Below are 136,346 nucleotides of genomic sequence, written 5' to 3'. Positions count from 1 at the left end.
ATCAAAACACTTCCTCTTTCATACCTGCCCCTCCCCAGCCTTCCACACTTGAGCGAGGACGACTCTGTTCTAGCAGCTAACGCCAGATCTTGATCGTCCTGGTGCCTCTTCTTTGTCTCACACCCCGCACTGAATCTACCAGCAAGTTCCCTGGTCCAAAGTCTATCCATACCCGACCGCTTCTCCCACCTTGGTCCACGCCATCATCTCACCTGGTCTTTCACCTGACCCTTTGCAGGGTCCTCCCCACTTTTCCCGGCCCCCGCAAAAATCTGTTCTCCCTTCAGCCGCCAGAGGGAGCACTTTAAAAAGTAAATCAACCAAGCCCTGCCTCTCCCCAAGCCTGCCTCTGACTTCTCTGTTCATTCAGGATAAACCCCACAGCCCTGGCCAGGCGGTTTCTGACCCTACTCTTTAGGGTTCTGCCTGTGTCCTTTCCCAGTTTTTCTACTCGTGTGTTTCTCTTCATAAAAAACAGAGATCTCTTTGTATATTAGGAATATTAGCTCTGTCCATCAGAAGTCACTGGTGTTTTTCCACTTCGACACCTGCCTTTTGATTGCATTCATGGACTGTTTTGATATAGAAATCCCTCAAATTTTCCGTTACGGTTTCCTCCTTGCCTGTACACTTAGAAAGACTCTCTCCTCTTTAAACTTATATTCACCAATATTTTCTTCTAGCATTGTTATATATGTAGAATATCGAAATCCTTTGTCATTTCTTTTTCTTTCAAAGTTCTTGACGATTGTAACGTATTGGCTTTTCAAGACACATTTTAGAATGAATTTTCTACTTGTCTGCAAAAACCTATTGGGATTTTTATTGGATTTGCTTTAATTTGGGGGAGAGTCTACATTCCTATCCAGGAATATGGTTTGTCTCGCCATTTAAGCTTTATGGTCCCCAGGAAAGTTCTTTGCCTTTCTTTACACAGGTCATAAAACTGATTCCTAGGAATTCTGTTTTGTAGTTGCTTTTGTGAGGGAAATATATTTGCAGCCAGCCTTCTTCCTGGGAACCCCATCGCAGGCCGGGCCCCTCTTCCTTCCGTCGGGATACCTGGAGGGAAGGAGAGGCACGTTTGGGAACGAAGAACTTGGAGGTGGCGGTGGCCACGCCCAGGGTCCGCCGGCCTGGGCTGAGATTGGCACCTCCCCAGCCTGCTCAGGGCGATTCGGTGGCGCCTCCTGGTGGCCACCTCCAGGGCGGCGCTTCTGCTAATTTTCAATTTCACCTTCGCATCACCCCCCTGGATTTTACTTCCCTGATAGAATTTCGAGAGACCTCTCATCAAAGAAGGCAACCATTTTCAACGGTTTTGATTCAGAGAAGTACAATTTGGTAGATGAACTTGAAAAAGTCACTGTAAAGTCAAATCGACTCAAATGTAGCAGCTATTTTTTCATGCACTCAACACCCGCTGATGGAGGGTGTCTTATGGGCCGGGCTGTAAGGATTTAGGTGTGAACCAAGACAGGCAAGGACCCTACCTTTCCCTTGCATCTTCTATTCTAATGAAAAGAGACCAGAAATAATCAAGTAAATAAATGTGATTATTCCCGAGTGTTACATGCTTTGAAGAAAATAAAACAGTGATGTGTAAGAATGGAGAAGGGGTCAGGGTGGGCTTCCATGAGGAGGTGTCACTGAAGTGGAGAGCTGGATGGTGAGGAGTCATTGCGGGAGGACAGCTGGACTAGAGATTAACCCTCTTATCAAATATGGAGCCTGTATTTTTTTTTAGAAGTGGAAATTCAATCAGGAGACAGTGGAATATATGTGTCTTCATTGCCTTGTCCATTCTTTCATATTCATATTTTATGATGCAGCTATGTTTCACCCACAAGGTAAGAGTGAAGTTCCTGTTTGTCTGCAGACCCCGCCATTTGTACTTGTTCAGGGAATGTGGATGTTGTCAGCTTTGACCTGGGCGTGGGACGCATCTTGCCTTAGACCTTGAGCTGTCTTTCAGGCTGTGCTTAAGGATTTTTTTTTTTCTGCAATTATTGCTGTCAATACTAAAAAGAAAGTCTAGGAATTAACAACTCATAGTGTTATGAGCTAAATTGTCACCTCCCCAATTCCTATGCTGATGTTCTAACCCCCAGTTCCTCAGAATATGACTGTAGGTGGAAAGAGGGCCTTTAACATGGTGATTAAGTTAAAATGAGGCCATTAGGGTGGGCCCTAATCCCATATAACTGATATCTTTAAAAAAGAGGCGATTAGGACACAGACGTGTACAGAAGGAAGACCATGTGAAGACACAGGGAGAAGACGGCTGTCTACAAGCCACGGAGAAAGGCCTCAGAAGAAACCAGCCCTGCTGACTTGAGCTTGGACTTCTACCTCCAGGATTATGAGAAAATAAATTTCAGTTGTTTAGACAAGCCGGTCTCTGTTACTTGTTATGACAGCCTTAGCAAACTCATATACTTAGATGAATGTTATCTTTAGAATGAAATTTAAAAGAATCAAAGTATAGTGGTTGAAATAAGTGACTTATTGTAAGAAATACTTGTAAATTTGGGCTTAGAAGGTTGAGCAGCATCCTACTAGGGTTGGGCCATGAGATTATAATGTGTTGAAACCCAAGAAAGCTGAGAGTTAACTAACCATGCTGCACCCGGGTGGGGTGAGGAAAGACTATTAACAGGAAAGAGGCAGAACAGGGAGCTCAACGGGCAGGGACCAGACAGCTTTCAGAAACTCATCCATTCAGCCAACTCAAGTAAGTGTCACCTACTTGCTAGAGGATAGAAGTGAATCAAGTTCAAGGGAGGGACGCATGAAGTCAGGAGCAAACTAGACAACAGGGTGAAGCCGTCAGGTTTTCCCACACTCTGCTGAAAAAGACCATCAAACCATCCTAAGCAACCTTCTGGTTTCTAATTTAGCTTTCCAAGTCCCCTGACCTGGGAAAGAGGGGTCCATCCCTCACCCCAAGTTCTGTTTATTGAACATCTACTTTGTCCCAGGCTCTGAGACATACAGTGAGGGATATGGAGAGAGGTGGGTAGATTCGAGATCTGTTGGGAGGCGGAATAAGAAGAACCTGGAGAGAGATAGGAAGTGTGGGGAGGTGGGAAGGAGAGAGATGACTCGTAGGTTTAGGGCCAAAGGACCGGATGGATGGTGGTGAAATGAGAAGCTGTAGGGAGGAGAATTAAGAGCTCTCCTAGCCATATTGGGTTTGAGATGCCCTTCAAGCATCTAGGAGACATCAAATAATTTGATATGTGAGTTCTGGGCGGAGGCTGGGCTGGAGATATAAATTTGGGGTACAGCAGCTTAGATATTGAATTTAAAGTCGTGGGACTGGATGCGGTCCCAATCACATCATAAATCATAGATGGAGAAGCCAAAGGCCAGGATAAATTTTGTTGTGTTAGGTTTAAATTTTCACTTATATCAAAATATTTTCTTACTTTCCTTGTGATTTTTCTTTGACACACGGAATACTGTGAAGATTGTTCTTTTATTTCCAAATATTTGGAGATGTGAGAGAGATTTTATGTAATTGACTGCTAATTTCTTTCTACTGTGTTCAAAGAATATCCTCTAACATACGCTATATAATTTCAATCCTTTTCCTTTCAAGTTTGTTGAGAATCACTTTATGGTCCAGCGTATAGTAGACATTGACAAACATTCCATGTGCACTTGAAAAAAATGTGTATTTTGCAGTTTGGGGTTTAAAGTTCTATTAATGTCAATTACAACAGGATAATATTGTTCAAATCTCCTGTATTCTCACAGACTTTTTAAAAAATTAACTTTTTTTAGAACAGTTTTAGGTTTACAGAAAAATTGTAAATATAGTACGGAGAGTTCCCATATGCCTCACACCCCATTTCCCTTCTGTATGGTACTTTTACATTTGTATGGTACTTTTATTACAATTAATGAATCAATATTGATACATTATTATTAACTAAAGTTCATATTTTATTCAAATTTCCTTAGTTTTTACTTAATGTGCTTTTTCTCTTCCAGGATCTCACTCAGGATCCAACAGGACATTTAGTTATCACATGTCCTTAGGCTCCTCTTGGCTGTGACAGTTCCTCAGATTTTCCTTGTTTTTGATGACTGTTGGACAGTTCTGAGATATTTTGTAGAATGTCCCTCTAAGAGGGGATTTGTCTGATGTTTTTCACATGATTAGATAGGGGTTATGGGTTTGGGGGAGGAAGATCACAGAGGTAAAGTGCCATTTTCATCACATTACATCAAAGATATATATTATCAGCATCATTTATGGCTGATGATATTGACCTGGCTGGGTTAATATTTGTCAGTTTAACCAGGCGTCCTGTACTTCATCTGGTACCCCCCTCTAGTGGTCCTCTGGGATTCTGCCATATGTCCATTTGAAACATCAGGGACATAAGGTGGTCTTCAAAAGATTAAAGTTCTTCCTCAATATTTTTTGTCTGATGTATGAAATGCTTTTCTTACATTATCAAGGTTTCTTTCAGCCAAGAGAGCTCTTAGCCACATTATCATGAGCTTTTCCTCTCATGGGAAATAAGCTGGCTTTAGTAATAGCCCGTGAGTCTTTTGAATTCTTCTGATGGAATTTTGGCTTGTACTCTGTAGGTATCCAGCCTAGCTGATCTTGCCATCTGCTTTGGAAAGATTCTCCTATAACGTTAAAGGGCAAATTCTCTCTAGATTGGATACTTGGCAAACATTCGTTTATTTTTCTTGCTGTAATTCAGGAAGGACTTGAAATTTCTGCTGGTATTATTGCCTCTCCCTTTTTGTGTTTTTCTAACTTCAGTGAAGCTTTCTTAGTTTGAAGACTTTAAATATGAGGGCACTGGCTATTTCATCTTCTTCAGCGAATTTAGCGTACATTCTACTTCTTCTAAAGTGTTTTAAAATAACCCTTTCGTTGAGGGGCATCAATCAGTTTCTTCAAAAGTCCTTTTGATTCATCATCTAAGAAGTCTCCTGTTTTCTGGTGCATTCGTTATAGCTAACTCCAAGCTCCCACCATCCATGTTGTCTTCTAAGGACGCCAGCCAAGTGCTTCTCTGTAGCAAGTGGCCACTTTGAGGCTTGATCAGATTTTCTGCAGAATTTTCTAACATTTCATTGTGTTTAATATGTTCACTCACTCTCCCTTTTCCTTCTTTGGCTTCTTGTGAAAGCAGCTTCGTGCATCCCTAAAAATCATCATTTTCATCCAAAGCATCTTTTAGCATTGTCTAAACCTGTTCTTTTTTTCTTCTGATGCATTTGAAGCCTGTTTCAGTTGCAGGTACTTGATATTGGATGTGTTTTGATGAATCTTCTAAAGACTGAATGTTTCTTGTAATGCTAGTCATCACCTCAACTTGTTCTGGATGTTTAGATTTCTCCTTGATACATCCTTTTCTAAAAGCTCCTATTTTAAGCCCAAGTAAAGAGTTGTCAGTTTCCAGCTCTTCATTAATGTCCTCCAGTTTCTTTTTTTAAGAATTAATTTTCTAGAGGAGACTAGATTCACAGCAAAATTGAATGAAATGTATCCAGATTTCCAGTATGACCCCCTGACCCCACACATGCACAGCCTTTTCCCTTATCAACATCCCCCATCAGATGGTACATTTGTTACAGTTGATAAACCTACATTGACACATTGTTATCACCCAAATTCCATAGTTTACATTAGGGTTCACTTTTGGTGTTGTACATTCTGTGGGTCTGGACAAATGTATAATAATCTGTATCCATCATTATAGTATCATATAGAGTATTTTCACTGCCCTAAAAATCCTGGCCGTTCTAATAGGTGTGTAGTGGTATCACGTTGTTTTAATTTGCATTTCTCTGATGACATATGATGTGGAGCATCTTGTCATATGTTTATTTTGCATTTGAATATTTTCTTTGATGAGGTGTCTCTTAAGGTCTTTGACCCATTTTTTTAATCGTGGTGTTTGCTTTCTTATTGTTGAGTTTTAAGAGTTCTTTGTATATTTTAGATGATAGTACTTTGTCAGATATATCTTTTGCAATTATTTTCTCCCGGTCTGTGGCTTATCTTCTTGTTCTCTCTGTTTTTATTTTATTTATTTATTTTTGGCTGCGTTGGGTCTTTGTAGCAGCACGCGGGATCTTTCACTGTGGTGCAAGGGCTTCTCTCCATGTGGCGTGGGGGCTCCAGAGTGCGTGGGCTCTGTAGTTTGAGGCACACGGGCTTTCTAGTTGAGGTGCGTGGGCTCAGTAGTTGCGACGTGCGGGCGTAGTTGCCCCGCGGCATGTGGGATCTTAGTTCCCCGACCAGGGATCAAACCTGCATCCCCTGCATTGGAAGGTGGATTCTTAACCACTGCACCACCAGGGAAGTCCCTCTCTCGTTCTCTTGATACTGTCTTTTACAGAGCAGAAGTCTTTAATTTTAATAAAATCTAGCTTATCAATAATTTCTTTCATGGGTTTTGCTTTTGATGTTGTATCTAAAAGGTCATCACTATACCCAAAGTCATCTAGGTTTTTCTCTATATTATCTTGCAGGAGCTTTATAATTTTACATTTCACTTTTAAGTCTATGATCCATTTTGAGTTAATTTTTGTGAAGGGTGAAAGGTCTGTGTTTAGATCTTTCTTTCTTTCCCTCTCAGTCCCTCCCTCCGTCTCTCCAACCCTCCCTCCCTTCCTTCCTTTCTTTTGCATGTAAATGTCTAGTTGTTTCAGCACCATTTGTTGAAAAAAACATCTCTCCTCCAGTGTATTGCCAGGGGCACCCAGGCCTTGTCCAGCTTGATGAGTAGCTTGATGTTGTTGATAATGAATCTGCAGGTTGACCGGGATTGACTAATTTGGGCTGAATTTGGTTGACAGTTCTGCTGACCTCAGTTGGGCTCACTCCTGCATCTCAGGGTCAGCTGGAGGTTGACTGATGCTGAGATGGGCTGGGTGGCCCTGCTGATCTTGGCTGGGTTTGCTCGTGTGTCTCAGGGTTGGCTGGGTGTCTGCTGAGGTGGGCAGGGCTTAGCTGGGTGCTTCACTCTTCAAGGCTGCCATGGCCCAGGGACCAGCCTCCAGTTGCTGAAGGGAGCTCAGGTGGCCCAGAGCTCCTGACACCGAGCTCTACCCAGCACCTAGTAATAGCCCCTCAGGGCTTCTTCCTCATCAAACATCTCACTCCTGCAGGAAAAACTGAAAATCATGGCTTCCTTGCTCAGGTTGGCCTGTACGTTCTTGAAGAGCCATGTGTCTCTCATCCGCCTCCAAGATGTCAACTACTCTTTTAACGGCGTTTTCTTTTCTCTTCCTGAAGTCATCATCCCCAGGAAGATGGTAGATTTCCGAAACCAGGATATAGAGTAGGAGCAGAGCAGATGTAGTCACCCATTTCTTCTTCTCCTTTTTTTCTTTCTCCTCCTCCTCTTCCTCCCTCACAGCTTTATTGAAGTATATTTGCTATACAAAAAGCTATAGATATTTAATGTATACAATATGATGAGTTTGGACCCATTTCTTCTTTTGTTTCTGTGGCTCGCATCACCTCACCACCCACTAAACAATAGAAAACACATGAAAAAATCCCTAGCTTAGCGAGTGTGGACACTTCCTCCTTGGCAGGATTGGGACCATTTTTTTCTGATAGAGCTAGTTTTTGACCATCATAGAGTTTTCATGAAGGAGTAAGTCAGCATCTGCGTCAAAGCTGCGTCTGTTGCTGTGCCATCATCCCCCCTACACCTTGTCCAAAGGTTACATACCTTTCATTCTTGCCCTGGAAGAACAGCTGCAGTAAGAGCTCCAGAATCTCAGCCAAATGGACATCTTGCTCCTCATCTTCTCTTGTTTCCACCTCTCAGAGTCACTGGCCCTCCTTGGGGACTTCCCACGACCCCTCCTTTGGGCTGGGCAGCTGCAGCAGTGTGTGGGTGGGGGTGTGGGCATACAGAGGATGCTGTCCCCATGCGGTAAAGCTGCTGTCTTCACTGGCTTTTGTCTGCTGGTTCCACCAACTACTACGAAAGGTGTGTTTCGATGATGGATTGCTGCATAACAAACCACCCCAAAACTTCATGGCTTAAAACAACTCATCGTTCCCCATGATTCTGTGGGTCCACTGGACGTTTCTTCTTGTTGAGGTGTTAGCTGGTGTCACCTGTACAGTTGCAACCATCTGGAAGACTCACTCACATGTCTGAGGCCTTGGTACTTGTTGTTGCCTAGGATGCAACAGCTGTCCTCCACGTGGCTTCCCTGTCTCTCATATTCAATAGTCTAGTCCAAGAGAGTGAAAGAGAATCTTCCATGCCTCTTAAGGACTTGGGCTGGAATTGATATAGTGTCACTTCTGCTAAATTCAGTTGGTCAAAGCAAGTCACAAGGACAGTCCGGGTTGAAGAAGCGGGAAAACCGCTCCATCTCATGTTGGAAGGCATGGCACATGGTTGGTGGATGGAGGAACTGGTATTGGCCGTCTTTGGAGGCAATCTTACCACAGGGGAGTTGCCTATCCAACGATGATTGTGAATTTAACTATTTCCCACTTAGTTCTGTCAGTTTTCATTTCACGTATTTTGAAACTCTGTTAATAGGCACAGACATATTTAGGATTGTCATGTCATCTTGATGAATGGACCTATTAATTATTAAGAAATATCCCTCTTTATCTCTGGTAATACTTCTTGCCTCAAAGTCTATTTTATTGATATTAATACGGTTACATCAGCTTTCTTGTAATTAGTGTTTGCATTGTAATTTTTTCATCCTTTTAAATTATCTGTATCTTTATACTGCACCTATTATAAACAGCATGCAGTTAGGTCTTGCTTTTCTACGCAGTCTGACAATTAATTTTTAATTTTATCTGTCTATTAATACATTTAATGTAAGTATTTATATGGTTGAGTTTCAGTTCCTTATCTTGCTGTTTGTTTTCTATTTATCCTATCTGATCTTTGTTCCTGGTTTCTCTTTTTCCATCTTCTTTTGAATGAATCAGGTATGTTGTAGTATTCTATTATTGATTTTGCAGCTGTACTTTCTTAATTTTCATTTATTTGAATTTTTTTTAGTGGTTGCTTCAGAGATTAAATAAAGCATGTATTCTTACAGTGTATGTTTAATTAGTATTAAGGAACTTCTGCATAACACAAGAAACTTACAACGATATAATTACTCCTCTCTTGTCTTTCACCTGGGTCATACCATGCTTCTATATATGTTATAAACTCCACAATATGGCATTATTTTTGCTTTAAAAAGTCAACTGCCTTTTAAAGAAATTAGGAAAGAGAGAAAATAGTCTTCTATGCTTACCCGTGTATTTGCATTTCTGGCACTCTTTATTCCTTTCTATTAGATCTGCATTTCCATCTGGTATCATTTCACTTCAGCCTAATAAGCTCCCTTTAGCATCTCTTGTACTGCGAGTCTGCAGGCTATGAATTCTCTCAGCTGTAATTTTTCTGGAAATGTCTTTATTTCACCTTAATTAAATTTTTTTTTGTAAAATAGAAATTATTCTTCTTTATGCCCATATTACAATGATATTTTACCATGACTTTGTACTAGAAAAAGTGCATTATCAATTACTACTTTATTTCCCAATGGATTATATTTAGGCAATAGAAAAAAATACAAACAATTTTTATTTGTATTTTAAAGTGTTTCCAAACATTAAGGCAGATGGATAGAAGCAAAATATTCTGTCATATATCTTTTTTTTTTGGTTGTTAAATGTATACTTCTTTCAATTCAATAATTTTTATTAAATCTGTAGCTGAGCAACCATCTTCACAATCCGGTGTTAGAACATTTCAACCACCTTAAAATGTTCCTTCATGCCCATTTGCAATTCATCCTTGCTCCCATCCTCACCCCTAAACAACTGCTGATCTGCTTTCTCTCTCATAAATTTGGGACATTTCATATAAATGAAATCAGATAATATGTAATCTTTTGTCTGGATTCTTTCCATTCGCATAATTTTTTTCAGGTTCATCCATGTTGTAGCTTATGTCTGTACTTCTTAACTGCCGAATAGTATTTCATTGTATGAGTCTATCATGTTTTGTTTATACGTTCATTAGTCTTTGGACATTTGGATTGTTTCAAGATTTTCATTATTATGAATAATACTTCTGTGAACATTCAGGTCCATGGTTTTGTGTGGGCATATGCTTTCACTTTTCTTGGGAAGATTCTTTGGAGTGGAATTGCTGGGTGACATGGTAAGCTTATGTTAACTGCATGGTTTATCTTTCTCCATCCTTTTACTTCCAACCTATTCGTGTGCTTGAATCTAAGGTGTATCTTCTGTAGGTAGAATCTAGCTGGATATTGCTTTTTCACCCAGTCAGACAATATCTGCCTTTTGATTGGGATGTTCAGACCATTCACATTTAATGTAATTATTAATATGTTTGGATATATATTTGGCATTTGGCTATTTGTTTTCTGTATGCCTTTTCCCCCTCTGTTCCTCATTACTGCCTTCTTTTGTGTTAAATACATATTTTTAGTATACCCTTTTAATTCTTTTGTTGATTTTTAAATGACATTTTAAGTTTCTTCCCCCCACAGTGATTGCTTTAGGCATTACACTATGCATTTAACCACAATTTACTTCAGATTGATACTAACTCAATTCTGGTAAAACACAGAACATTTGCTCCAGTCTAGTTCAATTCCATCCCCCTCTCCTCTGTGCTATTATTGTCATAGACAACAAATCATTCTATCTATCTACCTATATATCTATCCATATGTATGTATGTTATAAACACAACACTACAGTGTCATACTTATTGCTTTATGCAAATTTATGTCTTTTGGAAGTTAAGGGAAGAAATAAGAGAAAAATATGTTTATCTGTTACATAAACGTACATATTTACCATTTCTATTTCTCTTTACTTCTTCCCATGGATTTAAGTTAAGATCTGGATTCATTTCCTTTCCCCCAGAGGACTTTATATTTCTTGTAAGGCAGGTCTGCTAGCAATAAAGTCTCTCAGTCTTCATTTATCTGAAAATGTCTCTATTTTACTTCATTTTTGAGGAATCGTTTTACTGGATACACAATTCCTGACTGACAATTTTTTCTTTAGCATTCTGAATATGTCATTCCACTGCCCCTGGCTTCCATCCTTTTAGACGAGAGCAATCAGCTATTATTGTATTGTTGTTTGCCTTTGCCGACGAGTTGTTTTTCTCTTGCTGTTATTAAGATTTTCTCTTTGTGGTTTCAATATAATTGAGGTCCTACTATATGGATCTCTTTGTATTTATCTTACTTGGTATTCATTGAGTTTCTTGAATGTGTAGAATAATATTATTGTATACACACTCATGTTGACTATAAGCACTTTCTTCCATCTGGTGCAGGGGTGATCCTTCAGATTCCTCCTAGAACAGGATGAGCTTTGACTGGGCTGCAGTTTTAACTCAACCATGTTCTCTGTGGTTAGCCCAGCCCCCAGTCTCCTGGGCCACTGACTTTTTTATTTTATCATTTGAACTGGTAGGCATTTGGCTTCAATTACAGATATTTTTGGTGCATCTTTGGATTCAGCTCTAGCAGAGCCCCAGAATCCAATCACCATAAGAATGTTTGGGATTATGCTGTTTCCTTCTACTTACCATCCTCTACCCTATTGCTGTTTTCTTGGCAAAATTCAGAGGAGGAAATTTCTGGGCCAAGTGTCCTTGTGTTTGGTGCTCTTCCAGACTCCAATCTGTACCACAAACCCACTCTGTTTTCCAAGATCTGGCTGATTTTCCCTTATCTTTGCAAAGTCTCTCCATCTATGGCAGCATTGCTCTTACCCAGACCAGGTTATGGAAGCTGCCTCAGTTTCCCGTTCACCTATGAAAGTCTCAGTCCTCTTGGGAATTTAGTTCATCAAGGCTTCCTTGTGTTCACTTTTTGCTAGCTTCATAGAAACATATAATTTCAATTTTGTTTGTTTGTTTTCCTTCTTATCACAGGAATAAAGTCTTTTGAGACCTGTAAACCTTGGCTGGAAGCAGAGGTCAAATCTGGAGATTCCACTGGGTGTACTGAACTGTAGAATGAATGCTCTCAACCACTCTGTTCTACTGTTATCTGAGTCCTGACCTCATAGGGCTCTTGTGAGGATTAAATGAGCTGATGCACGTACACCCTCAGCCCCATGACTGGCAGGCAGGCAGTGCTCAACAACCAGTAGCTATAGTGATGATTACTAAGCACGGTGGCCTTGGGCAGGGCAGGTGCTGGGATGTTCCTGAGACTTGCTTTTAACCATCAGCCAGTGTGATGAATCAGGGTAAGGCAGTATTATTCTGAAGGACACTGCTAAAAATGTGACACCTGATGGTTTTTCCAATCAAGTATTTATTGAGGGCCTACTATGTGCTGGGCACGCTCCTAAGTCCTCATAAACACGGGCTTGTTTCATCCTCATAGAAAGTCTGAGAGGGGGGTTTTACCCTCCCCCCTATAAAGGGATGAGGAGACAAAGGAGAGAGGAAATGCACATACGGAAATTTCACTTAAAGTCCTGTATGAACTTGACTTTTTGTCTTATACATTTTCAAAATACAGTAATATTTAAACTGACACATCCTTTCACTGAGACAGTTATTAAACCTCTGACCTTCACAAGTACAGGTCTGGTGTTATGGATTGTATGTTTGTGTCCCCCAAAATTCATATGTCAAAGTCTAACCCCCAATGTGATGGTATTAGGAGGTGGGGGGGTCTTTGGGGGGTGATTAGGTCACGAGGGTGGAGTGTTCACCAATGGGATTAATGCCCTTATACAAGAGACCCCAGAGAGCTCTCTCACCCTCTTTCTGCCGTGTGAGGACACAGGGAGAGGGTGGCCATCTGTAACCCATAAGAGGGCCCTCACCAGAACTGACCATGCTGGCACCCTGATCTCGGCTTCCAGCCTCCAGAACTGTGAGAAATAAATGTCTGTTGTTTGTAAGCCGCCCAGTCTACAGCATTGTATTATAGCAGACTGAAAGGATTAAGACATCTGGGGCAAAGTCCAACATCCTGCATGAGGAATAAAGGATTTCCCGTCACACTGGCCTCTGTGACATTCCCTCGATGTCAGGGAGCAGCCACTTGGTGGGTGTCCCTGGGAACAGCTATCCATCCCTCCCACTGCCCACACCTGCAGTGGAGTGTTGAACCTCTCCTACAGGGGCCTCAGGGACCATTTCCCTAGGGTGGTGTTTGGATGGATGTGACAGGAAGCCCACAGCGGCGTGGCTGGATCAAACAAGGGTGTGTTCTTGTCACTTACAAACAATCGGAGAGGGGTGTCCAGGCCTGGGCCGAGTCAGAAGCGCTCCACGGCTCCGGGACATCTACCTCCTGCTCACCATCCTTAGCCGGCCGATGCGCTCCTGGGCGGAGTGGGTTACATGCGTGGGGTGGATGCAACAGGGCGAGCGTCAGCGAAGGAAACCCCGCCCCTGCAAGTTGCTTCCAGCTGAGTCGCTGCGAGCTGCACACTGAGCTGGGGAGGAACAGCTGGAGCTGCCAGAGGTCTCCCAGCCCTCCCGGGACTCCCTCGGCGGAAGCGAGCGCCTCCCGTGCTTCCCTGGGCCCAGCCCTGGGCGTCCGCTCTGCGCTGCACCCACACGGGCTGGTGGGCTGGTGCGGAATGAGGAAGGACAGCCGAGCCCGGAGGAGCCTTGCTCCCTCTCAAGCCTCGTCTGCCTGCACCTCGAGCAGGACAGAGATTGCTGCCCCCGTGTCAGCCGGTGAAGCTGCTACCAGCCAGACTCAAAACCCCGGCCAGTGGCAGCTCGGGAATGTCCTCCACGTGCTGGAGGCACGTGGCCCTGCCGGAAGGCCTGATGGCAGGGTGGACGCCCACCTGTCCCCACCGCCAGAGGCTGGACCTTCGTTAAGGCTTGGTTCACAGTTGCTCCAGCACAGTTTGCCGCTCTGCCTCAGGACCCAGGAGATCTCAAGTTCCCAGGGTGGGTGGGCAGCCGCCTCCCTCTTCAGCAAGTCTGAGCACCTGGCCCCCGGGGCGGGGACCGCAGCTACCGGACGACTGGGGTTTTGTTCATTCATTGGGTCAGCGAGAGGCGGCCCCGACGGTGTTTCGCGGGCGCTGAAATAAAGGCGCTTCACTGCCGCCTGCTGGAGAAGCGTCGAATTAAGTAGACGACCTGGAGACCGTCCGAATGTGAATGGCGCCCCCTGAAAGTGTGCAGCTGCGGCCGCCTTAGTGGGCTGTACCTCTCAGCTGAGCCTTGAGTGAGGGCGGAGGACATAAAGGTGAGTGATATCCCTTCCCCCCCGGCCGTTCCCCATTCCTGATCCTGAGAAGCCTCCTGGTCTGAGGACAGACGCATAAAAATAAACCGCGATACCATGGTGAGGGATGCACAACACGCTGCGGGCGCCCTGCATCACTCTCCCGCCCAGCCCAGCCCCGCGCCTTCTCTGGGTGGCCGTGCACAGCTCCCTGTGGGAGCTGGGTTCAGGCCTGACTCAGTCCTCTGGCCCCCGAGGCTGGTCCGCACCACAGCCCAGCCCCCCAGGCCTCTCTGGTGGCCACGGCTCAGTGAGCTCTCCGAGACCCGGCATCTCCGCCACGCCCGGCCCCCTGCCTGTCCTCATCCTGGAGAGGCCCGTCCATCTCAAACCCGGACATTTGCTGGAGCTGCTCCTCCTTACTCACTTGCCCTGCCAGGCCTCGCCAGCAGCTGTTTCTGCGGCCAACCCCAGGAGCTGGGTAATCGACACTTGTTTCTGGGCACCTGCAACTGTCACCTGCCCTCTCTTGCTCCTCCAGGTGTGGTCCTGGGGCCGTAGCGCCCTGGGAGCTTGTTAGAAAAGCAGGATCTCAGGCACCATCCCAGACAGACTGGATGCGAATCAGCTTCTAATCAAGGCCGCCCCCCCGCCCCCCGCCCCACCACCCCCCAGTGGCGTGTTCATATCAGGTTGAGAAGCTGCTCTTAGCCTTGCCTCATGGTTCCAGGAACCTGTGAGGAGGGTGCCAGACAAACGGCCTCTCCTCCTGGGCATTTAATGTAAACAGGTGGTCAGATTGGGTGAGATTCTGAGACCCACTTTGCCACTGCTCGTTGGGCCTCAATTATCTGCTCTTGCCAATTTTGGAGGAAGGCAGGCACTTGGAAGAGAATGTAGAGTGTAAGACCGAGAAAGAAGAAAAGAGATGCTGCCTGCTGAGTCCACTTCTGGCTCTGCTACCCACTGCTGTGTGGCCTTGGCTGAGTGGCTTAACCTCTCTGTTCCTCTGTTTCCTCTTCTGTAAAATCAGGATAATAGAGGGCCTAAGCATCTGAGTGTTACGAGGATTAAGTGAGTTAGCCCTTGTAAGATGCTTGGTAATCACTCAGTCAGTATTAATGAGGATCGTTGGCAGTTAATGAAGAACCTTGAAAGAATGTTGACATGGGTGCTTTAGGAAGATTTAGATGGAGACGGTTAGCAAATATTGGGCCGGCCAAAATGTTCGTTTGGGTTTTCCGTAACATCTTACTTTTTGGCCAGCCCAATATTTACCTACCAGTTACCACAAAAATAAAGTTGATACTTAGTCTGTATTGCATCATCATACAATTAAATTTCTAAGTCTGTTTCCTAAGAAGGGAAAAAAAGCTTTCTTATATAATTTTAGAAGTCTTGTTATAATTGTTGCAAGGACATCTGACTCGAAACCTTGAGACCAAAGCATTTGGAGGCAGAACAAACAGGATTTGCTGTCGACTGGATGGGAGGAGATGGTGGGAGACAAGGCAAGGAATCAAGGATGACTGTTGATTTAAGCAACCAGAGCCCTGAGCCTGGAGGGTGGGAGGGCTGCATGAGTTCTGGTTTGGACCTGGTACATCTGCTGGACATACACGTGCAGCGGTGAAGATGCTGCATGTGCTGCTCTGTCCCCTCACATCCTGAAAACCGGGGTGGCCTTTCACCTTGCGTTCAGCCACACATGCTGGGTGTGTACCACACCCCACCCTCAGCCAGTTTTTTGGATCAGTGATTTTGTTTCGTTTTATTATGAAACGTTTCAAGCAGAAAACGTTTCAGGCAGAAAACTGAAAGGATTTTACAGGGGAAAACGATATAATGGGGGAGGAGAGTCAAAGCTCCCATGCAGAAAAATTCCAAGAAATATACGTAGATACTTGCTTCCAAGGAGATGGAGCCTAACCCCCACCCCTTGAGTGTGGGCTGCTTATAGCGACTGCTTCCTAAGAGGACAGAATTGAAAGACGGAAGATGAAAAGAGCAGCTTTGCACTGGAGAAACCTGACAACACTAGCTCAGCCAGGAGATCAAGGTCAGCATCGACAGGAATAGGTCCTGGTGATACTGTGCATCCTTGATATGCTGTGATGAGGATGGCACTTCACTTGTCTTCCTCCCCGAAACCCACAATCTCATTCGAATCACGGGGAAAACATCAGACAAATCCCACCTATGGGAGATTCTACAAAATGCCTGACCACTGCTCCTCAAAACTGTCATCAAAAACAAGGAAAGTCTGAGAGACTGCACAGCCAAGAGGAGCCTCCGGGGACATGATGACTAAATGTCATGTGGGATCCTGGATGGGATCCTGGCAGAGAAAAAAAGACATTAGGGGAAAACGAAGGATACCTGCATAAAGTATGGACTTTAGTTGATAATAACACATAAGTATTTGTTCATTAATTGTGACAAATGTCCCATACTAATTTAAGATGTTAATAATAGAGAAACCAGGTGCGGGGTATAAGGGAACTCTCTATACTATCTTTGCAATTTTTTTCTGTAAAACTAAAACGCTTCTAAAAAGTAACGTTTCTTAACACAACAACCATATACCCATCATGTAAATCCTACCCTTCACACTTTACTATCCTTATCACACTTCACATCTTTATCACACATCTGCCCCATCCTCTTTTTTTTTTTTAACAGCCTCGCTTGACTACCTCTTCCTGTTTGCTCAAAACGGCACTCAGGAAGCCCGAGGCCGCCCGGCGCCCAACTGCCACAGGATCTCTGGGTCCCTTCCCATTTGTTAGGCTGGATTTGCTCTCTCGATGCCCCATGCCCCAGGCTTGGCAGCTGCTGAAAACAAAGAGCTCTACTGTCACCTAGTGGATCTTTAAAAGTAAAGCGTTGAGTGCAGGAAAACGGGAAGGAGGCCCAGAGTTGATTCCACCCTAGTCCCTTCGCCACTGATACCCATCTCAACTCTAATTGAGACCCGGATATTTCCTAACTCTGGCCCCGATTCCCAACTGTGCAATCATTTTGTAGGGTTATACTATACTTTTCTAAAAAAAGAAAAAACTCATTTGGAAGGGGGCAGAGCACGAGGGGATTGGGAGTTTCCGTTTTGCCAGCAGTTTTGACGACCGTGGAGAACAATTTTGGGGCCGTGGCTGTGCCCTGTCCAGCCGCCCCCTCCGGCGGCAGCGGCGACGGTCCTGAGCGGCCTCGCTGTGCCGGCCACGGTCTTTCCCGAATACCGAGGCGAGCGGGACCGCAAGGGAGCTTCCCGAGGGCGGGCGGCACTGCTCCGCCGTCCCAGGCCTCCTTTTTTGAGGCAGGCCCCTCACCTGGCCGCCCGCGGGCGTGGCAGTTCATGCCCCGGGGTTAGAAGGAACACAGCAAGCACGTCTCAGTGGGGTGTCCCTGTAAGCAGAGCCTGGGACCAGGGTTCAAGTGCTAGTCATTTGCTTGGGTCTCAATCCCAGGAAACCCCGTACCGAGCGGGACGTGAGCCAGGGGAGGGAAAGCATCCAATAAAAGGCGTGTCAGCAAACCATGGACGCGGCGGCTTCGAGCCGAGTGCAACTGGGGAGCACACACCCCGGCCGAGGGGCCGGGCGCTGGGTGAGGGCGGCTTCTGGGGACGGTAACTGCTGTACTTCCGGTGCCCGGGGCCACAGCAAGCAGCTTCCGGAGAGCAGAAGGGGGTGCCAAGGGACTGGGGTGAGGCCCTGCCAGGTCCTCTTGGTGTGTCCGTGTGATGGGGGTCGCCACCGGCCCCCACCTACTCAGCCCCAGGGAGTTGGTCCCGGGCGGCCTCAGCCCAGGAGGACCGGGCGCTGTCGGGTTAGCAGCGGCGCCTCTGGGACCGTGGCCGCCTCCTGCACACGGGGGAGACTGTAAGGTGGGGAGCTGCAAGGAGGGGCGTGGAGGGGGTTTGCAGGGAGGCCCGCCAGGGAGGAAGCAGAGGGAGCCGGCTGCCCGCCGCCTCTTAGGAAACTTCCCTGGGCCCTGCCCGCCGCCTCCGCACGCGCTTGAATCTCCAACGAATAGAGGACCCAGCTACTGAAAAGCGGAGCGGAAGCGTGCTGCTCGCACGGAACAGCGAGTGTGCAGGCGATACAACTGTCATCGCCAAGAAACAGGAATGCTCACGGGCTGCAGCTCATCTTGCGGAGGACGGTGAAAAACAGAAGGCTTCCCCCAAATCTTGGTGCCCGTCTTCCTGAAGGGCTACCTAGAAACGTGTTTCATAATCTCAGAGCACACGACCTCCTGCGCAGACACCGCTGCTCGCCACGCTTGGGAACCGAGGGAGGGTCCCCGGGCAGCAGCGCGGACATCGGCCTTCCGTGCACGCGCTCTGCACCCTCCCGCCGCAGCGGGGACGGGAGCCGAGGCCCGATGTGCGGCCCCCGCCCGACGGCCACGCGGGGACCCGGGCTGCGCCATACCCCGAGGGTCACTATGGGGCCTCGTAAAAGCGCGGGGCCGCGCGGCCCGCGCAGCCACAGCCGGCGCCCCGGAAGGCGTGAACTCCGGGAGGCAGCAGTGCCTGCGAGCAGCTGGAAGGCTCGGGTCGCGTTAACCTTCTGGGGCTGCGTGCCCGGCGGCTGCGAGGAACCGGAAGTGCGCGCTGGCGCCGGAAGTGGGGTCGCCGCTCGGCGGGAGGGAGGACCTTGAGACTGAGGCGGGGGGGAGTCTCGCTTCGTCCTTCGTGCTTTCACCTCTCTGCCGGGAGGGTCGTGAGGTGTGAGGAGGACACAGGAGTGGCCGGTGGCCCGCCTCGGGGCCTTTGCGGGGCGCGCTGGGCGCGGGGACTCACGGCCTCCGGCGGCTCCGGCTTCCAGAACAAGCGCGTGAGCGCGGCCGCCCTCCGCGAGCCTTCGCCACCACGGTCTGTTTGACCCTCACGGATGAAGAAGGGAGAGGCCGGGTAACTTCGGCTGCGGGCGTGGGGACGGGGGGCGGGGCGGGGGGCTGAAGGAGGAAGCGGAACTCGCGCGAGATCCCGAATCCAGGCCTCGGTGTGGACCCTCTTTCTGCGTGACGCTCACCCTCAGGAGGGGCAGCGTCGCCTGGTCCCGCCGTCGTCTTTGGAGAAGCACGACGGACACGTGGGTTGAATTACCTATAAGAGATGATAACAAGCAAAACGCTGTTATTTCAGATTTCAGACGAGTGCTTTCGGCAAGAACACGTCGGGGAGGACGAAGACCCCGTCCGCTGACAAGGGTGACAGTAAACCTCGAGGGCAGGGCTGTGTGCCACGTCTCAGCAGGTGGCCTGGAGGACAGACCCCCTTGCAGGTGCCGTTTAACACCGTGCTTCCATAGTTCCTTCAACCTTCACTGTAGTTTCACTCAAGGGACTTCGCCCGTGGTCCCATGGTAGAGAATCCGCCTTCCAATGCAGGGGACTCGGGTTCAATCCCTGGCGGGGGAACTGAGCTCCCACGTGCTCCCACGTGTGCTAGGCAGCTAAGCCCACGCAGGGCCACTGCTGAGCTCCCGCACCTCAAGGCAGCAACTAAGACCCAACACAGCCCCCCCCCCCAAAAAAAGAAGAAAATATAATTTCACTCAAGTAATTTATAAATAGTCCTGCCAAGTGCTCACTTTTATCTTAGCGTATTAATAATCACAGAATCAGAGACAGGATCTACTCCCCAAATGCTACGGTCTAAGAAGCAACGCTTGTATAAGGCTTAATAATACTTAACTGTGAAAGGAAGGGCCAGGGAGCTATGACCTAAATGAAAATCACATTTTTGACAACAAAAATAAAACCTCGAATGGAAAAAAAAAAAGACTTAAGAGGCTTGTGTATTGACTGTTCCTGGGTACAGTTTGTGACAAAGTTTGTGCTAGTGTGTCTCCTGATGGTGGTGTTCACAGTGACACAAATGAATTTATAAGACATCATAAAAACAAAAAACCCACAAGGCTGTTTCTCCAAAATTTTATTTTAATTTAAATTACAGGGCCAGCCAGATAATCTGATAAGAAATTTACTTTTCCTCAAGAGAAAGGAAATGCTTCCATGGCATTGTTAACGACTGTATACATCTCCACCTTTTTTTAAGGGTTAAAAATCACATTGAGTAACTGACTTATGTAAAATGAAACCTTTATAACACAAAAAGAAACCACTTCCGGTATAATAGTTTTGGTAATGTGAATATATTAAATGATCATAACTTCAAATGCAACTTTTCAACTTTGAATGTTTTCACATTTTTGTTTAAAAACAACAAAAAACCAAAAGTCTTAACTATCCCCAGATTCCAATGCGATAGTAACACATCAGTGTTTTCTTTGACACGCTGCACCCCTTTCTTCCACACAAAGGCTCTAGTGCTATGACAGCATTGCCAAAGTGGAAGCTGTTGTTTCAAGTTCTAAGAACCAGCTTGGCAAGGAAACCTTTCTTCCACTTGGTGTAATTAATGTTTGCACACGAAATCCAGATACCCAGCACTGGACCACGAGAACAGAATGATGCATCGCAGCCAAGTCTGCCTTCCTAAACGTCTTGGATATTTTCATTTCAAGGAGCTTGGATTGCTTTCTCTAGTTCCGATAGAAAAACATGAATCATTTTACACAGATTTTGATAAAGACAGCCTCAGGAAAACCAATTATAAGTGTAGACTGCCATTTCAATTAAATAGAATAAAATACATCTATGTTTTCTGGAGCTGTTTTCCTAACTGGTGCTCCTAGAAGGAGATCTTAAAGCCTGCTGAAACATCAATTGGGAGTCTCACTTTACTGGCTGATAAATAATTCAATTAGTAAGAGAGGCTAGCAAAGAATTATATAAATTTCTTAATCAGCTACAGCCATGCTGAATTCGAACTGGCAAACTCTGATTTGTAAGTTGTTAGTTGTGATCTTCATATCACTAAGATGAACAGATACCATTCTAATAACTTTACATAGATATATTCTAGGAGACGTTGTTCTGCCGTGGTCACAGTAACAAAAAAGTGGTGCAAAATCAGTTACTTTATAAATACTGATAATTTGCAGCATTAAGGAACAGGACATTAAAAAAAATAAATTTCCCCATAGGACACCTATGACTAGGAACTCTTCTTTTCCTAAGAGAAGCCAAAGTTTTAATTATTCAGTTTCACAACTATTGTACTGGATTACTTTAAGAAAGAAAAGGTGCTCTACAGAGGTCTCCCACACACACAAAGAATCGGCGTTAATTTAGCATAATCGGTATCATTCATAGATCTGGAGAACTCATGACTCATTTTAAATGAATAAGGCCAATATTATGCAGGAAAGTGTAGCTGACTTGAGTTCCAGGTCTGTATTGTAGCCTACTGATGGCACCCCATTGGATAACTGAATACAAAGGATTGGTTTACTTTTTCTTTTAATGCTGTGATACTTAAATGTTAAATCAGCATTTTCAGGTGATCTTAAGTATTTCAATTACATATGAGCATTCATTTTTTGCAAAAACTCAATATTAGGTAATAGTTACATACTAATACAATAACATTCCTCTGCTGTACAAATTAAATCATTTAAAAGAAATGAGCATTCTAAGAATTATATACAAAAGAAAACTTTAAGCATTGTTGAAATGAAATGCGAGGTGTCGTTGCTAGCTCTACTGTTTTAAAATACCTTCAAAAAGTAAAATTAACAAATACCCTTCAACATATCCAGGTTTACAAGTCTCAAGAAAATCAAATGTCAAAAAATTCTAGAAAGCTGTGAAAAGCATATATACATTTTCCTTATGACCTTACGAAGCTTCACAATTTTGAGAAGCTGCTAAGTTTCAGTATCAATTTATTCGTGTGTCAACTTTATCCACCCAAGAAGCTCACATCTTGGATATAGTTCCCCTATGATTTCAAATAAAGCTCTGCACAGTCTTCCATTAGTGAAGGCATATAATCTTACCAAGAATCCACACCCAGATCTTTAACAAAGATAAATGCAAACAAGCAGGTTTGCTCTGATAATATCAGTGCCCTCTTCCCCTAACACACACTATCATCTATGCATTTGCCTTCATGAACCTAGCCATGTTCAGAACTTCTACAGCAAACGGAGTCTTTGAATTCTGAAATGACACAAAGATCAAGAAAAAGTCCACGTGTGCTCTAGTGTGCAAGAAAGCAGCAGCTACGTTCTCCAACTTGGACTAAAAAAAACAAACAAGGTAAAATGAAAACCGTTCACTTAACAGCAGATTAGCAGTAATGTTCCTCATGAATCGATAACAGTGCCTGATGCTGAATAGCTAACAGCAAATGCTGAATTTGGATTTAATATTTTAGATGTTTATTGGAAATTAGGCTTCTTGCTGAGCTGGTCTCTTCAAATCCCTGATCTGTTTAACTAAATAGGTCTTCTCATCGTTAAACTGTTCATCCTCGGTCCTGTCATTCTGGAACTTGCTGAGGAACTCTATAAGTTTGGTCTGGTTCTTGAGGAGGATGTCTAGGATGGGCTGCGTCTTGTTAGGATTGGCTACAAACACCTGCACAGAGAAAAATCAACATCAGCCACAGGGAAAGAACAAGACACAGAGACATCTATGCCGCAGTTAGCAGAGCACATGCTATACACATCCAGTGCTTCCCTGGGGCCTGTGGTGAAGCCAGGATTATTAATTCAGAGGTGTTCGCTTTGGAAGACCTTATTTTACAATTTAAAAAAGGGGGAGAATTACATGTTTTAGCACAAAAAGGACTGACATATTCACTCATGCTCTGAAACTCAGCAGTTGGTATTAAATATAGACTTTGATTTTAGAATAAAATGAGCAGGAGTTATTTCTGGGCAGAGGAGGTCAGAATGGATTTTAAGAACAAAAAGCTCCGTGGAAAGCATTAAGAAATGGATTACCCTTTATTTGTGATTAATAATCTTCTATGCCAAAGATAAATTACACCCCTCTACAAATAAACTTTTCTTGTTCCCAAAGGCAAATGGTATATACCCTGTTTCTGGGTCTATTTTTGTTTAAATGTTGTACCACACAACTATGAAAAGTGACTGAACTGAGCTGTGTCACTGAGATTACCAAAATGAACCTAATAAAACTTCAGTAATTTGTAAATGAAATGGGATGAACAACTAGTGTTTATGCTTTTAGTACTCTACCTTAAAAACGTGGAAGGCCTCAAACTGGATGTTACGGCTTTTGTCTCGTAGAAGGTTCATCATTAACTTGAGGTTCTCAGGTTTACTGATGTATTTTGTCATAATTGTGAAGTTGTGTCTGTCTAATAGTAGCTCACCGAGAAGCTGAGAAGACAAACAATTACTCTTCCATTATCATTTAAGATTTGAAGTAAAACCAAAGTTTTAAAAACAATTCATTAAATAATCATCATTATTAAGCACAGAATATTAGTAGGCACTCAACAGACTGATGAACTGAATTATGACCTAAAAGCTAACGAGTGCCCAAAAGCTAACGAATTATGACCTAAAAGCTAATAGTGACCTAAAAGCTAACGATTTACTTGAACACCTACCTTTTCTTCTGGGGTTTAAACCTATGGTGAGTCTGACACTGCTCTCTGAAGAGGACATTCAAGTCACATTTGGCCCAGAATCTGAGCCTGTCAGAACCTATTCTTTAAATATGCATTTGTGTTATCTCAGTAAAAAGAAACTATCAAAGAAACTGGTCAGACGATACGTTACTGAATAACTATATACCTTAGCTTAATTTTAAAATATTTTACTATTTTTTATTTTATTTATCTGAACTTTACAGGACAAAGGGTTTCATGTACAAAGTTTTCCACATACTTACCCCTAAACACACCAAACTTATCATTTTATCTTATCTGATTCAGAAAGGTTTATAAAAACAAGTACTTTTCTGTTCCTTCTTAAGCAAGGTATCCTGAAGATACTCTAAGCTTTTCTTAGTGACTCCTCAACATCACTAAAAATGACATTAATTAAGCTAAAAAAAAGTCCGTGCCTTCAGCTAAGTCTGTGCTTCCTGAGTTCTATGGAGCTGACTATACCGTATCAGCCCTTAATTTTAAAATCGTCCCTGCTTGTTCTAGATTTCTCTTTTTCTGAAGCCAGCAGTCACCTCTTCATGCTGTCAGTGTGCCAACTTCTAGTCAAGGACTAGTGTGCAGGTGGTATAACCTGCCTGGGGACAGGGACCAAGCCGCAGTCCTTGTGGACACAGGCAGAAGCAGAACAGTGGAGAGCCTGGCCCCTGGCACCAGCCTGCCTGGGTTCCAGTCCTGACTCCCTGCTCCCTGTGAGTTCTATAACCTTGAGAATGTTATTTAACTTCTCTGTGCCTCAGTTTTATCATCTGTACAATGGGAGTGGATAATGGTACCTATATCTTATGAGAGTATAGTGAGAAATAAAAGCATGAATACATGCAAAGCACGTTGGACCCGAGTCTAATAAGAGACATGGAGTGAGGTCTAAGGGAAGGAAAATGCATGGATAGAGCTACTTTGCCATGGTTTACTTGCTGTTATTAATTCCTTTCTGGGTTCCTGGCTATGTTCTAGATACTTGAAGTTTCCAGATAACTGATCTCTAGATAAATAACATGTCATCATAGTAAATCAAAAATAACCTGATGTGCAGGAAAACAAATCTATTCTACTTAGGATTTATAAAGAATTTAGAGGAAGAATTCAAAAGCTCCGATAGGTTTCACATCAAATCTGAATCACGAAATATACAACTTTCAAAGTAAGAAGCCCAGTATTTACTCTTATGGAGGCTCAAAAGGTAGTATTAAGTATGTATAGACTTATTGGGTATTCATTTTCTGTCACAGAAACCAAAGAAATACTGAAAATGACTCATTTCAATGTGATTATCTAGAGAAGGATGACCAGTAATTTAAAGAATTTCTTTGGACATAAAATAAAAAATTGGGGGAATTCCCTGGCGGTCCAGTGGTTAGGACTCCACGCTCTCACTGCCGAGGGCCAGGGTTCATTCCCTGATCTCAGAATTAAGATCCCATAAGCCATGCAGCGGGGCCAAAAATAAACAAACAAAAACAAACAAACAAACAAATAAATTGAAGCTTGGTACAGGGAATACAAATTTGCTGGTAAAATAAATATAGAGATAAATAAATGCCAATGTGGCAGTAAAAAAGAGAGTACAAATTAAAGTACATTTTTAGAGTACCACTGGTCCTCAAAATTTCTCCATGTGTTCATGAGAAACTGTAGGAATGAAAGACTTGCTTCATATCCATTCCTTTGCTAGCCATACAGTGTCTCTGGGGCAACGATTCAAATCTGCTGTTGTAGCCGAAACAGCCACAGACAATATGTAAATAAAAGAATGCATCTGTGTTCCAATAAAACTTTATTTACAAAAATACACAGTGGGCTGGATTTGGTAGTTTGCCAAACCCTGTTCTAGAGTTTTAAATTTTTATTTAAGTTTCAAATGGAATTGTCCACATCCTATTTTGATACAAAGCAGCCAAACTCGTCTGCGGTTCACAGTGTCACTGCCCACGGCCACCCCCCTCCCCTCACACAGCAAGCTTGTGCCATCTGGGCAGCATTCTGGGGAACAAAACACCTGCAGCGCCTTCAATTCGGTGATACGATTCTAAGTTTTAACAATAGGCTCCAAAATCTAAAATACCTCATTACTAAGTGATTAAATCCTCTTCAAAATTCTGTATGTTCCATTTTGGTATCTCTAACACATGAGGAGGTGAGCAGGGGCAGCTGCCCCGCGTGAACCACTGCTGAACCCCGCCCGCTCCTTTCCACAAAAATCTTGACCATGGGCAAATGCATTTTCCCTGCAAAGGTCTAGAACCCATAGCACCATATCTCCCTTTCCCCAAACACACATTTCAAATAAGGGGTGGAGAGAAATGAACTACTTCAATAATCTGTCATACCTTGAGTGACTGTCTTTTTGTCACATAATTTTCTGAATGAAGTAACTTCTCATATTCACTGAAGAACTAAAAGACAAGAAAACACGTATCAGAGTTATTTTTTTAAAGACCAGTAGATAACATTAAAAAGCCTGAGTACAAACTTCTAACAGCACAAAGGCCAATCGCTGCCCAAGCTCAGCCCCTCCTGTCTGCTTCACACCCATCCTCAAAGTGATACCCACTGGTTACCTCCATGAAGAAGGCTCCCGGCCCCCTCCCAGCTCTAGCCAGGTGCGCATATAGCTTAAATCTGGTCCTCTTCTGTCCAAACTCCATATGCACACAACATAACTCCCTTTCCCCCCACTGTTTTCTCACTGTTGAGTCAGCTCTCATTTCCTGGTGTTAGATTAGAAAATTCCTATTTTTAACAACTCAACTAGTCCAAAGCACAAGCACAAAGAGAAAAGTTGCCTGTTCTTTCAAAGCAAGAAGAGAAAATAATTAAAAATAGAAGAGAGGAGAAAATCAGCACTTTTAAATAGGTAGGTGTCCCAAAGAAGGTAGGACTTGAGCTCAAACTTGAGTAATGGGAGAGATTTCGTTCAGAAATGGGGAGAAGAGATACTCTTGGGGGATAAAAAGGGAAGAACACAGCATGAGCGAAGGGCCCCCTAACAAGAACAGTGTCCCTGGAATGGTAAGGAGCAGAAGCAGAGGAAAGCGGGGAGGTGGGAAATAGAAGTGAGGGGCACACAAGGGCTAGGGCCACACTTCCCAAAAGTCAGAAGAGAAGGCCAGTTAGCTCTTTCACTATGGACAGGTTTTAAAAGTTCCAAAATTTTGCAGTACCAGTATGACTCTGTTGGGTATCAGTGCTTTACTGAGACCTCTCCTTGGTTGTGGTGGGTGGTAGAGGATGCCTGCTTTGTAATTTGTCCATGCTAAAACTGTTTCTACCTTTGCTTTATGATGGGTTCTCATCAGCCATTCGTCTGTGGTTTAGAGCAGGGGTTGGCAAACTATAGCTCATGGGCTAAATCCAACCCACTGTCTGTTTTTATACAAGTTTTATTGGAACGCAGCCATGCTCGTTTGTGTTTGGTAAATAAATTTAGTTTATGAACTCTTTATGGCTGCTTTTGCAGTAGAACAGACAGGAGAGCTGACAGAGACTCCATGGCTATGAAGCCTCAAATATTTACTATCTGGGTGGCCCTTTAGAGAAAAGGTTTTCCAGCCCTTGGTTTAGAGCTAACCAGAACTGCCTATGCATTCATCCTTTTGCTTATCTCTAGGCAGAGGTGGGATGGCCATCTATTTAGTATGCAAGCAACTAAAACTCCTCTCTTCAGAGATGGCTGTTAACCCTACCTTCTCTCAAATGATCGTCAAGCCAATGATCAAACAGTTGGGTCTGCCTTTAATCAACAATGCAGAAACAGCAACACCTCAAGTTCTCGACAGAAAATGCAAATTAAGATTTTCTGCCGCATAATTTTTAGGGTAAGCTTGGTTGCAAGAAATTATTCTCAAGGAGAACTGCCTGGTTAGATTTTATCCCTGGGCCGGCAATAAACGACTAAGACAGACAGAGGACAGGCACTGTTTGGGCTCCTCAAAGATTTGCTCTCCGTGAGCGCACTTCAGTTCAGCATTTTATTTACCGCAGAGGCACGCGGTGACTGCGTCCGCTACATGACACTGTAATTCAATCCCCGTCTAAGAATGTCGATGGGAGAAATTTGTTCCAGGTCCCAGTGCTAGAAAAGGCTGTTTCTTTTGAACAAGCTTTACAGATACTGTGAGCTTTTCCTTGGTTTTGTTTCCCTCTATGCTTTAATTATTAGAAAGCTCAGAGTCAAGTGTACAGACTTTAGAGCGTGTGTTTTTGCACAGTAACTCCACCTCCGCTTAATTTAAATTGCCTGCATCTCCCCACTCTCCTTCTCCTCCGTGGATCTGACTGCACCGCACGCACATTTCTGTCAGCTGCCGCACAGAAATTTGCTAAACTCCTGTTAACCAACGTCACCCATTAATAACATATAGGAAAATGTTTTATCGCAAAATTAAAGTGACATCATTGCCGGTAGTAAATTTCTGGGAAATTAGTTTTTATCTTTGGTAGGTTTTAAATCAAGATACTCATATGTTTAACTAAGAAAAAACCTGGGAGACCATGTGGTAATAGAAATAATAATGCTAATGTTTATTAAATGCTTACTGTGTTCCAGGCACTGTGTCTTGCATTTGACACACACATTCTTATCTAATCCTCACAGCAACCCAGTAGTAAGAAGGTGCTATTATGAGCCTTCTTTTAGAGCTGAAGGTCCTAAAGGCACAGAGGGTGAATGAAGGCTGCTGCCCAAGAGCTGGAAGCACACGGTGGAGCTGGGACTTGAAGCCAAACTCCACACAGCCTGGTGCCAAAGCCCACGCTTCTAACTAATGTAAAAGGCACCAACAAAATGACTGTGCTTCCGATTTAAACCAACAAACGCACAGGAAAAAAAAACACACCCACATCCCAATGTACACGGGCAGAAAAAAAAAAAATGACCAGCTATGTTTAAGCCATTGATGAGGCTATTTATGAGGGAATTACTATGTACTCAGCACTGTGTTATGATGTTACTGGGAGTGGGAGGGAAAGACGGGAAAAGGAACACAAGAGAATTAGAAAGCATAGGTTTTGCCTCCAAGAATCTTCTAATTTAGTTCAATGGCACAGTGAACAATGAAGTATTAACAATACCTAGGATTTTAAAAATTCAAACAACTAGTGGAAGAATGAAAACCTAAGCCAAATCTTGAGGGAGAGATAGAAATTTTAAGTGGATTGTTATTATCATAACTTCTCCAGGAGCACTTATGAGATCTTGGACAATGCCTACGTTAAACTAGTATGGCATAAGGAAGCGCTCGTGGGAATCGTGGAGAGCAGAGCTGACACGTGGTGGGAGAGAACACATGACGCTACTGCTGTGATGATCAAGGGCAACCAGGTTATCAGAGCACCCAGCACTATTCACAAACCTCTGGGGGTTCTACTACTAGCTCAGTCTGGAGGGGGCCTTAAGGCTGGGCTAATCCAATGTCCTCATTTTACAAATAAGGACGGACTTCTGAGTCCCCCAGTGGGCCTTGGTCTTGGTCACAAGGAGTCAGCAGCAGAGCAAGGGCAGAACTGGCTGCTGCGTCCTCTAGGCTAGAGTTCTGCCCATCTACCCGCTGCTGTCCCCCTTTCTATTTGTAAGCAGCAGGAATGTGAGCAACTAACGGAAAGTAAGGGGAAGATAAGAAGTCAGACAGTAATTTTCTTTTTATCTTAACTGTATATTATCATTCAGCAGCAAAGTGCTTTATTTTCCTCTTCTAGAGCGAAAAAAGATGCAAAGGGCAGTGTGTCGTCAAAAAGATAAAATTCTGTTTCTGACCACGTAACGCTCTATACCTCATTTTAGTAGAGAAATGATTACAGCACCAATTAAAAACATCGTATTTCCAAAATAAATACTTTGGTACAAAATCTAATTAAAATCTTTAATTTCTGGTAACAAAACTTACAATGTGCTATTTTAAGATAGTGTTTCATGTACTTACTCTATCATAATGTTGTTCCAAAAATTCTGCGCTGAGCAATTTATGTCTTGTAAGTAAATCCTAGAAAAAGAAAATACACTTTTTACAGTTGTTTGGCATTCAAGCTCTTTTAGAAAAGAGAATCCTAAACATTCCACGCCATTTTACCTGATAAAAACTGTTGTTAAAAATTACTATACTTAAAAACATTTGAGCATGAATTGTACTGAAAATGTTGATTCTATGTAAGAGCAAATAAAATCATTAATAATCAAATTGTGATTGTAATGATTATGAGTGTCACAGGTCTACAGCTCTTAGAAGGAAAAATTAAAAAAAAAAATTATAAGGCAATGGAGATAAAAACTCGAAGAAAGGGAATCAAGAGTTGAAATGAAATAAAAGTAAACGGTTGTGATAAAATGTCAAATAGTATACTGCTCCTGGTGGAGAAAGAAGACATTTCTTTTATTAGAAAAAGTACTGGAGGTTCCATCTTCTTCCTCCTAAATTCAGTTACATTCAGTTTCATATTGAATGCAATCTTTTTTCAGAGGTAGAATTTTTTTTAAAAGCCCCATCATATTATAAACATTAGCTCCTAAGTAAGCAGACTAATGATGCAAACATGTAGCGCCAAAAGTTAGTATGACCTAGAGTCCAATTGTGCACCCTTATGAAATAGAGCTTATGCCTCACACCATGAATTTCCCTGGAAACAACTCAAGGATCATTCATTCAGAAAACATCTACTATGTGCCAGATAAAGTTCTAGGTGCTGGGGCTACAAAGAAAAAAAGATATGGTCCTTGCCTTCAAGGACATAGAAGTTAAGCAATGAACTAACCTTGGTCTCACCAGGTGGGAACAAGAATGGAAACATGTGACAGCAGGAACAGCCAATTCATCTTTGGTGAATTAATGAATTAAATTCCTTTAGAGCTGCCCACTGGAGAGGTCACTACCAATAATCCCCTTTCTCCAAACCAACTTTCCTTTAACTTGTTTTCTTTGCTGTTTATGTTTGACTTACCCAGGTTACAATGAACTAGTGTTTCCTGAAGTATGTTCTGAGAAATGCTCTAAGGAATGCTCCATGGTCAACGAATGAGGCAAGAGCTCCAGCTCTGGTTCCCTCATGGGGATCCACCAGGTTTCAAGAGATTTCGCAGGGAGCTCTTCTGCTGCCTGCATGTTAGCACCCTTCCCTGAAAGGCCTCCTTTGCACAGGCTTTCCCCTGGCCTAGTTACTTCCAACCTTTGGACCCCGACTCAAACATCGCCTCCATGGGGAACCCTTCCTGACTGGTCACTGGCACCAAAGCACGGTCACAGTTATGACCTGACATCTGTGGCATTATTTTATTAATGTCTCTCTCATGATAGGCTGTGAAGTCTATAAATACAAGGGTCATGTCTATTTTTACTAACCTCTGAATCCCCAGCACCTATGCAGTATCCAGCACATAGTAAGAGCTTAATATTTAATAAATAAATGAATGAACCAACAGAATCAGGGAACATGTTTGGGAAAACAGCACATTAAGCAATCTTCGAAGTATGCTTTTAAGAAGGCTTCTAACTCCACCCCAAAGACTTACAGGTGTTCAAACTGCTGGATGGGGTATGTGTCCTATGCCCATGGAAGGTCTACCCAATTTTTCCCAAATCCCCCTTGGGGGTTAAACAGGCAAAATTAGAAAACCTGGAGTTTGAGTATCTTCAAGAATCTGGAAAGAAATGCTATGAGGCTTCCCCATATGGGAAGGAGGAGATGGCAGGGCTAGAAGAATTCATATTATCTGTTGGTCCATGGGGTCAGACGTGAGGGAGACAGGAACATGAGAACTTTAAGGGAATGTATCAAGCATGCTTGTTAAAGAGTGTGTCCCGCCTCTAACACGCTACTGTGTGGTCTATGACGGTCTCTCCTGAGTTAGGAGTCTCAAGGGCAGGTATTTGTCTGGACAGATCACTGCTGAACTGGGAATTCCCTGGCAGTCCAGTGGTTAGGACTCTGCACTTCCACTGCAGGGGGCCCTGGTCAGGGAACTAAGATCCCACAAGCCATGCAGTGTGGCCAAAAAAAAAAAAAAAAAGAGATCACTGCTGAACCTCAGGACCTAAAGACACGAGCAGGCACTCACGAGACTTGTGGAATGAACTGAATGAACAATGAAAAAGTGAATTTAAGGACTGCTGTGGCTAGATCCATGCAAGACTGAGGGTCACGTCTACTTTTTTGTGGCTGGGTCTTTCTGAAGGCCACTGTGAGGAAGTACAGGCCGGGAGGCAGGGGCTCACCGCTCTGTCATGATACGACGAAAGAGAATGCCAAAGGAGGGGGTCTCAGAGACAACGGCTCTCCACTGGGGTTGGTTTCTTAGGAACAGGTAGGTAGAAAGTATTACTCTGAAAAGCAAAGACCCTAAATATGCTGCGCCAGAGTTTTTTTCTTTAGGTCTGAGTAAGGTGACTATTTACCTTGAAAGCTGTATCTCCAGCAGCAGCAAGGGGCTCACAGTTGGGCCACACACGACAAGGGGGAACTTCAAACATCTCCCCATCAGAGATTCTACTTGTTATCATCTGGTTTAAAGAGACCAGGAAGCTCAGGAAACCACTGCCAATCTAGGAATCACATCTCCATGGCCTTGGGGTAGGAGAGACTGGAGAGGGGTGCTGAGGCTGCTAAAGCAGCCCTTCTTTAAGGAGAGTAAAACATTAGCAGGGAAGGAACAATTGCTGGGAGCCGGCACAGAGTAAAAAGGCTGATACTAAGCTGGGAAAAGAGGAAGTGGGGACTTGCGCAGAGCCTCTGTGTCCTGAGAGATGGGAAAAGACCTACCCTTGGAACTAGAGCCGAGAGCTCTGGAGAGCTCAAACCAGGCTGGGGGACAGAAACCGACAGACCAGAAAACGAAGGCAAGTGGTCATGCAGCCAGCATCTGGTAAGCGGCCTGCAGAGCAGACAGGGTGCACGCGGTCCCCAATCAGCAGAGCTGCTGGGCCAGCCAGCAGGGGGACAGAAAGAACATGATTTCTGACTTCCCAACCTATTAAATTCCAGTACAGCCAAGACCCTGGTATTACCTGGAGAAAGGTCAGGGATCATCTCCCAAGTCCAGCAGATTGAGCAGCCAACTTTTAGGGTGGGCTGAATTAAAAAGATTCCTAAAAGTTATGTGAGTTTGGGTCCCAAACATCATGTCACAAAGAGAGCCCTGGAATCCCTGAAGAAATGCTGCTCACCGGGGGCTATTTTCACAGAGGCTTGGCAAGTCATATGGCCCAATTTCGTACTTGATGACTGTCTACGTCCAAGGACAAGAGACTCAGTTCTTCCAACTGTTTGGTTCACCTTTGGAGCTCTGAAAGTTAGAAAGTTCCTCCTGTGCTAGAGTCAAAACCTATCCCCAGGTTATTTCCAGAAAACTGTCAGAGTCAACAGAACTAGGTTTAGTACATTTTCTCTAGGACCCACTTTAAATACAAGCAGTGCTCTCACGCAAGTCCCTACCGAGTCTCCTCTTCTTCAGGCTAAATACGTCCAGTTCCTTTAACCACTCCTCGAATGACAGGTTCTCAGTCCCCCTCACCATCTACTGTCTTCTGAAAGTCATCTATTTGTCTATGTGCCTCTTAAAGTGTAGCGCCTGGAATGGAACACATTTATGTGTTGTTACCTTATAAGCTTATAGTGGGGTGAGACCATCGACAGCTCCTCAGGTCACACGTTATGTGGTCACAGGTAGCTTAGGGGCAGGGCAGCAGCGTCATGCTGTTTAATTTTACGGGACGTACTCAGAATTTTGTTTACTCAGGGTGGGCTCTCTAGTCAGACTGCCTGGGTTCAAATTCTGGCTTCCCCATTTATGGTCTGACTTCCCCCAACATTTCTAGGCTTCAGTTTCCTGATCTGTAAAGGAGATAATAACAATATCTCCTTCATAAGGTTAAGTATGATATGACGTTACCTGCCTTTTAGTCATTATTACACTCTGTAACGATTACACCTAGCATTACCTATTATTATTATGCCTTACTCCCACATCTCATATTCACAGAGCTGAGTCCTCAGGAGGAAGACCTCAGTTCATCTGTATTTAACTTCAACCTGTTATCTTCTGGCCTCTCTGGATCTTTATGAGGCCTTATTTCAGGATCTCTGTTATCTGCCTTCTATCCCTTCATGGTATACATTTGTTATCACCCTTTAAGTCTTTAATAAAAATGTTCAGCTGTGCTGAGTAAAGACAAATCCACTAAAAATTTTGCTCCAGGAGGGTGGCAATCCATTTTCTGGCTCCTTATGGATATGGCATTCAATTAATTATGAATTGCTACCCTGAAACCCCATCTAGCTCCTACCTTTTCATTGTTTCCATGAAAACAGACCTGTACAATTATTCAACATCTAATATATCCACATTGTCATAAAGGAATAATTCTAATAGCTACTGTTCACTGCACACATACTATGTGAAGACACAATAACCCTGACATACTAGGATTACCTACATTTTGACAGATGAAAAGACTGAGGTTAAACGAGCAGCAGAGCTGGGAACTGAATCCAGGCAGCCACGCCCTTAGCCCCCTGATCTACTGGCGTCTATGAGATTAGTATGACTGAACTTACTCTTAGTGAATCCATGCTGGCTGTGGGTACACGGTTTCCTTTCCAAAATGCTCAGAAATCATCTCTTTAGCAATACTTTCTAGTACCTTACACAGGTATAATATCGAGCTCCACCAGCCTCTCTGGGGAATCTACCTTCTTTTACTCTGGAAAATTGGAAATATATTTGTTGGCCTTCTGATGTCCCTCCCCATCTCCTTAATTTCTCAAAAAAAAAAAAAAATCACGAACAAATATTTGGCCACTGATTTACTATCTCAGAACCCCATTCATTCAAGCTATGAATCTTAGACATATTTCACGCAGGTAGTTTTAATTTCCTTTTAAGACTCAGCATCTGTTCCTTGGACTTTAAATCCAGGGTTATGGATAAGCTGTGTTTGTTTCAAAGTTTCTGTGTGTAGAGTGCACTTTCTGGGAAGGTAGCTCTGGTCATATTCTCGAAGGAGAGCACGAACCATCTATTCTTTTCTGCTATAAAAATGTTCTTTGCAAAGAAGACATTAGCAAACCAGAAGAGGAGCGGTCCTCCTTCCCTTCTTGTCAGCACCTCTGGTGTGAAGGTGAGACCAGAGCCGACCAGACTTTTTAAGGAGGGGTGGGGTGGTACCTTGATAGGTCTGTGCCTCTCCTATATTGTCTTAGTTTTGGGCTCTACTTAACTTTGCTTCTTGGAGAGCTCTCCATTCAGGAGGCTCTTTAATTAGCTCCGCCCCTTCTGTGTCATCAGGAGCAGCTGAGATACAGAAGCCACGCTCGCTCCTCACTGCTCTCTCTTCTACAGCTCAGCCTTAGAATCCTGCATGGTTTTAAAGTTTCCCTTCTTCAGGTAGGGAATACCTGCCTGACTCTGCCCAATCCTTCCCTCTCTGGCTACCACGACCCGACAGGGTTGCTTTACCCGCAGTGATTCCATCACCACCGTTTTCTTCTTGGTGAGAATTTCATTCAAAGAAGCAATCCTAACTGAGATGGAATTATCAGCAAGGCCAATCAGGGACTCACATCTATGGCACAGAGTTAGTCAGCACATCTCTCTCACCTCTGAGCCAACTGTGCCAGGAGCGTGTGACCTGTGTCCTCTTCTTGGTTAGGCGGTCTGGCTGCATTCTCCCACCCCACTGCTGCTCCTCTCCTCTGCCCTCACCCTCCTCCTCCCAGAGTGTCCCAGGCTCAGGCTTCTGGCTTTCTTCCCACCCAGGAGTATCCCTTCTTGACACATGGTGCTGCTACATCTCCCTTCACAACAGGTCTGCTACTTTTGAATGGGGCGTCCCCTTCCATCAATATATCCCAGGTCATGAGTCCCATTCCACCAAGTGCAGTGATACCTAAGATGTCATATTTACCGCTCTATGTTATAATCTCAAATTCATTTCATTTTGCTTTGTACATTAACATATAAATATCTGAGGTCTTCTGACATCCTCTCTAAGAATCCCTAGGCACCTCTCACCTTATTCTCATTCAAAGTGAAAGCCTAATAGCCAGGTTCCCAGGCTTTCATCCCATTTTGAGGGTGTTCAATCGCCCTGAGGGACAAATTTTATTCAGAGACCAAGACATGTGCTCATTATCTCAATGGCTCTTTATACATAAAAGTGAACCTTCACAAAAACAGTGGCCACTTCTCACCGTAACAGTGTTCATGGTTTCTGAGCACAGCAGTCTGCAGGTTAGTATATTAAATTCTGATTATATTAAAATTACAGTTCTAAATATTCACTTATGAGGTCAGACATTTTACATAAGGGAATATAACGTATAAAGGCTTGCTCTCATTGTGAAAAACACTAATAAACATTACTGCTTTATCTACATACCTTAAACAGCACAGAACTTTGCAATTCAGAACAAAAATGTGCATGTTGTACAGTGGTATCATATCATCTGTGTATTTAATTTACACAAACACACAACAGGGAGACAAGGTAGGCGGGGGGGTGGCGGGGGGAGGAGGAGCACTGGTGATTCTGCACCCCCCACCCCTTGTGTTTAATAAACAAGCTCTGGCCTGAGTAGGAGATGGGAGACAGAAGTCCACTGTGCCCTTGGGCCTGTCCACAATAGGGAAATCTCTGTCCTGAGTGTGGTTCTAGTATACTGCAAATTAACAACGGCCCTGAACAGAAGCCAACTACTTTGTCTGATGCTGAATCAAAGAAACTGCTGCAGTATGTTCCAACACAGGAGAAAAATCTGATTTTCACATGTACTGCATATCTATATACCGTACTTGATGGGCAATTTAACAGAAAAGTGTACTTTTGACCGTACAGGACTTTTTGCCTTTTAGACAGACTTTAGAATCTAACTTTTCTACCCTTTTTTAGCTGTGACTCTAATGCGTATACCTGAGTCACAATACACTTTTAAATATATCTTCTCTCTTCCCACTAGAGGGCAGCCATGTATAGACTTGGAGGGTAGAGAAGGTTTAGGAAGAACAGCACACCTGTTAATCTCACTTGTATGTATATTTAGAATTTTATAGTTTTTATGTTACCTTGAATGTGGCAAATGCATCTGAAGCTATATCAAATGTTGACATTTCGACATATCTGAAGAAATCATAAAACTGTTCTGACCACAAAATGATTTTTGCAAGTGGTTCATGTCTGATGCATTCTCTTAACATTATTCCACAATTTAGAGCTATTTCTGGAGACTCATACCTGCAAAAAGAAAAGACAAACATGACTGCTTTTTTTCCCCATCACTGTTCTTTTAAAAACCCTAACAGTTCCAATTTTTAGAACAGGAAGTTTCAGACATGTCCTAATTAAGTGACAGAGCAGGTTACGAAATGCATCTCTCTCAGAGTAGAATATGTGCTCGAAGGGATTTAGTCTAGAGGGCACACACACATTTAGTTGGTGGTGACTGCTTCAACCCAAAGAAAAATAACAGCCGTGAGAGCGATCATGAGAACAAAAGCTCATTACTTAAGCTAAAAGATTTGCAGAGACGCCTACAGGGTCACACCTCCAAATAGGGTTTAAGTTTTACATGCGGTGCTCTCATCAATTCAGAAAAACCAAAAGCTGAATCAAAAAACAATATGAAATAAGCAAAACAGTTTCCTAAAATGCATAGTATCTACACGGGTCTATCAAATAAACAGCATTTATACTTCATTGTTTCAATTCAGTACTCAAAATAGTACTTTCAAGACCGTTGGCAGCAACACATAAATGCGACAGAGGATGTCACCGAGTGCCTGGTCAGGGATGCCCGAGGGCTCCTGCAGCGGACACAGGGGACGCCACGGCACCCCTCACCAGCGTTCCACACAGCCTTCCCCTACACCCATCTCAACGTCTCTCGTCTCTTCCTTCCCCGTGATCAGAAAGAGAACCTTGTTTTCCTCTCAGCCCAGCAGACTCTTCCGTTCTGATGTACATCAAACCTCTCGGACTGGACTCTGCCATTCTGCTCAAACACACCACTCTGTTCCTCCACCCCCTTTCAAGCTGCACACACAGGCTTAATCTCCTTCCCCACTCAGTGCCTCTAGTTTCCTGCCATCGAATCCATTTCCTAACGTTTTACTAGTAAAGGCCTCCGCTTCGCTAAAATGAATGGTCTTTTCTCATAAATTCTGCTATTTAATTTCCTGACAATGCAGATCTTTGCATCTCTCTCTTTAAAAAAAGAAAAATCCTCCCAGCTCTCCTTTCTACCTCCTCTGTTTCTGTTTCTTGCCTGGCTGAGGTCTTTCCTCTGTTGCCTCTGGCCTGCTAGTGAACGCTCCTACGATCTCATGGTTCCCTCCATGGCTCCTAAATTGCCCCAGCTCAGATCTACCCTGGGCTGTAGTTAGGCATTTTCTGTTGCTTCTGGACAACTTCAGTTAAAGGCCTACCATAAACTCTACAAGTCTAATATGGCATCACTATTTTGCTTCAGATACCTGGGTCTAAAACAGGTTTAACAGAACTTTCTTTGATAATGGAAATGTTCTATAACTATGCTGTCTACTGAGCACTTGAAATCTGGCTAGTATGACTGAGGGACTGAATTTTAAATGTCATTTAATTTAATTTAAAATTAAATAATTACGTGCTGTTAGTAGGTACAATATTGAACAGCACAGTTCTAAACCTTCCCCTCTTCACCTACTCCCAACCTTCCCATCCTCAATGCCACCACTCCTTTTAAATACTTCTTTGCAATATCTCAGTTTCATTTTCTTTTATCCATTCCCAGTGCTGCATGAAGTCACACCATGTCAGTCAAGTGACCCCTAACCAGCACCTCTGTTCAAGCTCTGTCTTAACAAATCTATCCGACGACTAGTGTATCAATAGCCTTTCCAGCTTAGGAGCTTAAAATGATTTCTTCTTGCTAATCAAATAGACAAACGTCTGGGCTTTGATGTCCAGGCTTCCCCACATCATAGCTACTCCTCTGGTACAACTCCTCTCCCACTATGCCATAAAACATTCCGACTATCTCCTTCCTGTTGTCAATCACTGTGTTCATTCCTGCCCTTGTACTCACTCTTTTTTCTGCCTATGCAAATTTGAAACTATCCGGAACCTCAATCCTAAGTCCATCTCTGTTACCAACTCTTGCCTTATTGACTAAACCCACATTTTATCCCCTGAAATCCACTAGTAGTGTTATCTAGTAGTATTATCCTTCTGTTGTACATATGTTCATCACAGATCCTCAACAAGATCAAAACCACGTTCCTTTGTATCACTTATGGCATGGCAGCTAGAATGCTTACTGGCTCTTAGGTGATTAAAATGTCTGTTCACAACATGGCTGATCATACAATTCATCTGTGCTGATCTGTAACAGGCAGGAGACTAGAAAGACAAGGGTAAGACACTTTGGTACAACAAGTTGGGCAGGTTTTGATGGCAGTTTGTCAAGCTTGTCTTAAATGATTAAACGTAAACCAGTGAGTACAAGGTAAACAGTTACGCTGTACAACCTGTTAGCACATTAACATTTAAATCGCCAGTGGAAAAACGACTGCTCCAGATTTAGACTAACACTAGCAACACGATTATTTTCAACTGCACACTAATATTGTTAGCATAACTCCCCCAAATGTCTAACATCAAAGTGTCAATACTTATAGCCTGAGTGGATAATCGTATTGCGTTAAAGTAGTCCAAACTAATTAATCAAGAAAAGTAGAAAAATCTTTTTATTTTTTATTTTTTTGGCCACGCTGCATGGCTTGCAGTATCTTAGTTCCCCAACCAGGGATTGAACCTGGGCCTTGGGCAGTGAAAGCGCCGAGTCCTAACTACCAGATTGTCAGGGAATTCCCAAAAAGCAGAAACATCTTAAACAGGTAGTTTCAACAGGGCCCGTGGAAGAAATGGCTGTTTCCGGGTCTGAGGCAGGATCTGTACAAAATGAGCAAGAGACATCTTGTGCCAGACAGCAAGGAAGCCATCAAAGATGAATGGGGTCTTGCCAAAAGGACATAGGAGCCAATTTGAAGGAGCTCCCAATAGCCCAAGATGGGGCAATTTGGACATAAAAATTTGGTCATAATGACTGCAATGGATTGAGACACATCAAATATATTTTAAAACCTCCTAAAACTTGAGGTCATAATGGTGCTTAAGACAATAACATACTCATTGCTCACCTAAGGAAGTGGCTAGGGCACCAATCGATTATACTAAAAAATGATACGGTGGAAAAAATCAAGCATCTATTCTGTCTTTCCTATAGAAGTCACTGCTGACGAACGAAACACATTTAATATACAGAGAAGGAATAACAGAATTAGGAAATCACCATTTTGAACCTAGACAATGATCCTCAATGGATACTAAAACCATTAGGTGAAGGGTTGATGGAGAACTTTATGATGGACAGACTGACAACACCTACATCCACTGATCAATCTAAATATCACCAGAAGTAGGACAACCTGCATTGCCCAACAGGAAGCAATCCCATCACAATCCCATTCATGAAGAATTCCTGCCCCCCAAAAACTGAAGCTGAATCTAATCAAACTAACTTGAGAGAATAGAGGACAGAGGAACATGGTTACAGGTGAAACCACAGGATGCAAATCCCAAATATGTGGTTTTCCTGCAAAACAAATGACCCAGTTGCTTCAACAAATAAATGGTGTTAAAAGAAGGGGGCAGGAACTATTATAGATTAACAGAGAGTTAAGAGTCATATCAACCAAATTCAGTTTGCGGACCTTGCTTGAAAACTGATTTAAACAAAATGAAAAATGACATTTTTGGTGAAAATCAAGGAAATCTGAACACTGAATGGGCATTAGATAGTATTAGGTTTTTAAATGATATTATGGTTATGTTAAAGAATCCTTTATTATGTACTAGGGATGCATACTGAAGTGATGTTATGTTTGAGGAGGAAAAACAGGAGGCAAGGAATAGATGAAACAAGAATGTTAATAAATGTTAGTAATTGTTGAAGCCTGGTGACAGGTAGGAAAGGGGTTGTAAGGGGTGGGGGGAGGGCTTCTGTGGGATCCCAACAACCAGTGTCTTCTCCTCGCCTCCCTAAGCTGAAGTTTCTGCTCTGGCCAGCTCAGTTGAGAGCTTGAAACCTTTCTTTAAATATTACCTCAAAAGTCTTACTTTACATGACATTAAACAATGTTCATATCATACCCCTGGCCATTCTAAAGTGAAAACACAGGCAGAGTTAACTAATTCATAGATTTTAATAACCGCTGCTTTCTATGGAAAAAGGAAGATTGGCTTTAAAAATACACAAAGGCATCTGGCAGCTGCTCTAAGAACACTAAAATTTCAGACTACTCACTACATGTTCATACACGCAGCTCTGGATTGATACAACAAAAAATCAGATGCCAAAAATTCTGTATGGCAACATCTGAAGAAGCAACATAGATAGCTAGAACTAGAAAGAAGGAAATAGAATGCTGGCATCCAACACATGCACTGACTCATGCTTTGTCTAAACGAGTTTGAACTTGGGGGAAGTGTTAAACCACAGAGATATGAATCAGAGTGAGGCAAGCTGTAAAGCTGGGGTAGGAGAGCAAGCTGATTCACACCACCAGTCATGCCAATAAAACAGTTGCCCGCCAATTTAACAGAACACCACCAGTGCACATGTACCCAGAGCTGGCAAACAACTCTGGTGTGAAACAACAGGAGGTTACCTTGCCAATCAGTGATGAGGGAGAAGAGGATTTTTTTTTTTTTTAACTTTTAGTTTTAAGGTTTTTTTGGGTTTTGTTTGATTTTTTTTTTTTTTTTTTTTTGGAAACTGACAGGCTACCCAAAGATAAATGCCTGCTTGGTCCAACAGTAATTCCAGGAAGATGCACTGTGAATTACCAAATTAAGTGGGTTAGTGAGTAGACACACACAGGTGAAAAGCAAAGGGAAATACGTCATAAACATGTACTTTGTTGACTGCTGACTGAACAAGGTTAGGCTATATAGCATCCAAGCTCCACTTACTGGGAAGCCTTTACTGCAGTACAGTGTGCATGTACGTCCAAAGAAGATGTCTTTAAATACATGATTTAGCTGATATTTCAACAATTAAGGTTTTTACATCTTAGAGAACAGAAACAAGAACACAGAGGACTTATTTTTTTTCTTCAGTCATGTATGGTTTGAGAATTTAAAGGCTCACAATTCACCTAACTTTAAAATCCCATGGGCATTTTCAAATTCAGTTTAGCTCACAGGTTAAATTTTAAGGAGGGAAATGTGTTCCAGAACTACGGGAAAATGAGCTGATGAAACTACAGAGGAAATGCTTTCTGACATTCACCATCCTGCTTTTGCCCAAGACCATCTTTCTTTCTTATTTTTCAAGTCAAAAATATAAATCTTATTACATTATTATACTTTATACATACCCTTTCAATAACATGAACAAAATATTCTGTTGGGTGCAGATGTATTCAACAGTAGGAGTTCTTGTACCAATTTGTCTTCTGAGAATATTGTTGAAAATCTGAGCCACATCTTTCTTGCCCTATTAAGGAAGACAAAAATATCAAAATGCCTGACTAAATGCCAAAATGCCCTAAATAAACTCAAACCTAGGTACTGTATATTTATAATTAGGACTGAATATCTGACTTAAAAATGTTCACAGACATTAAATTTTCTTATTTTATTTCTTCCTTCGTAATCTCAAATTCTAAGTTTTAATAGTGAATTTTTTTTTTAAGATTTTTTTGATGTGGACCATTTTTTTAAAGTCTTTATTGAATTTGTTACAATATTGCTTCTGTTTTATGTTTTGTTTCTTTGGCCTCGAGGCATGTGGGATCTTAGCTCCCCGACCAGGGATCGAACCTGCACCCTCTGCACTAGAAGGTGAAGTCATAACCACTGGACCACCAGGGAAGTCCCTAAGTTTTAATAGTAAAGTATTTTTGACATGAATAATGTGTTGACAAAGTGAAATCTTACTATATATAATTTCAATGATTTCTAACTCTCAGAATCACGCTGACTCAGATATGAAAAACAAAACCTTGCTATATGCTTACATTGTTCAGGGATCTGATTCCCATCCAAGCAGCTTCAAATAGGATGCTTGTATTGTAAACAATACATATAGCTTCGTTTTATAGTGATGGAAGGAGAAACTGTACTGTTAGTGTAATAAAAATGAAAGAATTCTGTAAGAAGTTGAGCTTTAATGGCAAGTAGACATGTCCTCCTATTAAAGGTGTACTTGGGAAAAACTTTATATATAGATAATTAAGGTACTAAGTATCACATGATGCAATAGTTCAGAGATCAGAGTTACACCACTGTACTTCACTAAACAAAATAGGTAGATGTTAACACAATACAGTGAAACTTATAATCAGAAAGCTGCACAAGAAAGTAACAAATGGAGAAGTAGACCCCAAGAGATGTTTCAGAACTGCCACTTTATAAGGCTGACAAGTCTGCAGGAGAGTGAGTGAAACGCTAGCTTTCCAGCACTAGAGATCACCCTGGGGCCTGTGCTAGGTCAGGAGTAGTAATGGCAATCTCGAAGAACCAGTCTCAAGGGCACACATTTCTTTTAAATTAAATTTATGTCTCTAAAGTCCCAAATGAACATTAAATTCAGGGTCCAGGTTGGGGAGTGGGGTGGGTAGACGAAGGAGAAGGAGCTGGATGGTCCAGTGCACTCCCACCTTTGCAGTGGAGATAAAAACCGTTGTTGTTGGAATTTGACACTCTATTAAAGATACATGAAACCAGCTATATAAATGGAAATATCATAGTTCTGTCTGTTCTAAAAGATAGACATAAATTTTTATTCTCTTTTATTATCTATTGATAATACATTCAAGTAACCTCTGAACCACATCTTCCCCACCCTTCTCTAAAACTGAATCTGGCTACAGGTGTCTGTCGTTTTCTCCCCTGGTTTTCCAAGTACCTGAATAGACATACAATCCCTCAGGATGATAAACACTGGGGTTTAAACAAAGCACAGCCACAAAGAGTCAACGAGGAGACTGCTCATGACCACGCCAGAGCCCCTCATTACACACTTCTCAGACTAGTTTATTCCGACTGGTATCAAGGACGATTTTTCTCACTAATAAATGCACTAAATATCCAACATGGGATGATCTGGCTGCATAAGCCTGGGCACCAATCTCAAACGCCTACCAGGGACGAGCAGGAAATGCAAATGAGCGCAGCAGGCCGAGGGAGAAAAAACAAGCTGTGCTGTCTGTGGCTCACCCAAGTGTGGATGCCAACGTCACGGGCTGAGGGGCCACACAAGACTACAAGGCCCAATGTTGCCAAATTTTTCAAGGGAAGCCAGAAATTCACAATTGTGTATAAAATCTCCTGCTGTTTTAATGTTATCCTCATTTAAATATTTAAAAGCAGTGCCAAGCAAACAAAACACATATAATCTCTGCTGTAATGAGTTCTCAGCAGGTTAAAAACAAACAAACAAACAAAAAAATCTAGATGTTCTCTATGATCTCATCTACCTCAAAAATTCTAACACTCTATGGTCTTCTTTAGATTGTTTATTCCTCGAGACCAAGAACCAGTGAATTATGTAAACCAGCAGCTGTTTATTAAATACAGCCTAAATGAAAGGGCATAACAAATACCTAAAAAACTTCATATACGATGTAGTGAAAGAGGGGGAAAAAACCTGGCCTAAGTCCGAGATACCCTTGAGTTCCTGCGTTGGCCCCGCTCATTTAGGCAGGCAGCCCGGGTATGCTTACAGGTCAGTACCCCTGAGCCAAGAGCCCAACAGGAATCTTAAAATGTTTCAGAGGAGAGAACATGCGGAAAAGGACTACGAACAGTGTTTTTGAAAAATAAAAAACTGATTTCTTACCTCAAAGTCAATGAGCTGTAAATCAGCTACTAGGGTGCTAAGGAGCCCACTATTATACAGTTCTTGAGCGAGCTGTGCCACCGCTTCTGTCTGTGGCTCTTTTTCATTTGTGCCATACAGAATTTCTTTCATGGCAACCAGATTTTTGGAAACTTCTTCTGTAGCCTGATTTTGGGGGAGAGGAGAAAATTCATTTTCACAAATATATATAACATACCTATACTTGCTAAATACCTTCTCTATATATTACATACCCCCAGACCCTTGTACAAGACACACAGATCGGCAAGCCCCATCCTGGCCCTCAGGAGTCAAAACCTGCATGTGTGCGCACATGTGGGGACTGACATATGTGCTCGACAGGGAAGGCCAACAGATTCACAACCTGTATACTTGACCGCTGAAAACAATGTTGTTGTAGTAGAAACAGAACAGGGAGAAAAAGTTCAGTTCTGCTCAAATGGGAGGGAAACAACATGGAGGAGGCACCTGAGCTGACCATGAGAACGGAGAGACACTGACAAGCAAGAACTGGCTGGGGAGAAGGAGATTGAGGGGAACGAATGGCATGAACCGGGGATGAGGGAGAGGAAGCAGCACAGGGCCTGTCAGAGAAAAGGTGTGGAGGGAATAAGGGAGTGACAGAAGAAACGAAGCTGAAAGAGGCTTTGAACGCAAAGCTAAAATATTAGCAATAAATAACAAGTCACTAAAAAGCTTCCACTTCCGGCAAGATGAAAAACAGGGGTCAGATTTACCTTCCCCCATGAAAAAGACCAAAAATTGGAGGAAAATATTTGAAACAATGAATTTTAAACATTGAACTTCAGGCAGCACAGGAGAGTGATTCCTGAGAGGAGGGAAACAGACGAAGCGCACCTCACAACTGCCCTAGCTTACTGCGTGCCCGGAGGAAATTTCCAGGCCACGTCACAGGGAGAGGGAAGCCAGGCAGAACAGGCAATCTCCACGTGAGGAGACAGAGCCGGGAGTCTATGGAGGCCAAGCAGACTTGGTGCTCTTGCAGGGCAAAGTACCAGGGAGGAGACAGCTACACTGAAGGGAGTGTCGGAGACCTGCCAAGACTCGCGTGCTACTCTATCTGAGTGCTGGTAAGCACGCGCGTGTGAGGAAAGTACCCCAGGCCAGGGAGCAGAGCCACGGAGCTCACGCAAGGCTCCCATCGACCTGATGGAAAACCTCACATTCACAGGCATAAAGCAGAGCTCTCAAAGGGTTTTGTCTCCGCTGTTATAAAAAATAAGCCCTGGACTAAACTCTGCTCTCCAAAAAGCTTACAAGCAAGCCTGGAAAGAATCAAAACTGGAAAACACAACCAATAATGAGGAGGAAAAACAGTCAACAGTAACAGCCCTGCAAAGTGACACAGATGTTAGAAATCAAACAAGGACATTAAAAGTTACTATAACTATAGTCAGTACGTTCAGGGGAAAAACGAGCATGTTAAGTAATAAAGGTATGGAAGACATAAAAAAACCCCACCAAAATTAAACACTTAAAAATAAAAACTAAAATTTCTGAAATAAAAATTACACTGGGTGGGATTAATAGCAGAGCAGACAATGCAGAAGAAATGGTTAGTAACTATGAAGACAGAGCAATAAAAGCTATTCAAAATGAAACACAAAGAGAGGGAGAAAAAAGCACAGCAGTGAGCTACAGGATGGCTGTAAGCAGTCTAATACATGTGTAACTGCAGTCCCCAGAGGAGGCGGAAGGACAGACAAAATATGTGACGACATAATGGCTAAAAAACTTCCAAATTTGATGAAAACTATAATCCTATGGAGCCAAGAAGTTCAAAAAAATCCTAAGCACAAGAAACAGGAAGAAAACTACGCCAAGGCATAGAATAATCAAATTGCTTAAATTCAGTGAAGAGAAAATCCTAAAAAGCAACCAGAGGGGGGGAAAACATTACAGACAAAGAATCAAAAAATAACAGACTTCTTGACAGAAATGATGCAAGTCAAAAGATAGTGGAGGAACATCATTAAAATTCTGGGGAAAAGACAAAACTAAACTGTCACTGTAGAATTCTATACCTAGTAAAAATATTATACAAAACTGAAGGTGAAGTAAGAATTTTTAAGACACAGAAAAGCTGGAAGATTTTGTCACCAGCAGACCTGCATTATAGGAAATGTTTAAGGAAGTCCTACAGGTAGGAGATTCAAGATGAAAATCTGTGTATACAGAAAAGAATGAAGAGCACTGGAGACAGAAATGTGGATAAATTGAAAAGATTTTTCCATTATTAAAAAAAAGTCTCTAAAAGACAACTGGCTGTTTAAAGCATAAGTAACTGTATTTTGGGGTTGTGCCATATGTAGAACAAGAATATGTGGCAACAATAGCTCCAAGGGGGGGCAGTGTTAAGGTTTTTATACATGAAGCAGTATAATATTTCTTGAAGACAAACCACAAGTTAAAAGGCATGCACTGTAAGTCCTAAAAGAACCACTAAAAAAACCAAAACAGTTACAGCTAATAAGCCAACAAAGTAGAATACTAAAGATATGTGAAAAACATAAAGGCTATAAAAAGCTAAATAAACTGAAATATTTATGACCAGAAATTACTTCAGGGAGATTACTTAGCACAGATTCAGAGGACATCAGCCTTTAATGGTACCTAAAGAATGATCTAGGTCCACGGTATTCCCTTCTACAACCTTCTAAATCTTCTTACCAAATGATCACATTGCTTCACCTTAAATATTTCCAGTGTCCAGTAATGCAGGATTAGCAGACTTTAGAATCAGACAGCTGTTAGAAAATTTCATAGTGAAACAAACATTGCCTCACTATAGTGTCTGCTGTCCTGGGTCTGCACTGCAGATAAGGCAGTATCTTAACTTCTCTTCCACATAAAGGCTCCTCATTGAAAACAGCTTGCCTGTCTTCCCTAAATAGTCTTCTCCAGAAAAACCTCCTCTCAGCTACTTTAACTATCCTCCTGAGAAAGACAGGATTAATGTTTCAACTCTATCCAGATGGAATGATGCACAAGACACCGGACCACCATTTCCCTGCAAATGTTGCAAATTTAATGTAGCTCAGGGCTACCTTTAAGAATTTTTGCAATTATATCATATAATTCATTCAAAGCCAGATCTTCGGAATAAACACTGCAATGATGGCTTTAACTCTTCTCACTATTTAATCTCATTAACAGCCCATCATTCAACACTATGGAGGTATTTCTGAATTCTGAAGGACATCCAAAATGCCAGCTATTGCACCCATATTTGTATCATTTGAAATCTGATAGGTAGGTATGCCTCCCATGGCCTCAGTCATTAACCAAAATGCCGAAAAGGAAGTAACTGAATGGAGCCTAACATTATGCCTTTGAATCATCATGCTCTTCTCAGTAACAATGTATAAATAATCTTTGGGCATGGCTGCTCAGCCACTTACATATACACTTATTTCCAAATGATATTCAAAAGGCTTTCTGTTAAATACTTTGATAAAATAAGAATATACTATTTCCTCCACATTTCCTGAATATAAGGAAATGAAATAAAGTTAATTTGGTACGACCGTTTTACTTAAGTCTATGCTGACTTCTACTGACTACTGCTTTCTTTTCTAAATGCTTACAAAGTATCTTCCTAATAATCCCATTATGAAACCTTATTCAGTATCAATATAAGCAGAATCGTGACCTCTTTGAGTCTGCTGTTACTACCCTATTCTGTTAATGTCTTAGATTTCTGACAGCAGTTTGTCGTCATCCCATATATAAATTCTGAGTACCCCAGAATGTACTTTTTCTGGGCCACGAGATAAAAATCATTTATCAACAGTAAATGTTCTCTTATATTCTAATTACACGTGTTGCCTTTTCAATTTCATTTTATTAATCTCTCTTCTTAAGATGATTCTCTTTGACCAGGAAGAATCTGACATTTAGTAGGTTTTCTGAGTATATTATCTCTGCTGAATTTATTCAGTGACCCTATGTCATAGACCTTAACCCCCTCTGCTTCTCTGACTAGATCAAAGTTTTGAGGCTCTTAATAACCCTTCATGTGTCTCAGTGTATACTCTGCTTTGAAATCGTGATATGATTTTTTTTTTTTAACTTTTGGGTTTATTTTTATTTATTTATTTATTTATGGCTGTGCTGGGTCTTCGCTTCTGTGTGAGGGCTTTCTCTAGTTGTGGCAAGTGGGGGCCACTCTTCATCGCGGTGCGCGGGCCTCTCCTCTCTTGTTGCGGAGCACAGGCTCCAGACGCGCAGGCTCAGTAATTGTGGCTCACGGGCCTAGTTGCTCCGCGGCATGTGGGATCTTCCCAGACCAGGGCTCGAACCCGTGTCCCCTGCATTAGCAGGCAGATTCTCAACCACTGTGCCACCAGGGAAGCCCCCGTGATATGATTTTAAATCTGAGATCAGACCATACTCTATGCTTTCTAATAGCAAAGGATGAAGAAGAAGTGCTCACTATGAACAAAAGATGAAGATCAAAATGTTCACTATGTTGGGGGGAAGGGGAGTGATAGCTAAAGTATGGGGTTTCTTTTTGAGGAGATGGAATTTTAAAAATTGACTGTGGTTGTTTATGGTTGCACATTATTGGTGAATAAACTACGAACTACTGAACTGTACATTTTAGATGGGTGAACTATATGATATGCAAGCTATAGCTCAGAAAAGCTGTTTTTAAAAAAATGGAGGAGAGAAGCAAGGAAATAGAAAGCTACTTATGGTGCTTCTAAGATGAAAGGCACCCTGGATTCACACATAAAGCCCTCTTCTTCCCTTTCAGCAGATGACACTGTCACCTACATGATAAGTGGGAAGGAAAACACCATCGAATTCTCTCCTCTGCTAACCATTATACTCACCTACCTATATTAACCCTCCTTGCTTCTGGATTCCACTCATCTCCTGCCTTCTCAGGATCTCATCCTGTCTGTTATCTTATCCCCTCATATAGTCGACTCCCCTCTTACTTGATTCCCCCAAACTCAGTTTTAAATATGATCTATTAGATTCCCACTAACAAAACTAAACAAGCTCTCCTCTGACTCCATAATCCCCTCCCAGCTACTGCCCGCCCGAGTTAAACCTCTCAGAGCACCTCCCTGTGTCTGCTACAGTCCACATCTCTGTCCTATTCACTCTTCAGCCCAATCCCGTGAGGCTTCTACAGCTAGCACTTTATAGCTTTTAGACAGTCACCAATGACCTGCCTGCCATTAAAGACAATTTCTAGTCTTCATCACACGTGCGCTCTTGGCAGCATTTGAAGTTGATTACACTCTGCTTTTAAAACCTCTCCTCCCTGTCCTCTGTGGCTTACCAACACCCTATTTTTTTTCTTCCTGTCTCCCTGGTTGCTCCTTCTGTCTCCTTTTTTTCTCATCCTCCTTGAGTGGGCCATTTAAATACTGGGAATTCCTCCAGGCAGAGTACAGGGCCCTCTTCTTCTCATTCTATCATCTCTCCCTAGGTGACCTCACCCACACCCATGACTTTAATTAACACCTAAATGCAGATGCCTCACAGATTCCTATCTCTAATCCAGTTCTCTGACTAGTATATTAAGCAGCCTGCTAGAAGTGTCTCTACTTGGATGTCTCAAGGTACCTCAAACCTAATGCATCTAGAACAGAACTCATGCTCTCGCCCCAAAGCCTATGTTCTTCCCTTGTTCCCTATTTCTGGGAATGAGATGCCACTATTGATGCTCTTATGTCAGAAACTTAGGATTCATCCTCGACTCTTCCCTCTTCCTCACCCTGCCCCGATACCTAATTCATCACCAAGTCCCCAAAATCCATCCATTTATATACTCCACCACCACCACCCAAGTCCCCATAACTCTTCTCTGGACTACTAAGGAGCCTACTGACTGGTTTCCTTGAATCCCCTACAGTCTGTTTTCCACATCACAATTAGAACGATCTGTTCATAACACAAATATGATTAAGATTTGTGCTTAAATCCTTTGTCTTAAAATGCTTAAATCTTTGTGTTTAAAATGCTTCAATTACCTATTGCTCTTAGGATGGAGAAAATTCCCTTTTAACATGGCCCATAAAACCCTGCGTGGTCTGACCCTACCTCTCTGACCTTGCCCTGCACTGCAATTCCTCCCCCACCATCCAAACACCAACACTCTGGCCACACTGGGCTCCTTTCGGGCCCCTGCACACGTGGTTGCCCATATGCCCACAGCGCTCTTTGTGCTCACATTCTGCCCCCCCTCCTGGCCAACTCCCACTCTTCCTTCACTGCTCAGCTCAATGATCACCTCCTCAGAGAAGTCTTTCTAAGTCAATTCTATCATACATTCTACTACTACCTGGTACTTCTTCACAGTGTTTTTCACATCTGTATATAACTCTGCTTTTCCTTGTATTTCTGATTAATGTCTGTTTCCTTCTGTTCCATCAGTAGTCCAGTGCTTGCAGGTGCTCCACACATGCTTGATGAGTGGCTGAACGTGAGTATACGTGATCACTGGGATGTAAAATCCAGATGAACACTGGATGTAGGGAAATGTGATGTTCTCACACCATAAAGTCAAGGAATTCCTCTAAAAAAGTAGTGCAGATACAGGGACCTGAAGGAAGGACACTCTGCAACACCTCACCAAGAAAAGTTAAGGGAATCTACCTGACAGAGTTACAGTGGTGAGCAAGGAACCTAACTCCCTGTTTCCTCAGAGAAAACAGTCTGGAAGGATACACACCAAACTGAGTACAATATGCCTATGGGGAGGGGCAAGAAGAATACTTTCACTTTGCACTTTCTGTATTTCAGATTTGTTTGAATGTTCTACAGTTCATATTTTAATTTTTTAAGAGCAAAATGACAAAGGGAATGAGAGAAATAGATCAAAGTGTTCACGAAGTTGGTAACAATTGGCTTATCTAATTTCTGCTTCTGTTTCCCTCCTTTCACTCCTCCCCACACATCCCCCCTAAATTTTTAAGATTTCTAACAAATAACTAAGTATCGCGTATAGGTCTACACACGTAAATAGGTCTACCAACCACACCTTGAAAACCAGTGCCACAAACACTGCCAGATAGAAAGCTGAAGACTAGAATTGGGCTTAACAGATAAAAGGCTACTCAAACTACTGAGAAGTAGAGAATGGCACTGGGGACAAGTGACTTCCAAACCTGGGTATTCCCATGGTTAGTTACCATTGACACAGGATAATCAGCAGCATGATATAAAAGGAAAACTAAAATTCATCAACTTTATTGTTCATTAACAGTCCTGATACATGAGAGCAATCAAGTTCATATTTCAACTGAGGACTTCTAATTTCATGTATATTTCAACCATTTGTGTGAGTTCTGTTCCCCATTACAAGTTGAACACAATTACAAGTTGATTTTAAAAAAGCTTGAAAAAGAAATAAACATGACCAAATATTACTAAAAGATGATCAGAAAAGCTTACGAAATTAAGTGATTCACCAGAAAAGGTGATGCAGCAAGAATTTACTGAATGAAGACACCACATGCAGAATAAATAAACTTGGCTGTTCTTGTTCAGATTTCCCTTGGTTCCCTTCATCAGCATGCACATTAGTGAGCCTGCCCAGTCCCCCCTCTCTGGTCAGCCTGCATTATGTCAGTATGTTCTCTGCCTCTCTGACCACATCCTCCTTATCTGCCACCTCCCTGCTTGTCCCCTCACACCTACTAAGTAAGCTATTCACACTTACAGCTCCTCACACACTGTACCATGATCAAGCTGCTGAGATCATCATGACACCTAATCCACTGGGCTCCTTAATGACCATGTTACCTGTCCTGTTAAGACTGGACGTTTCAGGGCTGCCGGTGCTCACAGCTCCAGGTCTCTTGCTCCCCTAAACAATGTGGGATGTCCTTTACTGAAGACTTTCTCTACTTCAGCCCCCAGGGTAGAGAAAGTGACGGAACCTGTGCACAGCTGGTTCACTAAAATTCATGCTGCTCAACTGCTTTCACTCCAGCCAGAAACATTCCTTCAAACTGGATTGATTTTTCAACCAGTTACTCCCAGCAGCAAATACTTCAAAACTGCTTCACTTTCCACAACAGAATTTAGTTCTCTTTCTCTGCTCCATATCCGAACATCAGCTTCACCTCCCCCATACTGAAATAAGACTTTCTAATGAAAACATCTTCGACTTCCTTGATCCACCTTGATGTATTTCTGCCATCCTCTGTCTCGACCCTGGAGATACACCAGAATCACCTGGGGAAATTTTAAACAAAGATGCTCGCTCCCCTAAGAGGCTTACTAAATGACAAAAGAAAAATAGTACTTTTACATGGAGACGCCCCTTAACCATGTGATCATCAAGAACGGTACTGAGACTACTGGCCTCGTGTGCCTCCTGAAAGGACCCGCTGCAAAGGGCACGGCATCACTTCTGTGGTCTTTCTTGCCAAAAAGGCATCACCTGCATTGAATCATGAGGAAACATCAGCCAAACCCAAATTAAGGAACATTCTACAAAATAAATGGCCAGTATTTTTCAAAAGTGTCAAGGTCATGAATGTCAAAGACAGACAGAGAAACTGTTCCTGATTAAAGGAGACTAAGTAGATGTTACAACTAAAAGCAACGTGTGATTCTGAATTGGATCTTGGTCCAGAAAAAGGACATTAGCAGACACTGTGGAAATTTGAAAAAAGTCTGTGGATTAGTCAACAGTATTGTATCAATGTTAACTTCCTGATTTGATCATTGCACCGTGGCTACATAAAATGTTAACATCTGGGGAAGCAGGGTGAAGGGTACTCTTCTGCAATCATTTTATCAGTCTTAAAAGCTAATCAATCCTCTTATTTTGCTTTTACTTCACAGGTAAGAGGCAGCCCTCCGTAATCCCCAGGCTGATGGCCTTATGTATGTGTGCTGGCGAAAGGGCCCCTACATGAAAAGGAGGCTGGCCTTGCCTCAAGTCCCCCCTTGCAATTTTGCCAGTTGTGTGGCCTCATGCAAGGTTGCTGGGCCCGACGCCTGGCGGGATCTATTCCATTTCTTAAGATCTCAAATTCCAAATAAAGGTTCTCCCAATTCTCTTCTGCCCCGTCATCGACTCTCACTCTCTCGCCCTGGAGGCTTTGTCTCTGCTCAAGTGACCCCAAATGCTCACACTACTCCCTTCCCCTCTCAGAGCCCATTCCCCCCCCTCCTGCCATTCTCCTCCTGATGCCACAGCAGTTGCTACCTTGTCTCAGCCCCTGGCCTTGCAGTGCTCTATCTTCTCATCTGCACCTCTCATTTCCCTAACATACATTCAAGGGCTTTAGAAAGGGCTTGCTTACACTTCTTTATACCCTCCTCCCTCCAATGTGACTGAGACAGTGATTTACACACGGTCTGACTTCATGATTTTGTTAAATGACTGAATTGTCTAGGACATTTCATCAGTAGAACATGGTGTTCTGAGACACAGATGCTAACACTTATGTGGCCAGTGAGCCTCATATTATGTTTCATGGGTACAGTCTACTAACAGTAGCCAACTGTTTTTATAAATACATGGTGATGAAGAGAAACATGTGAGAGAAGCGCCCCCTCGTGATAAGCCCGCTCACTTGACTGGAAAATGATGCGGACTGTGCCTCACTAACTCACACACCGCTGACTCGTCTAGGTGAGACACACAGAATTTTAAGTTCCTGATTGTCTTCTTGCGGCTTTCGAGAAGTGGTTTACCCTGTATGATTCTACTAAGCAGCCATATATATAGTGGGCGTCTGGGGACACCCAGTTGAGCAGAGTCACAGAGGAAAGAGTCTGAGGCTTGGCAGAGCTTCTCAGAGTCAAGGCCGGGGTAGGGTGCGGGGGAGGCATATGAATCCTGTGCCATGAAGCCTCACTGACTTCCACAAACAGCCAGTTGGTAATGACTTTATTTCTAATTAGTATCTTTAAAAAATACTTAAAAATTAAACAATTTAAGGTACAGGATCTACTTAAGCAGGAACCAATATTCCAAAGTTCACACCTACTACTCTCACCTCACTAGTAGCAATATCAGAACTATACTTCTTCCCCTCCCAGGGTGAGGAGACAAGTAACTACTTCAAAATTTTAAGCGTCGTGCCCATAATGACTTCCCCAATTAGAACTAAGGCTGTGAGACTTCCCACTGCCTGCTTTCTCTTTAAAAAAATACAACGAGGTGGAAAAAAAAGCAACTAGCAAGCCAAACATTTGTACAAGTGGCCTATTTCAAGACTTCCAAAAATTCAGATTTCATACTAAATCTCCTGCCTTAAACCCAATGTTTCCACAGTACCCATCCTTGTACCATTTTACCGTCATCAGTGGCAACCACTCAGATACCAAGTAGTGATACAAAAACAGATTTTTAGAAGACCAGAGGAGCTACTCACTCACCCGCTAATGCTTCCAGACCACATCCCTGACATGCTCGCAGCCCTTATCACCCACTCCTCTTCTGGACCCAACAAGGCCCAACTACTCAGTAGATCCCAAACCGGCCTTACGGTGGGAGGTGTCTAATCACTGATGGAGGTACAGGGTTTATCTGCTGGAATACAACAACACTGGGTCTGCCCTCTCCTTGGCTTCCAATTTTCAATAGATAAAGTTACTTATTAAGCCTAACTTACCAATATATAAAGCACACTTAAACACAGCAAGAGTAAAACGTTTAAAGTATAGATATGGCTAATTCAGAAATTAAAAGGCTAATAACCTTAAAAGAAAATATTCTACTTTATCATAATATTAACTTAAAATGCTGAAACATTTTTCCCCTCCTATCAGAGGCAACGACTTCTAGAAGATACACCGGTAGTGGAAAAAGAAATTGGTACAACTTTATTGGAGGGCAATTTAGCAAAATGTATCAAAAAGCCTTAAAAGGTGCAATCCCTCTGAATCACCCATTATACTTCTAGGGAATTACCCTGGGGAAAGAGATAATTACACAAAGATGTTAAGTACAAGCAGTGCCATTTACAATAGAAAATGATCAGAACTAAAAGTTACCCCACTGAACTGGTTAAATCATGGTGTACCCATAAAACGGAAGATTATGGCAAGCTTTAAAAACAATTAAGTAGATCTATACTGACACACAAAGATGTTAACATTAAAATTAAAAAACAGGGACTTCTCTGGTGGCACAGTGGTTAAGAATCCGCCTGCCAATGTAGGGGACACGGGTGCGATCCCTGGTCCAGGAAGATCCCACATGCTGCAGAGCAACTAAGCCTGTGCGCCACAACTACTGAAGCCCACGCGCCTAGAGCCCGTGCTCTGCAACAAGAGAGGCCACCGCAATGAGAAGCCTGCGCACTGCAACGAAGAGTAGCCCCCGCTCACCGCAACTAGAGAAAGCCTCGCGCAGCAACAAAGACACAACGCAGCCCAAAAATAAATAAAAATTTTTTAAAAATTAAAAAACAAACCAGGACCTAGAATAGCATGACCTCGTGTTTAGTAACTTACCGGCCCCAGAAAGAGAGGGAGAGAGCTAGAATATGCATGAGAATCTGTGAGGATATCCCACTATCTTAACAGTAGTCATTTCATGTGGGAGTGGAATTAGGATGAGCTTTATTTTTCCTTTTATACTCTGTTGAATTTTCTGAATTTTTGGAATGAACATATTACTAAAACATAATACTTCATGTAGACAGAAGTATAGAAATCAATTAAAACTATCAGGCTTAATGAAGATCTCTTGCACACACATATGTACCCACACACCCACGCTCCCACATTACCTACAGAGTGCTTACAAAAAGGGAAAGAGGGAGAAGCTGCAAATTTCGGCCTCCTCTCCCCTCACGTAATGGTTTCAAACGAACAGGACTTCGTCAAAAAGATACTGAAGTAAAGAGGAAGAATCTGATGACTCTAAGGTTTTGAGCCAGAAAGGCAATATTTCTTAAACCAGTCAGTCAGGAAGAGAGAGACCAATTCTGGGGCAGAGAAAATGAATTCTGAGTTGAATATGTTAAGTCTGAAGGGATGCTTCAGCATGGAATCACAATATCCTAAGTGTTGAAGAGATGTCAGAGGTCATCGAAATCAGTGGTTTTTAAGTGCTTTTGAGGCCACTGATAATCACACTTCCTAATCCTGCTGCCATCATTTTTCAAAGTAAAGATCTTGTGTAGAACCCTAATATACAAATAAGGATAAGGTAAAACTGAAAAAGTGGACGAAGGGAGAAAGAACACCTGAAACCATGGCCTGCCTGCTTCTCCAGAGCACCCTTTGCACGTTTGTGGAACATTAAGTTTAAAAGCAAAACAAGAATATTACTCAGCCATAAAAAAGAATGAAATAATGCCATTTGCAGCAACATGGATGGACCTAGAGATTATCATACTAAGTGAAGTTAAGACAGAGAAAGACAAATATCATATGATGTCACTTCTATGTGGAATCTAAAAAAATGATATAAATGAACTTATTTACATAACAGAAACAGACTCACAGACATAGAAAACAAACTTATGGTTACCAAAGGGGACAGTGCGGGGAAGGGCAGAGCGATAAATTAGGAGTTTGGGATTAACACATATACACTACTATATATAAAACGGATAAACAACAAGGACCTACTGTACACTACAGGGAACTATATTCAATATCTGTAATAACCTATAATGGAAAAGAATCCGAAAAAGAATATACACGCACATATATATATCTGAATCACTTTGCTGTACACCTGAAACTAACAGAACATTGGAAATTAACTATACTCCAATTTTTAAAAATGGTTAAAAAAAAAACCTTAAAAAACAAGGTGAAACAAACACAAAACAACACTTTCCTTGCACACCACACCCCGATTTCTAATGAAATAAGAATCCTGCTATAATCTGTCTCATCAGAAGTATCTTATCAGGACTTCCCTAGTGGCGCAGTGGTTAAGAATCCACTTGCTAGTGCAGGGGATACGGGTTCAAGCCCTGGTCCGGGAAGATCCCACATGCTGCAGAGCAACTAAGCCTGTGCGTCACAACTACTGAGCCTGCGCTCTAGAGCCCGCACGCCACAACTACTGAAGCCTGCGAGCCTAGAGCCCGTGCTCCCCAACGAGAAGCCACTGCAATGAGAAGCCCGCACGCTGCAACCAAGACCCAATGCAGTCAAAAATAAATAAATAAATAAATAAATTAAAAAAAAAAGTATCTTATCAAGTTTCTTTAGATATGTAGGTAGCTCTCTTTTTGTGGGTCATATGGTCTTTGTCACAACTACTCAACTCCGCCACTGCAGCAGGAAAACAGCCACAGACCATGTGTCAATGAATGGGTATGGTTGTGTTCCAATAAAACTTTATTTACAAAATCAAGTAATGGGCTGACCTGGGTCACAGTTTATTCACTCATGCTCTGAAAAATATCTGGTGGGTAGAAGGAAAGGCCAAAGGATATGTGAACCTGAAGTTAAATGTGGACACCCATCAAATCCTTTCAATCCTCCCTCAGAAATCTAGTCTCACATCTTGCTTCTCCTCCTTACCCTTAAGCTTTCCTTGTCATCAGAGTCCTCTTATCAAGTTAATCTTCTGCCATTATGTCCATCTTTACAACACTTCCAATCTCACCCCATCTCTGACTTTGAAACATTACTAGTGGGAATGTAATGGGAAAGAGGTTGGTGGTTTTCTTATAAAACTAAACATGATCTTACCCAAGAATTGTACTCTTGGGCATTTATCGTACAGGAAGGAAAACTTATGTTCACACAAAACCTGTATGAAAATGTTCATAGTAGCTTTATTTGTAATAGCCCAAACTGGAAACAGTCTAGATGTCCTTCAAAGGGTGAATGGTTAAACATTTACCCTATGTACACACTATGGTACATTCATGGAATGGAATACTACTCAGCAATCAAAAGTAATTATTGATATTCACAACTACTTGCACAGATCTATGGGGAATTAAGCTGAATGGGCAAAAAAGCCAATCTCAAAATGTTACATACTATAGGATTCTATTTACAAAGCATTCTTGAAATAACAGAATTATAGGTTGGGAGAACAGATTAGTGGTTGCCAGCAAGGGTTAGAAATGGGGGATAGGAGATGGGTGTGGCTATAAAGGGATAGCAAGAGGGGGCCTTGTGGTTATGGAAGAGCTCTGCATCTTGATTGTGGTAGTGGTTACACGTGTGATAAAACTGCACAGAGCTACACACATACACTCACAAAACTGTAAAGCTGGTGAAATGTGAATAAGGCTTGTGGACTATACCAATGTCAACTTCCTGGTCTTGATACTGTATATAGTTAGGTAAGATGTTACCATTGTGGGAAACTGGGTGTAAGGTACATGGGCTCTCCCTGTATACTTTTTTGCACCTTCCTGTGAATTAAAAATTATTTAAAAATAAAGATTTAAAACAAAGCAGGACAACAACAACAACCACAGATTTCTTCAGTTCCCTCGGTCTATCTTTCAGTTGTATATAAGGCGCTTTTCAATCTACCACAATCTACATCTCTAGTTTCACTTCCTACCATTCTCCTCTAGTAACTCCTATAGTCACCCTAAACTTGTCACTGTTTTCTGGATATGCCATACTTTAGTCTGTTTCACATTCTGTTCCCTCTCACTCTCTGCCTGCCAAACACCTTTAAACCACTTCAAATGTCACCTAATGCTATCTAATGTACCCATCTCTGACAGAGGTAGTAACTGCTTTATCCTCTTGGTTCCCACAGAATTTCACTCATACCTCCACCAAGTATCTACGCTATATTATATTATTTTACATACCTATTTCCTCTACTAGATTATAAACTCCTTAAGAACAGGGACAAAACTTGATCCATGTGTCCATCTACCTGCCAATATATATATATAGGGGCACTAAAATGTCTATGGATTCGATCAAGTTGGGAATCTTTTGCAAAAGATGACAGTGGAAGTGATATCAGTAATTACTCCTATTGTTATCTTTTGCAAAAAAACTGTCCTGCTAACTACCGTTAAGGATGGAACTCAGCATAAGGAAACATAATTCAAATGCGAATCATTCTTTAGAGTCATCTTTTTAAGAAACAATTTTGAAATGATTAAGCAGAATTTTCCTTGCTTCTGTTCCCTATTAGTTTACACAATCAAGTTTATTATAATTTACATGTAACTAGTTATTATTATTGAGAAATGCCTCAAAGAACCCAGATTTTTTTGAGGAGGAGGGGGCTTAAATCATTTATTATTTTGTCTTATATTCTTCTCTTTTTTTGAGTTTCTTTATACCCACTCTGTAGCAAAAGAATCATTTTAAACAGCCCTCTAAATATATACCAATCTATTTTACTGCCTTAAATATTAATTCATTCTCAAAAAGGGATTAGATGATCTCATTAAAAAAAGGAAGTTCTTAAAGTAAATTAAGATAAAGGATGTGAGATGGAATCCAAGAGTAAACTGAGAAATATTGCTGGTACCAAATACTTAATAATGAGACCAATTCTATTATCATATAATTTCTAAATTAAAAAAGAATCCTACACATATATGTGCCTCTCTACTAAAGAAAATGTCTGAGTATACTAAGCTGAAAGATCATGGACTAAAAAAAAACCTATTAATAACCTTCTGGTGTCAAAGATTACTCTAAACAAGTTTAGTAACCATGAGTCACTGTTAAATGGCTATGCTATGAAAAGGCTATTCCCTTCCCCCCTCTTAAATATGTCAGCAAACTTACTCCTCTCATGAAATGAGTGAATATAGCTATTCAACACTGTGAACACATGCATTCACAGTGATGAAGGGAACCAAGGATAAGCTGAGCAAGGCAGCTATACCTTCTTTACATAGCATGCAGTGGGCAGAGTGTGTAACCAGTCATTATGTATGCAGATCTATGGGGCTGTCAGCAATGAAAGAACAAATTCCACTCCAACCCACTCCCATGCCCCAATTACCTAAAAATGGGAATGGTAAGATAAACCGTGTTTTCTAAAAGTATAAGGAAAGTAGTTTTCAAATTCTTTAAAAGGTATGGCACAGTCCCTAAGGGAGTAATCTATTTGTATTATAGACAAGTCTTAATATGGCAACTGTGTACCATACAGAACATGTAAAAACATCAACACACTACAAAGAAAGAAAGAAACACTCAAACGTTATATTTATCATTTTGTCTACAAGATCACAAGAAATGAATGAGAAAATGCCCATGGATATAATGAATAAAGCAGAAACAGACAAAATTTTACCATGGGTTTGGCAGAGCTAGGAGTGAATACCACCTCTGATTCTAATATAACAGGTGTCCTAGGAAACAAGAGCTTTCTTCATGTGGATCATGAGAATAATAACAACAAATAATTCTACCTCAAAATAAGACGGAGGCCTATTCTCTACAAAGGCACCTTGCAAAATATGGCATTGGATATAACAATGTGTCAATCGTACAAAGCTTGAATTCCTTCTAAAAGACCTGAGTGACCACCTAGCCCACACCAATACACATCCAGAGACAGGAACCTTGCGATCTCCCATGGAAGCCAACTTCCACTTATTATTTTCCCTAATATCAGGATGAAATTGGACTCCCTGTTTTTCCTCCACTCACGGGGCCTTAATTCTATCTCCTGTCACTGTCTGGAAGCTTCCCTTATCTAATATTAGATGATCCCCTAAAAACATTTTACTAAGAGCTCTAGGGCTCAAATTTTATTCTTTCTCTACATCACATCTCCAGTTCATTCAACTGTTTCTTATGGCAGAACTTTGAATTTCTGTACTAACCTGGTCACTCCCCTCTCCATACACTCTGGTTTCTCTACATCCTCAAATACGGACTTATCTACACAGAGCAGAAGATGATCACTTTGAATTTAGTGTTTTTCTATTATTGAAACCTAGGTTTTCAATAGTCTTTTTTAGGTGCTTTATTACATGATCTATTTATTCTCAGGGCAAACATCTGTGGTTTCTAAGCCACCTATATCTCAGTTGGTACACGGAGAGTCTTTTTCTCTCTTCATTGAGTTATAATTAACATACAACAAAGCACACATATTTAAAGAGTACAATTTGATAACTTTGGTCTTATGTACACACCTCTGAAGCCCTCGAGACAGTGAACATGCCCATCACCACCATGATTCCACTGTAATCCTCTCATACCACCAACCCCACTCTAACCCTCCACATACATCCCTGCCAACCCCAAAGCAATCACTGATCTGTTTTCTGTCATTATGGCTATTCACAGAGTTTTATATAAACAGAATCATACATTATGTACTCTTTATAGTCTGGCTTCTTTCACTCAACACAATTATTTTGAGATTCGTTCATGTTGTTGTGTACAGCAATAGTTCATTCCTTTTTATTGCTGAGTAGTATTCTGTTCTATGGATGTGACACAACTGGTTTATTCACACACCTGGGCAATTTCCTGTTTTGGATATTCCAAATAAAGTTGCTATGAACATTTATGTAGAAGTCTTTGTATGGACATATATTTCTTGTTCTCTTGGGTAAATACCTAGGAGTAAAATGGCTAGATGTAAGTTTAGCTTTTCAAGAAACGGCCAAACTTTGTTCCAAAGTGGTTGTATTATCTTACGTCCCTACCAGCAGTTCCATTTGCTCTGCATAACCACCAGCATTTGACATAGCCAGTATTCTCAATTTTAGCCATTCTGATAGGTGTGAAGTGGTATCTCATCATAGCTTTACTTTGCAAATTTCCTAAGATTAATATCTTTTCAAGCGCTTATCTGAAATCTGTGTATCAACTTTGGTGAACTGTATATTTAATCCATTTTTTTACTGGATTGTTTTCTTTTTGAGAGTTCTTCACATATTCTCGATGTAATCTTTTATCAAATATATGCTTTGTAAAAATTTTCCTCAGTCTGTGGCTTGTCTTTTCATGCTTTCAACAGTGTCTTCCGAAGAGTTGAAGGTTTTAGTGTTGGTGAATTCCATTTTATTATTTTTTTCTTTTATTGAGTATGCTTTTGGTGTCGTATCTAAGAATTCTTTGCCTATCCCAAGGTCATGAAGATTTTTCTCCTGTTCTCTAGAAGCTTTATAATTTTAGGTTTTACATTTAGTTGTGTGATCCATTTTGAATCAATTTTTGTATATGGTATGAGGCATGGGTCCAACATATTTTTTGCACATGTGGCTATCAAATTGTTTCAGCACCAATTGTTGAAACTACTGTCCTTTCTCCACTGAATTGCGTTCTCACCTTTGTCAAAAATTTTTCATACATGTGTAGGTTTCCTTCTGGATTCTCTATTCTGTTCTACTGATCTATTTGTCTATCTAATATGTCTTTATGTTGATATCACACTGCTTTGATTACTCCAGCTTTATAATTCTTGAAATCAGATGGTGCGAACCCTCCAACTTTTTGTTCCAAGTTATTTTATTCTAGGTCTTTTGCATTTCCATATAAATTTTAGAACCAACTTGTCAATTTCTATTAAAAAGTCCGCTGGGATTACAATGAAGTTATAAATCATTTGGGAGGGAACTGACATTTTAACAATATTGAGTCTTCCAACCCATGAATAAGGTGTATCTCTCGCTTACTTAGGTCTTTCAACTCTTAGCAATATTTTGTAGTTTTTAGTGTGCAGGTCTTTCATTTCTTTCGTCAGAGTATCTCTAAGTGTTTCATATTTTTTGATGCTATTCCAAATGATACTCTTAAATTTCAACTTTGCTTTTGTCATTGCTACTACAGAGAAATACAATGGCTCTTTGTATATCAATATTATAACCTGTAACCTTGCTAAACTCATACAGTAGCTCAACTACCTTCTTTGTAGATTACTTCAGCATTTCTGAGTAGGTGATCATGTCATCAATATAGTTTTTACTTCTTTCTTTCCATGCCTTTTATTTCTTTTTCTTGCCTGACTGCATAGTCTGCAATCTCCAAGTACAAAGTTGAATAGAAGAGGTGAAAGTGGACATCCCTGTCTTATTCATGATCTTAGAGATAAATGAAATGAGCCTTTCACCATTACGTATAATGCTATCTGTAGGGGTTTTTTTAAACATCTTTATTGGAGTATAATTGCTTTACAATGGTGTGTTAGTTTCTGCTTTATAACAAGTGAATCAGCTATACATATACATATATCCCCATATCACCTCCATCTTGCATCTCCCTCCCACCCTCCCTATCCCATCCCTCTATGTGGTCACAAAGCCCAGAGCTGAACTCCCTGTGCTATGCACCTACTTCCCACTAGCTATTTTACATTTGGTAGTGTATGTATGTCCATGCCACTCTCTCACTTCGTCCCAGCTTACCCTTCCCACTCCCCCTGTCCTCAAGTCCATTCTCTACCCATAGGGTTTTTATAGATGCCCTTTACTAGGTCAAGGAAGTTCTCTTCTATCTTAGTTTGCAGAGTTTTTATCAGGAATGCTAAAATTTGGTTTAGAATTTTTGCATCTATGTTCATGAGGGATATTAGTCTATCGTTTTCTTGTAATGTCTTTGATTTGGGTATCAGGATAATCGTGGACTCATAGAATGAGTTAAGAACTATTCTTTCCTTTTAAATTTTCTGGAAAAGTTTGTGTAGAAATTGTGTTATATTTCCCCTTAAATGTTTGGTAGAAATCTCTAGTGAAGGCATCTGTGCCTAGATTTTCCTTTGTGGGAAGATTATTAACTAAATTTTGAATTACTTTAATAGATACAGGGCTATTAAGGTTATCTATTTTTTTCTTGAGTTGAGCTTGAGCCATTTGTGTCTTTCAAGGAATTTGCCTATTTCATCTAAGTTGTCAAATTTGTTGGCAAATAGTTGTTCATAATATTTCCTTATTACCCTTTTAATACCTGTAGAATCTGTAGTGATGTCAGCTCTCTTATTCCAGATATTGGTCAGCTCTCTTATTCCACTCTCTTATTCTCTTATTCTAGATATTCCAGATATTTTTCTCCTGATAAGTCTTAGCTAGATTTTATCAATTTTATTCAACTTCTGATAGAACCAGTTTTGGTTTTATTGTTTTCTCTGGCTTTTATTTAACTAATTTCTGCTTTGATCTTTATTTATGTCCTTTCTCCTTACTTTGTAATTTGCTCTTCTTTTTCTACTTTCTTAAGGTAGAAGCTGAGACCTTTCTTCTTTTCTATCATATGCATTTAGTGCTATAAAATTTCTGAGTAATGCTTTAGCAACATCTCACTAGCTCTGATGTGTTTTTATTCCACTCAAATAACTTTGATCCATGAGTTATTTATAAGTATGATATTTAGTTTCCAAATATTTTGGAATATTTCCAAGGCTCTTTCTGTTATTGATGTCTAATTTAATTCCGTTGTGATCAAAGGTATACGTCACATACATTTAGCCTTTTACTAGCTGATTTTCTGCCTACTTCTTCTATCAGTCATTGAGATTGGGGTACTGAAATCTCCAATTATAATTGTGGATTTGACTGTTTCATCTTCTAGTTTTATCAGTTTTTGCTTTGTTTTATTTTGCTTTATTTTAAAGCTGTTATTAGGTGCATAAACATTTAAGATTGTTATATACCTTGGATTAACTAACCCCTATTTTATCATGAAATAACTATCCTGGATAATATTCCTTGCTCTGAAATCTATTTTTGTCTGATATTAATAGAGCCCCTCCAGTTTTCTTTTGACAAGTGTTAACATGGTATATCTTTCTCCATCCTTTTACTTGTAACCTAATTGTGTCATTGTCTTTAAAGTGCATTTCTTGTAGGTACATATAGTTAGGATTTTTTCTCTTTTTTTTTAACCATTTTTTAAAATCGAAATATAGTTCATTTACAATGTTGTGTTAGTTTCAGGTGTAGAGCAAAGTGATTCAGTTATATATATATATATATATAATATTCTTTTTCAGATTCTTTTCCATTATAGGTTATTATAAGATATTGAATACAGTTCCCCGTGCTATACAGTAGGTCCCTGTTGTTTATCTGTTTTATATATAGTAATGTGTGTATGTTAATCCCAAACTCCTAATTTATCCCTGCTATACCCCCTTTGGTACCCATAAATTTGTTTTGTATGTTTGTGAGTCTATTTCTGTTTTGTAAATAAGTTCATTTATATCATTTTTTTTTTAGATTCCACATAAGTGATATCATATGATATTTGTCTTTCTCTGTCTGACTTACTTCACTGAATAGGATAATCTCTAGGTCCATCCAGATAGAACTTTTTTGTCCAACCTGACAATCTCTGCCTTTTAATTGGGGTATTCAGACTATCTATACTTAATGTGATTATTGATATGGTACATTTGAGTTTATCATCTTGCTATTTGTTTTCCATTTGTTCCATCTGTTCCTTAATGCCATTTTCCCCTCTTTTTCTGCCTTCTTTTGGTTTAATCAAATATTTTTAGTGATTATGTTGTATCTTCTCCTTTGGTATCTCATCTGTTTAGACCCTAGTACAGAGCTATACTTTTATCTGTACTGCATTTTATCAGTTACAATCATGTCCTTCCTCCAACTCCTGCCCCACTACCCCCAGCTAATTGACCCTTCTTTGGTGCCTGATTTAGTCACCTATAGAGTTTTCTATCCTTCTCCAATTTTTATCAGTCACAAGCTCTGCTAATTAAACCTTTTAATTCTCCTCAGATAAATCAGTGACAATAAATGTTATTAAAAGTTTAAAGTTGGGGACAGTATCCTGCAACAGATCACCAAAACCCTGCCTAGGTGCTCAGAGTTATCCACTAATCAGATCCACTGGGTATAATTATTCATCCAATCATGAAAAGTGTCCACTAAGCATCCTGAACTACAGGGAAAGATAATTAATAAACACAAAACTATATGGAAGATACTAGGACCAACAGGGTAGATCTCTTGAGAAGGGTCATTTATCTCACTATTTCTGTGGGTGGTAGCACTACAAGGGAATGTGATACTTGGCCACCATCATAAAATTCAGAAGATACCTGGCTGGGATACCCTCTTATTGGTCATAAACTCAACATACAAATTATTACAACACTCTCAGTAATACATGTTTTATCCTATTCAGTAGAAATTAAGAGTTTAGAAGAGTTACAAGTTGACAGAACTATGTTAACTCAGTATTCCATTTTCAATAAATAAAAAATAATTATTGAGCTGTCTTTGGAAGGCTTATGTTCTAACAGAGGGAAGAACTAGTAAAAAAAAAAAAAAAAAAATCATTAAGTATATTAAAGATGTTACGTGATACACAGAAAACCAGAGCAAGACCGGGGGAACAGGAATGCCGGGGACTAGGCTGCATTTTAAATAGGGGGTTGGGTGAAAAGTGACATTTAAGCTAAGACTTGAAGGAAATAAGGGAGTTAGCCAAGTAGAGAGTTGGGGAAAGAACATTCTAGGTAAAGGGAACAGCCCAATGCAAAAGCCATAAGGCAGGAGTGTGACTGAAGTACACGAGGAAAAGCAAGCCAATGTGGGGGGAATACTAGGAGAAGGGACCATTGAGGTCACGGGCCTGACTGACCAAGGCAAGGGTGGGCATTTATTTTTTGGCAAAAGCACCAGACAGGAAATATTTTAAGCTTTATAGGCCACATAAAGTCTCTGTTGCATAATCTTCTTTGCTTTTTAAACCAACCTTTTAGAAATGTAAAAACCATTCTTAGCTCATGAGCCTTACAAAAACAGGCCTAGGCAGGATTTGACCTGTAGAACTTAGTTCAGCCTTTGTAAGGATTCTGACTTTTACTCTAAGGGAAATATTATTTGACTCACGTTTTGAAAGAATCACTATGGCTGTGGAAAGGCAAGGGAGACCAGTTAGAAGAACACTGCAGTAATCCAGAGCAAAGATAATGGTAGCTCAGACCCAGGTGGTGACTAAGAAAATGGGGTGAAATGGTCATTAGAGTCTGGCTTTTTAACACCCCCCTCCACCCCCGCAATAAAGTGGATGTATTTGCTCATGAATTGGATCTGGGAAGTGTGAAAGGAGTCACGGATGACTCAAGACTTTTGGTCTGAACAACTAGAAGGATGGCATATCATTAACCATGATCGGAAAGACTGTGAGTGGATGTGTGAAATGTGTGTTTTTGCTTCAAAACAAAGTAGAATTCAGAGTCCTTAAATTCCAGCATAACTTTGTAGCTACTTTATTAACTCTTCCAGAACTTCAGAATTATTTTTTGTCAAGGTACAAAAAGATCCTGCTGTGATTTGAATGGAACTGCTTTAAGCTTAAAAATTAATTTGATAAGAAATGGCATCTTAACTATATTCCATCCAATAACATGGACGAAGTATTCTTTTGTACCTCTGAATAAGGTTTTATAGTTCTCTTCATATAGGTTCTGTGTACTTCCTGATGAAAGTATTCCCAGACACCTTATTTTTTTGTTGTTGCTACTGTAAATAAAATACGTTTTTTAAAAAAATTACAATTTCTAGATCGTTTTGATGGTATTTAGGGAAGCTATGAATTTTGTATTTAGCTGCCCTAGTGAACTCTCATTTTCACACTGATTCTCTTGTGTTTTGTAAAGATATATGAATATCTCAACATTGTAATTTCCCCTCTTTATTTGAAATAGCTGTGTTTTTTATTTCTAAACCGTTTCTTTATGCATTGCCTAGAATTTCCAGAACAACTCTAGATAACAAGTCATAGCAAGCACCCTGGTTTTAATGGGGCTACATTCAAGTTTTCAGTCTTAAGTATGATGACAAAGTTGTTTTTCATGGTTTTTAATTTAGAGGTTATATTTTCATCTTTCCATTGTTTTCAGGTCTCATTCCCTCTTCACCATTTGCATTAGTGCTATTTCCTTCTGAATCTTGATAAGACAGTGAAATCAGAAAGTTCAGGGTTTTCCTCCTTATTTCTAATCTATTTCAGGATAAGTAATTTGCATTGATTGCTCTTCAATCTTCAGAGCTGTCCCCTTCCCTTGAAATAAAATTTATTTTTCATAAATTCAACTAATTTTCTTTGCTTTATTTAGCAGGAGGTCTATTCTTGCTTAGGTTTACAGCAGGAATTCTCAACCTCTGTGTTACCGAAAAAGGTTCCCTGAGACCCTTTCAAGGAGTCCATGAGGTCACAACTGTTTTCATATCAATGTAAACACATAATTTGCCTTTTTCCACTGTTGCCATTTGCACTGATGGTGTTGACCTCTAGCCTGAGTCAAGGCAGTGACAACAAACTGTAGTAGTTATCGTAGTTTTCATCATCACGCACTCAGCTTAAAAAAACTGTTTCACTTAAGAGTGTCATGAGAAAGCAGGAAAAAAATTCATTTTATTAAATTTTGACCTCTGAGTATACATACAACTTGGTGTGATAAACAGGAAGTACACATAAAGCACCTTCTGCCCCTTACTGAAATATGACTGCTTGTCTTGAAGAAAAGTACTTGTATGATAATGTTTGAGCTATGAGCTGAACAAACTATTTTCTTTATGGAACATCACTTTTCCTCGAAAGAAAAACTGACAAATTATTCAGGCTTGTATATTTGGCAGACATTTTCTCAAAAATAAACAAAGTGAACCTGTCTCCTTAAGGAAAACAACCAACAAACAGTATTTGTTGCCAGATTTGAATTTTGAAATTTGAATACAACATAAGTAAGTTTGACCACTTTCCAAAACTTACACTTTTCTGATGAGATCACAGTGGTGATATTTTAAAATGTGAATTTTTGATATTGAATAACGTGTCAATGTTTTGGAAGATGTATGTAACTCAGTGATCCAATATTTTCTAAATGACCAGTGCATGTTACAAAGTCATGCATGGATAAAGGACCTTTTCAAAGTACAGAGTACGAAAAGTTCATTTATACAGTTTGAGTCTATTACAACCAAGAAACTATCAACTGTTGAATTTTGCTGTGGTATTAAAAAATATTCAAAATTATCTGAAAGGCTATTAAAATACTCATCTCTTTTCCAATTATGCATCTGTATAAGGCCAGATTTTCTTTATATACTTCAACCAAAATAACATAACAGCCATCTTTAAAAGAAGTTAGTTTCATCATATTATTAACATTTATCTACATCTCTTACTAAGGTATGCAAGAAACCGTCTAGAATTTCCATGGAAGATCTACAGTAAAGTTGAATTATAGAAAATTTCACTAACTGTAGATTGCTTCCAATGACAGAAAGATATAACTAATAGCCTATAATTACAAATCTTAATCCCATGTGTGTGAAATTCCTTTCTTTATAAGAATACAGGTAAACCACAGTCTTAGACTTAAAAAGATGGTAGAAATTAAGCAGTTTAAGTGTCAACTCAAAACAAAAAACAACCTGCTAAAATAAAAGATAGGATGGAAAATCCTGTTCCAATCAAACACTCATCCAATGAATCATCAGGCATCCAGCCCATGGGAGACAGGTACTGTGGAGGGCACAGGTGGGCCAGAAATGACACATGGGTCAAAGAGCTCAAGGTCTAGTAAGGAAGACAAAAATATGACACAAATAAAATCATGTTGAAGATGGCAGCACTCCTGCCATTTCCAAAGGAGGTGGCCAAATGGTAGATTCATTTTAGAGGGTAAGGGTAAGGCCAAGAGAGGGAGTACTCTGGGAAGCCATATGGGAAAAAGAAATGAATTGGGTGGTTCTGAAAAATGAATGGGGGCTGAGGGGAAAATGGTGCAGGGGTGCAAACAAGACAAAGACAGTATGGCTGATTGTTTGCTATTAATTGCTTTCAATGAACAGAGACAAGCTGAGATTGTTAGAGCATACAGAAAAAGGGAGAAAGGGGTTGAAATTCACCTAGAGAAGCACAGGCCAGGTCACAAAGGGTCTTGTGTGCTATGTGAGAAGGCTGAACTGAAGGTTTAAAGCAGGGGAGATATTTCAGAAAGAGCCCTAAAGAGGCTATTGCTAAGGTCCATAAGAAAGGTCATGAGAATTTTCGTGAAGTAGGAATGGAAGTCAGGATCAATTCATAAACCCCTTAGGAAGTAGGGGTTCATAGTATTTATTGAAAGATGATTTTTTTGGGGGAGGGGGTACAGATTGGTATGAAAGTCAGGTTTTGGACTGTGGTGACTGTGTAGAAGAAGATACTTGTCATGGATACAGAGAACACAAAAAGAAAATCAGGAAGGTTATCTCCCTAAGAGGACTACCAGTGGAAACACTGATTTCAGAAATGAGATAAACTACATCAACAATGCAAAAAAAACCCCCGAAATTTAAATAAACCATTTGAAAACCTCAAATGAAAAACTGAGAAAAAAGTTAAAAATATATTTGTTAGATGGTAGTATAGGAGAAAACACGTGGTGTTTAAGCACCAGCAAATGCCACTTTAGGACTAAATTTTAAAAACCCCAAATAAACCCAAATTGGGATTTACTGATTTTTAGAAATCACCTCATAACTTGTCTTACATTTGCTCCTAATCAAAAGATTAAAAATATAAAATAAAGCCAAATACATACCTTTTCTGCTTTTTTGTCAGAAATGTCCTGCTTTTCCAGCACGGCCATGCTCTCCTTCAGGTTCTTCACGATGTCTGCAGGGGATTTGTGCGATTTTCCAAATGGGAACGGCATGGCGGCAGCGACCGGCGCCTCACTGCGCTCTGCCTGCTTCACCTGGGGACACAGCACAGGGTACAAGTGAGAAAAAGTGAGGTGGATAGAAGACATACTTTCTAAACCCTAATCTGAGAAGAAAAACAGTGTGAGAAAGTTACTTTACATCGCTTTCAAAATCAGTACTAGGAAACCCACAAATATATGAGAAATGATAATAAAATTACAGAACACTTTGTACTTCTCAAAAACCTTTTTAATCCCCCGCTCTCCTAACCACCCATTTGAGGAGGAACATGACGGTGCTGATGATGGAGGGCAACTAGCACTGCCAGGCCCCCTATTAAGCAATTGAATCCATCACCTATGGGATCTTTTCAAACAATTCCCCGAGGACATTATTCTACTCCCATTTACAGGTAAGAAACTGCCTCAAGGTACTCAGGGGTAAAACCAGCTCAGGTCTGTCTTGAGCCAAAGCGTCCTTCCTTAATCACCACACTATACCTCCAATTAATAGATATCTCTATTTTACAGTTGAGGAAACTGAGGTAAAAAGTTAGGTAAGGAGCTTAGCCAAAAAGCACTAGCAACAGACCCACTCTCTAGGTCTCTCCAGATGCGCCTTTTCCAGTGTTCATGCTGATGCTGCTTCCTCCTAAGCATCCTGTGGGTACACCCTTCCTCCTCTTCGGTCAGTTCTATGGTCTCAGGGCTGGAGAGAACCTTGGACAGAGCCTTGGACAAATCTCCCATCAGGTCCTCAAATTCTTTAAGTGATGGTTTCAACGTGTACTTTTTCTGCCTGGATATGACTATATCCCATGAAGGAACTCACTGGACAAATTCTGGGGACAATGAACTTCTGGAAGTTCTTAAAATTTTGCAGGTAGCAGAAAACAACATTTCAACCACATAAACCACAATATTACATCATGCAAGAGGACATCAACTATTCCAAAAAGTCACCATGAAAAAACAAAGTTAACAAGATAAACAATGAAAGTAACTTGGGAACATGTCAGAAGTCACAATTTCTCTCACTAAATAAACTAAAAGAAGTTACACCCAGAGGCATTAAACAATCTCATATAAGATACCAAAAGACAACACTTTTCCGAAGAACCTTATAGATCACTTAGATGAGTGATTTTCAAACTGTGAGTTCCAAACTCCTATATTTAACCATCCCTGGCACCCACTGCCCACCTCTGCCAAAGTGGGGAGAGGTGGGTCTCAGATACCTCAACCTTACTTTGGTTTTTTTTCCCCATCAACATAAAATATCTCTGTTGAATAGCATCGTAACACTTCCTTTGACCTATGCCTAAGACTTCACTGGAAGAAAGTATTGGAATGTTTTTTCTCTAAAGTATGAGATACAGTGAACTGCATATCTGTTTACAAATAAACATTTAGGGGAAAAGAACGTGCAAATGAATGCTAACAAGAAGCTTACAACTAAATCATGAACAAGTATGTTATTTCTTGACATGTTTTGATATGATCTGTTTTGACCAATCTCTATACCCAAATATCACCTATATAGTTCACCTTCTGTCAGCTTATAAATCCTCTTTTGATCACATTAAAACCACATCTTCATTAACCAAAGTGAAATGTCCTCAAACACAGGTTCTAAATTTACTTCTAAATATTTTTTCTACGACAAGAAGTTTGGATCAACTATAGGTGGCTGTTATATTTTCTCTCTGATTACCTGGCAAGATGGGACCCAAATTCTGGATCATTCTTTTCCATTACTTTTTTCTTTTTATTTATTTTTTAAAATTATCTTATTTTATTTTTTTGAAGAAGGGTAGGGGGCAGTGCAGCCTGCTTCTCTATAAACAGAGTGGATTCACACTCACGATAAGTCCTATGAAAATATAATCTTCCCTACTGGTACTCCACAAATAATAGCAGTGATGCTACAAGTCAATGCTGGGTAAAGGGTGGGAATGTTTAATGGTATTTTGCAGGAAATGTTAGGGTGCCATACAACAGAGGTATTTTCAGCTCTGGCTCAATGGTGGAAGAAGTGACTTTCCAGGGCAAAGGGGGTTTTAAAAAGTCCTACCACACACCAAATAGTGGTCATAGCAAAAAGAGTACAGCTGCAGAAGAGAATACATATATAAAATGCTTTTGTGAGGGAAAGGGGAAGCATGACACACTCATTCCTCTTAATTAATACACTAGGCAGCCAAGATTCTGCAGAACATATAAACTAATAAAACTATACTTTGAGGAAATACAGTTAGTAACAAGTCCCCAAAACAAGAAGTGGACACTCCTCAGCGGGCTCCAATCCAATCCCAAAGCTGAAGCTGTTCATGACATGCTTCTATTTTCTCTCTGCCCTCCCCGCCCCTCATACACGCGCTTTAAATATTCTTTTGATTTATTGTTTAAAAAATACAGCTAAGTATAATTAAAAAGTAAAAGAATAAATAAGAACTATATAAATAACTTTATTATAAAATGTATAAATAAAAACTATATCATATAGTTCTTACTTTAAAGCCTGAGTGCAATAATTAAACAAATCCTTTTATTTCTTTCATTTACGTCCTCAAATCCACCAATTCTTAATCAACACAACTAAGATTTGGGGGGTCAAAAATAAGGAAATAATACCCCTTTAAACTTCTGCATTAGAATTTGTTTCTTATGTCTAAGTTTGCTTTGCATTAAGCTTATGCTAACGTATGCCACTCAGTGTTCCAACTTTTTAAATAATTAATTGAAAACATAGAAAAGTTTAAAATTCATGAATGGCTGCTAAGTGATGACCAAGTAGGTAGCCAATACATGTGCCTAGCACATTGCTAAAAGGCTGAGAAATGCTTTAAGAAATAAAAGTTTTAATAAACATGTTAGATTAATATGCACAGAGCTACTAAGTATTTATCGTGTTACTGACTTTAATAAAGAAAACAAAAGCAGCTATTGAGGCAAATGTTCGGAGTAATAGGGTGAAATCATGGATGTGTCATATAAGCATGTTCATCAAAGATGGGGAGAAAGATCCCAAAACAATTTATCAAAAGAGGGAGTACCTCTGGGGAGCAGGAAGAGAGTGGGGGACTGGTATTTTTTCTTACAAGCCCTTTTTGTAACTATTTGCACCCTTCAATTTCACATGTATAATTTGATAAACATAAAACTAAGTGGAAAGAAATCAATAAATAATATAAAACAATCTATCCTTAATACATAAAAAGTACTGTTCATAAAACATTTCCATGGAAGGCTGAATGACACAGAAAAGTAAGGCTGCCAATTTACTAATCTTACTCATCTCCAAAGTCAGAGCCAATAAAACCAGCAAACTTTGATCATGATCTATAAGTAAGAAAGCTATTTAATGTTACACACATGTGCATGTGCACACACACACACACACAGCTAAAAAAAATACAGATGACTAACCTAGATTTCATGAATCACTAATTTCAGAGACAATAAAGAACCTGAAATCCACATGAACAACCACATACAAACTTAGTTTAAGGGTTGAGCATGAAGCTTCAGTCTCCTTACCTCAGTCCTTACAAGCAATAGAAGTGAATCTCTTCACAGAACAACTCATGACCTTCCAACAGTGCTCAAATGATAGCAAAGGCACCACTGCGAGTGAACTCTCCAGCCCACACTGCTTTCTCCCAGGAGTGGAGACGGTGCCTTGAAAGGGGCCTGGTCCACCATCGAGCAGAACTATTCACAGGGTTCTGTGTCCTTGAAGGATGTGAAACACCCAGGCACATACATGTCTGAGTTTTGGAACTGACAATCCCGAGAATATGGAGATGCCAAAGCTGGAAGTAGCAATGGTTAAACAAGGGACAAGACGGTTACAAGACACCTTTCACCTGCCTGACTCTCATTTCCCACTTTCTTCCTTTGTCATTAAGTGTTTGAGAGAATTCTAGGGAACAATAACAGCAAGAGTTCACTGAGTAAGGCCCTTCAATAACTTTTCATTGCCCTTATGGTAAAATCCAAATTCCCTACCATAGCTTTACCCACCTGCAACTTGCACAGCCCACAGAGGCTCGCACAGAGGTCCAGCCACACTGAGGTCCTTTCTGTTCCCTAAACATGCCAACTACCTCTAAGCCAGAGTACCACAGACTTGCAAATACGGTAAAAATCTTAATTTTTAAATCTAGATGGATATATGGGTTTTCATTGTCACTCAACTATTCTGTACGTTCAAATTTTTTCTTAAACTGTGTTTTGCCTAAACTATGTTTCAGACAACTAGAGTTCATGAAGGAAATGGACAAAAATACATACTATAATTGAAAAAATTCATTTAGTTTTCAAATACTACTTTTCCCATCCCTTCAAAAAAAAATTGGTTCATAATAAACCTCAGTAGGATTCCCTGGGCTGAGTCAAAACTACTAATGCCATTGGCAGAAAGCCAGCCATTGTTAGCATTACAGAGGGCTGTGGAAACCCATACCTACCGTCTCTCAAACTGGGGGTAAGCTTGCTCCTGATGGGTACTTAGTGGTGTATGCCTGAATCCCAAAGGTGAAGAAGAGTTAGAGGGGAAATTTAACTTGAAAATTGGGAGGAGGGAGGACAGGGGTGGGGAATAATTTAGCATGCTTTTAAACTAAAATTAATATTTATGAAATAACATGCTAAATCTGCATGAAAGGAATTTGCATGAACATTTAGCACTGTTACACCCCTTAGGTGTCACGCATTTGTTTTTCTGTCTTTCCAAATGCCCTTTCTTTCTGCCTTTAGCTCAATGACTCATCTTTATTCCAATGCTGATGTCCTTTAAGGTTCTACCTTGGCTGTCTTCTTACCCTATATTCTCTGAGTGATCTCATCTACCCACGTTTTCAACAACCTGAAATCTACCTCCAGCCCCGACCAGTCAGCCAGTCAGCCTACATTTCTAACCGCTGCTCTGATAGATGTCCTCAAGGCAACTCAAACCTCATCCCCAAGTCCTGCTTGTTTTTCTAAATTCCCCTTCACAGTGAATGGATCCATTGTTCACCCAATCACATAACCTGGTCACCATAGCAGACTCTTTCCACTCATTAACTCTTCCATATAATCAGTTCACAATTTCAGTAAATTCTGTTTTCTAAATCTCTCTATCCCTACAGACATCAAGTGTAGACCCTCTATTCTCCACAAAGGGCAGTGGTTGTCAATGGGGCCAATATCACCCCTAGGAGATGTTCTTGAAAATTTGGTTGTCACGATGAGTGGGACACTTACTGACCCACTGAAACCACTTTAAAAAGGTGGGTGGGGTTGCTTTTTGTGCCACTGTTCACATAAGCATAGTCCTTAGCTAGCTTCTATATCCTTGGGGTAGGGAGGAGAGGGCTAGGCTGGGAGTCAGAATAACTGAAGTTTTTCTATCTACTCCTGCATCTATGTCCATCACTGAGTGTTAAACTTCCAGCTTTTAAAAAATGGTTACACTATTCATCATGCAAAATTCAAACATTAAAGGACTACTCAAGGTAGAAAGTGAAAATGACCTGCAAAGCCTATAGGGACAGCTAGTATTAACAGTTTGATATATATTTTTCTTTTTATTACTTGCTCTATATTTGTGGTCTTTTGCATGGGGACTCTACTCTTTTCTCTAAAACAGATGGAGACCAGATGATAGCAGAAATGGTCACCTCCATCTTACAAAGCACAAAAACTTCAAGTCACTGGTCTGTTAGGTTAATACTCCTCAGAGTACAAAGCTCCATACCAAGAAACTGCTGGAGAACATACAGAACACCCACTGGGAAACTAGAAGGGTAACACCATCAGTTAGGACTGTTAGGCACTGACCTTCTTAGGCAATCTGACTGCTTTGGGCTCGTGCAACATACCCCTAACCCCTAAATGCAGCTAACTCTAGTCACCTATATACTGATAAATACTGAAAAGTAGTCAAATGGTCCATAAGCCACTAATTAGGACATTCATTCATTCAAGTACCAACTGTGCACTCACTATGTGCCACAAACTTAAGGCACCAAGAGTGTCTGCTCTCAAGAAGACAACATTCTGGCATATATGGATGTGGGTGTATATGTTTTAAGATAATACAGAAAAGCTCCTGAATGACACCACATTCCTAGACAGTTGAGTTCATAGGACTCTGTGCTAACATGTATGTTAGATCTGACTCATAAACTTGGTGGTCAAATGCAAAAACTGCAAACAAAAAACCCCACATACAATAATAAGACTGCTGTAGAGGACTATCAAGGTACTTAATTAAGCAGTCATGGAAAGTGTGAAATGTAGTAAACATCTGAACCCATTTTTTAGATAGCTGGCTCTGAGACCTAATCCCCTGCTTCTAGGGTTAATGTTACTTGATTCAGATAAATATTAAATATCTACAACATGCCAGATCTTGTGTTAGGTGCTAGACTACCCATATAGTAAGGTAGGGCAATTATATAAGGCACAGTAGTTAATTACATGGGCTTTAAAGATAACCCGGGTCCAAATCCTGGTTTCACCATGCCTTAGCTGACTTAGACTTTTCTAAGCCCCCTTTCCTCATTTCTAAAATGGGAGAAACAATAGCGACCTAACAACTTGGTATAAGAATTACATGTGTTTCAAGTGTTTAGAACAGCATCTGCATATGGTAAAATCTGAATAAACAGCAGTTAAGCATAATTACATGGGTTTTTTTTTTCTTCTAAAATCTGATTCATGACTACTGTTTCCAGAGCCAAAATGGGTTTTAAAAAAGGTATCCACACAGACTGTATAGCAATATAAAATGAGTGATCTTATCCTTTTAAAACCTGCATCTAAAAGTTCTGATTCAGTTTTTGGAAGGATAGGCTACATGCCCTTCTAAGCTGCAAACAAGATGCAATGACTCAGCGCCATTAAAATAAACCATGGATAGCTTTAAGAAGCAGCTGGACCTTTGGTTAATTACCAAAGCTACCATATACATAGCTCATCATCAACTATGTCAAAACCAAAATTAAGTGTTTAAGAGCACACAAGACGACCTGTAAAGTGTGCTTTGCAATTAATATACCTTGATCAGACTTTCAGGGGCCAATGATGTGCAACACTGGATACTATGCAAGAGTCAGACTGACATTTTTTTATAGCCTAGATGGTAAATCAGATGGTTGCCATGGTGGTAACAGTAGCAGTATTTTAAATAATGTAAGATCTCTCCTATAGCACTACACTTCACAGTTTACAAAGCCCCGTCACTTCTCTGTTTAATCCCTCCCCCAGTGACCTCTCACTTCATTCAGAATAAAATCCACACTCCTGACCAAGGCCTGCAAGGCTCCTTGTGATCTACTGCTCTCTGTCCTCATCTCTTACACTCTAGGCTTTAGCCACACTGTCTGGCTTGACATTCCTGGGCCCGGCCTAAGTACATTCCCCATACTGTTCATGGAGAGTTCTTCACTCAGATCACCATGGCTCTCTCCCTCATTTTACTCACAGGGCCTTCCCTGACCAATGTTTCCAAAAGAGCACCTTTCCCCTAATCTCGTCTCCTTATCCTGCTTTATTGCTCTTCCAGTACTTGTTACCATTACCTGACATTATATGTCTCAGGAAAAGGACTCTGTTTGTTTCACTCATTCATTGTTGTATACCCAGACACTGGAACAGTGTCTAGAACACACTTGTAGAATACCTGTAGAATGAGCAAACTATCTTTTGATTCTCAAGGAAAGAGTAGAACTCTTTTGATTCTTCATTACTAAGTTTTATTTTTTTTCTGTTCTATAGATAAGTAAACTAAGACACAAAAATATTGAATAATTTGTTCAAACACCATGAAGCTAGTTAGGAAAGTGGAAGAGAAAGGACTTCCAAGGTTTTGACTCCAACTCTTAATGCACCATCTATCAGATGAACCAGTGTCTTTCATATGACAATGAATATGTTCACTATGTACCAGGAGACTTAAAAATGTTTCTCTCTTAAACCTGCTTCTCTTAGATTTATGTACCAAGATGGCAGCTGAATCATTACTTAAGACAGTTGAAAAAAAGGGAAAAAGCCCCAGGAAATATAACTGAACACTGTGAACTCATTTAAAAATCAATTCTTCTGAAGATTTCTACTGACGTGAAAAAATGCCCACAATTCCTTTTAACTGAAAACACTTTAGATACAAAGGTGCATATACATATTTATATGCACCATATATACATATGGGTGTATATATGTATATAAAATAGTCATGTGTTCTACATATGCAAACACATATGTTGACTAAGAGAAAAAAAATCAGAGGTTAATAATGGGTAGTGAGAATGTGTGTTCTATATTAAATTTTTCTTAATGTTAAATATTTACAATGTACATGTACAGGTTTTTCCTGATTATAAAAGTGCTATTAAAAAAAATTAGTACAAGATCATTCCCAATAAAAGGAACCAGGGCTCCATGAAGGAGCAGGAAAATATATAAGATGAGCCAAGCCTAGGGCATGTTACCTCAGAAAGCAAAGATGGATGAGGTCCTGCCAAAAAAGACACAGGAGCCAATCTGAAAGGCTCCCACAGGCCTAAGACGGTACAATTTTGGCATAAAAAAGAAAAATTATTGCAATGAATTGACATGCAAATTAAAATTTGCATATATAATATATAAATTATGTATTTAATAGTAATACAAGTAACTATAATACAGTTAATATAAAACATTAAAACCCATGAAGGGCTTCCCTGGTGGCGCAGTGGTTGAGAATCTGCCTGCTAATGCAGGGGACACGGGTTCGAGCCCTGGTCTGGGAGGATCCCACATGCCGCGGAGCAGCTAGGCCCGTGGGCCACAACTACTGAGCTTGCGCGTCTGAAGCCTGTGCTCTGCAACAAGAGAGGCCACGATAATGAGAGGCCCGCGCACCGCAATGAAGAGTGGCCCCCGCTTGCCGCAACTAGAGGAAGCCCTCGCACAGAAACGAAGACCCAACACAACCAAATAAATAAATAAGTAAATAAATAAAAATTAAAGGTGCTAATAATTTTATTAAAAAAAAAACCCATGAAAATTATAATACTAAAAAAGAAAATTCATTGGTCACCTTAGAGTTTGTGAGAACAACTCAATACCCCCAAAACTGGTAAATAAAAGAAAGGGAATGGCACATTTATCCTGTCTTTACTGCGTAGCCTGTATTTGAGGGTAACCAAATAGTTGAAAGGGAAAGTTCTTTATAGAAGATTCACAAAGTTAATAAATGTAGAAAGAAAAGTAGAAAATTATCATTTTGTAATCCTTGATGAAATAAGGGATCTAGGCAACAATTATCAACAGCCATTAAAATCATAGGTGAAAGGTTGATGGAGAACTTCATAGTAGATACGTTGGAGCTGATAACTTGGAACACTGATTTATCATTAAAAATAGGAAAATCAGACATCAATGTGTCTCATGATAGGATGCAGTAGGAAGTACAAAGGTCCATCTATAAAAATATTTGATCTCTTTTCCTCCACTTAAAAAAAAACTGAATCTAATCAAGTTCCTAGACCTATCAGTCTATAGGAAACACAGGGGATGAAGGAACAAGTTAAACATCACATGGAATCACCAAGTCAAACCCAGAACAAGGGCCCCTCGACAAGACGGATATTGGGTTTCTGCAGCAAATCAAATAGCATTAGCAGAGCAGGGGGGCAGGAAAGGCAGTGGAGAATGTTAAGTAATAAAAGAAACTCACTAGACATAGTCAAATGTGTGGCTCTTCTCTGGAGCCTGATTCAAATAAACCAACTATACAAAAGATACATGGGCAAATCAGGAAAATTATACTGGGTAGGATAATTAAGAAATTACTGTTAATTTTGTTAGGTATTATAATATAGTAGATATGTAAAAAATATCCTTATCAATTAGACATACATACTGAAATACAGGTGATTTGGGATTTGCTTCAAAATACTACAGTACCACCCCTCCCTAACAGTAAGGTGGTGGGAATAGATGAAACAAGGTGAGCAAAATATTAGTAACTGTTGGAGCTACAACTTCATTATACTAGAGTATTTGACATACTTGAACATTTTCATAATTTTTAAAAATCAGTAATAGAAAACATTTTTTACTCTAAAGAATTGTTAGGTTTCTTGTAATTGGTATGTCCATTGTGCTTTGCTTTTGCTTTTTTCCCCTTTATTTGCCTAAAAGGTCAAAGTTAAATTTATGTATAACTGCAAAGTGATCACCTTAAACCATGTTTCTGACATAAAAACAACCCTTTCTCCTCTATAGTCTCACAGCTCTTACTTAACTGTTCCAATGTATACGTGTTGTCATTTTGTCCACTGTAATTCAATAAATAAACTTATCTGCTGATGGCACAGAAAAAGAATATCTAAAGAGGAAACAGGTACACAGGCAATGCCTTCAACAGCTGACTTATAGTGCCCCTCCCTGAAATTCGTGGAAAACTACAGCAATGCCAGTATGAGTATCCCCGCCTTGGGAATGCCCCCCTTCTCTGCTTGTCCACAATCCTGCCCGTATCTAATTCCACATATAAATAACAGCTCCTCCATGAAGACCCCCACAGTAACCTTCCCCCTCACACTCCTGAGCTTTCAAAATCTTGATTATAGTGTGCTTTTATTATTTACATATGTATCACCCTCAATGAGTCAGGAAGCCCCAAAACTGAATGTGGCAAAACTGAATACCAGCCAACATGTTACATGCTCGTAACATTTGGCATATTGCTTTGCATAAGACTCCAGACACATGTATTGACTGGAAGTGAAAAACAGTTCTCAAAACAAAAAAGGCCACAGAAACAATTGATACATAAACAACCAGGAGTTAACCAGAGAGTTTTAATCTGAAACCCAGCCAGAACAGGGTTCGGGGACACCACCTAGACGGTGTTGGAGGATAAGTGAGCAGGAAATCTAGGTAAGCACCTATAATCCAGCTATTGCTATGTACAAAGTTGGACCCACACCTGCTCACTTAACTGTTCCAATCTATATGTTGCCACTTGTATGTTGTTTGTGCCATGAATATGAACACGGCAAAATTCTGACTAAAGTGTGATAGATTCATGTAATTAACCAAGATGAAATACTGAAAGGGTGGATCTGGGTTCCCAAGATTGTGGCACGATTTGTAGAACCATCCTGTTTTGGATCTTCACAACTTTTTTGCATTGACTTTTTATTAATGTTAAATTAGAATGAACTTAATTGACTGATCACTTGGGCATTACACTGTGATGTGTATTCTCTAAATCCAACACTTTCTATCCATGAAACTACCCATTCCCACTTTCCCCAATTTCTATGGTAAATACTTGCTGTACATCTTTAGATTCACATAAAAGGTCAGCCCTGAGATCCCATGTTGAACGTGTGCATCAGAATTCAAGGCAAGTCTTTTGACTTCAAATTCTCTTTGTACTTATTTGTCCTGTCATCTTACATACAGATCAAGTATCACAAAATGTACAACATGGAAGTATGACTTAATTATCAAAAAGTAATCAGAAATAAATGTTCACTAAGTGTCTTTTTAAAAATATTGATCTTCAAATTCTGATCAAATAGACAAAAGGCAATTTCTAAGATTATTATGAGTTAAATAAATATGAAAAGGATACCCTTGACTGTCCCCTCCCCCCCCCCCCGGAAAAAACCCCCACAATACAAAAAACAAAAATTGGCCCATATCTCTGTTCCATATGCTTTGGAGAGGATTTTTATTGCTCATCGTTGACAACCCAAGTTCCTTTTTTCTATTAAATATCAGAAGTGCACTGCATAGAGAGCTAGGAACTACCTTCCAGTTCCAACTAAAATCTCCCAAACACATGTATAGGTCTGAGTGACCACGAACTTCTCCAGCCACTCATCTTTTGGGAAAATGTCATATTAACTAAAACAAAGCTCCTTTAGGCATATGCTTAATATTTTTTTTCCAGATCATTTTTTAAAAAGAGAGATTGTTAGAGACCTCAAATCTCTAACATTTTCAGAATTTAGAAGTGTAGGTTAGGGTAGACTATTCTTGGTGGAACTTTCTCCATGACCCTAAAGCTAAATGTACCAATTACATACATCATATGGACCATTAATTTTGTTTTTTGTTGTTGTTTTTATTATTTTTGGTAATCAAAAGTAGTAAATAATCACTAGGTGAATCAATCTTTAATAGTATTCCCATAACTTTAAATTTCTAGAAAAAATTCCTATTTTAAATTAATAGCTTTTGTTATGTATGAATTACAGATCGAGAACTTAATGAAATGGGCTTAGTAAATACAATGTTTAGAAATAATTTCACTTTTGCGTTCTTCTAATAGGCTTTCTGTTAACCCTTGAAAGTTTCTTTTACTCACACTAAACATGTGAATGTCAAATTATGAATGTTTATGAAATATGCTCTAATGATAAAGTTCATTCTTTATTTGAACAACAAAGCAAGAGACACCTGCTTATAGGAGAGAGCTTTGCTTCAAAGTAATTTTTAGACAAAAGTAATTTTACAAGGATTTTTTAAAGCACCAGCTCTCGTTAAAAAAAAAAAAAATGTGTATTAATTTTACAAACAGGAACCTCATGTTAAACCTCAAACACTTTTTGAGAGAACCATACTACTAGTGTCAAGTTTTACTGTGGTAATCTCAGTGTATCATGCAGTCATTATGGATTTCCAAGACTAAAATTATGATAATTAAGTACAACAGAATACTTCAAGCTACCTTAAATCCTTTCTGGAACAGGGCAGGGCACATATAAACAATCACTTAAACAGTTCTAGAATTCACTTAAAGATATGGTTGGAAGTATTTTAACCAAACTGGAATTAGCTAAGTAATTCTTAGGAGTTAAGACTGTATCATGTTTCAGAGCTCTCTGACTTCTTTCTTATTAAGTTTAAATTTTAACCTTAAAAATACACACACACACGCGCGTACTAACTGAACCTGGCTTCTGCAGAAAAGTTTGCTCTTATATACATCTGCTTTTTGCTCCAGTTGAGTATTGGCCCCATAATAGTTTTCAAATATCTTTTGTTGTTTAAAAGAAAGGTAGTTTGCTCAGGACTAAAATAAGTGCCATGAATGGGACTACTCTTCTAAATGTTTTTTTTTTTTTCTAGTTGTGACTAAATGAACATCAAGTTCCAAACCCACTTAATAATGTTATAAATAAAATCAAATTTTATAACTTGAGGTCTATGTCCTTACATTTCAATTATCTGTATGAACATAGCTTGGTATTTTATATCAATAATTCCACACAAAATATACCTTTAACAATGTCTTCTAAATTCATCATAGAAGTAAATATATACTCTCTTCATAGCTGAAACTGTTGGACCAACACAGCTCTTTTCTGAGTCAGCAGGGGGTCACTGCAGCATTTCTCCAAAGGACAGACTGTTTTGTAACTATTTCAGCAAAATTACTCCGGTCATAGGCTTTGGGTTTTATTTCTAATGCGTTACTGTATACCTCTTCTGTGCCCAACCTGTCTGCCCAGCTTTACTCTTTCCTGTAAGTCACATAAAATGAGTGAGGGTAAAGAAACTCCTGGTCTTTCTCTCTACTAGCTAGACCTATCTGACTCAGGACAATCACTGAGTATGTGTCAGTTCATCTTTATTAAAAAAAAAAGAAATGATCCCTGACTGGCCCACCTTTGGAAGCAATTTCTATAAAGAATGACTAAGTAAAGAGCTGTTCTGGCCCCAAAAAGACCACACAATGTTCTGTATACCAGATACCAGAATAAAAGAAGCCAAGAAGACTCTGAGTGCCTGGGGGTCAAAACACAAAGATTTTAACTTGTACCAAAAGCTTATGCCAATTTACACTGTCATCAACAGTGGATGACGGCACCTATTTCCTCACCAGCCAACCAACACCAGCCCTACTAACCCTTTTGATTTTTGCCAGTCTGTCAGATTAAAAATGCTATTCTCTTGACCTCCTTCTCTTCCCCACACATCAACTTAATTCTCTGAATTGCTGATCACTGATGACAGTGAATGCATTTTCATGCCTATTATCCATTTGTATTTCTTTAGCAAAATTGTTTGTACTTCTCTAATGCCCATTATTCTACTGGGTCTGGAGTCTTTTTCTCATTGATTGATAGGATACTTATAATTATGAATATTATCCCTTTGGCTGTTATTTTTTTTGCAAATATGTTAGTTTGCCATTTGCATTCCAACTTTTTGTCAATGTACAAAGTTCTCATTTTCTTATAGCTTTATCTATAATCTTTTTCTTTACGAATTCTGGGTTTCCTATCAGGCTTGTAACTGCATACTGACTATGATGCAAGATTTCATATTATAGATATCAGACATTATTTACAGTTAAACAATGGTATCCTTTTCTGAAATTAGTTCTAGTAGAATCTAATTTAACAAACCTCACTATGATATCCAGTTTGACAGTGAGGCAACTTTCACACTAGCACTGCTTAGTTGTGAGAAAAATCAATCAAGAAATCCACTATAGTAACATGAATTAGTGACTTTTCTCCAATAGCCACCTAATTAAGTTATTGAGGGGTGGGGTGGTACAGAATGTATTCTTTATAAATGGTAATTATACTAAAATACATGTTAAATAAGGATGATGCCAAATAAACATTTAAATGATATATTTTTCAAAAATATAAATCTGTGATTTGAGAATATTTTTAGATGTCATGTAGAAAGAAGAACTCAAAGCACTTTGAACAGCCTAATCAGACATATTAATATATAAATTACCATCACCATGCTAGCCTGTGAGCTGTTTGGGAACAAGAGCCGTAATATTCCCATTCAGTCTGCGTTACATTTAGCACTGTTGGCAGCCAAATCCCTATAAAATGTATCCAGTTGTGCTTTTGCTACAGATAAAGAAGATAAAACTTGAAGGAGCTGACTCAATCAGAGGACTCCCCTCAGTTATTCTCCAGGATTCCAGCTTGTCACCATCCCTCTTAGAAGTGTGGTGTTCCAAACCAGACCCTGTACTCCACACATGATCCAAGACTACCTATCCATAGATTTCATAAATGTAGTCTTAAACTCCATTAATAGTTTTGACACATTACATGGTAGCTCTCTACTGAGCAACATAATTGACCTGTATGTTCTGTAGTGAACCACATCCTCACCCATCGTTTACTACTGCCTTTTGGGACATAACCTGCTGGACTGAACAATTATTCCTATTAAATTGCTTCTGATTTAGATTCAATATACATTTGACATTTCAAAATTTTTCTTGGATCTCTAGTTTGTTATCCAGAGTATTATTAGTTTTCCTTACCAGATTCCTGTCAAATACAAATCTGTTCAGCAAGTCACACAGGTCTTCCTTTATTCCCTGTTAAAAGCACAGTACAAATACTGGAACCTTCCAATTAAAGCCGGCCATCAGTTTGTATTGTGTGTACAGTCATTGATTTTTAAATTTTTTTTGACATCAGTCTTAGCGGTTTTCTTTTTTTTTTTAACATCTTTAATGGAGTATAATTGCTTTACAATGTTGTGTTAGTTTCTGCTGTATAACAAAGTGAATCACTATATGTATACATATATCATCATATCCCCTCCCTCTTGCATCTCCCTCCCACCCTTCCTATCCCACCCCTCTAGGTGGTCACAAAGCACCGAGCTGATCTCCCTGTGCTATGCAGCTGCTTCCCACTAACTATCTATTTTGTGTGTACAGTCATTTAAACAACCACAAGGTCACCAGGCCACCTAACTCATTACCACTAGCAGTGATAGCTTACAGATTTCTCTGATTTCAAGACACACATATATTCGTACATAGAAAATATGTATCACATACACACACACACACACACACAAAGTACCACCAAACAGCACTTATCCTCACTATGTAAAATTACACTGACATTCTCCATTCTATTTTATTCTATCCTAGTCCCCTGCTCCCTTCCCTCCCTTTTAAAATGCTAGTCACAGCCCACTAAGTTGATTTCATAACCAACTGACAGGATGGGACGGGAAGTTTGTAAAACATTTATAATCAACCTGAGTAGTTCATTTACTAACGATAGCTATCTTATTCACAATGCTGAATTTCTCAAATTATCACAAGGCAAAAAGATTTCATCACTTGGTTTAAGACTTGAAATCATAGTTACATATTACAAAGCATTATTTAGAAATACTTGTAATACATGACTAATTAACTGATTTCCATGAATATGTTAAAGGCCTTTTATCAGTATGGATCTGCCATCTTTAATTTTATCTACACTGATTCATTCACAGATATTCTAAGGAATTAAGTTACATTATCATAGTTTTAGAATTAGTTTCAGAAACATGAACTTCAACTATTCCTTGACAAATTAGCACTGAATTTAATAATATGAAAGGTTAATCAGTGTCCACATTTTTAAATGTGAAACCATTAATCTTCAAGGAAAAAATTATAAATCCATTTTTCTTCTGGTTAAGTTTACTACTCACTTTGCCACAAGGTTGTGGAAGCACAGTCCATATAACCATGAGAAAACATCACAGCCTCACCCATGTTTGGTAAAGAAGAAAAAGCAAATAGCCAATCCTGCTCTTTTAAAAAGATGGTAATTCCTTAAAAAAATTGTGTAATTCAAAACTTGAACAGTAAAAAAGTGAGAAAATTTGAAACAAAGTTCAAACAAGAAAAATAAAAGCCTTTTCGAAAATTATTTTTTTGTCAAAGAATTTAGATTGAAAAAGTAAGAAAATACTGTGGTTCTAAAAAGTTACACCTGAGCGTATTGAAATGATTTTTATTTTTTTCCTTTCAGTCATTACAATTAAGAACTGTATTTTGAAAAAAAACTCCTTTTTAAAATTTATAACCTTAAAACTTATTTCTAGAGGATCAGATGTAAACCTGGAAAATCACTCTCCTTCAAGGTTCAGCATTTCTATTTCTGTTCTGGCTAAATGCCCACAAAAGCACAAACATGCCACAAAACCAGCCTGAGCTGAAGCACCATAGTTGGAGATTTGAAGGTTTGTTTTCTTTTAAAACTGCTCAAAGGCCACCGTATGGTGGTATTCAGTGTAAACAGACTTTTTCCAGCAGAAATATTTAGAGTCACAGAATACACAGTTGCATGGCCCTTTAGAGGATCATGTAGAACATTTTACCCAAAGATGATTTCTCTGAGAATTCTTCTAACCAGTCAACATTCCTTTCCACCCCTCCAAATCAACACACTAACTGGCTGGCATATGGAGGCTTGATCCTGAGTTGAGAGAAAAACTCTAGATGAAATAATGAGGCTGAAAACATTTTATTTCAGAGCAAGTAACTGAATTCATTTGTCACCTGATTGGCATGATCATATATAAAAACTCTTGCTTGTGTTTTTGGAGGGAAAAAGTTCTCAATCCTACAGCCAAAACTCAGCTCATGGACCAAAAGATGTGGTCATGCCTCATGTGGTACACACAGGAATTCTTCCAGGACTCAGAATACAGCTAGGGAGACAAGGCACACACAGGAAGAGTGAAATCTATGGAAGACTAATACATGCCACCAGACCCTGCATGACAAAACCCAAATAAGAGAGCCGAGTGGCAAGCTCAGAGGACAGAGAGGGCACTGTGCGCTGAAGGTCTCACACTTCAACAGAGCAGACGCTTCTTGAGCTGCATTCTGTAGACAGAATAAATTTGGATAAAAGTCAGAAAATGTATTACAATTGATTAGAGAGCTTTATGCAACAATCTGAGCTCTGATAAGGAAACAAAAATTATTTTGTAATTTCATCAAGCTCTGGTGGTTAAAAAAGTGTCGAATGAAAAGGAAGGCAGAAGGCAGTGAGTTTACAGAACTCACTGTAAACTTAAGTGCTGTTTACAGAATAAACACATGGCTTCTTTTATTGCTCAAAGAACATTCCCCACTTTATGGAGTGGTGCTTTTTAGGTGAGTGTTGACATCACAATATAGTCACAATGGAAAACTTGCTTTTTAATATGAAAGCTGTATTGAAAATGCACAACAGAGACATCTTATACCCAAGGGAGTATAGAAAGTTAAGTTTTAGGTAGAGGCCGCAAAACATTCAGGAAAAGCTACAAAGGATACATTTTCTTCCATTAAAAACTTATTTCCGGGGCTTCCCTGGTGGCGCAGTGGTTGAGAATCCGTCTGCCAATGCAGGGGACACGGGTTCGAGCCCTGGTCTGGGAAGATCCCACATGCCACGGAGCAACTGGGCCCGTGAGCCACAACTACTGAGCCTGCGCGTCTGGAGCTTGTGCTCTGCAACGGGAGAGGCGGCGATAGTGAGAGGCCCGCGCACCGCGATGAAGAGTGGCCCCCGCTCGCCGCAACTAGAGAAAGCCCTCGCACAGAAACGAAGACCCAACACAGCCAAAAATAAATAAATTAATTAAGTAAAATAAATAAATAAAAAAGAAAGACAAAAATAACAGAATATTGCCTGATCTCAGGGGCGTGATTACGTTTGAAGAAAGGAAACTTCTCTACAGAAGCACATCAGCCAGGAGCATGATTTAGACAAAAAAAAAAAAAAAAAAAAGAAACAACTTATTTCCTTCTACAAAAATTCTGAACATGGGATTCTGTTTTTCCTTTACTGTTTCAGCAGAAGAATGCTACCAACTCAAGTGAATATGATTACTTGGCCTCAAAAATCCACCTTCTTAGTTTTTAACTTGATCTACCAAATGTTTGGGTTATTGCTCACCATGTCACCAACCTATCAGAATCACAGTGGTTTAAACAGGAAGTTAATGAGTTAAATGTTAAAATTAGGCTTTCTGCAGGTATTCTGTGGGTAGGGGGCACACAGGGTGAGTTTGTTCCATAAAAGTGGGAGTCTGGTGATCCAGGCTTTCTTGAAGTTTTTCCAAACTAAAATGGTGTTAGCCTTGAATCTCACAGTGGCTTTTAAACCTTGCCCTAAGGTCTGGAGCAGGTGAGGATCCACCTCATCTCTAGCCCAAACACCTCACTTCTATCAGTTTTTTATGTTGGGCTTCTGTGTCAGAAATTTAACAAATTAAAAAAAAACTACTACCTTATGACGTAAAACACTATCCACTAAACATGTCTGGGGGACTTCCCTGGCTGTCCACTCATTAAGACTCCATGCTCCCAATGCAGGGGACACATGGGTTGGATCCCTAGTCAGGGAACTAAGATCCCGCATACTGCGCGGTGTAGCCAAATAAAATAAAATTTAAAAACCAAAAAACATGTCTGCATGTTGGACACAGACTGTTTTCTGAGGAATTCAATGACCTGGCCTCCAAGTCAATTTATACAACTAGATTTGAAATCAAGTCCTGGTTAAACTTTTCAATTTTTCAAAGGCAGATGATTAGTGCTGCCGGCCCCCTCAGTTAATTGTTAAAGCAGAGTAGTTACTAGAAAACTATAACCTTGGACCTCTTTGATACTCAATTTTCATAAAAAGTTCAATGGCATGAATGATTATAGGGGGTCATTTCCATAGCTACAGAGCATCAGAAAAGTAGTGATTTAATTAAACTGTGCTCCACTCTAACATTATTCCTGTCTTGTACTAAGATGTCTTATACTTGAACTGGGTACTTTTACAGACACTTTAGAGAACAGAGAGAAGTGTACCAAGGACCCAGAGCCTTCATTAATAAAGGATCCACAGGGTCTCAATTCCTGGAAAAAGTATGCTTCTCCTAAGTGGCTGGTTTACTTTTTATCTCATGAACACAGCCTTGCAATTGATCTTGTTTTCTTCTTTGTTTTGGCTTCTAAAACTCAAAGCCAAATAGGTGGTCCCCAACTAGCTTGTGTAAAAGACATGCATTTATTTGTGTACTAACCCTGCCCCAGGAATCATTTTGTCTTTCCTTATTTTTCCTTTGCTCCTTATCTAATTCTCTGGGGTGAGGGAGAGGATGGGACAGAAAGGGGAAAAGAGAAGGAAACATACCCCTATTTTTTTCCATTTCCCTAAAATGGAAGGCAAGAAACATGAAAAAAAAAATAACTACCTAATCTTAACATAAGGGTGTGGTTTTAACCTTACCACCATGATAAACTTGTTAAATACTGCAAGATCTAGTGCGTCAATTTTCTCGCTCAGGTGGAAATAGGTAACACTGCTAAGGGGACATCCCGTCTGGGGAGAGATTACTAAATTAAGTCAAACACGGAAAGTGTATTGAGGCAATCAATGTGTGTGGTGTGCAGCAAAATAAAGTACTTCCATCACTGTTCTTCAGAGTCAAATAATTTCTAGGAATAACAATGGCCGCGGCCTCTTTTCTAACATGAGAGATGGCTGTTACAGCTCCTCCATCACTCAAAGAGCTCTGACTCCAGCATGCGACTCCTATTCAGTCCCCGTCGTTTGGTAAGTAAGGATAAATAAAAAATACTTCCAAGTTTATTCAACATATTTTTCAAGCCCCTATTATCTGAGGCTTTACAGATACAAGGTCTGAATGGCTGTGTTCACAGAAAATATTTTTAGCCAGTTATACAAAATGTATTCAACTAGTGTAAAAAATACCATTCATAAATTAAAATAATGGCTGAGTTGTACTTCCAAACCTCTATTCTATTCCAATGTCTTCTAGGAAATTAGGAAAAACAACAAGAATACAACTAGGGGTCAGGGCATTTGGGGTGGTGGGGGGGGGGCAGAGGCAAAGGGCATTTCACTGTAGCTGAAACAAACTGAGAATGATGAGATAAATCAAAATGCTACTCAATCAACAAACACTGCTGGTTTAGACTAAAAGCAGAACACCTAGCCGCTCCTTCTGTATTTCCAGGATTGTTGATACAAATGCAGTGGCTTTTCAGTCAGAGGTGGACTTCCTTTAGGATACTATGGGCCAATTCTTTACAGACTCCTCTGGGCCTTGAGGATATCTATGGCCAGAGGAGCTAAGAGGGAGCCTGCTTTTAAGGCTAAAAAGAAAGATAAAGGACAAAAGAATAGCAAGAAATATGTGGTCTCAGGGCAGACAAATAACCAAAAAGTCCTTTAGAACTTGTATCTTGGACACCTAAACAAATCAGATAGGAGGATAAGAATCCCAACAATCCTCACAGTTGGGAAAATCATAGGGTCACTCTATAGGGTCATAAGGTCCCCAGCACCATCTCATTCTGGCAACCGCCCCTCCCACCCCACACCATTAACACAGCTCCAATACGAGGTGCTATAGTCCTATAAGAACCATACCCCTGCTGTCCCCAGCAAAGTAACCTAGAGGGGAAGGAAGACCCCAGGCTAAAGTGTCTATTGAGAGGCTGAAGCTCCATGACAGAAATGTAGGTGGCCAGGCTTTCTATCAGGTGGAGAAAGCTGGTCTGCAGAGAGAGGATGTTGGGGGAAGGGGGGCCACGGCAGTGAGTAAACAGAGAAACGCTGTGGCAGATGGACACTCACAACAGAGTTTGTGTTCCTGGTGAGAACTCTTGGTGAGACCCCAGTGCATTTCTGCCTTGAGTGTTGGACTCCTCCCTGAGATAAACTTTCACTAAATCCCTGCCTTGTTGGAAGAAAGAGAGTTCCAAGTAACACAGGGGCTACTTCCTAGGCATCACTGCTCCAGGCCTGTGCCTCAGAAAGGCAACTCTAGTAAGGGTAGGGCTTAGACATCGCTCTCTCAACCTTTTAGAGGCCAAAACTGGAGTAGTGAAGACTGAGCGTGGCACCATCTTTTACTCTTCCGTGTACTCCACATACCTACTTTTGGGGCTGGAGATCTGAAATGTGTCATTAAATGACACAGGAAGTAATATAAAAAAAATGAAAATGTGTAAATAGATATGTCCATTTATTGTCACAAACTGAGAATAAAGCTCAAGATTATATAAGCGAATGCAAATTAAATGCAATTTTTTTCCCATGGACATCTTAAACTGAACTCTCAAGATGATTTTGTGAAACCCTTGATCTTTCCCTTGAAAACAGTTGCTCTGAAATATGGAAGAAATATGGAAAAGTTTAAGAATTAAAGATTACATAAATATATAAGTGTAGTGAATACAGGTATATCATCTCTTTAAACAGTCCTTTTAAGAAACCATAAACAAAATGAAAAGACTGGGAGAAAATATTTGCTAACGATGCAACCAACAAGGGCTTAATTTTCAAAGTACACAAACAGCTCATACAACTCAGTAACAACAACAAAAAAACCCAATTAAAAAATGGGCAGAAAAAAAAAAAAATGGGCAGATCTAGATAGACATTTCTCCAAAGAAGACATACAGATAGCCAATAGGCACATGAAAAGATGCTCAAAATCACTAAGTATTAGAGAAATGCAAATTAAAATTAAAATGAGGTACCACCTTACACCGGTCAGAATGGGCATCATCAAAAAAGTCTACAAATAACAAATGCTGGAGAGGGTGTAGAGAAAAGGGAACCCTCCTACACTGTCGGTGGGAATGTAAATTGGCTCAGCCATTATGGAAAACAGTATGGAGGTTCCTTAAAAGAACTAAAAATAGAGTTGCCATATGATCCAGCAATCCCACTCCTTGGCATATATCCGGAGAAAACGCTAATTTGAAAAGATGCATGCACCCAAATGTTCACAGCAGCACTATTTACAATAGCCAAGACATGGAAGCAACATAAATGTCCACTGACAGATGAATGGATAAAGATGATGTGGTATATACACACAATGGAATACTACTCAGCCATAAAAAAGAATGAAATAATGCCATTTGCAGCAACTTGGATGGACCTAGAGATACTAAGTCAGAAAGAGAAAGACAAATACCATGAAATCACTTACATGTGGAATCTAAAATATGACACAAATTAACTTATTTACAAAACAGAAACAGACTCACAGACATAGAAAACAAACTTACGGTTACCAAAGGGGAAAGGTGGGGGGGGTACATTAGGAGTTTGGGATTAACAGACACACACTACTACATATAAAACAGATAATCAACAAGGACCTGCTGTATAGCACAGGGAACTCTACTCAACATTCTGTAATAACCTACATGGGAAAAGAACCTGAAAAAAGATGGATATATGTATATGTATAACTGAATCACTTTGCCGTACACCAGAAACTAACACAACATTGTAAATCAACCATACCTCAAAAACAAATTTTTTCTAAAAAAAGTCTTTTTCAGAGTTATATGGCATCCAACATCAACCATTTAAAAACTAGAACTCCGCAACTTCCTTTCTTCAATAGTTCCCGAGAAGCTACACGTATGAGTGGAGAAAGAGTGAAAGAGGGAATTTGGGCAAAAACAAGGTGTTTACACTTAGAATCTCTCCATTCAAATGTCTGACTTGAGGCAAAGCAGAACATTTTAGAGTTAGAACATCAGAGTTCTCATTCAGAGAGAAGTCTTTTGGTTCAAAAGAAGAATCAGATAGCTGCCATGGCTCCAGAATAAATGTCTCAAAAATCAGGCTACTTTAGGAGGAGACACCTGAGGATATGAGAGACAACCCTGCTCCTTAAGCATCAAAAAAAATAAATAAGTAAATAAGGCAGGGAAGGGGTCCAAGGACAGCTAGTTTTGCAATTGCTAAATGTTAGATGACATAATTTATCATCCAAACCAGGACAATTCAGGGAATAAAGGGTGACACAATGAATAATTATGCGAGGCATAAACCTGGACTTTTCCTGGCAAACCAAGACGTTTGGTTATGCCTACTAAACTATGGCTATCTTGCCTCCCCTATGACCAGACAACTTTTCTATTTCATTTACTCTGATTTAGCAAAGGCAAAGCACCCTCCACCTACAGCAAGGCCTAGCAGGGTCACCTGCATATAAATATTTGTCAGTGATGATGAAAATAAGTCTTTCTTAGCAATATTTGGTATTTCAAATCAGCAAACATCTACAATTCACCAGGAAGAATATGGCCATGTCATGGAATAACTTAACTCTTGAATCTCCCACCACTCTGCTCCAGGCCAGGTAGTCAACAATTTGCCAGTTCCCCTATGTCTTAAATATCCTGACTCATCCTATCCTGCTCTCATTGCTGAAGGGATCAGAACAAGCTGATGCAATTGATCTAGTTTGCCCCAAAGGTTAACTGTACTCTGTATTTACAACATTTACATAGCATTTACATTGTATTAGGTATTATAAGTAATCTAGAAATGATTTAAAATATACTGGCGGATGTACAAAGGTTATAGACAAATACTATGCCATTTTATACATAAGGGCATAATTTGGTATCCATGGGGGGGTCCTTGGAACCAACTCCGCTCAACCCCTGCCTGTGGATACAGAGGGCCAGGCTGTACATAAACTTGCCTTATCTCACGTCTCAACCCAACCCTAGTAGCATAAAGCATTATCAGTTTTTAAAATCTCTATTTAATAGCCTCTGCCCCATTGTTTATTTGAATTTCTTTTATTTAGCTGCTATCTGAATTGACTACTCATTTATCTAGTGCTTTTAGTCTTACAACCTGTTTGAAAAACAACATCTTTTTAAGAGTTGAGAACATAAGCTCTCATCACACCCAAGTTGTAATCCAAGACCCGCCATTTAGTAGAAGTGTGCACAAAAACTCTTGGGCAAAATATTTACCTTCTGAGTCTCCATTATTTACAAAATGATAGGATGACTATTAAATTTTTAACATGAATAAGATGCCCAGGGTAGCACTGAAAACATAGGGAGAGCTTACTAATAAATGGCAGTTATCAGTCTGTATGAGCTTTTACTAATACTGAAGTAAATATTAACCTTTTGTCTATCATCATGCAAAGTTTTTTCACATATTTACCTTAGTGCTTTTTCCCTTTCAATCACTTGACAGCAATGGAAATAAGCCTGCTTCTCATCCAAAGGTCTGATAAATATTCAGATAAATGTTCTAATTTATGTTTTTATTTGTTTTCTCATTCTCCCATCAGATTTATTTTCATAAAGGGCTTAATTGTCAAACTTGATTTTCCCAAAAAACAAATAACCAATTATCTAAAAATCTTTTGCGAAACAATCCTTCCTCCTTCCCCACTGATGGATGATTTCACTTATGTATTAGGTGCATATATACCTCTCGCTGAACTCCCTAAGTTGACTTTTTAAAAATCTGACTGTACTCTCTGGCCAAGAATACACTAATTTAACTTGGGAAATTTTCTTGCTTCATAACATTCAGTACTCACATTCAAGAACATGGTAACTCTCCATTCTTGTCTTTTTTTCACTCAGTTAAGTTTATACTAGTTTTCTTCAGAGATCCTAAACATTTCGTATCAACCCCCCCAACTTAGGAATTTTATTTTTTGTTGCTATGATGAGATTTTTCTCCCAGTATTTTTATAACTGGGTATTGCTAGCAAGAAAAATGCTGCCAACATTTAAATATCTTTATGTGGTATGCAACTATCTTATTGAACTCTCACTTTTAGTTTTTCAGTTGATTCTGTTGGTTTTCCTAGGTTTAAGATTGCAACATCTGCAAATATTGCTATTTTCCACCATTTTTTTCAAGCAGTTATACCTTGTATTTGATGCATTCTTGCATTGGCCAGGATAATATCAAACATCAAAGGTGTATGGCATGCTTGTTTCATTTTCTGATTTCAAGGGGAATTCCACCAATGTTTTCCCATTTAGTAGGTTGTTTGCTGTTGGTTTAAAACAGATATTCTTTTAAAGAGTTCATAATCAGGAAGAACTGTTGAATTAGCATTGTTATCTTGGCACATACTGGTATGATACCGCATGTTCAATGTATGCTGATACCAGACCCCAAGGGTTCAAAAACTAGGCTCTGTGACTTACTGGCAATTTATCCCTGGACAGATAATTTAACTTCTTGGCCTAAATTTCTTCACGCATAAAATTAGGGTAATAATAACAACCTCTTTCTTAGGGCTGTTTTGAGGACTGTTAACTGAGATAATATATTAGAACAGTGCCTGGCACACAGTAAATACCAAGCGTTATTTGTCTTCTTTAATTAAGAGAATTTCCTATTTAATTAAATTTGCTGGTGTTTTACTGAGAATTTTCATGGCTATTTCCACAAGTGAAATCGAAACATACTTTTCTTCTTTTGTAATGTCTTGGCAGGTTGTCTCTCTCATATTTTATTATGTTTTTAAGAGTTCATGCTGGTTTTTAAACATGAATTTTATACCTCCTGGTATTTTTGTAGAATCTAGAATAAATGAGATAGTTTATTGATAAGTTTTTCAAGATTTTTAAAAGAACTTATCCTTATACCTCTATATTATAGAGGTCTGAAGCTTCCCTCCTTTTTTTGGGTGGGAGGCCACGGCCTTTAATATACATGTAATATATTCCATGATTAACAATCTATTCAAGTGCGGCAGCTCTTAAGACAATTCCTAAAAGCAACCAGTTCCACTTCTATCATTAGCTCTTTCAAAGTTGCACGTGACATACAAATTTAGAGCCACTGTCTTTCTCTCTGGTCAATTCCTTCCGGATGCACTGCTATGCCTTGTTCCTCTTCCCTATTCCTTATTCCTTCCTCTTCTTAACAACAACAAAAGCATCTGCAAAAGATAGCTGTGCCCTTTCCAAACACCTATGATATCCTAGGCTAAGGACACTCATCCCTCACTACATTTAATTTTAAAAGTGGGGGAGCTTTCATAAGGTAAAAGAGAAAAAAGCTAACCACCCCCTCACATAAGGTTTTAGCTTTTGTGAGGACGGAGTGCACTCCCCTATTGTCCAGTCCTCTTCCATCAACTTACTTCCAGTCACTCACTAGGCAGTCTTCAGGAACAAGAGCAAGACTAGCTCTTGAGTAAACAGATGGGTTATGACCAATCTGAAAGAACAGGGGTGAATGATTTTAACAATATAAAACTAGGAAGTATTTAGTTTGCTGTGTGCACATACAGGAAGATGGTACTAGTTCTAGTTCCTTCTCGCCTACTTGAGAAGGCAAGGCACAGGGATGCGGGCCACTGTATCTGCGGCTGATTTGCCAGATGCAGCCTAGGAAAAGTGTATTATTATAAAGCTATATTCTAATACAATGAAGATAAGTAAAATGATCTCGTAAAGACATCAAAATGACTTCTAAGTCCTAAAAAATATTCCAACTTAAATTATATGATTTAACATTTTTCAGACAATCTCAAATATGAATGAAACTATGAATCCTTACGGATCCGTATCTTGGCTACATCCTTATCCAACACAATTAACAGAATCCTATTAGGAAAAGAAACAGTTAACAAATGGACAGTAGCTTCTAGAAGTCGACACTTTGCTAAGGACTCACCCCTTTCTGGAATCTGTCCAGCAATCATCAAGTTCATTGTCTATGATTTGTGGATTCCACCTTTTCCTCTTTTGGAAGAACAGTACATTAGCTTCTCTCCTCTTCCTGCACAGCTCTCTCTATTCACAGCTCCTCAAAGACCACTGACAGCTACTTAGTAATGTGAAAGTTCTCTCAGTGTCCTAGGATATCACACATCCTGACCAAAAAAACTTGATCTCATCTGTTTCTGTAACAGAAATTTCCTATGTTCCAGAATGATTCTACATTTCAATACCTTGTGGTGAAGGCAACAGAGTATGGTGGGATACAAGTGCACCCTCTGGGACCAGGGTTTCAAATTTACGGCCCCTTTCTAGGTGTATGATTTCAGACCAATTACTTAGTTTCTTTTTCTCTGTTTACTCAACTGAAAATATGGGAATGAAAATAGGATTATTAAAGGAGTAAATGAGGTAAACATATATAGCCGTCTTAAACTTTATACCAGCAGGTAACATATATGTGCCATGTTAGTAATTATTTATTCTTTTTACCTCATTCCTCTTACTTACACAAGTACAGAATCTTTATGCTTCTTTAATATTGACTTGGTCTGCCTCAGTGATGCTGATTAGAACCTCTCATTTCAGAAACTTCAGGTCATACTGAGGACAAATGGGCAATAAAAGAAACAACAGGAGAAAATTTAATTAGGGATAGACAATGTAAATGCCTCAATAGGTGACAAAAATGACTGAAGCAGCCAGCTAAGTTCAGGACAATGGAGAACAGTCTACAAACTGGATTTGGCCCCTACCATTGTTAATACCCTCTAAATGTTCCTTTTCTTAGGTCAGGACACAAAAATTAAACCCTCAGTAGCATTATAAAATACTGAGGATGGGGGAACTTAAAAAATGCAGAAATGGAGATAAAACAGAAGAGAACAACTTTTACCTTGTTCTTCTTTTAGTGAACTACAACTATAAGAATACTAAGTTAACCACTGATGTAGGTACGTACTTATTTGTACTTAATTACATGCTATAAAGAAAAACTATTCTAAACTTAAGATACTGTTAAAAATAGTTTAAAAAATACAATAATATGGCATGAAGCAATTATGAGTCCATTTACAATTAGGAGGCAAATCAACTTTAAGTGGGTCCTTACGGCTATTTTAAAGCTTACCATTCCAAAGGACTGATATCAGAACAAATGATATATCCAGCTACAGATCAAAAAGAGTTCAGGTTCACCTGAAGGCCACTTTAACACTTTCAAAGTCCTAAAATATTTTTGAAAGTGTGTACGGTGCAGAAGGAGTTTTAGAACTTCAGTTATCATAAAAGCTAAAAGGTATTGGGCACTTAAAGCATATCAGACACATTATGCAAAGCGCTTCTTACTGAATCCTCGAATCCTCAAGACTACTTCATCCGTAGGTTCTACTCTTGCTATTTTACAGATGAGAAAGCTGAGGCAGAATGGACACTGAACACCCCGCCCAAGAAACCACAATCAGAATCTAAATCCAGGAATTCTAAAGCGAGAGCCCTTCCTCTTCTAGGCTGAGCTTTAGTTTTCTCACTCACAAAACAGTCTTGACAGTATCTTAACTCTAAATCTTAAGAGTTTATAAATTCATGTAACCTCACAGTGTTTCTCAAATTGCATGGTGAATTATTTTAGTAACTAATAACATACATCTAAAAATAGAACAAAATAAAAAGTATCAGAACGCATGCACTGTACATAGGAAGGCCTAAGTATTGTTTCATGAAACTTCTTTTTCAGTTTTGACAGTGTGTTTATATATGTGCCGGGTCACTGATTAAAAATGGAATCTCTCACTGTGGGCTGAAGTTTTTAAAAAAAGGAGGTGGGCTTGAAAAGCCACTCATATAAAGTGTTCATTCTTTTACTTAACAAAACTGAAAATAAATTATTCCAACCTTAATTGAATTCCAACTTGCTGTAAGTAATCATTCCAATTAAAAAGTAAATGCTTTGAATTCCATACTACTAAGTATGGAAATAGGAGGTTCTCCCAAATTATGTTCCAACAGAACCCTCCTTCAAGGTGTTTGTGGGTATTTCCTGGGGAAAGGAGGTGTTCTTGTTACCAAATAAACTCGAAAGTTGGGAAATACTGTACATTACATTTCCCTCTTGGACAGTCAAAATGCACATCATTAAAAACTATGAAAAGCTCTGCAGAAAAACAATAACACGACCATCATCAAAAAATAAAAACTGATTAACTGTTTTTAATCCAGTGCTTTCTAAACTTAAAATTTCTCTGGAACCTCTCCTACCAACTACTAATCTCTCATAAAACCATATTGTAAACAGACAGCCAAACGATCTGCAAGGATCATTTTAATGACCTGAGTTTCTGTCTCCCTGCTGGAGAATCCAGAAAAAGTAAACTGGCTGATAACATGCCATCAAAGAGGGGAAGAGTTGTTTACCTGGACTAGGAAACCTCTGAGACTGACATATAGAACAGGACCCAGCATAATGAGCAATAAAGACTGCCTGTGGAACAAATTAATTCAGAATAGATTTTTGAGGAGTTACAATGCTCAGGGGTGGTGAATACCACTCTCATCTCTTATCAGTGACAGAACCCTGGGCTAGAAACCATCCTATGATCTAAGCCAGCCTACCACCCTTTCACAGGTGGAGGATTAGTACCAATTATAACCAAAGAATACTATCTTGAGCATGTTCTTCACATCTTCAAATCTGTTTCTACATTTTTGGTCTTTTCTTTTCCACTCACATTGCCTTTAGTTAATATTTTTCCTTTCTGCAAAACAAACAGCTCATAACACTTCACAACATATAGTATTGATACTTAAAAGTTGACAGTGAAACTAGATGTGAGGCTTGAGGATTTGTTAATTGTTAACTTACTAAGCTTGTACTTCACAACCACATAACATTAGTTTGTAACCATTTATTCATAAGTACAAAAGAAGAAAATTTGAAAAATAAATACATTTTGATGTAACATTACCTGAAGCAGAAACTGCATTGTGAAATAACACGAGGCACCTGACCAACCAGAAGAAAAAATGTAAAAGCATGGTTACGTGCCACAGAGCTCACGTAAAGAAACTGACTTCAAGACCACAGGCAAAAGGAGAGGTGTCCAGTAGAGGGGGAAAAAGCCTACAGAAAGCTTACACACAGGATCACTGAAAATAAGAGCAAAAGAGACAGAAAGGGCTTTTCGGTCTGGTCCCCTTAGTATAATAATGGGACGACTGAAGCCTAGAGAGGTGGAAAGACCTGCCCAGAGTGACATGATTAGTGAACGAGTCAGGACCCAGCCCAGATCTTCCAATTCCCAGGCTTCTGCATTGCCCACTATAACACAAGGCCTCCCACCTTCTCTAAAAGACCAACATGAAAAATAAACACTACTTACTGGCCTAATAACCACTAATCAAATTATGATTCTATACAACTAGAGCATTTAGAAGAAAACATCTCATTTTGCGTTACAACATGTGGTTGCTGCCTAGAAACCTATTAATACCCTCTTATGTATATTTACAAACCTTCATTCTAAAGTACTAAATCAAAAAAAGTCAGCAAGAAACCCAAACCCTATGGACTGAAATAAAACTATGTCATATGAGAGTCATACTGTTTCCGGGAGAACACATTTTGAAGTGAGGCAGATCTGGGTTCAAATCCTAGCTCAACTGTGCAATGTCTGTGTGACCTTGGACATGCCCTCACCTTGGCTTCCATCTGTAATGATGCTGGGGGATAATACCACTTGATTCTTCATCTACTTCAACTTTATATTCATACAACTACCCCCTCTCCCAAAAAAACTTGCCAGCTACATCATGATTATAAACATCAGTATATCAAACACCTTTAAAAAAACGATTAAGTGCCATAAAGCATTTAACATATGAATACAATCTTTGTAAATGCTAGTGAAAAAATTCAAAGAAGACATTACTGCATAAAGTATAAAACTAACTTTCTTTCAAGCAAACTGGATAAAGAACAAAGAACCAGACTCTGCATCAGTCCTACAACTAATAAGCAGCACAACCCTAAGCAAGTGACTCCACCTCGCAGAAAACTCCACCAGTTACAGCTCAAAGTCAGCCACACCCCACTCCAGTTATGGTCAGGAAGAACCATTCCGACTACAGGGTTCCTAAAGCTCTCTTCTACTTGAAACAGTGTAGCATCAGCACCATCCCAAAACTCAGTATGAATCGGCCCTGTTCTAAGCACTCTAGACACAGTAACTTGTTTAATCCCCCTACAATCTTCTCAGATGGTATCATTCCTATCCAAGGAATCTAAGCTAGAGAGAAGTGAAGGAATTTGTCTAAAGTTACAGAGCCCATAGGAGGGCTGAGGGTTCAACAATCCAAGAGTCTGGTTGCATCTGTGCTTTTAATCACAGGTAATACTGGCTCTCAGAATCCTATAAATCCCAGAGTGGGCCTTAAAACTATAGACATGTAAACAGAAAACTGTTAATGCTATTTCTTCCTTGTGTCCAAATACAGCTGATACATAATCTACTGTGGAGGGAGAGAACAGTGACTAACATGTTAATGGTACCCTGTAAAAGAACAAACTACAGTTCATTTGACAAAGTTATAAAGCAGCAACTTAATTAAGATCAAGCTACAAAATGTGTATTTTGTTTCTCAAACGTGTTATTAAAATAATCAAAGTGTTGTGATGTTTTAACATTATCATACTTCCTTGGTTATAAAAATTTATCTGCTGGATAATGCTCCTAAGGAATAATTATCATATAAAACCAGAATGTCACTAAATATTGGCTAACTAGATTTTCTGCCTCTGTAACCATGCACAGGAAAATATATATATATACATATAAAGAAGCACATACACACCTACAACTTAAACACTGTATTCTGAGTATGGAAATCTCAAATTAGACACAATGTATTAAGGGTTATGCAAATAGGTATGTGCCAGACACTGCCAACATAAATGGCCAGGGCAGGCTTGACCTCCCTCCTCTGGAGCTACTTCACACCTGACTGACTTCTTGCAATTCTCTGCATGCCACTCTTCCTTCCTCTGCCAACTTAACATCACAGTTGCTAAAAAACCACAATCTGCCATCCCTTCACCCCTTCTATCTCAAGAGAAAAGTTAAAAGCACAGTGGCGCCAGGGAAGCTCAGTGGGGTAGAAAACAAATCACACTGGAGGACAACACACACACGTACATATGCACACACATGCGTCTGCACACCCCCCCCCCCCAAAAATGCTGACTGCAATAAGCTGTTAACCTTAATTTCATCACCACAGTCTATCATCTGCCACCTAGTCTTGCAATAACTCTTTTCAGAATCCTTGGAAGGCCTAAGAAACAGAAGCAGAACAAACATTTAGCGTTTACTCCCAGACAAGTCTACTCTATAAATGCTGGTGGTACAAATATTTGCCTCACTGTGCTCTGCCCTCATACTCTGGACTGACAGGGTAGTGATTAGGGTCCAGCTGGATAGTCATTTGAGTGGTGAGACACACAAAGTAAGAAGTCCCATAGATCAATTCCTTCTTTAATTAAGGATGGCTGCAATACTAGTCTTCTCTCCAATAAAAAACAAATTATAGACTGATGACTAAATTGTTATGCAATTTTTAGGCTACTTGGCTTGATCTGCATTCACACAAATACAAAATCTTTATATCTCAGTAATTAAATAACAAAACAAATCATAAGCAACCTAACACAGAGGTTCTAAGATTTGATCTTCTTTTCCACAATTTCATCACACAACAAAGTTTTACCAATTTTGCCATTATACACACTAATCCACCTATCAGACTCCTGCTTCTATTAACACCAGACAACACCCATAAAATCAAATTTCTAAATAAAAGAAGCCATGGAAGAGGGAAATTGATGTTTAAAATAGAGACATCACCAGAAAGGTAACCAGAAGACACTACCTGAAATGATGAAATCCTGCTGTATACTGGATTTTGTTTTTGCCTGCTGAGGTGAGGTGGGCGGAGGTAGGGGGTGGGATTTGGGTCTGTGTCTGTATTTTATGGCAGATGGCATAACTGTGAATGATCAATGAACAACTCCTCTTGGAAAAAGACGCTTGGTAAAATATGGCAGTAATTACAGAAATCTATAACCTACAAAAGTTGATCAAAAGAAAAATACTTTAGTAAATATTCAGAAGTAATAAAGGATGCCTTGTGGTATACACATTTGCAATATACAAATAAAGATTCAAATAAAACCATATTAGGACTTCCCTGGCGGTCCAGCGGTTAAGACTCTGTGCTTCTACTGTAGGGGGCGTGGGTTCGTTCGATCCCTGGTCAGGGAACTGAGATCCTGCGTGCTCAGGGCGCAGCCAAAAATATTAAAATAAATAAATAAAAATAAGACCAGATTATAAAACCAAGCCCCATACTTAAACTGGGCTTTCTCAGCTCTTCTTTTACAGTAACTTTATGAAAATGTATACAGTCTAACTCAGCATCACACTTTAAATGCCATTAGAAAGAGAAACAGAGACCTCATTAATAGTTTAGATTGTAAAGCACAAGGGAAAAAACTGGTTTAAACAAGAACCTGCTAATGAACTAAAGTGACCTGCCTTGAAAAAAAAGAAGTCCCTTTTGTTACAGCAGCAAATTATTTCACAACAAATTCTATATTTTACTAAAGAAATACCGACAGAAAAATGAAACACATCTAGCCTGAATCTTTGTGATGTTATGATCAAAAAGTAGTTAACCTATATGGATGGTCTTAGTATAAAGACTATTTTTTAGGGGCAGTGGGGAGATGGGGTGGAGTGGGAAGGGAAGGTGCATCACAGTGTATAGGAGATATTATACCAGCTATGAAAGTAATCTTTTTATAGTACCTTTTAAAAAAAAGTACATCCACTCATATAGCAGAAATGTGTGATCTCTTCCATACCTGATGACAACACACATCCCAAGTAATAAAACCTTTCTTTATTCAACAAGCAATAGGATCCAAATCTTACAGAGAAGTTAAAAAATAGTCTTCAAACAAGAAGCCTTTAGAAAAAATTCCGTCCACAGCAACAGTTATTAAGCATGACTACTGCATTTTATCTGAGGTAAATAAGGCAATCTTGTCAGAAAAAATACACTTAAGAAGAAAGACTTCCCTTACACTTCAGTAAAAATATTTTTATATGAAGATATTCAATGACAAAAATAAAAAGCCTAATAAAAGCTATATATATAGCTTATTTCATTATGTAAAGAAAAAAATAATCATAAAAAGACTGAAAAGGAAATATGCGAAAATGTTAACAGTAACATAAGTGGTAAGATTACAGAAGATAATTTTAAAAAATTTTACAGTACTTCCTGCATTTTACAAGTTTTTTTTTTAACTGAAAAAAGTTGGCATTCACTTGTCATATAAACAAACAATAAATAAGTCCTTACAAAACCAACACAGGTTCTAAGCTGCTTCCATAGACCATATTTCTAGACTTCGAATAAAGGTGCTAATTATTTGCTAGTAATCTGGAAAAAAGGAACAAAATAAAGCCACAGACTTTCATTTCTGGCTCTCCTATAAATATTTTCATAACTAAAAACTAATAAAGAATTTTTTACCTTTCTAAGAAAAGGTTCTATGTCCAACTTTCTATTAGTGACAATCTGATTTTTTAAAGCATCAGTTTAGAATGCCTTACACAAAAACCATCTCAAAGAATTAAGTTATGTTCAGTTCAGTAGTTCCAAAATGTAGACACCTAATACACAGTGCGAGAAGTTTTGATGCATTTTAGTGAACTGCACCAACAGAAACACCTCATTTTATACACACCTTTCCATTACTTCTTAAGAGCCTGATATCTAAGGAAGCTTTTTGCAAAAGGTACTTTGCTTAGCCTGGACGTGGATTTATTTGAATATCCGGGAAGCTGTCAAAATCGATCTCAAACTGCATTATACTCAAGGCACAGAATGTCACCTCTTTACTGGGCCTCTTTCTCTCCTTTCTTTCACAAGAGCACCCTTAATATCCCCTAGCTTACATTTCCGGGCCCATGAGTCACTGAGAAATGAGCTCTAAGTTTTCTTTAAACTGCCACTCAAACGGCTCCTCTACAGCATTCAATGATCTGTCCCCCCAGCAACTCTTTGGCCTACCCCCAGTCCCCACCGTGGTCCTACGCAACAAACTGCACTATCTACTATTTCTAGACTATACCTTTTTACCTTTGTCCTCTAGCTTTGCTGCTCCTCCACATACCGTTCTCTTCTGCAACCCTCCTCTCTCCCAAATCCCGTCGGGCCTTCAAGACCCGCTTTGTACCGCCTCGCCCAAGAAGCCTTCCAGATTTCTGCTAGGCGGAAGTGATCGATCAGTCCGGTCTTCTCTGGGTACCTTTCTAGCATTCTGTAGTTCTTTCACAGGACTTATCATCTCCTTCCCGGTATCGTGGTTATTTGTGTACTCGCCTTATCTCCTGCACCAGAGCGTAAGCTCCTCGGGGGAGGGGACCGCGGGCCCGGGTTCCCCTTTGAATCCCTCCGGCGCGGACCGACCAGGGCGCCTGCACGCACTCAGCGCGCAGGTTGGTTCAACCGAACTCGGGAACGCTCCGGCCGCACAACTCCTAACCAGAAATCGGTTAGGCATTTTCCCGAAATGAAGATCGCAGAGATGCTATCCGCCTCCCGATAACAGGAAGTTTACCAGGGACCAGGAGCGAGGTGGCCGGAGCCCTTGTGCAGTGGGAGTGACAGCTGGCCGGGCCCGCACTCCCCTGTCCTCCCGGCTCCGGCCGCAGACGCCCCCACGCCGCCAGCCCCACCACAGAACCGCGGAAAGCTGGCTGGAGAGCACGGGGCCTCCGGAGACCCGGCCGCAGGCCCCTGGGCGCCGCGCCGGCGAGGACGAGAGGGGAAGGCTCCGCGAGGGGCCCGGGCCGGGCGGAGAGGGCAGGCCGGGCCGCTCCCGCCGACTCCCGGGCCGGGGCCGCCGCCGCCACCCGAGAAAATGGAGGCAGCCCCGGGGCCGCTGACGGGCCGGGGCAGGGAGGCGGAAGCCGGGCTGGCGTCCGCGCCTCGAGAAGGGTCGGGCCGGGGGTCACTCACGGGGCTGGGCCGGGCGGCTCCCTCTCCGCCTCCGCGTCGTCGCCGTCCCCGTCCTCGGCCGCCGCCGCCTCGGGCTGCTCGCTCGGTCCCCGCGGCGCGGCTCGGGCGCTCGGCCCCTCCGTTGTCTTCCGCCCGCTCCTCCTCCCGGCGACAGGATCCCGCGGCGGCGGCGGCGGCTGCGCGAGCGGACGGCGGCCCAGGGGCTCCCGCGGCGGCCGCCGCACTGCTGCTCTCGCTCGCTCGCTCCGGCTGCGGCTCTGCTGCGGGGCCGCGCGCCGCCTTCGCCCGGCTCCCGGAGGCTCAGACTCTCCCAGGCCTCGCCGCTCCCCGCTCCCGGCCTGAGCCCGGCTTTGACGTGCGTCTGCGCAGCCGCCGAGGGCGCGACGTCGGGCGGTGCCGCAACGCCCCCTTCGGCCTCGGGCGCCCCCGGGCGGCCGGGCGGACTCGCGGCGTAGGAGTCCGCGCCGAGCCGCAGCGGGAGGGGGCGCAGAGAAAAGCGGAAGCAGAGGAGGAGAGTTCCTCCTCTCCTTTCACCTGCAGCTTAGATGTTGGTGCTCAGCCCGGTCTCGTCAGTCTAAGCACTCTTCCTGGAGGACTCCTACGTCCACTGTCTACGACCACTTCCTGAACTCTTAACAAAGCTCTATTTCTGCTAAAGGCCGAGGGCTGACTTGTGCAGACTCATTCCTTCCTACTTTCGAGGGACAGATAACTCTCATTTTAGCATCCTCTGAGAGAGAGTGTAGAAAGTGATCGAATGACCCATATTAATAGGATTCAACAGCCTGGATTTAAATCTCAACTCCACCATTTAGTCTCTATGGGCTATTTCCTGTCCCTATTCCTACGTTCCTTCACATACACTCACACAAAAGTATAATAGCACAGTTACCATAGCCTTATGCGGTTGAACGAGATAATGCATTGCAAAGCTCTGACAACAGACTCTGGTACATAAAAATGCCATACATGTATATTTTCATTTCTTTCTGTTGCTTTGCTTTTAATTTGTAACTGAACAGCTATTTTTGAGTATCTACTGTGTGCCAGGCACTGTTCTAGGTGGTGGGGCAGTGAATGAAACATTACCTGCTCCTGAGACAAACAATAAACAAATAAACCAACATATATATGACATCAGATGGTTTTTAGTGCTATGGAGAAAAAGCACACAGGCTAAGGAGGCGAGGGAGTGCAGGGTATTGTTATTTATAGCGCTCCCGCAGGGGGCAGCTACTTGAAGAAAGAGCCTGCTGTGAGCTGTGAGTATGGAAAAGCAGAAGGAACAGCAAGGACCAAGCCCCTGAAGTGGGAATGCCTTGGAGCCCAGCAAGGCAAGAGCCCTGAGGCGAGAGAGGAGAGATAAGAAGAGAGGGAGGCCATATAGACCAAAGTGAGGACTGGTTTTTACTCTGAAAGAGAGCGGGAGCTATTTGGAGGGTTTTGAGCAGAGAAAGGATGTGGTCTGACATTTCAAAAGAATTACTCTGGTTGTGGTGTGAAGCCCAGCCTGAAGGGCCTGAGAGTTTCATCCAGGAGACCAGTTGGAAGGCTTTGGAAATAGTCCGGTGACAAGAAGACAGACGAGGCCTAGTGGAAGACTAAAGAAGTGGTCGTGTTCTAGACACATTTAAAAGGGGGAGCTGACATGATTTTGCTGAATTTTTTTTTTTTTAAAGATAGATTTTATTCATTTTAAAAAATTTTTTGTTTATTTATTTTTGGCTGCGTTGGGTCTTCATTGCTGCACACGGGCTTTCTCTAGTTGCGGCGAGCAGGGGCTACTCTTCCTTGCGGTGTGTGGGCTTCTCATTGCGGTGGCTTCTCTTGTTGCGGAGCATGAGCTCTAGGCACGCGGGCTTCAGTAGTTGCGGCATGCAGGTTTCAGTAGTTGTGGCTCGCAGGCTCTAGAGCACAGGCTCAGTAGTTGTGACGCACGGGCTTAGTTGCGCCATGGCATGTGGGATCTTCCCAGACCAGGGCTCGAACCCATGTCCCCTCCATTGGCAGGCGGATTCTTTTTTTTTTTTTTTTTTTTTGATTTTTTAAATAAATAAATTTATTTTATTTATTTATTTTTGGCTGTGTTGGGTCTTTGTTGCTGCGTGCAGGCTTTCTCTAGTTGTGGAGAACGGGGGCTACTCTTTGTAGTGGTGCATGGGCTTCTTATTGTGGTGGCTTTTGCTGCGGAGCACAGGATCTAGGCACGTGGGCTTCAGTAGTTGTGGCACGTGGGCTCAGTAGTTGTGGCACACGGGCTTAGTTGCTCCACAGCATGTGGGATCTTCCCAGACCAGGGCTCGAACCCGTGTCCCCTGCATTGGCAGGCGGATTCCTAACCACTACGCCACCAGGGAAGCCTGATTTTGCTGATTTCTAAGTTTTTTTTTGTGGGGTTTTTTGTCTTTTGTTTTCTCAAGCAACTGGAAGATACAATTTGGGGAAATGGGGAAGACTTAAACAGAAACAGATATGAAGGGAGGAACTTGGAAATACATTTGGGGGCATATTAAGTTGAGCTGCCTGTGAGACACCCAAGGAGGGAGCTTGATGTAGAAGTCTGGGGTTTGGGGGAGACGTCTAGGCTGGAGATAGAATTGGGGGAGTCCTCAGAGTAAGTAAAATCTCAATACAGTACTCAGTGAGATCCTTTAGGGAGAGAGGGTTAATAAAAGACAAGGCCAAGGGTGAGCCGAGGCCCCAACATTGAGAGGTCAGGGAGATGACAAGGAACCAGCAAAGGATGCTGAGAGCAGCCAGCGTGGCAGGAGGAGACCCAGGAGAGGTTCACATGCTGGACGATCAGGGATGGAGGATGGATCCAGGCTCTGAATGTGGCTAATAGTTCAAGTAAGATTAGTAGTGGTGATTGGTCGTTGGTGTCAGTGCCACAGTGGTAACTAGCGGCCTTGGGAAGAGCTGTTTCAGCAGAAGTGGGGGGCAAAGCCTGACAGGAGTGCTCTCTAGAAAGAATAAGACCTAGAAAGACCTCTGTAGAGAGAACTGGGCTCTAGAATGAGAGACCATGGGTGCAGACAATTTTTTCATGACGCTTTGTTCTAAAGGAGAGCAGAAAGATGGGGCAGTAGCCAGAAGGGAAAGTGAAGTCAAAACAGATTTTTTGTTTTATTTCATTTTGTTTTGTTTTGAGGATGGGAGCTGTTAGAGCCAGCTTATGTGTTGACAGGAATGATTCAGTCGTGAGGGAAAATTTGATGATGGCTGGGGAGTGGCGGCATTTTCTGGAGAGTTATCCTTGAGTGAGCAAGAAGAGAAGGTCGCAGCGCACAGTGGCGGGTCTGGCCTTGGAGACCAGCAAGGCAAGCGTTCCCTCACAGTAACGGAGGACAGGCAGCCCCGGGGAAGAGGTGCCAGAACGTGTGGATGTTCCCTTTGAGGGCTTCTCTTTTCTCAGGGAAATAGAAGCAAGGACATCAGCTTAGAGCGTGGACGAGGTGAAGGTGTTGGAAGTTTGAGGGGAGAGGGGAAGGTGTACAGAAGGGCCAGTCAGCGGGATTAGTCTGTTTTTCAGAGGCCACAATTTGCTGCGAAGGTGCCAGCACAGGATGGTGGGGGCTTGGATTCAGCCGGGGTTATTTTTGTTGGATAATTCCATGGAGAGAAAAAGGGGAAAGGAAGGGGAGAGTATATACAAGGAAGTAATAATAATAACTGCCGACTGTTGCCTCCGAGCTGGATAGGAAGGAATGAGGAAATGGGGGAGGAGGTGGGAGCCGTGGGAGGGCAGAGACCCTGTGGAAGTGGCAGCAGGATCTAAGGAATGATGGGTGAAAGGATGGTGTGATCAGCGCCGTAGGCCGAGTGAGCTGGAGAGGAGGAGAGCCAGGTTGCTTACCCTGAGACTATGGAAGAAGCAGCTTCTGGTAAATGACAAGGCCTGGGGGGCAGCTTCTCAAACTAAGGTCCACATGCATTACCAGGGGATCTTGCTGAAATGCAGATATTGATTCCGTTGGTCTAGGGTGGGGCCTGTGATTTGGCATTTCTAACAAGTTGGCGGTGGGATGGGGGAGGATTATTCTTATTCTGGTTATAGCCTTGATACCGAAACCTCAATAAATGCAACACACACACACAAAGAAAACCAGACTAATCTTGTCAGTGAAAATATATATATGAAAAACCTAAATAAAAAGTATAAAATATAAGTAAAATAATAACACATTACAAGTGAAGTTCATTCCAACCAAGGACAATTGATCTCAAACATATTAGAAGCTATTAGAAAAACTATAGCTGTCTAGGCTCAGAGAGAAATCAACTGATGACAAGCCCTGAGCAAGCTGCTTCCTGAGGCTGCCTCTGCTTCTCTCTAATTACCAGGGAAGGGAGGCATCTCATCTTCTTCAGTGAGCAGACTGCAAGTTTTATCGAATTTTGAAACTTTGTTCAATGAGGAGTTTACTCCCACAGCATTTTTTTTTTTTAAGAGGAGAGTTCTTTTTAACTGCAGTCCCCCAAAAGGTGGCCTTTATTGTGCTGACATTCCACAAAAACAAGTAGGGACCCAATTTCCCGCAGAATAAAAGAATGCATGGGGGTGGATAATCCCACATGCTAGGTTTGGATTCCTTTGATTTAAGGGTCAGAGCAGGATTCCAGATTAATCTCTTAACTGGGATAAGTCCACTGCAGCTGAGAATTATAGCAGCAAGATGGCAGAAGTTTCTGGAAAAAGGAGTTTGTAACAAATTCTGAAGCCGAAGTGAAAGGAACAGCAGCATCTGACCACTTGACCATCTGAGCACTTGAATTTGCCCTTGGGGAGATACCTTCTCAATCCTTCTACTGGACTCCAAGCACTTTCTATTAATATAATATATATGTATTATATAATAGATTCTATAATGTATAGTGTATGAGGCATGACCTCTTTCTTGGAAATTCCTTGACCTCTTCACCTTGAAGCCCTCTCTACAGAGGCCCCTCACTCTCACATGCTATGTCCACAGACTTCAGAGTCACACGGCAGGGTCATCATTCTCCTGGCGTCCGTGTTGGTCCTGTGTTAATTCTTCCATCACGTTCATTTCCCTTCCTCTCCTCAGCTGAAGCTGGACCATCGAAAAAAGGCACCTCCCTGCCTTAATCACACCACTCATGAAAGGACTTTGAAGCCTGAGTCACAGCTTCCCTCCCCACCCCACCCTGTGCCTGACTTCTCCAGGGCAACGTAAGTGCCACTCATCTGATATATTAGGTCATGGTTCCCTCGTACTCTCTGCCCCAGTGACCTTCACTTCCACTCCACTCACCAACCACTTGGTAAGCCCCATCCTGGTCTCTGCAGTCACCAAGATTCTACCTTTGAAGCTTGAACTCTGTAACTCTCCTGTTTAAATGCTCCTCCCACCCATTCACCCTTCCCACACCCTCATACCCACAAAACCTGCTCTGAATCTCATTGAAACTTTGTTTATTCAACAAATACATATGGAGAGCACATAATTACTGGGCACAAGCCGTGGGAATGAGACATTGGGCCAATACATGGCCCCTGCATGCAGTGAGCCTGTGGTCCAGGAAAGGCACACAAAAAACCAGCAATTACAGAAGAGTGAGACATGAAGTATAAATAAGATTTAGCCGGTTGAAAATGGGGGTAAATACTCAGAGAAAATCATGTGAATAGCACCCAATGCAGGAAAGCACAGTGAATATACAGTATATACAGCTTAGAGCTTGCGGAGGCGAATTTTATTTTTTTAATTTGTCATTTTTTTTTCCCGACTTACTGAAGTATTATTGACATACAACATATGTAAGTTAAAGGTGTACAATATGGTGATTAGATACATGTACGTATTGCAAAAGGACTACCATAATAAGGTTAGTTCAAATCTTCACCCCCTCACATAATTATGATTTTGTGTGTATGTGTGTGGTGATAACATTTAAGATCTACTCTCTGTTAATTATAGTCACCACGCTGTACATTAGATATGTACATCTCTATGTGCATTACACATGTGATATATTATATGTACATTACATATATTATATTTACGTTAGATATAGTATGAACATCTCTCCATTTCCCCCACCTGCAGCCCCTGGCAGCCATCATTCTACTCTCTATTTCTGTGAGTTCATCTTTTTTAGGTTCTGCATATATAAATGAGAACATGCAGTATTTGTCTTTCTCTGTCTGACTTATTTCACTTAGCAGAATACCTGAATACCCTCAAGGTCCATCCATGTTGTCGCAAATGGCAGGATTGCAGAGGGAAATTGGCACCAGATAAGGTTGAAGGATAAACAAAGTTCCAGTATTTGAAGATCCATATCATCCATGTTAAGGAGACTGGATTTCAACATGAAGGCAATGGGGATAGGTTGGGTGGAATGAACATTGAAACTTTAAGCCATGGAGTGACAAGCTCAGATCTGTACTTTAGATGTATTTATTTATTTATTTATTTTTAAAGTCTAGCTTCAAACCTTTCCCCAGACTTTTTTTTTTTTTTTAATAATTATTTATTTTTATTTATTTATTTTTGGCTGTGTTGGGTCTTCGTTTCTGTGCGAGGGCTTTCTCCAGTTGCGGCAAGCGGGGACCACTCTTCATCGCGGTGCGCAGGCCTCTCACCATCGCGGCCTCTCTTGTTGCAGAGCACAGGCTCCAGACGCGCAGGCTCAGTAGTTGTGGCTCACGGGCCTAGTTGCTCCGTGGCATGTGGGATCTACCCAGACCAGGGCTCGAACCCGTGTCCCCTGCATTGGCAGGCAGATTCTCAACCACTGCGCCACCAGGGAAGCCCCTGTACTTTAGATTTATAAACATCACTCTGATCCTGCATGCAGTGTGGGTGGGAAGAAGGCCAGATTAGAGGTAGTGAGGCCAGAGGGAGGCTATTTTCATGCTGGCAAGAGAAATGGGGCCTGAACTAGGGAGCATGGAAAAAAAGTGAATCAGTTAGGAAAAAAAAAAAATATCTAGAAGGCAGTAATTGGTGATTTGAAGGATATAGATGGTAGGGGAGAATATAGAATATAGGATGAAAACCTGGCTTTTGACATAGGCAACTGGTTGGATAATAGGGCTAATTCATTAGATGGAGGCCATCTAGGAGCAGTCAAAAGATAGGAGGAAAACCAGGAGAGCATAATGTCCCACAGACACATTTCCAGAGAAAGAATAGTCAGCAGCCTAGTGCTACAGTAGGATCAAGTGATACAAGGTTGGAAGTTATCGGTTGGATGTGGCAACAGGAGGATTTTGGTGACCTTGGAGAGAGCCGTACCAGTGGAGTGATGGGTGAAGAGGCACTCATACGGCAGTGGGTTTAAGGTGTGAACAGGAGCTATGGAGAGGGAAAATATGAGTAGAGGTGGCACTTTCAAGACAGGGGAGTGGAGAGGAAGGCCTGGTCAAGAAAGGGTCTGGAAGACAGCGGAGACTTGAGCACGTTTAAGTGCTTGCGGGAAGGAACAGTTAAAGAAGTTAAGATACAAGAAAGAGAAGGGAATCATAGATGCCTGGGGGTCCCTAAGGAGGGAGGAGGCTTCATGGGAACATAGGAGAAGGAAGAGGGCTCCCACTTTGTAACAGCAAAGACAGAAGAGGGTGGAGGTCCGGGAAGATGGCGGCTCAGTAAAATCAGGGGAATGTTTCCGGGAGTTGAGGTATGCAGGATGTGTTTTGTTAAAAAAAAAAAAAAAAAAAAGTAATTTTGTCCTAAAGTAAACGGACTGGTTGTTCCAGAATGAGAAAGAAGGAAGTGTAGGTTACAACCTGAATGGGTATAGAAAGGTATAGAAGGTCTAGAAAAGGGGATTTTATTTGTCAAAGCTGGCTAAGGTTTGATGGATTTATTTATAAGATTTTAAAAAAGAGTTTTAGTATCAAATATACGGACACAAAACTAGAATTTGTTTTTCTCTCCATTAAAATGAGAAAATTATTGGTCTGCCCTTCGTGAGAGGTTTGGTAGATTGACTAATGGCCCCCTAAAGATGGCCATGGCCCAGTCTCTGGAACCTGTGAATATGTCACCTTACATGGTGAAAGGAACTTTGCAGAGGTGATTAAGTTAAGGACCTTGAGATGGGGAGATTATTCTGGACATCTGGTGGGCTCAATGTAATCACAAGGGTCCTTATAGGAGGGAGGCAGGAGGGTCAGAATAAGAAAAAGGTGATATGACAACAGACACTGAAAGAGATTGAAAGCTAGTTCACTGTTGGCTTTGAAGATTGGGGAAGGGGCCATGAGCCAGGAATGAAAAGGGCCTGTAGATGCTGGAAAAAGCAAGGAAATGGATGCTCTCCTGAAGCTTCCAGAAGGAACCAGCTTTGCTGACACCTTAACTTTAACCCAGTGAGACTGATTTTGGACTTCCGGTCTCTAGAACTATAAGATAATAAATCTGTGTTGTTTTAAGCTCCTAAATTTGTTAGAGCAGTAATCAGAAATGAATATGAAGCTGTAAAAGGTTATTCTGTACCTTCTGTGTAGTTTGCCAAGGTAACAAAGATTCTGTGTTTTGCCAGAATAACTTCTTATGGTTTATGCTGACTTTATTATGTCCCTGATTATTTAAGAGAACCAAGTTTTCTTACTTAGGAAAGAGCTAAGATTCTTTACAATCACGTTACCTCCTATGTTTATTTTTAAAATCCTTTCTTGTCACTTTACGTAAGTACCAAGTATTATTTCCCAGGAACTCATGATCCTACCTTATTCAGGTGTTCAAATATACTGACAACTTTTGATATTTTGTCTTACCCCAAACTGATCCTGAATAATACCTTTTGCACCCAAGACTGTCTTTAAGATTTCCCAAAGGAGAAAACATAAAGGATTTGTTCTTTCATTTTAAAAAGAGAAAAGGCGGGAAATAATTGGGTTTATTTGATGGTTACTATTGATGAGTTGCATAGGAAGAGTTGTTAAATCAGAATAGATGCTGCTTAGCATGTCTCAGGGTAAATCAGTTTGGTAAATTGTAATTAAATTTGGATTTCAGGAACTATATGCTCTGGAGAAAATTCCTAGAGCGTTGTCAATGCTCTCATTGGCCCTGTTGTTTCTTGGTGCTGCTGTACCTGATAGTACAGTCATCCCTCAGTATCCACAAGGATTTGGTTCTAGGACCTCCCACAGATACCAAAATCTGTGGATACTCAAGTCTTATAGAAAATTGCAAAGTATTTGCATATAACCTACGCACATCCTCCCGTATTCCTTAGATTACTTATAATACCTAATACAATGCAAATGTTATGCAAATACAATGTAAATGCTATTTAAGTAGTTGCCAGTGTGCTGCAAGTTCAAGTTTTGCTTTTTTGGAACTTTCTGGAATTTTTTTTTTCCAGAATATTTTCTGTTCTCGGTTGCTGGAATCCACAGATGTAGAACCCATGGACACAGGACCAACTGTAGACAACCACAGTAGGTGTTGTCAGTCATAATTTAGCTATTTCTTAAAATGGTAACTCAGCCATAGCTTCTTTAATTTGAATTTAACATCTACTACAGTGGCAGTTTTCACCTGGAAACTAATATCCTTTACTATGGACTTATATTAATATGCAGAGGTTTAGGACCAATTCCAGATTTACAGAGTCTCTTTACTTGATATTCTTTATATATTCTTAGTGTATATTATGTCAGGATTACTATATGTTATATCTGAAGATTTTTTTCCGCTGAAGATTATGTTCCTCCATTTTTATAAATTAGATATAATATCTACTCTTCTTTGAAAATAGAGTTACTCGTTATGTTAACAGATATTTTGCCTAAAACATTTTCTGGATTGACTTTAATATTTTGGTTTCTATGCTGTAGAAACAACCAAATTTCCTTGTCAGTTGTACTATTCTTGTTATGAACTCCCAGCCGATCTTTCACTTTTGAAAATTGTCAGTAACAGGTTAACCACAGCCATCTTATTTTGTCATCTAAAGGTAGTTTTTTGGGTTTCTCTGATGCTTCCCTGAAAGCACTTACAATCAGCTAGAGACTAGAGTGCTTGTCTTTGACAAAGAAGGGCTGTCTCAGAGTCCTGTGGAAAAGGACTGTGCTAGGCACTTTGGGGTACAGGCTTCTGATGGTCTTATTTAGACAACTGTGAGACCATACCAGTGGGCTGAGTCAGGATTTCTAGAATTCTAGCTGAGACACAGATGAATTCATGAGAATACAAAACCAAAATCCAGGGGAACAAGAATTAGTTACCTAGGACTGAATGAATGGATGAGGGGTGATGGTGGGTTTTGTTTGGAATATTGTTGGTGTTGTTTTAATGTTCTGTTTTCTAGGTATATAAGGAACTCCATTCTCTTTTCTCTAAAGCTATCTATAACTCATAATAATTCAGGAAACTATGCTTTGCTAACCAGAAACAAACCATGTGTAAATATCTTATGCTCCCTCCTTGATGGTTCCAAAATTCAGAAAGTCTTGTGAGTATTCTTAATTTCATGGCAATATATTTATTTGCATAGGTTCAATAAGAATCTGTCTTCCTTGTTAACAGGACATAATTGGAAGCACTGGTTATGAACCTAAGGATTTGCCTGGAATATCATATTTGAGAATGATGTTCATTTGATCAGAAATGACCTGACACTTTTAAGGAACTAAGGTTGATTTTATGGAGCCAATGGTTACAAAGCCTTCTTGGGAAAACTGGCCTGGTACTTGTTTGCCAAGTTCCCAGCCTTACAGGTGAGTAAGGAAGGTCACTTCCTGGCAGGCCCATGAGCCTTAGGATAATTGGGCAACCTTGAGAAGGGAGGAATTTGCTCAAATTTATGAGTACTGCAGGTGAATTTGATGGCAAATTCTTGGCTTGGCTTCCTAGCCTGAAGAGGCTTTCAACAGTCCAATCTGAGATACCTTATTAAAACTTCCAGCAAACAAACTTAAGCAGGCCTATGTGGAAGATCGCCATTCTGGAGGTACCTATGTAAATAGGCCAAATCTCCTGAAACCAGCCTCATTTTGTGATCAAGAAAAATCTTTCTTTGAGATTATCTTTGTCAAAAGAGGGGTATCAAAAAAGAGAAAATTTGTGTTTCAATTATAGCACACCCTTCCAGGTTATCAGGCTCTCACCCTGTTCGTTGCCTTTGAGTCTTTTTTTTTTTTTTTTTTTTTTTTTTTTGCACTTCTTTGTACATTGCAGGTAGCTGATGACTGTGCAAACTCTGTCTTGTCTGATGAAATTTCACTGACCTCCTTCCCCCACCCCTCGTGGAAAAACCAGTTTTGGTACCTACCTTTAAATTGGACTGGATCTGTTGCCTTGTCAAAATTGTCGATCCTTACCACATTTTCAATTCTTTCAGTTTTCTTCAATATCTGACTACAATCTTCCAAACTAACTTTTCAAAATTTTCTCCCTCCTACCTGACTCAGCATTACCAAGAACTAAAACTTGGCTACCTGGATCCCTATCAACACTCTAGGTTGCCTTGCAGCTGGCCTTTCCCCCCAGAATCTGAAGAAGCTCTGCAAGCTGTAGCCTAGTGACTTGGCATCAACCTTTAAGGACCCAGCTCCACAGCAGACCATACACAGGCTGGAATTCTCCCTGGACCAGCTGCTGCTGGACCCTTAAGGAAGTCCAACAAAATACTTGGATCACACATGCCCGTGAATGAAAGGTAGCCAAGACTATGCACAACATCACCAAGAGTATGGCCATCTTAGCTTTGAGAAACTCAAGGAGTGGTGCTGCAAGATTTTCTTCCTCTAGAATCCCCTGGACTCGTTAATTCTCAAGGTTCAACTCCTGGCTCTTTACTTTAATACAATTCTTATACTATTATGTCTCTATTTTAGGCATCCCTCTTTTAAGATATCTGATCTCCAGGACCATAAAACAACTGACCTCTGCCCCACCTCTCAACAGATGGGCCACCAGTTTTAGAAGAACAACACCAGCAAGAATGCTGGAGAGACTATTTCTTAGGCCCTGCTTCATGCCACTCAGGAGGTTTATGCTTGCCTCTGAGTTGTTCAGTGACAAAAGATAGTCATCTTGAACGGGAAGGCGGGACTGACATTATTGAGCTTTATCTGAGCTCTGTGCAACTTCAGCAGTGATGGTTAAGAAATCCCCCCTACCCCTTTGTGCCTTGGAAATGACAAACCAGCTAACCACAAGGGACCACACTGCCCTCAGAGTTTCCAAGGGAAGTCTCAACTCCATCCTTTCTCATGACTCCTGTAAGATTCCAAGATGACTCCCTTGTTTACCTGCCTCTATAAAACCCCTGGTCCCCTTCCTTTTCTTTGAGATGTTCCTCATCAATGAATGTTCTCCTTATTGCAATCACCTGAATAAATCATCTTCTTAATTATCAGGTGAATTTTTTCTGTCACAGCTCCAGTGAGGACCTCCCTTTGATGGCAGCCAGCACATTGCCCCTGACTGCCCGGCTGGAATGACAATCATCTGTGCCCTGATACTCTGTTCAGTCCTCCTGAGGACAACCACCCTTTCGACAGCTCAGGACATGAGTAAACAGAGAAGGACAGCATGGCCCTAGTTGCCTCAGGTAGTGTTGGAGTTATGGAAGGAAACTCCTATGTTGAATGGGACAGAAAGGAATCAGTCTGAGATGCTTCTGAGATGAGCTGGGGGTAAACACACCCAGGGATGTCTTTAACATCAGCTGGACAGGTGCTGGGCAGAGCGCAGGCTGAGGCAGAGCTGGACCGCAGCAGGTGCTGCTCACTGGGGAGCTGTCGGAGTGACCATTATGAAGGGAAGGGTGAGTCTGAAAGTCAGAAATGCCAGAGGCAGCCCTAAAAGCTGGGAGGAGGGGAGACCCCAAAGAGGGAAAGTCCAGGGGAAAGACTGGCCAGAAAGTAAAAGGTGTACAGGTCTTTAGCCAACCCTGACCCCGTCTGATTCCTCTTCTTGGAGGGGAGTGAGGGCAGACAGGGAAGGCTCCACTGGGCAGAATGTGTACCCTCAGGGGTCTCTGATGGCAGCATGTGACAGGATTCACCACCTCTGCAACTTCACAGGAAGTTGAATCAGAAACAAGCCTTCCAGATTTCAGCAAGGGCACGATGCTGAGAAGGGCGAGGAGACCAGATGATGTCTCCATTCTGGAATTGTCTCTCTTGTAGCCTGAGAGATCTAGACATCTGTGGTGTTTGTTTTGTTTTTTTTTTTTGTTTTGTTTTTTTAATGTATCTGATATGTTTCCCCTTGGTGAAGCAAGCATGTCTGGGGTGAGGTCCCAGGGGACAATGATAGCCAGGGAGCTCGTGAGAATCCTCAGGGCCCTTGGGTATTCTCTGTGCTGTCCCCAGGCCTAGCACAGTGCCTGGGACTGAGGAGCCATTTTATGAAGCTTAAGAATCTGTACTTACTGTACAAATTGTGTCCTGGGTCATAAAAAATTGACAAAGTTAGAAAGCTCATTAGAGGCAGGATGAGGGAATGGGTCATGCTGACTATATGACATGCAGCCAGGAGTCATATTAAACGTGTTTGTTAACCAGAACTACACTAGTTCTACAAGTATATACTAAGCAGAATGGATTCTGGCTAAAAATCATCTCTGTGTATAGCAATGGTAGGACCTCTCTGGGCTCTGGCTCACTTATTATTTTAACAAAATCAGGGGACAGAGAGGTGGATTGACACTCACTGGGATTTGAAGTGTGCTTCCAAAACTGGGGTGCAAACTGAGGCCACCAGGTAGTCAGTGGATTAGAATCTAACCTTGACCAATAGGGCTGTGATGGCTGGAAATGGGCTCTGGTCCAGGAGATCATGTGCATTGTCTTGGTGACATCATCCATAGCACCAGCAATTCAAGAGGCCAAAACCATTACAGAGTCCAGTCTTTCAGGGGCCTCTGGCATCCAAGGTGAATAAAGGAGCCTTTAGAGTCTTCTTGGCCCTTGTCTTGACCTGAGTATATTCTGCCAGAAACCTGACATCTGGATGTTTCTGGGTTTCTGTCCTGGCAGCAGTACAGGCCTGTGTTCTGGCTCTTCCCCAATGAACATGCTGAAGGGGTCATAATGGCAGAGCAATCCTCCCCTGTCCTCTGTACTCTGGAAGTCCCTACCCAATGGTACGGGACCTTGTCCGGGGGCTGCTGAATGCAACACTGGCTTGTTGCTGGTATCTGGTCATGCTGGAGGTTCTAGGAGTGCTAAGCTATAATTTATTTAGAATGGAGGATCTTCCTTGAGTTAGGCTGGCCTCTGCCAGCTCCTGTTATTTGGGCTCATATGATAAAGGTTTAGCTGAGTGGTTGCCTAGGCTAGCTGTTTGAAAACCGCATCTTTGAAAGTTAAGTGCCCACTCTAAGCGACCAGGGCTGAGTTTTCCTGTCTCTTAGAGCTGTTTCAAGCCACTGTTGTTAGCCTTTGAGGCCCAGTATGTCAGATTCTGTTAAGTTCATCTCTCCAAGCCGTAAAGCCTCTTTTAATGTTATTTGTGTCCTGGGAGTTGGTTTCTCACAGGACTAGATTCTTTGAAAAATAGGCAACAGAGCAAAAGTTTTCTAGCAACATGGTGGCCCCATATACATGTTTGGGAGGTTTCCAAGCCAGGCAGACATGGGTGGGCTGAGTTAGAATAGGCTTGGATGAGGGCAGATAAGATCGTGATTTTGGGAGGAGTTTTTGCTAATTTTGGGGTCCAAAGAACATTCCTTTTATTCTGAAGAAGTCTGTTGACAGGATGGTAATGGAAAAGTGAGTTTTTGAATACCTATGGCAACCAGAGAAGTATTATTCCTGATGTATAAGAGTTTTGCCCCTTGAGTGCAGAAACCCGGTCAAGTCAACCTTACGTATTTTGCATATACATTTGGGGGGAGGGGACACTGGCCCACACGTAGTGTAAAGACAGGGTCCAGGAAATAACTGTGGGTCAGAACATCAGTCAAGTAGGGCTTTGCCCCTGACCAGGAGGCCTTGGAGGACCACACCTGTGAGTCCTCAGAACCCACCTGGTGTGGTTCAGGCCTCAGAGTATCACCAAAGACCTGGACTGATCCATGCATGTCCAGAAGGCCTTCTCTGCTGGCCCACAGGCCCACATCTGAACTGTTTGTCCTCAGAATGTCCAGCTTTATGGATGGACTGGTTCTTCCAAATTGACTTCATGAATTGAAAATGATTGGAAGTGAGTCTCTTATTGTGACCACCTTGATAGGGCCACCATACAGGGTCTGGGCCTGGTGAGAAAAAATAGAGGCAGGGGTTTGAGGGCTAAAAGTACTTACGTGGGATTTGTATGAATATGCAACCTAGTTAGATCCTAGTTTCCCTTCCAGACTGATGTCTCCTGTCTTGGTGGCCCCAGCCCCATTCAGGGCTGTCCGGTTTTAGCTGGAGCTCCCAGTTTTTCTTCTTTACAAAGACATCAGTCCTTGCTGGGTGTGGTCAAGGATTTGCTAACTCCCCATTGTAAGTTTCTTCTAGGTTGTCCTGGATGGAAGACCTGAGCTTCAAAAGATGAATATACTCTTTAAACTCTGCGTCTTGTATAATCTGGTTGAAGGACACCTACCTAGGAGAGTGCTGGTTGCAGGAACTGGAAGAGGCTCTATGTTCAAGTATCCAAGTGAGACTGAGACCAACGGTTTCCAGTTGGGTGGCGCCAGGAGCAGTGGGGCGTCCAATACGGGTTACAGGCAGCAGCTGAGGAGCTTGTGGGTGTGCTCTCGGTGGCAGAGGGGAAGCCCAGTACAGGGACTCATCTGTTCTAACTGTCTATATTGGTGTGAACCAGAGTTTAGAAGGCTCTGTGACACCCTGTAATTTGTCATGAAAAAGATCATTGTTACCTATGAAAGGTAGCCAGATCCTTCCTGTCCTTGATTTTAGGGTGGAGAGTTGGGTCTTGATTCCTGTAAATGACATCTTTCTTGGGGGCTGGGAGGGGATAGTTGGGAAAGAGCATCTATTAAGTTGAGGAAAGTGCATGATTCCCTTGGGTGGTTTGTCCATTTGGCTGGTGGGAGTGTGTGTGTGTGTGTGTGTGTGTGTGCGGTGCATACAGGTGAGTGAGTGTATGTGAGAGTGAACATGAATGTGTATAAATGTGAGGGAGGTACAGCAGGAGGTGGCCTGTAACACTTACACAGGAAGCTGACTGACCCACCCTAGGTAGTGCGTGCTGGGCTGGTCAGAAAGGCAAGAAGATGTAGAGTTCTATTAACCTGTTGTCTTTTACCCATTTCTTTCCCTACCCCCCCAAAATGGGTTGAGTTTGGCAGGTAGGACAAGCCTCAATACAGGCATACCCGACCTCATACTGAAGGGTGACCAATGACCTCTGCCAGGAGAAGGATCCAGGGGTCAGAGTCTTCCAGGGACTAGAATGGAGTCACCAAGCCCTCACTCAAGCAGCAGCCTGGGCTGGAATCCGGCCTTCTCAAGATTCTGCTACAGTGGAAGAGAGCTCAGGGAAGTTGCCGGCTACTGTGGTTTAGTCCCACTGATTCCAGAAAGGATTGTTCAGACCTAGAATGAAGAAGACTCTCTCCAGTCCAGGAATGGTCTGAGTGACAACGTGCCATGGCACATGCCCAGATTGGTGCAGCTAGATGCAGCTGATGGACTTGGCACCCGGCCTCCACTTGCCATCAGGGTCCCCAAGAAGGAGCTGCAATATCTCCAGCTATTTTAGGATCAATACAGAAGATGTTATTTGTATTGCCACAGTGTCTGAGGAACAGTACATAAGGTACGTAAAGTGTGCTGGAGATGGCCCAGAGCAAATTCATCAAGCTGAAACTTGATTTCTTCCAGGCTGAGGATCTGTGTGTATAGTCTCGGTGTGGCTTCTGCAAACCCCAGTGCATCCAGCCATACCAATTCTACGTTCACAGCACACTCTACTAGCCACTCCCAGGATCATGCAAATAAATTTCCAGTCATTTCTGGAACCAGCCCAGGGATAGGGACAGACTATGCCATAGACAAGTTTCAAATGAAAAGAGATAAAAATTATTTTCAAAATATATAAAGTATCAACACTGTAACATCTTCATTGAAAGTGTTTGTAATCTCTTTGTAGATCTAAGTTGATCCAAGTGTTCAGTAGCCCAGGCCTCTTTTACAGTGATTACATTGCAAACCACCTCAGAGCACAGGCCAGATTATGGGTAGAGGAGGTACCGCTAAAAACATAAAATCCCATCAAGTTCACCAATAATCATTACATGCTCTCATTCAAATTACCAAGCAAATAAGCTCTAACACTATGGAAAGTTTTTAATTAAAATTACATTAAAACAGCCCAATTTCTATCTCACCGTTTCAAATGTAAGCTCCATCACTGACTGTTTTAACAAAAATTATCTCTAAAGAAAAGTCATCTTGATTAAATTAAAGGACAAATTGCATCATAGAAAGTATTTCTAAGCATGTTGCTATTTGCCAAGCTATCTTATGATAAAAAACTCAGTTCCGCATTTTTGTATAATCTATATTTTCTAAATATAAACCTGTTATACAACTTTATACTTTCCTTGAGTAGAATTGGGCACACTTACACAATTGTATGCTGAATTATAAACAAAAATGAGCATTTTCACGTTTGCTCTATTCAGCCATAAAGGTAACATAACAGTTGGCAATTCTACCATTAAAGTAATTCATTAATAATTCCCTTCTCCTAAGATAATGAATGTCCTGAGTCACTACTTACACAAGTTTCTTTGTAAGCTTATTTATCTTGATGTTTTAATGTCTTTCCCTGATTCTTATAATTGGGACCTGTAAAACCATAAACATTTGACATCCTGCAGAACTTTTCCAGATCAGTGCAGATCAAACCCTGATTTTACTTTAAATATTACCCTGCTCCATTAAGCAATGAAATCCTTTCCTAAAAGGCATTTCGAAAAGCACACTAAACATTCAAATCTTAAAGTCAAATACAAATACCCAGATACTCACACACTAACAAAATTTTAACAAAACTGATACAATTCAAATTGAACCAACCATTTGGGGGTGGGGTGAAAGAGAGCGGAAGGAGCTGGGTTCTACCGGGGGGTAAATGCAGGCGTTCCTTCCAGATCTACTCCCATGTACCTAACAGTGTTCCTTCATTTCTTTAAAAATTAATAGGGAGCTTTGCACCAAACAACGGTCTCTCTCTTCCGATTAAAAAGAAGAAAGGAAAGAAAAAGTCTTAGGTTTTCAACTTCCAACTTTACAGTAATCAAAGTTTATGGTTTCTCAACTCTTCCAGGTCTGGAGGAGTTTAGCCTCTGGTTCTCTGAGACTCAGGATGATTTGTTCTGGATGTTCTTCTTTGCTCCTTGCCGAGTCATTCGTGAGGCTTGATCACTTCCTTTGAGCTCATTTGCCTTTCCCAGGCTTGGAACCGGCATCGCTCACATTTCAGTTGCCATTGTAAAGTTCCAAGGAGACTGTCGATTATTACTTCACCTTTAATTTTTCCTCCTGTTAATCCCTCTCTGTTTTCTACCCCTGCCCCCCATACGGCCCCGCACCCGTCTTCGAGTCTGTATTCCAGTCCTGCCTACACATCAGAGCACTTCCCCCAACAAGCCTTGCAAGGGCACCTCCTAAGGCCCGTAATGACAGCTGTGCAGAGTCTGAGGGTAGGAATCAAACAATTCACAAAGACTTTAAGACTGTTTTTTAAAATCTCAAAGGGATAGTATTAAAATAGCAAATTTTTTGGAAACTACTATGCACAGGTCCTGTGCCAGAGGCTTTACCGACGTGATTGCTGATCCTAAAGCAAAAGAGAAATGCTGCACTTCATCAAATCAAATGCTCCTCTGTGCAACATTAAGGAAAAAAAAAAACAACAACAACACCACCCTGTCAACTGTGTTGTAACCTGACACTGATTGCAAATTGCATCCTAATTTCAGAGATGTTAAAATGTGAAGGAAAAAAAAAAAGAGTGCATCTTAGACTTGATGGTGAGGAGTTGTACAGAGAAAGCTGAAGCTCAGAGAGGCTGGGTAATGTGGCCAGAACCACAGAGCTAATCAGAGGCAGAGCTGGGTTTAGATTGTGCCAGAGTCCATTGCCTCTCCAGACGTTCGAAGGCTTTTTCTCCTGACTGGTTCCCTTTTCCCTGCCTGCCTGTTCTCAGGAACCAGTCCCTAAGCCATCTGTCCTGGAAAAAAGAGCCTCTGCTTTCAGACAACTGACAGAGCTAAAGCAAGTGTCGTTTTGAGACTGCGTCCCCTCCTCACCGTGCCTAATTATAGAGACTGCCCATTCTGCTGTCGCTCGGTTATTTTTGGCAGGGGGAGGGTGGGTGGGGAAGGAGTGGGTGTAGGTCATGGCCATGCAGGCTTCCCCTTCTCCCCCAGCTACTGGCTTCTCTATCTCTTACCCTGAGGCAGCAGCGGAGGGGCCATAGCCCTTGCCAAGTGGATTAATAAAAGCTGATTTAGGCGGCTAGAAGCTGCCGGGGAAATCTACCCACACCTCTCCTTATCAGGTCTTCTCGCCCTTCTCCATCAAAACGTGCTGCCCCTCTGATCCCAAACTCAACATCACCCCTTAGACTTCAAAGTTTTGTTTCCCTCTGAATTGATGTCCTGTATCTCCCGAGGTGAACTCCCAACTGCTGAGGCCACTTCCCATTTACTTGTTTATTCATTGGATGATTTAATAAATATTTAGTGAGCACCCACTACACAGTACTCTGAAAATGAGTGATAAGCCAGCACACACACAGTTCCTGCCCTCTTGGGGTTCACAGCCTAATGTGGGAGACGGTTGTCATCAAAGAAGCTTGTAAATTACTGTAGAAGGACAACTGTGATAAAAGTTTCTCAGGAAGAGCTGCAGCTGAGCTAGCACTCCCTCAGTATCCTGTGTGCTCCCCTGCATTTCCCAACACCCCCGCTCTTGCACTTTCAGTTGGGGCCAAGTGATTAATTCTGGCTAAGGACCATGAGTGGACATGATGTGTATCACCTCCAGGGAAAGACTTTAAGAGCTGGTGCATCTCTTTCAACTCTCTTTGTTCCGTTTTGATGACCGTGGGCACCATGCAGATGGTGGAGCTACAGGATTAAGGGGTCTACCCAACCCACATTGAACATTACATTTAGGGGAAATAAGCCTCTATTGTGCTTGCTCGCTGAGACCTTGGTTTGACCCCGTAGCTAGTGGTAATTGCCTTCACAGAATCACATGTTCCTGTGAGGGAAAACAGGGAGACAACTGACCAGGCAAAGGGCCAGGAAAGGCATCCTTAGGAAAGTGACATTTAGGTCAGGGTCCAAAGGAAGAGTGGGAATTAAATTGGCGAACAGTGTGTGTGTGTGTTGGGGGGAGCATTCCAGACAAACTCACAGCCTGTGCAAAGGCCCTGTATACATTTCAGGCCTTATCTTCCTGGGTCACTTTGTTGATGTGGCATGGTGACCACACTCTCATTTTTCAGGCTTCTCACTTCCTTGGCTTCCAAGACAGCCTCTTGCCTGGCGTTCCTTCTACTCAATCAACCAATTCTTCCAAGACTCTTTGATGGAGGCTCGGGATCTTAAGACCCGAGACTTGCTCCTTGGAGTTCTATGTTCAGCGTGGTGCTCTTTTCTCTCCTCTTCTGTGTCATTTCTCAGCCATCTAAGAATTTCTTTCACTTCTATGTTACCAATGCTCTGATATATATTGATATCTTTAGCCCTGATACTGCCTATAAGGGTTAAAAAAAATATTGTATCACATATGGATTGCATTTCTTGCTCCTGCATGAACATGGCTGACCACCAAGTCCAAGTTCCTCGGGGTATGTACCCTCAGGTCTCAGCTCCTGTTCTTTCTTCAGTCTTACTCCCTGTCTAGTCATTGCAGACTCACTGCAATTCCAGTACACGCCATGTTGCCTCACGTGTCTCTGCCTCATTCTTACGCATCCTCAGTGCTCACCTTAGGCATCACCTCTCTGCCAGGAACCTTTGCCCGTCTGGCATCCTCAGACAGAGCCATGTGCTGCTCTTCTGGGCATGTCTCCACCACTGCATGTAACACAGCACATCAGACCCAGCCTCTTTCTCTTTCTCTCTCCCTCTCTCCCTCTCTCTGTCTCTCTCCACCTCTCCATCTCTCTGTCTCTGTCTCTGTCTCTCTCACAGCCCCCACCCCTCTGCACACTTGTTACACTCTCCCCAGGACAGCTGGGAAGCTTTGCCTTTGCATGTGGCACTGACCCCAGCCTATGTCACCTCCCAGCTGCAGGGTCCACGGGAGAGCTGGGAAGCTTTGCCTTTGCATGTGGCACTGACCCCAGCCTATGTCACCTCACAGCTTCAGGGTCCACGAGCCAGCTTCTAAGCAGCAGCACCTCTGGGACTCGGGACTCACTTCTGCATCCCCAGGAGAAAGTGATTGGGCCACTTTGGGTCAGGGATGATCGGTGGGCAAATTAGAGTTGGCGGTAGAAAAGGGATCTCTTGGAACACAGGGGTGCCTATCTGAGCTGTGGCCAGCAAGGAAATGATACCCATCTCTGGTAGAACTGATTTAAAAAATAAACCATGAAAAGAAACTTCTAGAAAGAAGCACTAAAGCTGGGTCCTCTTCCCCCTGTCCTGAGCTAACCTCTTTGAGCGGACTATGGCTCCTGTGAAGCTACCTGGGCAGGGCCGTTTTCTGATGCATCTGAGTGTTAATGCTACATTGTGATTCACATGTTTGTTGAAAATCAGAATTTTGTGTCCATTGAGTCTTTGCCTGAAGTCCTCTTCTATAAGGGTTCACAGAAATGATATTGGCTGGATCCCCAGAATTGGCTTCAAGAAAGCCTGAGCTAATGTTCCTTGGGTGGTCCCAGGATCATGTGGAGGCTGTGTCTTGACTTTCCTGGGCCCTCACTCCTTGGAGGCTGGCTGGTGACCATGGATTCAGATACTCAGGGGATCTGGGTGCTCTCAAGGGGCAAGTGGCCATGCATGTGACAGCACTGGGGAAAAGGACCAGTCAGCAGGATGCCTGGCTAGGCCTGGAGCCCCAAAGAGAAACACAACCGAACGCCTGTCCCACAGGAGCATGTAGTGAGAGATACACATAAATGACCCCCTGATGCTTCATCTCTTTTGCTGCTTTGTTTATCTTCATAGACCTCTAAACCTGACATGCCATGTAGTTTACTTATTTATTTAATTTATTTTTGTCTCCCTCCCATACACTCTGAAATGCAGATTCCATAAGAGTGGGGATTTTTTTGTTTGTTTCTTTTGTTCACTGCTACATCCATAGGGCTGAGGGCAGGTGCATAGTAGATACTTAAGTATTTGTTGAAGGAATGAAGTACTAGGAGTAAGGTCTGTGCCAGGTGCTGGAGAAGTTTAGTCCATACTAGGGATTCTGAGATGGCTTTCTGCAGCCAGTGTGCCTAAGCAGTGTCGCTCAGCGTTAGCCAGGTGAATCCAGGTAGGAGGAGGAAGGAGGGTGTCACAGGCAAAGGCTCAGAAGGAAGGAATAGCCTGATGTATGCTTGGACTGGCTGCCCTCCGTGAAGAAAGGCTTCTGGATGTGGGTGCAGCTGCAGTGGCTGAGCGTACAGGGACCCAGGCATACAAATACCTTGTGGGTGAAGGTAGAGCTTTGGGGTGGGTGAGGCTGGGTGACACAGAGGCACTCACTCCTGTGTTGGAGCTCAGCATAGGACCAGGAGGAGGGTGTGCCACGTGGAGGCCTCTCCCAGCAACCGGACAGCCAAGCCCCTCTTGCAGTCAATCCCACTGGACACAGAGCGGGAGCTCAGTCTGTAACAGGAGAGAGGCTTAGGATCTCGGTCAGCAGAGGAACAGAAAGGGCCAGGACCTGGCGACAAGCACCCAGGTCGGCACAGGATTCCAAATGTCAGGGAGACAGTGAATGATGGCGACTTCAGTCTATCCCCCGTTTTGACTGGGGTGGCTCGGCCCCTGCCACAGGGAGATGCTGCTGGGAAAGCGTTCCCTGCAGAAGAAGGCTTCGTTGTTCTCACTTGGGATGGTGCCCTTGCTCCACTTTTAGCCCGATGGCAGAAGAGCCCCACCCTCAGCTACTGAGGTATGAATGTTCCGTTTACAGGCTTGCTCTCAGCCTCGGTCTCTGAACGCTACCCCCAGGAGAAGCCGGGTCAGTCCACAGGCTGAGTCCTGCATTCGAAGCCTTCCCGTTGAACCCGGGTCCTGAATCATGTCACCACCTGTCCTCTTAGTGAATTCCCCTCTCAGGCCTTTGCTGCCACTAGTCCTCATTTGGGACAGCCTCAGTTCATCCGAGATGCCCTTGGGATGCTGAAGGTCAACAGGCCCAGGGGGCCAGGGTCAGAGTTGCTTTTGTTCTGGGAGGCTTCCTGGCCCTATGCAAATGTGCCCACTGTCCCCAGGCCAGCTCTGCAGAGCAATGGCACAGGGCAGTGATGTTGAGCACTGTGGCTGCGGCATCCTTGGAAGCCACTCTGTGGCCTGCAGTGCTCCCAGGCGTGTCACACCACAGAGTGGCCCACCCAGCTCCTGCTGGGGCAGGAGGCCCCTCTGAGGTCAGCCTGGTGCTTGCACTTGGTTCTGAGTTGACAGTTCGCTTACACCCTAACTCCTGTGCTATGATGGCCCCTCTAGGAAGCACCCTGTCTAGCTCCTACAAAGTCTGGCCTGTGGCCCCAGGATCCAAGGGTGGCTCTGGCAAAGCTCAAATGTGGGGTGGGCCTCAGCTAATCTAGATGCCCCCTCTGGTTGGCACGGATGCAGCTGCATCCCAGGCAGGTAGAGAAAGCCTCTCTCCAGAGACCTGAATAAGGAGTAGGGGTGGGGAGGCCGGGGGGGGTGGAGGAGGAGCTTCCCTTCTTCCCCCTACCTCACTCTGTTTTATATCCTGTCTGCCTCCCCCAGATTGGGGCACACACTGGGTTGCTTTGCTCCCCCGCTCCCCTCTCTCTGCCCTCCGCTAAGCTACTCACTATTTCCTGGGCTGGCTCTTCCCTTGTCTCCGCACGGGATGGGGAAAGCACATTACTTAGGGTCATGGGGTGGTGGGCTGGATTAAGTAATTTAGAATTCTTTTTCAAGGTGATAGTCTGACTTGCAAGACTTTTTTTTTTCTCTGTGAAAGTTGAATAGCACATAGATTTTTTTCTTAATTTAACTCTAGTAACAAATCCTAAACTTTCCCCAGGCAGAAACCACACAGACGAAGGTGGAAGTTCCAGGTCTCACTAATATTTTTCAAACCCATCGCATACTTTTCTACTCATACATTCATCATGTACAAAGTTCTTGGTCAAAAAAAAAAAAAAAATTAATTAAAAAGTTTTATTTGGCTGCCTGAGAAAAAGAACTGAAATCTCCTCTTTGTGTCCTGCTTCATATTTTCTGGATAATGAATGAGTCACACCATGAAGGAGTGTGTTGGGGGCAGCCCTTTATTCTCGTGTCTCAAATCCCACCATCCCTGCTCCATTTCTGGCCTCCCGTGTAACCCTACAGCTGTCCTATGTATTCCAGAAGAATGTGGGGTCTCTCCCTCTGGTTGTCTGCTGTGGAGAAGCTGTTCCCCAGGAGACGATGGCAGGACGTCAGGACACAACTGGACCAGCGGAGAGGGGCGCCCTGCAGTTGTCAAGGGGACACAAATGGAGGTCACAGCTTCCCCTGCACTCTGCTGTCTGGACATTTGCTTGGGAAGCAGGGGGGTGATGAAGGAGAAATAAGTCACATTTCTTCATACCTGCCTGTGATCATTGAGTATTTATGGAACACCTGTTGTGTGACATCCAAGGGTTAGGCTGGAAGAGACAATTGTGTCCCCAGCTCCGTGGGCCTCCCTCTGTAGGAGGTTGCAAACCTTGCACTGGGAACCGAATCACTGCGGTGCTGGAACAGCAGCTCTGCGATCGTCTCCTCCCTCACCCCCTCCCATCCCAATCTGCATGGGAACCCCCGCAGCCGCCTTTGCCTTGCATCCCATCTCTGAGACCCAGTGGTTAAAAATCTGGGCCTTGGCTTCTGAGTGACCAGTTCAGATCCTGCCTCTGCTACTTAACTAATTGTGTGACTTCTGTTAATCTCTCTGAGCCTCAGTTTTCTTGTCTATAAATTGGGGGTCAAACTAGGTCTCCCGTCACATGGTTTTGTGAAGATTAAATGAGATTGTGTTGGGAAGGGGTTTAGCTAGGGACCTGGCTTGTCAGGAGCCAAGGATTCTGTGATCCATCACCTGCTTGGAGTCTGTAGCAAACTCTGGCTGGGAGCTCTGAGCTGCAGCAGAAAGAGGAGGGTCTGCAGCTCTGGTTGGGGAAATAAGACCAACCCATGGGGAGAAAAGAGAGGACAAATTAAGAGCTAAATTGTGGTATGGACCACAAACAAATTAGGATTTATATAAGATAAGGGAGGACCTGGGTGCCTAAGGAGGTCTCAGAGCGTGTAGAGCTGGTGGCTGATGGGACCAGAGGAATCTTTGGTTAAGTAAAGGCCATTCTTGTGAAGCCGAGTTAGGGCCGATTCAGGCTGAGCCAGCCCTGTGCGGCCCACCTGGTGGGCTCCGAAGGCCTTCTACTGCCCCAAGGCAGTTTGCACTTGAATTTATTAAGCACCTACTATGTGATAAGCATACATTTACAGAACATCTCTAGTCTTACAAAACATTATTTTGGGAAATATAAATATATGATTTGGAGACTTGCTGTTAAATATATGCCTAGAGGCTTCCTGGGTAGATGTTTGGCAGAGCTGAAAAGCTCACTTGTTTTTCTGTGATGAGAGCCCAGCTTAGAGGCTTTTCATTCTAGGCTTGGCTTGGTATGATTTTACTCTGTAATTCCCAGCCTTCCCTTATTTTTCTAGTCATGCAAAGCTTCCTTATTTAGACAAAAATATTAGTTACAAGTTGTTACTTTTTTTTAAATTCAAATACCCATTACACTTGGTTTTGTGGTTACGTAGGAGAATGGACCATTCTTAGGAGATGCAGCTGAAGCATTTAGGGCTGATGTGTCACCATGACTAAATTCACTCCCAAATATTTCAAATCCTGATAGATAGAAAATATTAGCAATTATTGGATCTAGATGGAGTGTTCATGAGTGTTTCTTGTCCTATTCTTTCCATTTTTCTCTATGTTTGGAAATTGCCAAATAAAAAGATAGCGAAAGCCCATTGAACTGTAGAGAAAAAATGAAGTACGAGGAATAGCTGTCCTTTCTTGGCTGGTAGTTTTAGGATCTACCAGCCTAGGGCACTTCCCTTTTCATGCCTGGAGCTGGAGAGTATTTCCCCTCATACATCAGGGCTGTTTAAAATTTGGGCCGTTCCTACAGGCCTCCGATTTCTGCTCTCTGCCTTGAGGTCTCCTCTGTGTCTCTCACTGGCTTCATCCTCAGCCTGTTGGTCTTTCTGAGGGTTTGCCAGACTCTGCCCTGGCTGCCATGGCAACAGATGAGCAGCCCTCGGAAGAGGCTGAGAGGGGATGGAGAACCTCTTACTTCCGAGAATTCTAGATGTGGGTTCTTTTGGGGACACATTGTGTGAACCTCAAGAATCCCTGAGCAAGCACCTGTCAGCCTCAAGTTTTGGGCAGAGGACTGGGGTTGGGGCTGGGGAGAGGACCAAGACCCTCCCCTTAGCTTTGGGGGCGGGGGTCTGAGGAGGGAGATCTTGCGGAGGAAGTATCATCGCACTGGGCTTACTGAGAGATTTATGTCTTCCTGATGGAGTCTCAAGGGTGATTTAAACTCTGAGCTCTTTTGACCTTATTTGCTAACTTTAGACCTAACCGCCATGTAGCATGCGATGGCCCCGGGTAATAAAGTGCTCATTCATTCCTTCCACCCATACTGACTGAGTGCTTATTTTCGGCCCCATACTGTGCCAGCGCTGGGGACACAGGGCCCCAGTGTGCCTTCAGACTGCAGTTGCCCCAGGGGCTGGGAGAGGAGGTAGGGGTCAGTGCGGGTTTCCTCAGAGGGGTGGGACCCGGGGCAGGTAAAAGAGGGCTTGAAATTAGACAGAGGGAGGTGCTTTCTTAGGGGGTGGGGGTCACAGTGAGTGAAGGCACCATCTGATCAATGCACATTCTCTGGGTGAACGGAGATTAGTGGGCCTCGGTCAAGCTGGGAAAAGCCTAAAATTAGCCTGACCAGCTGGGCCCAGACTGTGCGGGGCTCCTCCTTACCCCCCTGGCCTCCTCAAGTTTCAGAAAGCACGAGTGTGTGCAGGAACAGCGTGCTTTGCCCAGGTCACAGCAGGCAGGACAGGGCACCTGGGGCCAGGCTGGGCAGGGGTGCAGCTCCCAGCAGGGATGCGGTCCCCACGGGGGCCCCCTAGCCCTGCAGGGCCTGACAAGAGGGAAGGGGGAGCCCCTGTCCTTCCCCTCTCCTTCTTAACACAGTTTCCTCTTTTGCTTCCCTGTTCTCCTTCCAGACCTGCAGGCCTGGCAGTGTGGCCAGCCCGGGGCGGGGTGAGCCTAACGGCTTCCCGCATACCCTGTGCCAGCCTCCTTTCTGACCTTGCCTGAAATTCCCCCCATTACTCACCATCGGGTGCTATCATCAAGCCTGAGAAGTGGTTTGAGAAGCTAATCTTGTCTTAGAAGGCTCTGGAGCTGGTCTGAATGGCAAGCAGCAGTAAGTAGGGGGGTGGGGAGGTGGGAAGGAGACGGCTCAGCCTGGTGGTGGTGGCAGCAGAGTGGGGCTGGGTAGCTGGACAGCCTCTTGGTGTCCTCCCCCCGTTCCCCACGCAGGGCCGTCCCCACATCGGACATCCGCAATGTGATTGCTCTTAGGGGGCTGTATTCTGTCTCCAGCCCCACCCCCATTCATTTGTGGAAGCCCTCTCCCCTAGTACCTCGGAATGTAACTTTGAGAGATACAGTCTTTAAAGAGGTAATTAAGTTAAAATGAGGGTGGGCCCTAATCCAATATGACCAGTATCCTTATAAGAAGAGGCGCTCAGGACACAGATACACACAGAGGTATGACCCTGGGAGGACACAGGGAGAAGACACTATCTGCAAGCCAAGGACAGAGGCCTCAGAAGGAACCAGCCCTCCAAACTCAATCTTGGACTTCTGCCTCCAGGACCGTAAGAAAATAAATTTTGGTCGTGGAAGTACCCTCCCCCGCCCCCAGTCTGTGGCGCTTGTCATGGCGGCCCTGGCAGTCTAACAGGCCCTCAGTCCCTTTCCCCAGAATGCCCTGCCTGGTGCCCTCTGTCTATTCATCTTCTTCCCATCTTTTCTCCTGGGTCACCAACCCCGGCTTTCACATGGCTCTAATTTGCAAATGCCACCTCTGGTCCCGAGGTCTTTTTATCTGCAGCTGTGCTGGAAGCTTCTGGAGAGTAAAACAGCACTGAGAACAGGCAGGAGGGCCCAGAAAGGCCTCCATAGAAGGTGTGTTGATGGCAAGCCCCCTCATACGTCGCTCAGCCTAAGCTGATGGCAACGAGAGCCCATCAGTACAGAGCTGTCGGAGCCCTACCGTGTCCCCTGCCCCTGCTAAGCATCCCACGTGCCTGGAAGCATAATTCACTGAAATATTAACTTGGGGCTCCTCCTTCCACCTGCCTGCACCCGCTTTCCAGCACAGCACCATGCTTGTATGTCCTAGCCTTGGACATTAATGGAGCCTAGACTTTAGCAGGTGGCAAATGGGCTATGATTCCCTAGGAATAATATTAAAACTGGTACACAACCTCCACACCCCAGCTTCACAACCCTTCTTTGGCAGAGTGGCGGGGGAAACCTCCAAGAAGCTGTGATGAGGGGCAGTGGCCAACCCCTCTGCCCCCAGCCCCCCTCC

General features: G+C 41.6%; 1 protein-coding gene and 1 long non-coding RNA gene across 4 annotated transcripts in view; one reads left to right on the top strand and one right to left on the bottom strand.

The window, feature by feature from the left end:
- Nucleotides 1-20,153: 20,153 nt before the first annotated feature.
- CAB39 (calcium binding protein 39) lies at nt 20,154-107,960 on the bottom strand. 3 transcript variants are annotated; one of them, XM_059928913.1, is made up of 9 exons: nt 107,596-107,960; nt 71,100-71,255; nt 44,651-44,815; nt 42,186-42,304; nt 36,834-37,002; nt 29,707-29,766; nt 26,116-26,181; nt 23,349-23,492; nt 20,154-22,722 (listed from the first exon to the last, which is right to left on the bottom strand). In XM_059928913.1, exons 2-9 carry the CDS (start codon nt 71,211-71,213, stop codon nt 22,534-22,536), a joined length of 1,026 nt encoding a protein of 341 aa, XP_059784896.1. In that variant the 5' UTR covers nt 71,214-71,255; nt 107,596-107,960; the 3' UTR covers nt 20,154-22,533. The 3 variants fall into 3 exon arrangements, with proteins under 3 accessions (XP_059784896.1, XP_059784897.1, XP_059784898.1); XM_059928914.1 differs by lacking the exon at nt 107,596-107,960 and adding an exon at nt 106,957-107,474; XM_059928915.1 differs by lacking the exon at nt 107,596-107,960 and adding an exon at nt 106,714-106,912.
- A 26,843-nt stretch (nt 107,961-134,803) lies between these two features.
- LOC132369291 (uncharacterized) overlaps nt 134,804-136,346 on the top strand; it is a 2,356-nt gene continuing 813 nt past the window's right edge. Inside the window, exon 1 of the long non-coding RNA XR_009504325.1 lies at nt 134,804-135,170. This is a non-coding gene — a long non-coding RNA (uncharacterized LOC132369291). The remainder of the gene's footprint in view (nt 135,171-136,346) is intronic.

This window comes from Balaenoptera ricei, chromosome 7 (genome assembly GCF_028023285.1).
Source record: "Balaenoptera ricei isolate mBalRic1 chromosome 7, mBalRic1.hap2, whole genome shotgun sequence".
Taxonomy (NCBI): Eukaryota; Metazoa; Chordata; class Mammalia; order Artiodactyla; family Balaenopteridae; genus Balaenoptera; species Balaenoptera ricei.
Note: the sequence above shows the minus strand (reverse complement) of the source record. Positions and strands in the feature narration are given on the sequence as shown.

What these genes read in the sequence shown, in the direction of transcription:
- CAB39 (XM_059928913.1), bottom strand. Translation starts at nt 71,213, where the DNA reads ATGCCGTTCCCATTTGGAAAATCGCACAAATCCCCTGCAGACATCGTG. An exon ending in CTGACAAAAAAGCAGAAAAG is followed by an intron (nt 44,816 to 71,099) that starts GTATGTATTTGG and finishes CCCCAAAATCAG; the next exon opens with GCTACAGAAGAAGTTTCCAA. An exon ending in TTGTTCATGTTATTGAAAGG is followed by an intron (nt 37,003 to 42,185) that starts GTATGTATAAAG and finishes TTCTTTTTGCAG; the next exon opens with GTATGAGTCTCCAGAAATAG.